The sequence below is a fragment of the Enoplosus armatus genome, chromosome 21 (genome assembly GCF_043641665.1).
Source record: "Enoplosus armatus isolate fEnoArm2 chromosome 21, fEnoArm2.hap1, whole genome shotgun sequence".
In the NCBI taxonomy this organism is placed as follows: Eukaryota; Metazoa; Chordata; class Actinopteri; order Centrarchiformes; family Enoplosidae; genus Enoplosus; species Enoplosus armatus.
Window position 1 is genome coordinate 10,794,735 of NC_092200.1, and position 144,179 is coordinate 10,938,913.

Consider the following 144,179-nt stretch of genomic DNA (forward strand, 5'->3'; position numbering starts at 1 on the left):
CATTCTCACCCCGACTCTGTTCCAACGCTCTGACCTCAATTCAGCTCAACCAGAACCATTAGGGAGCAACGTGCCAGATAACGTGGGCCAACAAAAAAAGTGTTCTTCGAGAGTGTTTGTGTGGTTTGCTGTTGTGTCCAGAGGCTACTGTTGTGTGGATGCGGGGTCTGGCACGGCTGATGCATTCTGCTGGGTTCACGGGATTTCTCGCAAGACCACATGCTGAATGGAGGAGGTACCGAGTGGAGCATCTGGGCCCGTGGCTTAACAATGACTGTGTGGGTGTGATAGATAGAGCAAGGGGTAAAACAGCAAGACGAGACAGAGAGAGAGAGAGAGAGAGAGAGAGAGAGAGAGAGAGAGAGAGAAGCAGAGGAATGGAAAGTGGATGTATGTGTGTGAGAGGAGAAAGGGAATGTGTGTGTGCGCACATGATAGACAGAAACATACAGGTAGAGAGGAGGTCAGATGTGGAAGAAAGGAAAAATGTGAAATATTAAGAGAGTCAGCACAAGAGGGAGCAGTAGAGAACAAGAGATACAATAAAAAAGAAGGGATGATAGAGCTGCTAACACAAGAAGCCCAAGCATGAAATCATTTATATTGCTCTACCGCAGGCGCAAATAGTGTATATTTACTGGCAGGCATTGTAATAAACATTAATCAGAGAAAGTCTCGTCTGTTACAGATGGCTTGACCTAAATTACCACACTGTAAATCACAGAAATCCTGGAGCAGTTGGTAAATATTTCCTTTATCCACACAATTTCATTTTCATAGTCGGGGTCAGAGACGTGCTCTTACAGCCAGTCTTTGTGTATTTCAGCTGTAACCTTAATGTAATATAAGTCATTTCATATCCCAAGCCCATAAAACTTATTTCGAGTGTTTAAAATAATTGCATGTTTTATGTATTGACTCATATATTTATGTTATGGAGGCATGTGTACCAACACACACACACACACACACACACACACACACACACACACACATGCAGTCTCTCCTTTGCTGCTTCACCTCTCACTCTCTTACTGTCAAACAGAGACACACACATATATGCACTCTCTTCCTCCCTGTCACACACACACACACATCTAAATGTAGAGTAACATTAATTCTATAGCAGATGAATGAGTGTTTTCGGCGGTGCTTGCCTCCTGGGAGTTGTGGGCAAAGCGAGAGCGTTGCTATTTCAGCTGTGGTGTAAGAGGAGGGGGGGCCTGCAGGGTCTGACCACAGAGAGAGGGCCGCTGCTGGGGCTGTGGCCGAGGCCCCTGCTACTGACCCAGGGAGCAGACAGTAAACCCCAGGTTTATGGAAGTTCAGAATGCGGTGGGTCCTTAATGTGAGAGCTCTTGTATCACTTTCTGTACATATACAGAAGTAGGTTAGACAGCAGAGGCGCCCTGGAATAGAGGGTTTTATGTACATCTATCGTGTTCAGTGCACACTCATCTGGTGCATCTTAAGTAGTGGTGGAATATACATTTACTAAAGTACTGTAGCTTTGAGGTACTTGTACTTTACCTGACTACGTTACCTTTATGCTTAACTACATTTCAGAGCATGATATTGCAGTTTTTACTCTGCTACATTTACTTAACAATATTTAGTTACTTTTTAGATTTTACTTTTAAAAAACACATGACGAGCTTATAAAATACAATGCACTGACAAGATTAAACCAGTGGTTCCAACCATTTTGGCTCATGACTCTTTACAAACAAGCCAGAGCATAAGAGTTTAGAGTTGATAGAAGTTCCACGAAAGAGACATTTGCCCACCATACTTTTAGATTTTTTTATTTTGATAAGTGTTTGAGGCCCAAAGAGGTCAAATTATCCAATATTCTATTTAAAAAAGGCAAATACTAGTAAAAATGTCCAACATGTGAATACAAATTTGTGACGCAGAATCTAGTTTTTGGGGTTTTTTTGTCTTCCATACCCCAGTAATCATCTCATGACCCCTCAGATTTGTTGGAGATCACTCGACTAAACACAATCTACCAATCCATGGCCTCCCTCAGCTTCCAGTGGCCATGTTGAATCTGAAATCTGACTCAGATTATGAATCTTAAAAAGCTAAAATATCTCAGAACTGTCCATTCAGTCCCCGACTCTCCTGGTGGGTAAGGGCTAAGGGCCAACAAAAAAAAAAAGAAGCATGAAAACATCAGGGAGTCATGGAAACAAGGGATTTACTGAAAAAGCAAAATCACTGTCGGCACATGGTTGGTTTGGCCAGCGTTTGGTTTATTATGTTTGTCAGGTAAAATACAAGAAGATTGTGTCTCCCTCTGTGGAAAAAAAAGTCTGTAGAAGGGGGCAAACACATAACGACCTGGTGATTAGCTACTGTTTCCACAAGTGCCACAGCTACCAGTGAAAATGACCAGATGACAAAAGACAAAACCTGCCTGTTTCCATTATGGAATTTGCACTGTGTTGCAGCAGGAGGGGAAACGGTGACGACAAGTTCAGGGTTTGGAATTAACAGAGAGTTGGTTTGTGTTTTAATCCCTCCAAGGAGTCACCTGTGAACAGTTAGACCCGGGAGAATGGGGCCACTTTCGCTGCCAGGCCCCACAGACCCACAAAGGAGGCAGATCTGGTTTAAATTAATGTATTTTTTACCAAAACCAGTTACCAGGTGGGACAGCAGCAGTCAGTCAACAACCTGCAAGTGAATGTTACTGTTCTGAGGAAATCAAATAGAAACCATATATAAGATACAAATGTCATAGAAAGTATTACAATACTTGACTACATATTAATTATCTTGAACCATAATCAATAAGGTCACTATTAACGTATCAGTCAAACGTACAGTGAACAAAGTTTCTGCAGGAATATTATAAAACTGTACGTTTTCTGTGCATTTTTGTGTTTAAAGTAAACACTCTGGTTATACTTGTTCTCACGCACCACCCCGGACGCGCACAAAGGTCTTGGGCATGAACGAGTTGGTGGGTCGTTTCCAACCTTTCGGAGAGGCGTGTTCGGGGGCGGCACTCTCCAAACGCAGCCAAGTTGAGGATAAAGTGTGGATAAGTGATGCTTTAGCGGCTTTGGAGCAAGAATCCCGAAAGAAGAAAGACCCACTCTCTCTTTTTCCCAGCTGATGAAAACGGAGCGGAGCGACCTCATCGCATCTGTGATTTATGTCATACGGCAACCAGCGACAGTCCTCAGCGCTCCACCTGAGCTCTGCAACTTTACTTTGAAGGCGGATTCTTTCTTCTTCTTCTCCTTCTTGCTGCTGCTGCTGCTGAAGTTTCCTCGCAGCCAGATCAGGAGCTCCAGAAGCGGGCTGCATTCCAATTCATTAAAGGTAAATTATTTCCGAAGTCTACATTAAATCGCACCACTCCATTTTCTATTCCAATATGCATTACTCTTCACGTTTCCCATGGGGTATTGGCACATTTATCAGCCCCTGTCAGCACTGCAGCATGCATACCAAAAAGTTCAGCTGAAAGTACATGTATACAAACAGTATTGTGAATGCATTAGCTGCGTTATGCATCATTCTGTGCACTTGACTACATTTGTTACAGCTGTGCTGTTTATTGGGATTTGCAGTGGAGTATTTATTTTTAAAGGCTCCCAAGCTGTCTTTCCTTTTTTTTTAGTTTAAGAAAAAAATTGTAAAATCTTCAAGGAAGTTCAACACTAGTAGTGTTTTCTTTAGTCCACTCTTTTACTCGTCACCCCCCAGTCTGCCAGCTTACCCCCTGGTGAACCCCATCAGGTTACCTGTGGCACTGCACCAGACCAAGTGTCTACAAGCCCAAGCACTGTCCTCACCAAGTCCAATACTGACTCAAGTTATTCAGCAAATTTGACACAGAACACCAATTCCAGTCCTTCCAATAATCCTGTTTTTTCCTCTCCTGTCAGCTCCTTTGCCAGCTCACATTGTAGACAAAGACGAATTGTAGTCTCTCTGTGCTGGCTCCCCTCTCTGTTTCACCCCATTGAGAGGATCACCACCATCCCAATCTCCAGCACTTATCAGGATGAGGCGCGTATCTCTGCACTGGCTGAGGGGCGTGTCCCTGCTCCTGCTGCTCCAGACGACCAATTCCATGGTTATGCTTCCCAACTCAACAGGCTGGGAGCAGATTCTGGACAAGTATCTGGACGAGGAGGGGGACTGGTGGGAGGCCAAGCAGAGGGGGAAGAGGGCCATTACCGACAGTGACGCTCAGCTCATCCTGGACCTTCACAACAAGCTCAGAGGCCAGGTTTACCCCCCTGCTTCCAACATGGAGTACATGGTAGGTGGATGGAGGATTCCCAGAAGAATTTCATTTATATACTTCATGCAGTTTATATGTGTTAAAACGCTTTGACCCCATTCTAAACTCCCTAAGAGTCTTGTACACCTGCAGACCATATAACTTAGTGAAGTGACCCAGTCACCAGACCGGCTGGCACTTGTCCCACTTCGTTCGCACACAAGCACCATGCCAGCATCTAAGCACCTTCACACATGAGCCCCCCCCCCCCCCAAACACACACACACACACGTCTGTACCCATGTGACTTTGATTGTTTTGCCAGAAGAGAAGAATTCCACCAACTTGCCAATGATCACATTACTACTGCGTTTTTTTTTACTCGTGCTAAGAGATTTGTTTGACTTTATCCTTTGGCCATCACGTGCATGTACAGCGCCAGATCACTTTTCACAGTGCAATTAGAATCAGAGCACGGCACCAGGCCTTGTTTTACCAGCTGTCTACCCCCCACTAAACACACACATACACACACAGGCCCACCACACCTTCTGAAAGTCTGTGCTCCACAGATCTGGAACTTTTCCAAATACTCTACATGTCTAGTGTTGCGTACTGCTTGACCGCCACAGTGCATTGCCACCAACAGCACTTTGGAGGTTAAAAATCAATACAGTGTGCAGAAGGTAATGAGGTTTTATCATCCTTTCATCTCCACTTAAAGAGCTGCAGAACAAAAGGCAGTATTATTCTGTGGTAAAGGCAAATAAACAGTTCCTGCTGGGGGCAATTTCTGGACTGTGTAATTGTATAATTGAGAGGTTGGACTTGAAGACCCCGTGTGTGTGTGTGTGTGTGTGTGTATGCGCACATGTACATATGTGTGTGAAAGCACCACTCTGCCTGGCAGGCTTCTGGTCGAGGCACACTCTAGTGAAGAAATGCTGAGCCAGCAGCGCGCAGCTCCTTTCTACTGTCTCCTGTTACAGTTGGCTGGTTTTTTTAGCTCCAGGGGCACCCAGGGGTGAAATATGGAGAGGCATGCAACAAGAGGACGTGAGGTGAGAGAAAGAGAGTGAAAGCTGGCAAGGAATAAAGTAGGTAAATAAAAATATAAGTATAAAAATGAAGTGAAGAAGATTTGCAAATAGAAAGGAAAGGCAATGAGTGACAGAAAATATCAAAAGAGGTGTCAAAGTAATTGAAAAGAAGATGAGGAGGTTGAATACGAGTAAGGCAAGAGGAAATGAGAAAAGAAAGATGGAGACATTTGGAAAGGGCACACAGTAAAAAGAGACAATCACTTGTAAGGACACGCGCTGAAATCTTATTTGCAGTTCTGTGGATGTCAATATTTTCCAGGCAAGAAACCGTTCAGGTCACATGTAAAGTGGATTTTCAGTGATTTTTCTGTGCTTTTATTTTGAAAGAGGCTCCATATTTCTCAGATTTTCCTTCTGTCTGTGTTGAACTGCTGTCACCTTTCAGAAACCTCACAGCTTCACTGTACTGGAAGACTTCATAGACATGCTCCCCTGCTCTCCCTACACACTCATTCATGCAGATGCACACACACACTTACTGAAATATCCTTGCGCACAAACATAGCCATTTGCCCATCAGCTCTGTTATTGTCTGCGATTGTATTAAACCATAACCCGGCTGACCCTCTGTGGCAATCATCACAGAGACTCGGAGATAACATCAATTCAAATCCCCCTCTCTCCTCCCCCTTCATCTGTTTCCTTTTCTTGCCCTCTCTCTCTCTCTCTGCCTCCCTCTCCCTTATCCCTGTGGCTCCGTTCCCATTCTGTCATTATCCAACACAGAGGCCCCAAAAATTCCCCGGATAAGTATTCACACTCCGTAGCGATCCACAAAGCTTCAATGCACCTTCAGTAGGGGGACAGCAGTTCTGCCTCTCACTCAAATGTTGACCCACAGGTATAAACAGAGAAGTGTCAGTGTTTGAAGCGCTGCAAGACAAACAGATGGCATCTTGGGAGAAAGGGCCCCACCTGCCTTGATGTGTAACTTGGCTTTGCTGGGCTGCACTCAGGTCTGAGGTGGTGGCGATGTTAGTGGTTTAAGATAAAGCTGTATCAACATTTTTTCTGTTCAGGATGAGTCAGACTTGTGCTGCAAGCGTCGGCCATTTGAATTCATTTTTGGATAATGTGGCTGTCCAATCAGACAATAATTAACGTCTAGACTAATACATTTGCCTCAAACTAACTTTACCCCCATTTGTTTAATTATGGTGATGTGGACAAGCACGTGAAACAGTATTTACACAGCTTCAATGTTTGGAAAAAGATTAATAAAATTGCCAAATACATTAATTTACACAGTCATTATCAGACTCCAGTGGAGAAAGATTAAGCAGAGCAGTCCAAACGTCTTTAATCCCAGCAACATTCTGCAACTTTTCCTGCCGATTACCTTGGAGATCACAGGTCAGCTGGGAGATTGAATCTCTCCAGTGTGCCCTGGGTTTTCCCCCGGGCCTGGTCAGTTGGTCACGCCCAGAAAACCTCCAAAGGGAAGGGAAGTCCACTGGCTTCTCTAGACATAAAAAACAGCAGCTGAATGCCGTAGTATGAAAAAATGTTGGTCCTCCCAAATCACTTACTGTAGCTCCAGTCCGCATCCAAGGTCACGCTCCAGTGAAGCCAAAAGGACAACATTATTTCAAAAGAGCAAAGATGCCACTGTAATGTCACAATCTGGACACTCTCCAGGCCTCACTGGCACCAGCTGTGTCCTGTATCCTGAATATGACAAACAGGAGAGGCAACACGGCGTACCCTTGTGGGAGTCCAGTGCCCACACTGAACCTGCTTGATGTAATGCCAAGAATGTAAACATAGCTCTTGCTCTAAATGCACTTACAATGAATGACTCGCAATAGCACCTTCCACAAATACTTAAGGAAACATAGTCATAACAATTTGCAGAGACGCAAAACACGTGTAGATCAAATTAGCAAATTCTAATTCCTATCTGTTAAACTTGAAGTTTTGTGCCCAAGAGGACGATCCTGTCAACCTGAGGCTTGACTCTTTAGCTACTTGTCCTTTGCTCTTGGAAAACACCTTCTGGTTCCAGGAGTGAAGGTATACCAAGAACATGCTCATTTGCCATAGAGTAAATCTGTATCTTACAGTTCTGCTTCTTTGTGGGGAGACTCAAAAGTCATCCTTTGTAGCAATACAAAGTCATACCTTGTTTTTTCACTGCCGTGATTGCTGTACTGCAACTGCAGCTCCTTTGGTCTGTTAATGATTTTTCTGCTGCTACTGTCCAGCACCAGGTTCTTGACTTGCCAACGTGAGAAGCACCAACCACCCTTATTGATCAATAAAATGTGGGGAAAATGACTTACCTAGCCTCTTCTCCTCTATTCTCTGTCAGTTATCTTATGTAACTACTTTTTTCTCAACTTCACTTTCTCCAATTCCCATATCTTTCCCCTGCTTTTTTAGTATTTCTCTGCATGCAACATTGATTATGACTGGGAAACCCAAACTTGCAAAGGAAGTACACCTCTGCCTCCTTTGGAATGCAACCAGATGACCAAGGAAAAGAGAGAGAGAGAAAAAAAGCATTGGCCGCAAATGAAGTGTTAAGCGAAGTACACAATGCACAGTGCACACAGAGCTGAAGCAGGGGAGGTGTTTTTTTTACAGGCCCCAGCAAAAGTGCGACCAGGGTGGGGGCGGGGGTGTCCTGGTTATGAGGCCTCCCCTGCTGGGCTAATTGTGCAAACAACAGCAGCTTGACAAGCCGGCTGCACTCTGTACCAGATTCAACAGATGAAAAATATGTGTCTCGGTCGACACTTTCTGAGCCTGCTTCCTCTGCCGGTTTGACGACGAGAGAATGAGTTCCTCAGCTGGAAGGGTGCCGCTTGTATTTATCATTATTTAAGACATGCTTCAAGAGCATAACGAATCACGTCTTTGTGATAGAAACCATAATCAGCCACATTCCCCTCCAAGACACCAGTAGCCTGTAGCCAGGATTTTGGTCATTTTTGGCTTGAAACCTACTGTAGTTGTGGTCACAGCTAAATGTTTTCCGACCCATAACCATTCATTAATGGTGAAAAATATTGTGTCGACCCTGCTCATGTACAGAACGTCCTATGTGCTGTGGTTTGCAGATCATTTGGCAGTTACCACAGCTCAATGCAATGTGTTTCTGCTTATCAGTGTAAACATTGATTATTTTTTCGTGCAAGGAGGTCACTTGTCGAGAAAATCGAAGGGGAAAATGACATGGATAGAAATCAAGGTTATAACTGAACTTCCCCTTCTGCATTCTTCCACTACTGATGATGACCAGGCTTAAATCTCTTCAGTGTTTCTGTTTCAGCATCAGAAGCTATCATAGTGGCAAAACAGGATCACAAGACAGATATGACAATACTGACATACTGACATTTATTTTCAGTGCGCTGCCAACAGAGGTCATTTCTGAGCAGAGATAGAGTTTCACGTAAACAAATTCTCATTCCTGTTTTCATTTGGCCTTATTGTGCAAGACAGACCACAGGCAGCTACAGATGAGGTTGCTGTAACGCTGATACGCTCCTTTGCAGGTGTAGAGATGAATGTACAATATACTCCACACCTCCAACAGTTTATTTGTTCTATATTTATATATGCCGGTTATGTAACATTTCTACAAGGCTTTGTGTTGACATCTGATATTAACACACTGCGCAATCACAGCAGAATCAGCCAATATTACCTTGGTGTTGATGATTTAAACAAATACATCCTCTCAACAGCCAACAGGATTCCCAGAAAGCGCTGAAGAAACTGCTAAGAGTTAATTTGCAGCGCTGCCAGACATCCTGTAGTTAGGTAGGTGTGTGTTTCGGGAATAATGTAGAGAACAGCAGTTGTTTCTGGTGGGACTGCAAGTGGGTGACGGACGATGGAGGAGGAAGGTGGTGGAAGTGGGGGAGTTATTATAGTGTCTGTTATTGGATGAGATTTCAGTGAGGGTAAGCTATGACTTCCAGGGCCCAATGTGTGAAATGTGAAAACTTATGACACCTCCGCTGATACACTAATGCATGTGCCCCACACACACACAAACACACATTTATGCACACACACACACACACACACACACACGCGTCACGTGTAAACTAAATGACTAACTAAACTAAATGAATGAAACCTGTTACATTAGATGTACCGCAAAGGTGAAGGTGTGCAATTTAAGGAACATACAGTGTCCTTCGGAGGAACTACAGCTGGTGTTATTCTAACAGTTTTTATGGTAGAATGTAGGTCAGCAGAGAGGAAGGACACTCTTTGCATTCCCAGAAAACCCCAGAATGGGAATATGATCCCTTTGTATCCAACCAGAGCCAAACTTAACTGAGAGGGCAATTCAGAGAGAGGTAAAGTGAAACAAAAGCTTGCACCCAGACATCTCACCAGAGACATATGGAAGGTATTACTTAAGGAAAAACAGCTTTTGCATTTTTGGAATAACACCCGATCCTACGGGAAAACCCGTCTGGGGAAAGTCAGCTGAGCAGCAATGAGAAAGTCTAAAAGCTCTTTATACAGCAGCAGCAACACATCAATATAGAACATTCAGTTTGGAGATTAGTGCACTTACTTAGCCATAGGTGCTCCTAGTCCCTATTACGTCTCATAGCATATGATAAGTAATCCTTGTTCAGTATGTGTTTGAATGCCACATCACATCATTGACAGCTGAATAAACCCTGTAAGGCAGTGAATATCTCCAGTTACTCACTAGTCGTTCTATGACCTGACATTGCAATATCTTATAGCCCATTAGTGACGATATAATCAACTTTGTCTTGCACTGGATCGGTTTATTTCCACTTCTTATAAAATATAATAACGACTTCATACTGTTTTCCCATTTCCTCTCCTGTGTGCAGGTGTGGGACACAGAGTTGGAGCGTACAGCAGAGGAGTGGGCAGAGACCTGTCTGTGGGAGCACGGTCCTGCCAGTTTACTGCCGCAGATCGGACAGAACCTGGGAGCACATTGGGGAAGGTAAACAATGATTCAGTACACTCGGTTTCTGCATTTAAGGTCTTTATGAGTCAGCAACTGTGTGTGTGTAACGTGATGACAGACACCAAGCAACCCCTTGACTCTGCGTTGCGTTGTGTTTGGTGGAGGGATGATTGACAGGAGGCTTGTGTCCAATTCTGTGCTGCCTTTTATTGTATGCTATGCAGGAAAGTAGCTAAGTACATTTATTGTACTTAAGAAAAATTTTGAGGTACTTGTACTTTACTTGAGTATTTCCATTTTATGCTAATTTATACTACTCTACAAGATTTCAGAGGTAAATATTGCACTTTTTACTCCTCCTTTACGTTTATTTGACAGCTTTAGTGACTTTTCAGATCATTATTTACATAAAAAAAACATTTTCCCAAAGAGGGAAAAGTATCTAATATTTCTCAAAACTTTGAGAAAAGTTGGAAAATACTGGATATATCACAAGTGAAATACAGACTCTGTTACATGTGCTCATTTGTTTGTTCGTTTGTTCACTCAGTCCCCCGTAGAGCATCTGAAAACAGCACTGCTTCACATAAGAGACTCTTGTTCCACATCTAATCACATCACTCCGCAGTCAAGATGTCCATTTGACTCAGATTAACTAGCCACACCTGGTGCCAAATCAGTGTCCATTCTTGGTTACTGCAATTTATTGAGGGAGCACAAATATTTGATTGCCAGCTAGAAGCTTAATGGCAGTCTCAACAGATGTGTTTACGTTGCTGTGGTTACTAATGGGTACCTACAGATGCTACCTACATATGTTTGTTGTATAGCCGAGTACAGTGTAAATTCCTTTTTTTCATACATATATATAAACAATTGATTTCTTGGTTTGGTAGCCTTATGATAAGCAGGTTGGTGTGCAGTGTCAGTTAGTGTACCTTGTCAGACCATATTTTGAAGTTATTACATGCTTGCAGTATGTTATCTCTTTTTGCTGGAACCTGTATCTCATTTTGAAGAACATTTTTATAAACTTGGTGGTTTTGGAAAGGATACATGTGAATGTTAATTAACCATTTACGTTGACAAGAGTTGCTTTGTTTTGCACAAATAAAACAGCAATTATTCAACACCTAAAGGTCACCTCCTGCTTGGGTATCATGTATATTATGCATATAGTTCTTAAAAGAGGACAGGAAGCAGAGAACAGCTTTGATGCATAATACCAAATCCTACACCAACAGAGACACAAGACAGTAGAAATGTTTGGAACATTCTCATCATAGGTATGCTTACTCATCTCTCCAGGTATCGTCCACCCACGTTCCATGTGCAGGCCTGGTATGATGAAGTGAAAGACTACTCCTTTCCTTACCCTCAGGAGTGTAACCCCTATTGCCCCTTCAGATGCTCCGGCCCAGTTTGTACTCATTATACACAGGTAGCTGTACCAGATCATACCATTTCATTTACAGGATTTTGAAGACTTACTACTTTAGTGATTTAAGACTTTATAATCAGTTTTTCATGGCCTGTCTTGTCATTCTCTTGCAGCTGGTTTGGGCCACCAGCAGTCGGATTGGCTGTGCCATCAACATGTGTTACAACATGAATGTGTGGGGACAGATTTGGGCCAAAGCTGTCTATCTTGTCTGCAACTATTCACCAAAGTAAGCTCATTTTTAGTGATGTTTGTTGACAGCTGCATGACTGATATACAGGCTGCAAGAGGACACGAATTGTAAATGTGCTCTTGTGTCATTTTGATGAGACAATTTCATTTGATGGAGAATTTTGCAGAAGTGTCACTCACGAAGGGTTTGGAAAGCAATATGGGTTATCAGTTTTGCTAGTAGCATGTGTTTTGTTCAATAAGTCATGCTTGTTATATGACTTCAACAGGGGAAACTGGTGGGGCCATTCGCCTTACAAACATGGCACCCCGTGCTCTGCCTGTCCTCCCAGCTATGGAGGAGGCTGCAAGGACAACCTCTGCTACAAAGGTATGTATGGGGGAAATAGAGAAGGACAAGAGTTAGAAAGCCTGAGGAAAAATGTGCTTACGATACCCTGTTTTTGTGACTTTACTTGAAGATGACAGCTCAAGCCCTCCACAAGAGGAAACGGAAGAAAACAACTTCATTGAGCCGGAGGCCCCCCGTACTCCACAGAAGCCCCGGCCTAGAGCCTCCAAGCCTGAGCCTCCCAGTCTCCCCGCCCCAGCCCCCACCAAGCCCCCCACAGAGGACCTGCAGAAGAATGAAGTGGTCAACACACAGCAGATGTGTAAGCTGCCATTTAACTGTTTATTCTGGATCCAGTTTCATCTCAAAATGGGGGGTGTAGGATCTGGTTTAGGGCTGGGAGGTGCACTGTGTGGCAAGACGTATAGGACTTTACCTGACGGAAAAAAGAAACTTTGTTTTTAAAAATTAGGTCAAAACCAGAGAATTCGTGAGCAGCTGCCTGCTTAGTGTTGAACAAACAATAATGGATAACAAGTGCAAGAAATAGGCCTTGACCGGAAATGTTTTTCTTGCAATTTATCTTAAATTGCCTTGATGTTCTGTAGCCTTTATCTGTCATCTCCCTGATTAACCCTGACAGTTTCTGAAGTGTAGTTAATATTGCAAGTCACTCTTTGGCGCAGGGAGGGGAGGTCTATTTTAGCACGATCCCCTGAGTGTGTGTTTGCTTTTGGCCAGCTGAGAGGGGTTGAGGGTGAGAGGGGCTCGCTGTGGTTTTTAAATGGCTTCCTCTCTGCAGTGCAAGGGGCCTGTGCTTGTAAGCTGAGACACTTCCTCTGGTATTGCTGACCACCCTGAACCTTGTTGCGGGAATTCTTCGCTATGGTCCTTGAAGCATCACAACAATAGTCTTCACTGGCTTTCACTCAACCACGGCTTTTAGAAACAAGTCGTCTGCATCAGAGCAGCCGATGCATACATGTTGGTTCCTGTGCGAGCTCTGAAAGGCCTTTATGTTTCTGCTTTTCAGCTCAACTTGTGACCTGTGACACTAAGCTTCGAGATCAGTGTAAAGGAACACCATGTAACAGGTACAGTTAAGATGAAATATAATAAAAACAACAACAACAACAACACAAAATGGAGTATACAGTACATTTCACCTTATTTTTCCTATATTAATCTGCAGATATGAGTGTCCAGCTGGCTGCCTAGATGCTACCGGAAAAGTAGTTGGGACAGTATACTATGAAATGGTGAGCATACAAATTAATGTATAAATCCTCAGGCTGAGTAATCCAAATTATGTAGTCTGACTGAGTGGGTTGATTTCCTACATTGGTCAATATTGTGCCAATTAACAGCTGTCAAAGTGTCCTTGAGCAAGACACTGTAGTGCTACTTGCTTACAACTGTGTCAGCAAAAGACCTTCAGTGTAAATTATGTTGTAAATGAAATTTTCTATTTGCAGCAATCCAGTGTGTGCAGAGCTGGTCTACACGCTGGTGTCATAGATAATGATGGAGGATGGATGGATGTAACAAGACAAGGCAGAAAGGATTTTTTCATCAAATCCAACAAGAACGGAGTCCAGTCTGTAGGGTGAGACAATATTAGAAACAACATCACCATGAATTTCTGCTGATGATATTTGGTAGCAAGATTGGTAAAATATACTCACAATTAAAGACAATCATGTAGTCTCATGTCTCATCTTGTGTGTTTCCTCTCGACAGAAAATATCAAAGTGCTAATTCCTTCACTGTTTCTAGAGTGGCAGGTTAGTCTAACAATAATTTGACACTGCAATTACAGATATGTCACATTTTATGTTGGATTACTCATTATAAGCTGTGCTGCAACTGTGTTTGTTGACATTCACCCTATTTATTTCTTGTAGTCAAAGTCATCACATGTGAAACCACAGTTGCACAGCTGTGTCCATACCAAAAGCCTGCAAAACATTGTCCAAGGTATGAACCTGACTTTATGTGAGCCTGCATGACAGTCTTTTTCATAAATTTAGCTCTCCAGCCTCATCAAGTCATTAATCATTTCTAACTGTTGTCCTTTTAGGTTATACTGCCCGATTAATTGTTTAGAAGAGAATCCTCACATATCCAGAGTTATCGGTACCAGAATATACTCTGATGTAAGTCCCTCTCTTTGAAGCTGAATGTGTTAAAAATCGATTCACCACCAGATTCAGTGTTTTTTTTATGAATTTAGAGACTAAAATAATTCAGCATTTCTTACGTTACCTTCGCTCTTGCTTACCTGTGTAGAAGTCCAGTATATGCCGAGCAGCGGTCCACGCGGGAGTAATCAGGAATGATGCGGGTGGTTACATCGATGTGATGCCAGTGGACAAGCGGAAACACTACATTGCTTCATACCAAAATGGCATTTTCTCAGAGAGGTATGGGAGCTAACCTAAGTGGCTTTTACAAGTGTTCAAATTGCCATGTGCTATTTTTGGGAAAATGCATGCATTTTTCATTTTTAACTTTCAGGGACAATTGTGCCAAAAAAAAAATCACATTTACAGTAAAACCTATGACCTTTGCCAAGTGAAACAGACATAAAGATAGTGGTACCTTTTATTGATAGAAACAACAATTCTATAAAAAATACCACAAAAGTATCCAATCTCAATTTCAGTAAAAGTGTAAAAACCCATCAGAGGTGTCTAGCACACTGTCATGGAATTAAATGTTTCGGGAGATTACTTGTCCAATCAGCATTCTGTCTTACAACTTGGTTGGAAAGTGAAGGGGTTAATTTGCTGGGGCTCAGAGAGGAGGAATGAGAAATCAATGGCTCTCAGGTAGAGAGAAATCTATCCACTCTGCCCTCCCATGTGGACCTAATCTTTTCAAGATGCAGGCAGTTTGTTACATCTCTCATGCAGTGCGCATGGGAGGGTGAGGAGCATGTGTCTAGTTTAAAATAATTAATTGCTTGGCAATTAGTGTAGAGAAGATGAGTGCATCTTAATGTAGTTCTGGGAAGGATGTTTTGGTAGTGAGTCAAAAAGGGCAATCAGCAGACAAGATTCTTAAGTTAAATATAGTGGCGAAGTTAAATAAAAAAAACAAAAAAAACAAACAAGAATGCAAAGCAGTGAAAAGCCAAACCATATGCATTGAGGAAGAGGGCATCTAACACAAAGAGGATCCATATAAGGTTACATTTTAGACACTTGTAGCTTAGTCCAACCAATATGGTGGATAAACTTAAGCTGGATAAGGTTGTGAAGAAGGAATGGATTCTGTATAAGACCTCGTAAGACCTCTTCCCATTCTTAATTCCAAATCAGTCTCCTACTACTGTCTCCAAACATGGTGGAGAAGTGCATAGAAGTGAAAATCAGGTCACGCAGAATAGGGACATCTTTTTTTGCATGGACATTATAGTCTGAGCATTGCCTAGTTAGGATGTAGATAATTTACAGTAAGATGCTGAGAATACTTGCATGTAAACCCAATACTCCTGAAATAGCACTTCATCGTCTGCATAGACGTATATTTTTGCTTATATCGGCCCACCATTTTACCATTTCCACTCCGAAGAGGAGGGGTGAAAGTAGACAACCCTGTTTGGCACCAGCCACAAACACAGAATAAGAAACATGAGACATCATTGGTTTGTACGGTGGCTATTGGAATGTTAAGAAGCTTAAGGCAATAAAAACACCTACCCAATTCAAATCTATGCAGAGTGTAAAAAGGCACCTCTCTAGGAGGTCTTACAGCTCTTCTGCATCAAGAACTTTTTGAATTAGGAGACATATTGATAATGTCCAATGCCTCTTTCTGATGTTGAACAACCTGCTGTTTAATTAATCCTTTTGGTCTGTGAGAATTGTTTCTGGCAGGATGGAATTAAACTTATGAGCCACGATTTTAGTGACGACTTTAGTGGGGCAAAGACTAGAGGGCCTATAATTCTCACTGTCAGGTAGATGTTTGTCATGGTCTTCCTACATAATGAGTCCAAAGTGACTGAAAGGGAATAGCAATTAACTGTTAACAAAGACGGAAGCTTGTGATTGCCTAGGAAAATACTTTGCTCAGGCTAATTATATCAGAGCATGTGTCAAATTCATGCTGTACCACTTTACAAAAGCATTAAGGTTACAAGTCTGTACCAGTCTCTGTTTAAAGTGACCCACATACTGTATGGTCTGCTCTAGTTTTTTAGAGATATTAAATTGCTCCAACTTTGGATTGTTCTGTTGTTCTGCAGAATGGCTATTGTTAACCTGACCTGTGAAGAGGACTAACTCACAGTCTCATTTATTGTATGGCCTTCCCTCTCTCTTTCTGCCCTCTCCCTCTCTTCCCCTGTCTCTCTGCACCACATTTATCTTTGTAACTCTGCTGAGATGCCTGACGTCTGTTAGTATCTGCCCATCATTTATCTGTGTCCTTCAACTTCACAACATGTCTGTCTTTGTTGGATTAACACATGAAGTCCCCCGTGTTTGTGTAAAAATGGGTGGTTTATCTGTTTTTTCAGGGAGCTTCAACCTCTATCTGTTTGTGTCCTATCTGTCATCAGAGTGTCAGACAACACTCTGACGTGGACATTTCTCCGTAAAAACCTCAAGTCTATCTGTTTGTGTGTGTATGTCATCCACGCCTCTCTGCAAAAAGGCTGGGACATGCTCTGTGTCTGACACATGCCGCACCCAGACTGACTCTCCCTCTTTTTTCTCTCTTCCCTGCAGCCTTCAAAACCCTCCTGGAGGGAAGGCGTTCCGGGTGTTCGCTGTGATTTGAGTGCCCCAGAGGGCGGCTTCACCAAACAGAAAGCGCACTTGGGCTGTTGAATAGGCGGTAATCAAGCCCTGTTGTCAAACTCAATGACTGAAATGTTTCTAGCTTTTGCTACACTCCAGGGGTTAGAGGTCGTCTCCATGACAGCGTAAACCCAGCAACAAAAACTTGACTCATACACAGTGAGAAACTGTCAGTGCTCAGTGCATGGAGTTTTCATTTCGACATCTTCAGCAGGAAATTTTATGAACTGTAAATATTTTGTTGTACATATTTGTTAATAGTATTACACTTGTTTTGTCTTTGTGCCATTACCTTGCCTTTTTTAACACATAGCTGTGTATGAATACTGATTATAAAAATCCTATGATGTAACATTATAATGGCACTTAAGAATGAATATCATTTTTATTGCATTAAGTCTGGCACATTTTTACTGGTGCTGTGGAGAGGTTTCTTGTCATATTTTGTACTTGTTTAATGATTGGGGAACAAATTGTCACGCATTTATTTTTATATGATTATGCTTTTTATCAATATGATTTATAAAGGATGCTGCTATGTGTTTTTTTGTATTGTTATTGTAATTTCCAGTGTGATGGGTTTTGTTTGTTTGTTCACTTATTTTTCCAAATAATGTGGTTTAGTTAAAACTCCCTGCAGGTCGGGAAGTACACTCATCCCTCAGAGTTGTCATTCGCTGAACAAAACCTATGTGTCTGACTTCATCATGCGTCGCATTTTACTGCAATGTCGCTACCCCAGAGATGTTTTCAGGTCATATCTATTCATCTCCCTTTGACATTGATAAACTGAAACAATACTATGCAACGACTATTTCGTACAGTATGCAGGGGAATGGTCAACAGATATATTTGTTCATTTTTACCAGCTCTCAGCTTTCTTTCAAGCTGCAATCAATATAGTGGGTAATTCATTGTATTTCTGTCACTGTTTCTTTGTGCATTATATATATTTTCCTACCTCAGGTTGTTAGGAAAAGTCCATTTTGCAATAAAATATCACAACCACCAGTTCTCTCTCACTCAAAGTCAATGTGATATTTCTTAGATGCTTTTTCCAAAGGCACTATTATATTTGGTCTTTCTACACTTAAAAACTGCATACAGTTTATTACATTATTATTATTGGGTTTATTATCATAATCAACATCTAATGTATTGCAATTCAACTTGCCTTTAAAACTAAAACATCCATGATGCTATATTACAATAAATATTTGAAAATACAACAGTATCTGCTTTTGAGCCACTGCCCCAAAAACAGCAATTCCATGAGATGTAAAATCTAGCTAGAAATTGACAAATGCCGTCTTCAAACTTGTGTTAGTATTGGACTTCCTGCTGTAAATCTGTGTTGGCTGTGGTGATAGGGTGGTGCTTTATTCATATTTATGAACATTTCTTGTAAGTAACATGATCACATGTTTACTTGTGCTGATTTATCCCAGCCTCAAACGCCACGCTGCCTCAAGCATAGTCAAAGATATATCTGGGATGAGTATTTTGAAGTTGCAGACTTTGACAGGAAATGTTCTCTGAATAGTCTACAAATGAAAAAGCTGCACATAACATATTTTAAAATGATCAAATATTGCCACTAGGAAACTCGGAAACCATGTCCACAGAAGGCCGTCAGCGGTCCTTGAACAGTTCACCTGATATGGGCCATAATACCCTCATTTTAAAGCTGACAATCTGCTCTAAAACCTTATCAGCAATGAGTAATTTCATATTTGTTCTAACTCAGTGGATAAGCATGCAGAACCAAAACACCAAAGATCAAAGTACCTCAGGGAGTCACTGAAGTGGTAGGTTTTGTGGGATGAAGACTGAACCCAATCCCCCAGACTTCCAGATCCATTGCTGCACTCGAGGGAGAAGCCTGCGCTAGTGACGAGAAAGTCTCTCAGGATGTGACACGCCCCTCCCCAATACCCACACCAATTATTCATTCAAACCATGGATAGCGGAAGTGTTTGATTTTGTATGTCCCCGCTTTCCTCTCTGGGTCTGTCACCAGGGAGCAAAGTCGTCACTCCTCATTTGCTTCTGAGCAGCAATGGAGCGAAATGACCAATCTGTAATGGGTTCCACCATATCCATGTCCGAGAGTGTTATGCTGTCTAGAGGCTGCAATAGGTTGTGACTCAAACTGCCAGTCTTTGTTATTCCCCAGACAAGTGCTAGTAAATCTAAAACATGATGGGTTGAATATACAGCCACTGGCTCTGTGACACCGATGTGACTCGATATAAATGCAATCTTGTTAAAGGAACTCTCTGTTTTACTGTGTATGTGTGGTAATAGTAATCGCAGATCTATCTGCATTAGCAGATTTAATTGCACATGTGGGAGAGTACATGCTGCATGCACACTGACCCAGTGGCGTGTCCAGACTTTTTTGACTTGGGCACAAACTTATGCAGGGGTGGCATGAAGTAGGCCTACGTGCGTGTGTGCGCATACAAACACACAAACACACACACACACACACACACACACACACACATCAAAATAGCATTTACCATTTGTCATATTTACTTTAATTACTAACATTACAGTATCTTACAGTTTTTTTTTACATTCCTGAGTTAAAAAGTTTGATTCAAAAGATAAGTAGACCTACCAATCACAACACAACAAAGTGGCACCATTCCAATGTAGTATAAAGCTTCCATACTTCATTCTTTAAGTCCTCAAAAAGTAATTATACCTTCAAAAGTAGGCTACATACAAAATAAAACAATACATATTCAAAAATACAGACAGAGTATAAAGTACCAACAAAATGAAAATAAATAAGCCTATGTGGACCAAATATTGTAGTGACAAAACAGTAGTTGCAACACAGCCCAAGATACATTTGTTAATTACAACCATTCTGGACATTTAAAACAATTTAATTCACCTGTTCTTGTGTTGGCTTGCAAAAATGAAATATTCTACTCATCAAACAGTTTCACCCCTGTACTGACCCTCACACAGTATGGAAAACAACTTATTGGTCGTGAACCATGGGAAAAGGGAGATAACTGTTGACTTCTATTACCTCATTCAGGCCGTGCAGTTGCCTACAAACACACACTCTGCATGAAAAACAACATCATGTTCAAATATGCGTGCACTTGCTTGCTCACACATTCATGCATTTACACCGTGACACATCATGTTAGATTAAACCCAATCACTTGTGATTGGCTGAGCTCTGCAGGGGAAGGGGCCGCGGAGTGATTGATAGGCCGTCCATGTGCACCCAGATCCTGTGAGAAAAGAGAGAGGCATACATCAGCCAGGTGTCAAAATTCACAGCAGGGTGTGGTGATAGGTGGCGTTCGGGGGCTCCGAAGAATGAAAGGCAAGAGGATGAGGAGGAGAATGAAAGGTAGAGATTGGAGGGACAGAGGAAAGGGCAGAGAGATAACGTGAACGCAAGAGAAAACAGCGTGAAGTTTTTATTCTCTGACACCTTCATGAGCATGACATTGGGATACCATCTGCAGAATTTCTCATCTTTTCCTGATATCTAGAGTTCATAAAAACAACAGATTCAAGTGTCATTAAATAAAGTTTTCCAGGAGCGGTCTTATAACATTGTTGTCTGCTGCTAGTTAAAACAAAATGCTGCACAACTTCAAATAATTAAGTAAGAGCAACAACACATGAGTTGATGGTGATAGATTGTTGTGTGCCTTCATTTGTGACCCACCAGACAGACGAGGCTGCATCAGGAGCAAACTGGCAGAGCGACAGCAATAGGCCTATTAGGACCAAGGAGACAGTGCCGTGAAGACAGATGGGATGAAAGACAAGCTTGCAGCTAGCAGGGCCTGCATGGTGCCACCAGTGTTTTCAGACTGTCGTTTAAAATAAGGAAGGCCATTAATAACCTCCTCACTGTGCTCTGCTCAGCTGCAGTCTGGCGCTTCTTGCAGAGCTAAATGTGGCGCTGCATGGCAGCAGACTGGCAGACTGTGTCAAAGAGACCATATACACCTGAGGAGAGGGAAGGAGAGAGAGTTTGTATGTGCTTCTGCATTTGTTTGTGCTGTATATATGTGTGTGTGTGCATGGGCTGTATATTTGGGTTTAATTGTATTTTTTCACTTGCTCACCTGTTTGTTTATGTGCTATGTCTGTGCCGCCTGTGCTACTATGGTTGGATGGGAATCAGATTGCAGTGATGCAGTCAGGGAAGCCGTCAGCACCTAGGTGAAAAGTTATGGTTGCCAGTGGTAATGACTGTGTTCCTTCTTGTCAAACCTTTACTTTGGCAGATGAACAAAACATAAAATTTGACAGGGAGTGGGTTTTTTCCCCTCATGATCCAAAAATATTACATGTCCACAGCCACACTGTGAATGTGTTTTTGCAAAGATGGAGTGGGTACTTTGGTGGAGAAAAAAATAAGCTTTTCCTGAGTGGCAAGGTGACTCATATAATTATTGAGTTATTTTAGGCCTCTGTGCTTTTAAAACAACCCTCTGACAAATCTTAGACATTTGATTTATAATAACCATTCATTACCAACGGGCTCTCCTGTGACCAACCCACCCAACTACTTGACTGAAATTGAAAATCTTATAGCATGAATTGAAATTGGTGCTCAAGTCCATTCAGTTGGTGAATTCTGCTGGAATACCAGATATTCAAATAGTTACTTTATGTCGATATTGATGTGCCAATCAGGTGCCAGCAATGGATGAAAATCTTGTGTCTAGTGTTTCTATGCAGACCTCTCAAAATGCAAAGGAATATGTTACATGGTTCCCCCATTGGACAGTTCTTTCTGAGGTGTGAGCAGTGTGACCTAATACTGTCAAACCAATGGTTACCTTCACGTGAATGGTTATGGTGTAATCTGCAATGTGAGCCTTAGTGGCGCACATTGAATCCTGGAACAAAATAGTGCCATTGGAGAGGGCTGAGGTTGCAGCAGCTACACGATGTCAGCAGCTCAGACTTTGCCACTGTGTTCTACCAGGTTAATTGCAGGAGGTTTTAACAGATCAAATACTCCCTCTTTTTTTCAGTCCAACACAAATAAACGAGGCTTTGGAAAAATGAGGAAAATGTTCCTTTTTTTGTTAGAAAATTAAGAAACATGTGAGTTTTTGGTCTTGCGAGATTGTTTTGTCCATGTATACTCAAGTGAGTAGAAAACCCAATTAAGAACATCTGGCAAAGTTACTCCTTACAGATTATGCTAAACACAATATCTACATATTCACATACTCGCTGTTGGGCTGTCTCTCACTGTTGTCTTCCCTCTCGTACACAGGCATCTCTCTATGCACACAAGGATGAACGTGCATTCATCTTACTTCCGTCATGACAGGCACGACTACAGCCATATTCTTAAATTCTTTATTACCAAGGAAAACAACTGCACATCAGGTGATTTATTGTCAACAATTTACACACATAAGACACTAACACTAACATTTGTTCCTGTATAAACGGGTGTCAATGAAGCAGTTTTATGCTCTGGATGCAGATGTGGGCCACATGTAAAAGCCTTTCCTAAAACAAGCACTGTGGAATGGGGAAAGTTGTGCTTACGGTACCTCTCCAGGAGGGGCTGGCTGCCTCCCAGACTGCACTGCTGTTAGATCTGCCCCTCAGAATAAATAATGACCAGTCCACATCATCTGGACTCTTACAGAAACCATTTCATATCTCCTCTTTGAAAGATTGTAAGTTGGACCACATTTCAATTGATCATTGTTTCATAGAAGTCTTACTTATACAGTGCACTTTTCCACAAGAGAGCTGTCTAAATGGGCAGAAGTTTCCTGTTTATCCTCCAGATGTGGGTCAGTTGAGATTGCATTAATGATAACAATAATAACAATAACTATAGCTCAGGAATGTGGCATCAGTCTTCACACACAAAGCCATGGATAATAGAGGAAATGGATTGAGTTTCAAAGAACCCTGCCTATCCAAGGCGCAATCAGACGACCTGCGTGTAAAACAAACACTTGTTTGCAAAGGAAAGGAAAATAAATGTTGAGAAAGAACTGGAACAGAGTATGAGGTGCCTGGCAAGACAACAAGGAACAGTCTGAAAAGCTACATACAGTACAGTTGAGGGTCATGGCCAAACAATAAGGCCATGCATGGCAGATGGGCGCACACACTCCTTTGCAGTCAGTCATAATACAAGAAAAAGGAAGTGGGAGAGTTTTGGGCCAAGGCCTGGAGGGCCCATGGGTAATGGAAGAAAAGAACAGCATGAAAAATGAAAAATGAAAAAACTACAGTTCATAGTAAACTACATCAAAAGGAATCCCAGAATAAGTTTGTTTTCAAGTTTTTCTACGAGTCAGCAAAAATTATTCCTTTTGTAGCTGCCTGCAACACACGGTACAGGAGACAGACTTATGAGCAGTGGGCGATATACCAAACACAATTCAATGACAGAGGTGTACTGGCATATTTATATTGGGATCATGGTCAGGGAGCACAGAGTGCAAAATATAAAGAGCTGCAACGAATCAGGCGCCGGCGATGGGCCGCAAAATCATGGAGGAGGCTGTCCCCGGACTCTGACGTCATCTCTGACCTTTCGTGTATTTACAGAGGAGGTTTGATTTCCACTCTTTTTCCATGCTCACACATGAGCCGTTGTGAAGCCGGGCCCTGGAGGTAAAAGAGTAGCTTTGTCCCGACCTGGACGGTGAGCGCTGGAGTCATGTGCTTCTGCCAATCCTTGAAGAAGGGCCCACAAGCCGCGGCCATTGAGAAAAGCACAAGCATCACCTGTTTTATATTAAATCTGTCAGATTAAATAAGGAAGCCAATAACCTGCAGCTCTTGAGGTGCAGCTTTTGCCAAATTTGACCCTTTGCTACTCTGATCATACTTGATAAAACTGCTCTCAAACTGAGCTGAGGGACAGGACAGACACCTTTTGCAAAGAAATTCATTTGATGCATCTATTGTGATATTAAGATGTGCAGTGATACAGATGTCTTCTTCTGTATTTCAAGCAACAACAAACCAGGAAGCATCTTGGTTTCTATTTGGGGGTAATGCAGCGTGTATAGGTTTAAAATGAAGATGACAAATAACTTGCATTGTAACTGACTGATTTTTGTTTTTGTGCCGCAAGATAAACTTTCTGTTACACAACCTATATGTTGCCCATTTATCACCCCGAACAAGTATTGAGATCTCATTATCATACAGTAGATACATGAAGACATTTAAGCAGTCCTTTCAAAGTACTAACGCAGCAGGCAATATTGCCCTCTACAGGGCATACATATTAGTCACGCTTGTCTGTCTCTACTCTTTTTTTTTTGTGTGGTTGTGATGAGTTAAAGAGACACAGCTCCACCTGAGATGATGAATGTATAATTACACAGTGTTTAGAGGATCAGGGGCTGTAAGGTGGTCCTCCAAACTACAGGCCCTGGATTACACCCTCTTGACATTTAGCTTCTGCCTTGTCGAGGTTTCCTTTAGCATGAATCCTTACTAGTTTCATGTCCGGTCTTCTGTCGTCCACCCTGACCTTTGACCTCACAGTGGAGGGCGCAACAGAAATAAAGACAGCGAGGTGACAAAGACTATGAGGACATCTACAACAAACATCAGTCTTCAAGATTGATCAGAAAATTCCAAAAGATCTGATATGAATGAATCCTGGGATCTAATACGTCAAGTGTCTCTGAGTATGAAAGACGATTAAAATTAATGAGATGGTCACATGAAGGACCTGGCCAGTGATCCAAGACCAGCCACTCCCCCCCTTGGAAAGTTGATGGACTCAGCCTCTGGTCTCCAAATTAGCTGCGTAGCATGAAACAAAAAAAAAGAAGAAGAAGAAGAAGAGTAAGAAAAAAACAGGCGTCTCATCACTCTTGTGGGAGTGGAGGGAGGAGGCACCTGGTTTACTCCTCTATCTTCCACGAGGTGAATGTGATGAACTGTGGATTCAGCCTCCCCCGGTCGTTTTTCTGTGAGAAATGCTACAGCAGCAGAACAGCTACGTCTCCAGAGATCCAGCCCAGGGTTCAGCCTCACTGTGACACAAGATGGACCCCAATTTAGGACACAAAGACTGGGTCAGACCGGCAGGAGGTATAGCCTTTCCTAGAATGATCCATACCTTTTCTATTCATTGTGCTCTTGCCTCTCCTATTCCTATTTTTATATTTCCCCCCTCTGCTTCACCCTCATCTGTCTGCATCTCTTTCCTGCTCTCCTCCCCCCTCTCTCACTCACTCTTCTAACCATTCGTCCCCTTCCATTACCATAATGATCATTAGTGTACCTACACAGTTAACTTCTAAAGTTCTGACTCATATGCTCGTTTACAATTACAATTATAAATCTTCCCTGAATGCAAATGTGCACTTTATCTTGTTTAAGATGGCCAGAATCTAAAGCAGACAGTCATGAAAGGTATACCTGCTAGATTACCTTGCAAACGAATTTTCACCAGCAGACGTGCTGCCACCAATTAAATCTCCTCCTCAGCTCTTCAGATAACGTTTTTTGGTTAATTTGGCAATGCCAGGAACCCTTGTAATGGGCTGCTATGCTCTGCTCATACACTCGCCTGTGATTAAAGAAAAGGACCCTCCCCAATAGCCCACTCTCGCAACTCACCTTCTGGAGGACAGAGAGGCCCTCCAACCACTTCTACTTCTAACTGTTATGGAGTAAATCACAAACATGTCATGGCCTGATCCTCTGGGACTGCACACAACCTTAGGTGTCCCATATTGTGTGTGACTAACCAATGTCCTCCTTGGATGGCCAAGGACCCGCTGAGTCCAGAACAGCCCACATCTCTTATTCTGAGAAATGGGCTTTTTTTCTCTTTCCACCCAAGCCTTTTTTCCTCCAGGCATTGACATTTAATCAAACCCAAATCCCATTGTGCCTATTAACACATCAGGCTGATACGGAGTGCTGTAAAAAGTACAGGAACCCGGAGCACAACATTACCATAACTCTGCCTGTGTGATCTCTATTTCCTCTCCTCCGCCCACATGAAAATGCTTACCTGGCAAACAACAAAGCATGGAGAGGCATTTCTCTCTCTCTCTCTCTCTCTCTCTCTCTCTCTCTCTCTCTCTCTCTCTCACTCACTCACTCATCCCCTCTTCCACTCATTCACCCCTGCTTATCTTTTTAGGATGTGTTAATTATTTAGCTGTGCTCCTGAATGTTCGCCAAATAGCACTGAGACAAACTAAGCATCTAATGCAAAGGCAGTTTTAATATTTCACCAGACCATCAAAAACCATCTAAAGTTTGCCTCCGCCTCAGCTAGGACTAAATAAACAATTCAGGGGTACTTTTTAGGGAGGCTTAAGTGCTTTAATGGATGGCGTGGTTTCTCTGTGAGCGGCTCAGTCTTCCCAGTATTAATCATCGCAGACGTGAAGGGACTTGGATACGTGATGCGGAACGTCTATGAAAAATGGTGATGATTATGAGGTCAATACCTGATAAATTGCCATATTGGACGAGAGTTTGTTTTCTACAGCTCAGCAGATATTGGCTGCTTTGCTCGTGACCTTGATGAAGGTCTCTCTGCTCTTGGGCGACTCTCAACACATCTGACCCTGTTGGCAGCCGCTCATGTATGTCAGGGCCATATGCTGGTTTGTGTGACAGCCTCTCTTCTATACCTGCCGACCAAACTATTTGTTGGTCTCGTATCACGGCAGGAAATTACTTCCCCAAAACTAGGGCAGTTCTTGGTAATAACAGTCACCAGAGCACAGTACTTAGCGCAGTGAAAAGACATTGTTGCTGTCAGCATTGTTTTCTTAGAGAGAGGATGACGAGGCAGTGGGAATGGAACGGGGCCATGTTGTACAAAGAGGATTATAAAGACAAAACAACTTTGACAAGTCTGAAATTTGAGGACACTTCCAGGGAGACATGAAGACTATCAAAGTCAAGCTGTTTGTTGGAGGGGTGGCAGCTTGATGTTCGTTGCGCCCTTGTGAATGCGACGAACGGGACAGAAAATACAGAGTTTTTACCTCTGGACTCAAAAGCTGACACTTGACAGAAAAGCACTTCTCAAAGTGGCAGCCATCTATGTGTGCTGAACAAAGCCCCCCCTCTTTCTCAGCAGAGGACATTTTCTTTCAGCGCAACACAACAAATAAATAAATTAGTATGAGCAATGGGATAATTGTGAGGAGCTGAAAAAGACTGGCTGGAATATTTGTGTCCTCATTTATAAAAGGAAATCTGTCTTCTGATGCTGCCACATTAATCTATGGCACCTTCTTATTGTTAGATTGAAGAGTGTAAAATAAAGGAATCTGTGAAGACGTATTCTGGATGTGAAATACTTAGTCATATAGTTGTTTATATAACTCTGTTACATAAGCCATCTCTCTTCTCCACGTTTTAATCAACATAAGTAATGGCGGCCCCTCATATCAATATACCTGAGCCATCTGCTCCTTAATACCAAGGATTTCACTCTGCGATTTGCACAACCCGAGCTACGCCTCTCACTACATCCCGATCAGGATTACAGCTTTGGCAGGGATCAAAATTTGTTTCTGTGCTTTTATTTTCAGAGCTGTTTGATTGCCAATCTGCAGCATTGTGTCTACATTATACAAGCTGCAGGCGGTGGTTGTATGCTTTGCTTTGTTGTATACATGTTATTTGATCCTTTAATAAGGCACTGGACTATCTGGTTTTTATTATTCAACAAATCAAACAACATCAATTCAAGGCCACCTAATAATGACAAAACATGGTGCTCACGCACTGGCAATCTCAAATTGTATTTCCTTATTAGCAGGCCGTCTGGTGAAAAATATGGAAATTATATTCATACTCAGACAGGTAATAACCAAAAGGCAAGGTACAATGTGTGTTGCAAATTAGTCTGAACACTAAGCTCTGTTGTACATTTGCATATTTCTTTGAACATATTGTTGGGGGAAAGAATCTGAATGGTTATTTCAAAAGTTACATCAAAATTCACTAAACAAGTAGTCTTATTAAACACGTAGTGTTATAAACGATCAAGGGGAGCACTCATAGCTCCTCACACATGATTTTAGTCATCAAAAGGATTGTTGCCTGATTAATCTATTAATTGACTAATTGTTTCAGCTCAAAACATAACAACATAGGAATGAAGTAAATATTACAATGACACTGTCGGAGTGCCAGGCCAAGGATCAAAAATCCTTTTAAATTTTGGCGAATGAAACTTTTCATCCGCAAGAGGAAGAATTTGGTATTTCTTTGTTCAAAGGTTACACAATTCAGCTTTAAAGTTCAAAGTACATATTTAATATGCAATTATTTCACTTCAGAGATGTGACCATGATATCATGACTAAGCTCATTCCTCAGGTAGGAAACAGTCGACCAAGACGACTAATGTCGACTAATCCACTAAAGGCAACCCCAATCACATGGTCAATTTTAAAATAATAACAATGGCGAAATTAAAAAAAGAAAACTCTCAAAGTGAGAGCATTTTGTGTTAAATGATGGCTTGATATTGAAAAAAATATCAGGTATCCCCCCTTGAATGAAAGACACCCCATCGCACCCTCCGCAGCAGTTCTCCCCCACCCCCCTCACTCTGTCGGGGATGGTGTGGTCCAGGAAGCGCGCCTCTCCTCTGCTCTCCTCCTCTCTGCTCTCCTCTCCGGCTCCAGTGAATCAGCTGACGAATGGTATCTCCCTCCTCTCCCGGATGGATCGCGCCGCTGAAGCCGGGCAGCCTGAGCGCTGACACAGGAGCAGGTTGCCCACCGCTCGCTCTCCTGCTGCTGGATGTCACGCCGACCGACCATCACGTAAAAGATTTCGCTGCCCAAAAAAGAGGTTACTTTATTTAATTTGTCCCCCCCCTCGGGCAGGAAGCTACCCGCTTCCCCCTCACCATGGCTTCCAACTTCAACGACATAGTCAAACAGGGATACGTGAGGATACGGAGTAAGAAACTGGGGGTGAGTATTGTTGCACTTGCTGTCTAGCGCGGTGGTGGAGGAGAAGGAGGAGGAGGTAGTGGAGGAGGAGGAAGAGGAGTTCCAGTTGTTTCAGCGGCGGCTGGATTAAGAAAGAGGCTTTAATTGCTCCATAGGCAGCCGTCCTGCTGTGAGCTCTTCAAGAGGAAAAACAGATTACAGCGCGAACAGCGGCCAAGTTTCTCTCAGTGCATTGTGCAAGAACACTTCTGCACAGACTGGGATGTTGGCAAAGTCTACTTGATTGACAGCTGCTGTCATGTGGATGTAGTTGTAAACCACACCTTTGTTTTCAGCTTCTAGCCTGTGACTTTATTTTCATCGACAACGTTGGGCGAGACCTGGTTTTCTGACTGTGTTATGTTGCAAAGATTTCAGACAGATAACACACTTTTCCAACCAGAACTGTAGTTATGTAAAAGAAAAAAGGGCAAACTATCTTTTAAAGAGATGTAAAAAAGCTATATTAAAAGCTAATAATCTCATAAAAGTTGTTCTGTTAAAGTATGATGACAGACATTAACCATGCCATAAAATATTAAGTTTAATAAGGTCACTTATAATTGAGCACCAGAGGCTATAAGTCTCTTTATCGTAGTGCATGGTGCAAATTAACACCATGTTTTATGGGTTCTAGGATGGACAACATAATAGGAATACTGGGAATGCTATTTATCACTGTACAAGTTGTCATCAGCCTTTTATCAAATCATGATGAATTATTCCCAGTGTTGAAAAGTTCCATTGAAAGCCAGCTGATTTGGTGTGATGGCAGCTCTTCAATGCCTTGATGATGGATTTCCTATTGAGGTACAGGAAGGAGAAGAATGGCCTGACTGCTTAAATGGAAACAAATGATATATATTCATTTATGAGCGCCTTATTGTCTGACTCATAAAGCCACCTGCTTTTGTTCATACTTCCAGCTCGTTACGCTAACAGAGCGGGCTCACTCCACTCTCCTCTGATGAAGTGTGATGATGGAGGCTAATGATCTCTGCCTCCTCACATTATCACCTGGCTTCATCAACACTGTTCTGCTGTTGTTTGCTGCTATTGAGGCCATGTTTGATTACTCTTTAAGAGTAATTGTTGTTGAGTAAGAGGAACCTTTGCTGCCCTTAAACACAAGCCTGATGTAACAAATGAAAGGACGTTTGTTGTTGTTAACATGCAAATGAGCTTGCTCACATACAGTTGGCTCAGTTTATTTACTTCTTGCATATGCTATGAGCTAGATGCATTTAGAAAAAAAGTGTTGGTGTGTGTGGAGAGCCTATGACTTTGCAAAGCAAGTGAGGACGCATGCTGTGTTGGCTGTGCTTGAGGTATGTATGCCATATCTCTGCCAGCTCCACATCTCATCCTGCTGTTTGTGGAGAAAAACAGTTTGTGTCCTGATCGCCCACTCCCTCAGCCCTCCACCGCTCGCTGCTGTTTCATCATAGAAAAGACATGCTGCGATGGCCTCAGAGGACCCCAGTGTGGGCAGATAGAAAGTATTTATCCATCCACGCTAGGGTTAGTTATTCCAGGCCAATTCTCATTCCGAATCAGTTAGAGGAAAAAAACAACAACAACAAAATGGAGCAGGAACTGGTATCTGTGTGCCTGAATCAACAGGCAGTGATACAGTGCATCTCTGTGATCTTTCTTTCTCTGGGGAAAAACACCTCATCAGTGCTAAATGGCATAATTTCAAGCGTTTTGTATTGCGTTTTGAGAAGGATGAAAATCCAAATGTGTGACGGGCACACACATGCGTGGGCTAACTGGAAAGATACACATCTGGGTGGAGGGGAATAATATTTAGAGTTGGCTAAAGTCCAAAAAGTGTTATTTTTGCAGTCTGATCTCAAACATGATATTTTATTTTATTTTATTTTATATTTGTCCATTTATTTTTTTTTACAGTTTATGATGACTCAACAGCGCAATTATGTTTCTGTCTGTGAAGAGAGACTTGAGGCATCATTATCCTGATATGTTGTACAGAGAATCAAAACAGGAGGATGCTGGATACAAACAACATACCCAGAGTCAGATTTAGTTACATGGAGGGGACAGATGCACTGGCCTCTTTCCTTCTTAGGATTCCTCATGCATTTTAGGCATTTTTGCATCAGAAATGATAAATTGATCATCAAAAAAGTTGTTGCTGATCTACTAATCAACTAGACTAATCTGTTCAGGTCTAAAACCAAAGTTCTCAAATGTTAAATGTATAAACACAAGCAGCTGTAGAGTTAAGAATGTTGAGTTAAATAAAAAACTGTCTAAAACGGGGAAAATTAATTTGATTCAAATAAGGAGCCATCTCCTCAAACGACAAGTTAATAAGATCACAAGAACCAGCCAGTAAAACGGCTACCCTTATTTTCAATACCGATGGATCTGCTGATTCTTTTCAGGATTGATTCGTTGATTGTTTTTGCTTATCACCAGTCTAAATATATAAAACAGATATATTCAGTTTACTGTCACAGGAGATAAAGAAAAGCACCAAGACCCTACAATGGCTTCTCAACTGGAGTTATAGGCCAGAAAGGTCCCGGGCGTTTTCCTCCTCATGTGATGGTTTTTTAATGTTTTTTTTTTCTTCTTTTTAGTTCTTTAAAGGTCTCCCAAATATCACATATCAAGCCTTTGCATCACAGTTGACCTTCTAATGCTCCCATCTCAGTCTCTATTGTAATGCTGTGCCTTTTGAAAATGTATTATACATTATTTTTCATTAGAAGGTGGTACAGTCGAGTGGTTCTCTTTATGCGATATGTATTAAAGTGGCCACACCAACACCAACAGCTTCGGCTGAACTCATCAGCATCCGTCAGTGTGATTGGCTCATTTCCAAACCCCATCATGTGTGAAGGTCGAGGCCACGAGGTCAGGTCTGTGTTCTGCAGAGCGATCAAAATCACCAACCGGGGCACTTTCTCTTCAATTTTCTCTCTTTTACCCGGGACTTTTGTTTTCTTTTTCCACCGACATGAAAGGCAACGATTTCCTACATTAGCCAACTTCTTTGTGTCTTTGTTGGCTGAGGAGACAACGGTGCAGTGTTCTTGAATGCACAAGTAGTCTCTCTCCCCTTTCCTTTCTCACATTCCCCTCCTCTTCCTCACCTTTCCGCCCCCCCCCCCCTTCACGTCTCACCTGTACTCCCCACACTTCACAGTGTCTCTCTCATCTCCTCGCCCCTACTTTATCTTTCTTCCTCTTTTCTTCCCCTTTATCTGGCTTTATCTCCCTCACCTCATGCCCCTTTCTCTCTCACCTTTCTCTCCTTCACTGGTTTGCAGACAGCTGAGAGACTGAGCACAAAAGCATCCTATTCATCACCCCACACTGCACCCTCCATAACCCCAACAGGCTATTCCCCCTGACACAGTGCAAAGGCACACACACACACACACACACACACACACACACACACAAATTCGCTTGGTTCAACATTGACGAATTGGCACACACATGCACCCGACAAACAAGTAAACAATCTGCTGCCAGAGAACAGTGTGTGGATTCTCAATTAATTTTAATCCTGTGGCTTTGTACCATACAGTGTTTTTTTTTTTTTACTACATGAAGACAAACTAACTGCTCACAAGAGCCAAAAACGGGTGTCTCTGCATGGAGAAAAAGAATGTAAAAATCTGGCCGTGTCAAAGAAACAGCAGTAGTGATATTGCCATCACCCATGCAGTTCTGTCTTTCACCCTCTTGACGAGCTGAAAAACACGACCTTTGAGTAATCTGCGTGGCAGTCTCAGTCCAGCGACATGCTTCCCAGGTTAAGGGTCGCCCCTCCCCACTCCGTCTGTCCAACTTTTCTTCAAGCCACAAAAATGGTCAATTTAAGTTTGCTGCAGGTGAGTCTGTCTGCCATTCAGACCTCTCCATTCACAAACATGTTTTGACACTTCAAAGGAGCTGCAGATCGGATGTTGGCTGCGAGGCAGATATGTAATATTTTAAGAGAAGGCAGAGCACTTCACACGTGGACTTCACACTTCGATAGGTTCTTGTTAAAATGATATTTCCCACCTCAGTATTATCACAGAAACAAACAGTACCTGCAGTAAGCTCTTGTTTTACATACAAAGAAATAGATTATGGTTTTACTTCATTCCAGATGTTTAAAGTGGCTATAATTAACACTTTTATATTAACAATGGATCACATGAATACTCATAAGTGAATTTTTTTTTGGTTCGCTCTCACTGTTCTCATAATGTCGTGTTCAGACTCAGCAGTCAGCTCTAAAACCCAGCTGTGCGCTACCTGCCTAGCACCAACAGCTGGGATAGCTGAAGACCCAGATATTTCCCTCAGGAGTTAGTGGAGACCAAAACAGGTGAATATTGGATTTACATTCATCAGGTGGACTCCAGATGAATGCTAATGTTGCTAATATGGCGAACGTGCTAGCATACCACTGCCTTTTTACACATCCAGCAGTTATAGTCGCTTTAAAAATATGAGGTCAGTTATATTTTGTCCAAGGCTTACCTTGTACTCTCCCGGATTTTGTTTTGGTGGCCAATAGTAGTGCCCCTTCCAGCTCACTGTTGATATTTGCTGTGAGCTGGAATACGTGTTTGGGATTCGGAGGTGCTGCTGGCCATCTTAAAATCAGGGAGCGTACCTTCATTGTGCTGGACTGCACAATTAGTCATACTTTAAATTCAAGACAAACCAAACTAACTTAGATCTTAAGAATACACACAATATATATACATAATAAAACATACATAAACTGGTGATGTAATTCATAATAATAAGAACAAAATTGAAAGCGAAGTCATACTCTCCTGACATCTAAGCACAGTTATAGGGCGCCTTGGTCAAACCAGAAAATGTCAAAGCAGGAAACACATTAAAAATGCATTAAGTTTGGTCCAGAATGAGGAGGAGTGAAAATACAATCATCCAGAAGTATGGATGTAAACAAATAATCAGCAAACCAATAATCTGAGCTGCAGACTGAGAGTTTAAGTTATTCATCATCCAAACACAAGGATATCATTTGCAAAAAGTCGTGTTACTGTCCTGTTTATAAACTTACTGAAGTGATTTGGGGTTTTTAAATTACTTTTTTCTTTTTCTTACGAGTGAATCATTTCACAATCTTGGGTATGCATACAGTTTATTTCGGGGCAAATAACCCTCTGTAATTTAAGGACTGGAAAAAAACAAGTTACAACTACTGTAGCTGCTCAGTATTTATTGGAGTCTTGCCACCTTTAGTCTTGTAGGAAGGTTTGAGGGAAGTTAAATGTGTGACAGACGGTTCAATCTACAGAACTGATACTGACACTAATTATGAATGTTTACTCATGACACAGATGTGAAATTCATGTTTCTTCCCATGTTTGTTCTATTGGGGAAGAAATAAAGTATGTCAATACTACAGAACTATTCCAATTAGATCTGAACAATTAATAGATTGATAGAAAATCTGCTATTTTGATAATTGATCGATCGTTTGTTGTTGTTTTTTAAATTTTTTTTGGTTCCAGCTTCTCAAATGTGAGGATTTGCTGTTTTTCTCTGTTTTAGATCATTTTAAACTGAATGCGTTTAGGTTTTGGAGTATTAAAATCATCTTCAGTTGCAGCCCTAATTTCATTGCAGTTTCTATTTTTATTTATTTTTGACTGTTTTAAATTGTTGATGCATGGACCTGTACACAAAATATTGTGTCATAAATTTGAGGCTTGTCCACGTACGCTTTCAAGCAACAATATTACAACTTTCAAGACTTCTGATTCTAAATTCACTTCACACTCCCAACTATTTTGAAACTTTTCATCTACAGAAAGAGAGAAATGTTTTAGAGACCTTTGATACCCGAGCCTGATGCTAAGCTTGCAGTTTCCCGTGGACACCAATAAAGACATTAATGGTGCAAATAAAGCATTTTCTAGCCATTAAATATGAAGACAAAATCAAGAGTTATTACTCTTAAAGTACTTTTCTGGACCCAATGGTGCTCCGCTCCCATCTCTGTCTACAGATAAAACAGCCATTAACTGTTTTATCCCTCTTTTGTCTCACTCAGCTGTTTTTGACCTACAAGTGGGTGTTTGTGCTCTGTGACCAGTGGCCTTTTTTACGTGTATTGTAATGGTGTGTGGGTATGTTCCCCCTTGTTGGCGCACAATCACCCACTGAAGCAGAGGCAAAGAAGCGGAGAACAATGTGTCTATTGTCCAAGATGGCACAGCCATTTAAGATAGGATCTTGCCACTTCCGTGCACTCACTATTAACAATGACAGGCCGTCCAAAATGGTGGATGTCCGGAGATTTTTCACCCCAGGAACTGTACTTGTCAGTGGAGCGTAGAAAAGACTTTCAGCAATTGAGACTTCCAAACAAGATGGATAAATGGGACTCTGGGTTGTGTAAAGAAATCAGATTATATCAATAAGCAAATCATTAGATTCTTAACATCCAGTGGCCACAATTAGTCGTGTTCTCCTCTCCATCTTTCTGATTGCTAAGATACAAATTGAAACTGAGGATTTTTAATATGCTTAGCTTTGTTTATGATTTTATTTGTGCCTTGTGGGCGCATTTAGCCTACTTTCAGCTCTTCTTGTGATAGATGTTTTTAGACTCGGTGCATTAATTCACAGACGTGCAGGGCTAGGCTATACATTGTGTGGTCATTTCCTTTTGGTTTTCATCAGCTTCCTCCATCAGACAAAGGCCTGAAGACAAATTACCAGCTCTTATTGGTCCTGATGAATTGCATCTCTAGCAGGATATGGGAACAACAGTCGTTATTCATGGTGAAAAATGTGCCTCTATTATATAGTCGCTTTCATAAATAAATCTCTGCCCCGGACTCCACTTGAACATTTCACATCATTGATTCCCGTTGTTCCTAATTATCAAAAAAGCTTTTTGTCGTGAACAGGGACAAGTGTTGTTATCAGTAGCTAGTGATGTCTGAAACCCAATTGATTAAGTAATGCACCATAAAAAAAACTGGTGGTTAATAATGTCCCGTTGTATCTACACTCTCTTTTCTTGCCCTCATTCAATGTCATGCTCTCAAAATACCAGACTCTACTTTCAATCCCAGCCACTTTTTCTCTTTTTCTTTTTTCCCCTCTTGTCCGTCTCTGAAATCCGTCCACAAACACGTTACACCGAGCTGGCACTGTCCATAACAGCTTTGTGTTACCAATGTTTTCTGATGAGCTGCTTTGTAAAGTGCAAAGTTCTCTAATCCTATCGGGGGGAGAAGTCACAGCTCAGTAGAAGAGGACTCCCTTCATGGCTGTTTAATCTTTCCAATCCCCCTAGACCCTGCGCCCTGACAACAGACTAGACACTTGATTCAACACCGTAAATTTAAGCAAAAGTAGAGAGAACAACCATATTATCCAACCACATTTCAATTTTTGTTCTATTTTTCAGTCATTCTATTTTGTACATTAAGTGTAGAGCATAATGGAACATGTCATTTAAAGCATTTAAATTTTTAAATGTATCGCTCATAGCATTTAACCCACAGAGAATTATCACTTGACTCTGTAGTTCCACTCCGCTTTATAGAGTTTTTATAGTGACTTTCAGCTCATTGTTTTGTTTTACTTCACTGTTTTGGTTCACTCTCACTGCTCTCATCAGCATCGCCATAGAGGGCAGCAGATTTCAGTGAAAATGGGACTGTGCGCTACCCGCTCAGCACAAAACGACAAACAGACAAAGATAGCAATTAACTGGTGAACATAGTGGACCATTTAACAGCTAAAGAGCCAGATATTTCCTCCAGGAGTTGGTGGAGACCAAAAACAGAGCTAAAAGGAGAATGAATATTGTCCTTTCCTCCACCAGGTGGCAAGAAACACGACTGTGTTAAAAGGCAACTGTATGCTACTTAAGTAACTCAAATATGTTATTGCATATAATATATGTTTACAGCTGGTTTCTGCTGCCCCTAAGTGGACCAAAACGTTATTGATTTAAACAAACACACACAATATTACAAAATGCAAAAAAACTAAAGCTAACATATTAACACTAATTATGTTAAACAAAAGACAGACTTTCCATTTTTTTGATTCAGCTTCCTGTTTTGTAGGTTCGTCTCTCTTTAATCAATCTGGTTGTTCAATGAAAGTGCAACAGTGAGCTGATTCAAGATCCACTGTCTCTTTTAGCCAAAATGAATTCAGTTTAGGTTAGTATTACCATCTTTCTACCCTTCTTTCACATCAGTGAAGTTATTTTGTGAGTAGTTATTTAGGAAAGACTGTTTCAATACTATCTGTGATGTGATGTCTCTGAGAGATCGTCCTCCACCTGCTTCCCTGACAATGAACTGAGGACAGACTGTTGACTGTTAAATATTAAATTTCAGCGATGTGACAGTCATGAACAAATTGGATCACTGTCACTGTTGTCACAAAGTTGGTTAGCGCTGGATATGTCTCTCAGTAGTGTTTTACAAGAGAATCTTTGTGCTTTTTTCGAGCTCTGGTAAAGATTTCACTGAAAGGAGTTATATTTCGAGGTTGATTCTCTATTTTATGGCTCAACAAAAAACTACAGTATTCTAATAATCTTCACTCACAATTAAATTAATTACCTTAATAATCTTAGCTGTGTGATTCTGAAAGGTGAATGTGTCTTGCTCCATATTCAAGTCCATCTGATCCACATATTTCACCTCCCACGCAGGGCTCGGCCTTTACAGTTCTCTGTGGCGCTGTATTGCTACATTGTGCAGATACACTAGAGACTCACCTATAAAACACCAGGCCTAGAGGAATCTATCATAGCTCCATTAACACTTCTGCTTCATCCTCCTCTCCTCGCCTTCCTCCCCTCATTAATCAACAGACCAGCCCTCGGGGCTCTGCTCTGCAGCTAAGCTCACTTTCAGTTGGTGTGTCTCTCTGTGAGTGTGTGTGTGTGCGTGTGTGTGTATGAGGGCATTGTGTTTATGTGCATGTGTGTATATGCATGGGTGTTTTCAAGTGTTCGTGTGTGTGCAGATATGTGAAAATGTCCCGTTTCCAGAGCGATATTCTTTCTGTGTGAATGAGAAAAAACTACGATCCATTCCCTCAAATGTCGTTATCAATAGTCTTGTGATAAAAGTCTGTTGTGATCCAGACAAATTGTATCAAATCAGTCATACCTGACGAAGTACAGTTTCAAAAGGGGACCAGATGAAGTTATTCTTAGAAAAAGTCCCACCTACCTTTTGTATTTGAATCACGATCTATAATGAGTTCTTCTCCTGCTGTTACTTTTCATCAGCCCGCTTGCCAAGCACATTCAGTACAGTGTGCAGCCAAAGATAGTCTCAGCTGTGTCTGTGTGTGTTAAGAGGCTTGTCTTTGTGTTCTTAATTTACTCAACGCGGTGCATAAGTAAACATTATTATGGCCTTGCTAAAAAAATTATTAAATATTACACCTGGTCTGCTTTAAATGCAAGTAAATAACCTTGTTGAATAATGTAAACTTGCCCAAGTCAAATAAACAAGGCTGTTTTATGTGGCACTATTATTAATGTGCTGTTAAAAAAACAAAAACCTTGACCTTGGGGTCTTGTGTAAGTGGAAAAAAAAAAGTAGCCGGTTCATGTCACCCATCTGCGTGGGAGCTCTCTGTTTGTTTGTGTTTGTTTGGAGATGAGTTTGTACACTCCTCTCTCCTTCCCTCCCTCTTTCTTTCTCAGGGGAGTTCTTTTAATAGTAAGGAGGTGACAGTTTGCCTCTCACTGAGCACTGGGGTGACAGTTTGGTACCTGCCCAGCTTGGCATGAAACGCTACAGCTGACTCGCTCTGGTTGCATGCAAAGCTGCCTTGCTTTTTTAAATTCGCCCTCCATCCTGATGAGCCTGAAATGACCTGAAGTGTAGGCCAAGGCAATCTGATCCCCTTTCTATTAAACATCTTTTAGAATTTCCCCAAGAATTATTGTTCAGAGAATTAATTTTCGATAAGGTCTGCCAAGGGAAATGGAGCGTACAATAGTAGCCTTGGCAGTGGCACTTTGAGCGGATCATTTAAAGGTCGCAATGGAGAAAATAATGGCTCTTAAGAGTCATAAAACAATTGAAAACATGAGGTTATTGGATAAAGTTTGGGAGTGAAATATATAATAGAAGAAAGAGGAGTTAATATGGCAAACTTTTGACCCGTCATGAATCGCAAGTATGCCAGCAGATTAGGATTTAGCTAATTTAACAAAAGGGAGTTTGAAGTTGAGAGCACACATCGGGGTCAACATTAACTGGTGTTACCGCACTCACACACACACACACACACACACACACACACACACCTCCCTCCCTCTCACTTCCCACTTATGTTCCCAGTTGTTTCAGAGAAATGTCTGTTGGGTGAAGTGATAATTGCATTCCTCAATGATTTCATGCTGAGGCACACAGTGACACAGAAATCACAGCCCACTTATTCCGAGGGAGTGTGTTCTTTGGGGGGAAATGAGACAAAAACAATATGACCAACTCCGGACCCCGTTCTCTGACATAGAAGTACGCTTCCACATTTCCTCTCCTTTGCACACACACATGTTTTTTATTCCCCAGCGTCCTCTTTGATTTGCAGACCAAATGTGGCTGAGTCAAGTTAGTTCCGGGGAGCACAAATCTCTGCTTTCTGCTTGTGAGGGAGTAGTTGTTGCAGACACAGAGCCCGCTGCTTTCCCAGCTAACCGTATCAGAGAAGCAGCCTGAACATCAGTGAGCGAGTACCTCTTTAGAATTAATCCCCGGGTGGGTGGAGGGGGGGTGACTGCACCAATGCATGAGGATTACTGCTTTTAGGGCTTCTGATGAAATTCAAATAACAAACGCTTGCACAAAGTGTCCTGGAAAACACTCTGCGTTTCATAATATCCTGCTAAACATGCAAATGTTTGCTGGAGCACCGCACAGCAGTCTGTGCCGCTGTCGATTTCACAGTCTTTATTGATATGATAATCAAGTGGTCAGCTAATGGTAATTAAGCTAGTCAATTGGTGGAGTTGCATCATTGTTGTGGGCAGGAGCTCCTTTCATCCCCTCACTTTATATTCTCTTCCCACAGAGGCTATTCGGTCACTTCAGAGGCTCTGTATTTGGTTTCCATGTAACAGCCCCTCACCTGTTGGCCTAGATGCTAATTCTGCCGGAAGCCGGCGGCGGCGCGAGCACCAACATACTAAAGTGATACAATAAGGGTTTGCCCACATTACTGCTAGACCTAAATGGAGTTTTTTTTGCTTTTCCTCTTCATTTATGGATTTATTTCAGTTTAACATTCTGCCCTGATAGAGGATACACAGTGGTGTACAACTCATTCCAGTCTTAGAAAGAAAATAACACTGCTCTGTATTGTTGCGCTCTGTCTACGGTGGTCTCAGTGTACTTGTCGGCGAGGGTATTCTGCCATAGTCAAATCCTTCTTTGTCTGCATGGTATTGTCTGTGAACGTTTCAGCCTTGTACATGGGATTAAATGGAAATTGCTCTGTGTGTGTGTGCGTGTGTGTGTGTGTGTGTGTGTGTGTGTGTGTGTGCAGAGGATTGCTGAGTAAAGCTGTAATACATAAAGAGGTTTGGATGAGGGATGGTTTAAAGAGCAGGCAATTGTCATAATGATGACTTAAAGCAAAATGGCCCCGCTGTAAAAGTGTTTTACACATGCATGCTGAGTCCACCGCTGTCTTGCATACTGAAGCCAGCAGTGCTTGCCAGCCTCAGTGTCACTGGAATCAATAGTGGCTTAAATATACGATGGAATGACTCTGCCACACTGAAGTAAGCAACATTATAAAACTGAATTGGTAGATTATGGGATTATGATTGCGGTGTAATCCTTTGTCCTCCCTCTCCTGTAAAAACTGTGTTTTCTCTCCCATCCTTTGTCAGTGTGACTCCATGCCCAACACCCCAGGGTGGATGCTGGTGAAGCCATAGCCAAAGCCGACACTAGCATTATGCCGCCCTGTTTACATCATAACCCCCCCCCTTACTCCTCCTCGCTCCCTCACACCTGAGAGCGAAACTTAAATATTGACCTACATCTCCTTCAGAATAATTTGGCTGCTATTTTTGTGCTGTGCTTAAAAAAGTGCTCTGCTACAGTAGCCGTGATGGCTGTATCTGCACTGTGCGTGACATTTTAACTAATTCTTGCTCAAGCTGCCCAGCCTGGGATCTCCCTTGTCTCCACAACAGTAATAAGAAACAACAGTAGAAACACTTTCCCTGCACTCAACTATGTTATTTGCACGAGAATTGGATGCAGGGTGTGGCAAAAAAAACAGTGGTGTATATATGTTGTTTTCCCTGAAATTTAGGGTAAGGGGAAGAGGGATTCTTATGAACGATACAGCAAAAAGTAGTCGTCATGATGTTTCCTCGGTGCTCTGACCACAAGTCCTATTTAAAAGCATAATTTATCATGAATCCTAATGGAGGGCTGCAGCCAGTTGACTCTATGGCTCTCACTCTACTTTTTCAACAGCTGCTCTCACCACCTCATAATCACTTTCACTTCTCCACCTTTTCTCAAACTTTCTCTTATTTCTGTTTCTTTCTTTTATTTTTCCACTCTTCCTGGCTTTCTCTCAATCTCTGGATGGCCCTCTTCTATTTCTGTGTGCTACATGGTCATTTTCATACCGCCTGCCCCTGCAGTCTGTGTCATATTGAGTAGACGGACCCTTTGCTTTTTGGGCGAGGAGTCAACTGGAACCTGTTGTCCTTCATATTTCATGCCACATTGTGACCGGGATCCACTTTTCAGCCATGAATACTCCGTGTGTGTAATGCCGCCCAGTCACAGCCGCGGCCTTAACAAGTGAAAATAAGGGCCACTAATACAATGATATTACATTTCGGGACCAGTTTGGCTCATGAATGTTTGATGAGAATGTCCAATCATGCATAGACACAAGAAAGAGATGAGGAATGGGAGAGGAGAAATTTAGAAGAGAGAGGGTGACGACAGAAGGGCAGGAGGAGAGACAGAGACAGACGAATCAGGCTTGGAGAGAAAGTGAGGAGGGGGAGTGTGAGTGTGTGTGTGTGTGTGTGTGTGTTTGGATGGAGTGGGGGGCAGTGATTACTTGCTGCTGAGGTAGCACTGCATTACACATGAGGATTTGGAATGGCCCAGATAAAGTAATCTATGATTAACTGGGGCGCGGCTGGCTTGCCACCCTGCCAACAGCTGTAGTCAGGGGCGAATTATAAAATTATGGGATGTCCAAACATTTTAGATGCAACAGGAAATATATCTCGGCACAGGGGGGGGATGAGAGTTATGTATCAAGTCAAAGGTGACAGCCGGTGGCGAGGGAAGAGAGTGACAGCAACGGTGCAATTAAGACCAACTTTTGTAGCCGTTGCATTTGGCAGATATTTGTTGAAATGGTGGACCAACCCTTGGGGAGGGGGTTGGGGGGGTCGGGGCCGGCGGAGTGATCGCTGCAATGATTGCTGTAACAACTGTCCGACCTGATAACAAATCAAATTATAAAGATGGACACCGTGGCACAGACCCCGCCGCCGTCTGAAATTGATTGCCAGCACCAGGAGGTGATATTGCCGGGCCTGGTCTGTCATAGTCCATCAGGCGTCATTATCACCGGGGGAACACTAAACCTTATGCAGAGCTGAATGAGGAGGAAGACTTCATCCATACCACTGCCAGGAGTTTTGACAGAAAACAACAAACACAGATAGAGCCATGCTGCATCAGATGGTTTTTAATGTTCTCTTTGTGGTCACAAGGTTCAAAATTCATTCATTTTGCTCACAATCCTGTTAAAGAAAAGCTCAGTATTCTGCATGCCAAGAACCAGCTAAATCCGGTCTGTTATCATCATGTCTGAGTGTTGCAGGACTACCTTGATTGAAGTGCTCTCATGTCTTGTATTGCCAGTAAGTGCAGCAGTAATCATCTTTTAAATTGTACTTTGTGGGACACATTAATCATCGAGAGGGTACAAAACCCTTCCCACATTTCTCCCTTTTTTAAAATCAAATATCTGAGGAATTATAAATGCATTTGCACCTCTGAGGTATTACGAGTGTGTTTCAATACTCACTAGTGCTCCCTTGAATCTAACAGGCGGCTATTTTTGTTCTGCCATGTGATTAGTCATTTACCTGAAGCAGGCTGTCATTGGAAATCATTTTCATGTCTTTAGACAGTTCCTCAGTTCATCCAAATGACAAGTGATTTTGCCTGTGGGGGGAAATAGGGCCCATATTTTATTGAGAGGCAAGACAGTTCCTTAATAATGCCTGAAGTTTGGTAATGCTCCGCGGAGTGAATGGACTTTGTGTTTTGAGGCCAATTCCAGAAAATGACTGAGGCTTCAAAGATGGCTCATTACTGAGGTCCATGAGGTGTCTGACTTCCTTCTCTACCAGACCTCTCAGTCATGGTTTTACACACTCTTTCGTCTGACATTGCTACCTGCCAGGAGCCAGTTTTAACTTTGAGGCATTTATTGTGACTTTAAATGTTGCTGCACCGTAAAGCAAGGTTATTTTATACGTAGACAAATGTGTTCTCAGTTTCCTTTAGAGCCTTTTATAAGAGCCCATCAAACAGCCTGCTTCCATCTGTCTGTCTGTGATCATACTCACTGACTCTAATCCTTCTTCCGGTCCCCTCGAACAACAGTCTCAGTGTGGTTGTCGCGGTAGAGCTGGTGTTGATGAACTCGCAGCACCTTGCCAAGTGCCTCCTGAAGTGTTTTCCTTGCCACAGACCTCCCTAAAAGTGAAGGGATTGCCCTTGAAATGTTCTCTCCAGCTCGTTGCCTTTGCTGCTGCCTATTTTACACACTGCCTTACTGCCTGTGTGGTGATGTACTCATTGTTTTTTGATAGTGTAGAGATGCATTTCAGAGCTGAAGATGGAGTATCTTATTCATATCTAGAACAATGTTTTCACAATGTATTCAACCCTGTTGACTTTTCTCAATTTTTCCAGTGTTGCAGGCGGAATACAAAATGGATTTTTAGTAACAGTCTACTCAAAATACATCATGATGGCAAAATGAAAACATGCTCTTGGAAGTTTTAGTGTTTTTCCCATTCAAAGGTATGCATTTTCTCAAGGCCAGTCAAATTGAATGGGTAGTGCTGGTGAAATTTTAAAGCAATTCCATTATACATATTTTAAGTGGAATTCAAATTCTGCCATTGTCTGGGCTGCAGTCATGTCAGTGTTGATTTCACTTGATGCTTGGAGTCATAGTAATCAAAGATCTTGAGCACTTTGAAGCAGGTTCTCATCAACAGTTTTGCATCCATTCGTTCTTTCCTGTGTCCTCACTTGTCCTCCAGTTTCTGCAACTGATGTTGCCACCACTGTTCTTCATGGAAGAGAGCTTACATGGATTATGAGCTTAGCCTTGCTTTTTCTAGATACAGAGTTTTGCATGAGAACTGAAGAGTTCGGCCTTTGTTTCATCTGTATCTCAGATTTCTTTGCTTTAGGAATCCTTCACATGCCACGTGCAATCTCTTGGCATGTTGTCATATGCCTTTTTTCCTCATGGCCACTCGTATATACTAGCCTGGATTTGACTAGTTCTTTACTGATTGCTGTCCTACTAACAACTCCACCCACTGCAGCAAAACAGATTAAATTAATTAATAAAAACAAAAATGGTCAAGTTCATAATTGCCTAGTTGCTCGGTTTGGGACAATTGTTCTAGGATAATTAATAATTTAGGAAGATTTCCCGCCTTTATTTGACAAGAGAACAGTACACAAGGACACTGGCCAGACTCACAGTAACGATTACATGGTCAGCGTCTTAAACCCCTAGACCACCTGGATGCCATTTGTTTTAAGTTTTTAAGATATTGTGTGCTTATGAACTTTCAACGGTAGATGAATTATTTTATACCCTTCCAGGGGACAGACAGATTTATAATATTTATATACATTTGGGATGTCCATGTGTACGGTACTGTTCTGGTTGACAATGCTAATAAAATTTTGTGGCACAATTTCCAAAATTGCAATGGATAAACAAAACACATATGTGCAACATGCATTTGACTTCATGATTCATAAAATAAATTCTTCTGAATTATGTCCAATCAGTTGAACGAGTTGCAAGTTAAACCCAAATCATAGAGGCAGCACAAAGATGTTCATATATATATATGAGCCATTTTAAACCGCAGAGAGGAGGCAAAGGATTTCTATTTGTTTTCCTCACATTCAGTTCTATAACATTTCAGTTTTAGGTCTGTTTACTTATTAATGAAGAGGACAGAGACACACATGCACATGCACACACACACACACACACACACACACACACCACTCACAATCGTGGGCAACTTGTCTTGAAAAAATAATTTTCTTTAATAAATCATTCTAAGATTGCGTTAATGAAGTGTTAAATTTTAATGACCCAATCTCGTTTGGATTCCAGTGGCCCTGTGGGTTCATCCCACCTCCCAGAATTTAAATGAATACACAATAAATCTTGATGTAAGTCATTTGTTGTGATCCTCGTGACCTGCTGAACTTGGCTGTTCATTGAGAGTACCATTTCAACCAGTGGATCAAATGAATAATTCTCTCTTCAAGTGACTTACATAGCGAGGCTATATTTGACCCGTCATTGTGGAGAAGTGCTGAGATGGTGGTAATTGTGTGTGTGTTTCTAAGCAGGTATGTGTTGAATGAGGTGTGTATGTGTGTGCAGATGAGATGGCCTTCTCTGACTAACTTTTAATGACAAGCCTTTCATTCATTAATCAGACTCTGAGATTGAGACCTGTGGGAAAGGTCCAGACTTCAGTCATAAAAACAAATGGTGATTGGACCTGTTGCTCACTGTAATCTGCAGCGTTAAATGGATTCATTCAGAATTTTGTGCATTCTTGGACTTCTGTGAGTCACTGTGACTCCAGGTCAGTTAATGTCATCCATGGCAGATGGAGGAGCTTGTGCCAGCAAATGTAGTTTTGACACTACTTGATCTAAGTGCTGCTATTGAAACAGTTGATCATCAATTTGTTTCAAATACTGAAGACTGAGTCTCGTACATATCTCTCTGGCAGAGAAGTCTTTTTTTTCAGTAGATGATTATTCCTCGTACCGCCTGATGTGGAGTCAGGAGACATAGCATCTCTTTCCGTACGCTGATGACACGCTGCTTTATGTGGCTGTGTCTCCTGATGACACAAGTGTGTAGTTTTGACACCACACAAGTGTGTCATCAGGAGACAATTTCTCTTCACAAATTCATGCTTTTATTTCTAGCAGACTTGACTATTGTAATGCTCTTCCTTCTGGGAGTAAATACAAATTAAGTCATTGTGTTCAAGCAGGAAGACGATAATAATTCTAATTTTGTCACCACTCTATTGTAGGTCTACACCTCAATTATCAGCCAGTAATTTCATTGGGACCAATCTGCATCTTTTATGAAGAATCCGTTTCCTTGCTGTCATTACAGTCTTGCTGTTTTGCCCTTTTACCACCCTACTACCGTCAATGCCCAGTCTATAGTTCCCCAGAGGGGTTCAGATTGGATACTACTTACTGAGTTCCACCCCTAAAAGTCAATGTGCTGACGGGGTCAACATCAAAACAAAGTTGGATTGATTGATTGAATGGTTGGAGTAGACATGACTTCTGAAAACAAGAACCAAACAAACAAAAAGTGATACACCTTGATGGGAGTAAATCAAAGATTCAAGGCTCAAAGGCCCTAACATGATTGCTGCTGTGCTTCTGCACACTGCAGCAATCAAAGCCAAAGGCAGCGTTGCTTTTTGGTCACAAGCCTGCCATTTTGCCGATGCCTGCTTTGTGTAATTGACCAAAGGTATACCACAGGGCATGAGAAGTAGAACTGCTTTCACACTATAGTAATCAGAGGACAACTCAAAGCAAAAACTAGCATGATTTTATTTTCCCCAGAACGGCCCTCTTAATCATTACTTTGGGTTTTTTTTTGTAAGTGGCAAGTTGGTTTTTAGTGCCAAGCAGTGTATTCTACACTGTTCTGGCATTAAATGAGTTCCATCAAACCAGCAGAGAGTCTCATTCACGTCTGTGTAATTACAATCAGTGTAAGAGTGTCTCTGAATAAGACCCACCAGCAGCCTGAGAATAGGACTGCCTTGACAAAGAATTGACAACTGTGGAACAGGCAAAATTAAGCCCTCTCCATTCATACCCCCTAGTTCTTATTATGCAGAAGCTATCTCACTGAGCTTGCTTTTGTGCTGGTATAATTACTTAATCTGAGCACTCCTAGGGTGAATTACTTTGTGTGCGGCAAGCAGACAGCAATGCTTTGACTCAAGCTCCCAAAGGGGAATAGAGGCTAGCTTTAATTTTACTGTTTAAAAGTTGCAAATGTGATAATGGCCATTGTCAAAAGGGATTCACAATTATGGTTGTGTTTCAGTCCGGCCTGCAGTTATGTTTTATTTTTATATGCATTATTATGGAAATAAATACAGTATGTTCCATTTTGAGTACAATTTTATTGGCCCTTTGTTTCCTTCCTTCTTTAAAGCACTTTATAGACGGTGTTGCGAATGATCCACAGTGCATTAGAGAGTGTGTAGTGCACTATTTTGTGTTGTTTGCTGTTTATAATGGGCCTGGGCAACACTTAACTAGAATGGAGGCCCATCAAGGCAGACCGATAAGGACCTAGGGATCCACTCTAGTCAATTACTGCAAAGTGCCAAGTTCAACTCAGTGGGCCTTTTATGAAGTACACCAGCTGAGTAAACAAATTAATCGTACATCCATGGTTCCCCAACACAACCATGCGGCCCAGGGCAATCATACATCAGGCAGAGTGATAGCGGCTGTCTCCACCAGGAAATAGAAGGGTCCCACTATTAAAGATAGGCCACCACATAGGACTCATAAGCTACTGGCCATCACACTTATTCTGCCTTTCAACTGCACTGCTCAGTTTGTATTGGCTTTTTACACCTTGACACTTGCTGTGTAAAGAGGAATTCTGGCTTTTCCAAATGCTTTACATGTATTGTTGCTGGGTTAAACAGTGGATCAGATAGAATAATATTAATATAACAGTTCTTTATATTGAGCTTCAGAGACATTGCTGTCCAAAGAAAACCATGTATACACTGTTTAAAAACCATTGGAAAAAGCATTGTTTCAAAGCAGAAAACATGGTTTGCATAGGACCGCCAAGATGTATGGGATTACAATGACAATGACTGACAAACAATGTCCAGTCTATCTGTGTTAACAAACGAAGAAATCTTTTTCGTGGTTTTGTGTGTTCACATAAGTGTATGTATTTGTATGTGTGTTCTTTTGTGTGGCCCTTTTCATGATTTAACCTTGAAGTAGTCCGATATACAACACCCTGTATTTATGTCATCTTCAGCTGGTGGATGGGCCAGACTGTGGTCCAGTAATCAATACAATGTACAGTAATCTTCTGCACCATAGAGAGAGAGTCTGTGTGTCTGTATGAGTGTGCGTTCACGTTGTGTGGCAAGAAAGAGAAACGGACCGTGAGCTCCACTGCCTTTCATAAATGGAAGCACATTACTCCAGGCTGAAACAACGTTACAAAGTTGTTAAGCTCGTGCAGCAGAGTGCAGTCTGTTCAAAGCTCTCGGGATCACAAGTTATTTAGTGATTTTGAAATGTTTTGAACACTTGCTCTAATTTCAAATCTGGAACAATATTTGTTTGTGTATGTGCGTATTCTGAAATGCAGTTTAATGCCTGCAGTTGCAGTCCCATATCTGCCCTATTGCTAATAAATAAACTAGTGAATTCACTGAGAAATTGGGAAATTAAATGAATAAATGAATTACTGAATGAATAAAATATCCAGAATTTGACATATTAATTAATAACTAAAGAAATCAGTAAATAAATCAAATGAATTTTTTACTAACCTACATTCCTTCTTAGCAAAATATTTTGACAAATTGAATATCGAGGGACTCGTGTACTTTTTATTTTTTATATCCCTTTAGCATATGCTGTAAGGCAGTTTTGGTGGGCGTGGCTTTAAGTTTTATGCTGTTCATGATTCTGTTATTGACACTCAAACCATTTTCTCAGCCAATGCAAAAAAAAAACATGAACTGATGAGAAACTGTTTGGATTCAGTGTAAAGCATGCTGGCTATTGCTTTAACTTGCATGTGAGATATTCATTCATCCCTCAAACATAACTGCTTGAATCTTCCTTCAAGTCCCAGTCTGTCGTCACTCTCAGTAATCGCACATGGACCATTATAACTAAACCACTAGTTTAGACAGTGGGGTGCTGCACAATGTTGAATTCAGTACTTGGCTTGGACTTTTGCTTATTTGTGATAGCATTTTGACTGTCAATGTGTCTACGTAAATCCATCATTCATTGCCATACAGCTAGCTAGATAGACCTGTTCTGCCTTGGTCAGATTGAGAATTAAAGCTAGCCCTCTGTGCAGCAAACGCAGATCAACCCAATGCACGGCGGTATCATCTGGCAGGGCGCTGCATTGGTCAATCAAATACATGCAAGTGTCTCCTCTCTATGGTATTATACTTCTGTCATTGGACTGTCAAGTCATTGAAAATATCCTGCACATGCCTTTGAAAAATATTTCTTGACTGAGAACTCTGATAACTTCAACATAGACACGCAACCAATTAAGTGTTTTTCTTGATCCTTCAACTCATCACGGCCATTTGTTAGAGGACTGAGACTGAGACTCTTTAATGTCTGAATGTCCTGTGAGCTCATAATACTTCAGAATTAGAGTAATTGGAGTTACCATTGACCAAAATTAGAGCATTTACTCAAGTCCTAAAACTCTGATAATGCAGAGCATACAGCTGTCATAGACAGACCAGTGTATTATCTAAATGCATTGATAATGAGAATATAACATTTGAATGAGATACATTCAGAGGTGTTTAATTCATGAGGCTTAATGGTTTCATTTCCTTTCCCAAATCTTCTGTTTGGTGCTTTCGCTCTCATCTTGACATCAGCTTGCTTAAGTATGTAATCAGGATAGGATTCAGTTTTATGTACTTTATGTCACAGCTTTCCAATGGTAAACGACTAGAATGAACCCTGAGGCCAATCTATATTTTGATCAATGGAAAAACATTCACAGCTACTTTAAAGTGTTCAGTTGCTTTGATGTACAGGCATTTTGCTGAGGTGGACTTTAGTGGTTAACAGTAAGCTTGAATTCTGGGATGGTAGCTGGCATTGATTTCTCTGCTCTCTGCTGATCTTGATCTTTCTGTCCTGTTAATGTGGTGTCAGGCTGAGTTCTCCTGGTCTATTATTTTGTGGTTACTTTGGGTCGACCTCTCTGGACATTCAGTTTGTGTTTTGCTGTAGTCTTATGTCTTCACTTACCTTAATGTAGAGTTGTGTTTCACTAACGGGGCTGCCATCGTTCTCTGTTGTCAGATCTTCCGGAGGTGTTGGCTGGTGTTCAAGAAGGCCTCCAGTAAAGGACCCCGACGTTTAGAGAAGTACCCAGATGAGAAGGCAGCGTACTTCAGAAGCTTCCACAAGGTAAACACACACGACTGAAACACATTATAAATTACACTCTGATTTGCATTCAATTTGTCTTAATCTATTGATTTGGCTTTTTATACTGTACAGCATTAGTGTCAATTTTCCAATCACATTTTCTCAAGGTAAAACTAAAAAACCTTGAAAACAACAAAAATATTTTGAAGACATCTCCTGCAGCTGTAGGAAAAATGGTAATTTTCACTGTTTTCTGACATTTTGCATCAAACATTAATTGATTTTTCAAGAAAGTAATGAGCACATTAATAGATCATGAAAATAGTAATTTGTTGCAATCCTAAACAGCATGTTATATTGTAAAGCTGTAAGCTTTATGCATCTATTTCAGTGTGGTATATGTTCAATGTTTCACTAAGCAACAGGTTTAAATTAAATTTTTAGTGCTAGTGGTGATGCCTCAGGACACTGATGTCAGTCAGTCCTTTGGTCGATCATGATAATACGACCAGATTACCATGAAATTAGGACTCAATATTCATAATCTCCAGAGAATGATTCGGTAACAGTCTGACCTTCTGTCTAACACCACCATCAGACAACCATTCCAGTTAACACAGTCTGATAATCTAACTAATATATAACACCATATATGACATTCAATCTCCTGTAGATATTGGTTGTCTCCAGAGGACCGTGAATGGTAAAGTGTGTCTTTGTCTTCTTGAATACCAAAAGGAGATTAAACCTGGTGTGTCACTCTCCGGGGAACAGTCTCTGGCTGAGTCCAAATGCTACTGCGACATCGGCATGCAGAGCACATTCATCACACAACAGCCAAGGGTTTCATTTTGCAATTTGGCCAACTGGTGGAATTAATTAGCTTTAGCTGATAAAATCTGACGCCAGTGGTCGCCCACCAAAAACTAGGAGCCGGGAATTGTATTTAGGCATGTATTCTCTGAAATCAACAGAAAAACTTTAATTTAAATGCAGTACTTATTGTATAAGATGAAGTTACTCAAGCTGGGTTTTTTCTTTACATTGTACATTGTAAAAGAATATCACACCTATTTAATAAAAGCTGTATTACACACTCCTACTAAGAACCTTGTCTTCATCTTCATATGAAAAGTTCTGTCCATCGGCCGCAGATGATGGAGTTAAGGCACTTTTTGTAACTTTATCTCCTCCTCTGGGGCCTTTCCCTTCCCTTTTGAAAGTAATAATCCAGTATATAATACCTCTCTCCCCACCTCTTAAGCCCTTTGAAATACTCCAATTATGGCTCATTATCATGGCGAGGGGAGATGATGTTAAAGGAGTGGCACCAGGAACAGTGTTTTACAGTAATGAGAGGAGATAACAGCAGATGATTGGGGACTCTGACACTAGGTTTCCTACGTGGCTGCAGTTTGAGAGCTGATTCACTGATCTACTATTTTTCACACACGGCGGACATTTCACATTTTTTTCCTCAATTTCCCAGATTGCATGCGATCACAAGCCAGGTAGATGAGTTTGATCCACTTTGTTAGCATCCCTCGCTGCTACAGCATCAGCCATGTATTGTGAATGAAGCCTCTCTCAGCCTACTGCATCATGCTGTCACTCGGGGCGTCCTGTGTGGCTGTAACCCCCCTTCTTCCCAGAGGCATCTCACACACCCAGTGCTCTGGAGTGAGCGATGAGCACACAGATGCACCAGTGCACCTGGTAATGCATCGCCACAAAGATCAAGAAAGGTCCCGTCTGAGGGCTTCATTCAACGCTGCAGTGCTTTGGGAGGAAATAGGCTGCACTGGTGGCTGATTTACAGAATCAACACAAAGGAGATTGGCTTTCTTTTCTCCCTGTATCCCCCCTGCTCCCACTCCCTCTCTCTCTTTCCCTGTGCCTTTTTCTCTGTCTGAGGAGCGCTGGTCCGCACAGTAAAACTGAATATTTTTATCAATATTTTTAGCCCTGTGTCTTTCTGTGTGCTACATTTCTCACGCTCTCCTTCTCCTGAGCTCCTGACAGAGGCAGCCAAAGTGGAAAGATGGAGCTGTATTTAAATGCCTAAATACAGCATGTGCATATGGAAGTGGAAGTGAAGCAAAGACAAGGTGATCGGTACACAATTTTGTTCTAGAGTGAAATATCTCAACAATAGTGATGAGAAGACCGGTTCTTACAGTCATTCGTACAGCCTCCCAGAGCAGCCAGCATGGCTGTAGACTCTTAGTCTTCTTAATATGAGATTTAACTTACACCTCTGAATAAACGAGAAGAAAAGAAGAGGAGACGAGATGAAGAGTAGGTCTCATCACAAATTATTCACTTTGCTCGGACTCTTGCGCCTTAGGCTGGGAATGCACCCAAACCTCTCCCTCAGACACACAGCGTCACACACACACACACACACACACACGAGAGAGACTAAAACATGCACAGTTACACTCTAAACACAAACAGAGAGAGAGATGAGAGAGGCTGGAATTCATGGCTTAGAAATTCCCACTGTTGATGCCTTCTTTGTGTCAGTTATATGTATGAATAGCCCGCCAGAGGACAAATATTATATATACTGTATCTTCACAGCAGGAAAAAAATTACCTCCTCTCATATGAAATATTTAGATGCTATCTTTGAGGAGGATAAGGAATAATGCATGAAAAATATCTGCTATCTTTCAATATCCATAGCGTCCTCTACCTTTTCACTTTATTTCCGTATTTCCTTGCCTTGCTGTCGAAACACTTTTTAACATCTCTCTGTGTAACTTGAATGCAGAGCAGAGGATATTTGACAAAACAGGGGAGAATTTATTATATGTAATGTTACTGAACAAAGAAATGTGTAGTCCACATATGTTCTGTGTGTTATTAGGTCTGGTCTTTTAACCTTAAAGAGTCAAGCTTTACTATACGGGCAGTGAGCCCAGCTAATTCATTCCCAACAGTCTGGCAAAGGGCCCACAGTTAGCACACAATGGACTACAATAATGTAATGGGCCTTATCTCCCAGGCAGAGTGAACACAGCGAAGACTGTTGAACAAAATGGCCTGTAAATGCGGGTGATATTCAATTAAACGTAATCTTCTCTTCTTTTTTTCCATTCGCGATCAATCTCCTGGTAAAGTGATTTAGATGCTTTTGATCACTCTCCTCCCTATTTACTGGAAAAAGCAGTTTCGAGGAGAGGCACTTGAACAGTGGATGCACAGCGTATAGAGAATGAACATTAGGTCACAAATACATAAAGTGCTATTAAAATAAATAGCAATACATTACATACATACGTACACACTATACTGTGACTCCCACCACGCTGCGACGAGCTGACATTGTGGATGATTTCTTACTTTTTGAAAAGAGCTTTCTGTAATCAGCGGGAAAACTGCTTTTATTTATTTATCCCTTAAGATCACCCACATTTCTGTTTTACTTTGCCATCCTTTATATGCTAAGCCTCTAACTACTATTGCACTTTCGGCAAAGCCGTGCACGATGGCAATTAAGCCTCACTGCCTGCTGCTTCTGCTGCCGGCTGTGTTCATTCAAGGTAATGTGTCGCTGCCACTCTCTCCTTCCTCTTTAGATCACTGAGCTCCATAACATCAAGAACATTACCCGGATGCCGCGAGAGACAAAGAAGCACGCTGTGGCGATCATCTTCTGTGATGACACATCCAAGACATTTTCCTGTGAATCAGGTAAATGCTCCCCCGTCCTCAAATGAGTCTTTCTCAGCTGCAGTCTCAGCTGTGTTTAAATTTTTTGGGTGCAAAGACATGAATGTATGTCACAGTAGATGTTGCACGAGAAGTTGTTTGCTGTAAGTTTTTGCTAAGAAGCAAAAGAATCAGAAGTGAAAGGCAGAAAGAGAAAGAGAGAGGTGAAAGAGGCAGTGGAGAATTGGAGTTTAGCCAAGTGATGCTCATTTGCCGCTATATTAAGAAGTGGGAGGATCTGTTCCGAAATATTGATTTTCATACTGCAGGTATGAAAAACGATATTGGGCATCGTTTGCAGTGTGTTTCAACCCAATTATGGACTGTAACAATAGAGATTGCCTCTAATACGTGGACAGGAAGCCAAAGAGGATGCACATGATCTGCAGATAGTCGGTTGAGATTCAACAGTCTTTAGGTGCAAATAAATGGAGCTGGATGTCGAGGAGGCCAGGGGCTAGATAAGGTGGATGCACCTTAATGTGCTAAACAGACAAGGATGAACAACTTAATCTTAAATCCAGCCTTGTGGATGTGTGTGCACACATGTGTGTAATGATCAAATATCTGTTGATTGAGAGTAGCAGTAAACCTCGGGGGAAACATTATTGAACTTAGAGTAAAGGCAAGAGAGAGTTCACCGCTCTGTTTCCCATGATCACTCACTCTTTCTCCCTCCCTCCCTCTCTCTCTGTCTTGGCTCATTTCCATGCCCAGAGCCTTCCCCCTCACCACCATATGGATGTCTCTATCACTGTGTGTCCACTGACCTCCCATAGTCCTTCACTTCCTGGAACCCTCTTGCATTTACACCCCTCACTCCCCACTACCTTATGAGATGCATTCGCAAGATGACCACACATGCAGCATGAAGAGATATATGATATTAATGATTTATATATGAGGTTTTTAGGGCGTTAATGAATTTAAAAAAAATGGATTCCAGAGTTGAATTTGCCAGGTCCAGCTGGGTCAGGTTACATGAGAGCTTATCTACATCGGATGCTAATTTGGCATACAGCCTTTCCACTGACAGTGCGATGTCAATGGGTGTTTGGATCCGAAAACTGAACCTGGCAGTTGGAAACAAACCTCAAACTTATTTGAGGGGCGCCATCCAAAGACACCAAATCATTTTGAAGTGTCGACTTTTTAAAAGAATAAAAAAGTAATTAGGCCTCATGATGATCGCCTGATATTTTATTTTTAAAAACAACCTTCTGATGCCTCCACTCAAGCAGCACCATGTTGTTGTAGTCTGCTGTCAGTGAAGCAAGGAAATGAACAAAATACGCTAACAGATCTCCCAGTTTTTGACAGTTGTGTGCTCTAAGTGCATCCATCAAATATGCATGCAAGAGATAAAGACCTGCCGACGGATAACGCATCAACTTCTGATATTCCACTGAATCAGATCCAAGGAAATTGTGCATACAATATTATCTATTGTATTCATCTGTATGAATCAGGAAAGACAAAGGATGCTGTCTGTCTTCTGATTCGATTCTCACATATTCTCTCACTCCAACCGTCTTGCGTCCTCACACACTCTGCGCTAACACAAAACGCTACTCCGTCCTATTCCATCACACACCTCCACCTCCACACAAACAGAGACATCCTCCTACCATGTTTCTCCATGCATGGCACATAGACTAGCAAGGCTGCCTCTGTGCTGATGAAGTATTTGTTTAGCTGATTTTCCACTCGGTGGCCTCAAAAGTGTGGGAGTTTAGAGGCTGTTAAAGGCCACAGTAACTGAATGAGAAAAGCTGGATCTGGGGAGGCATGAGAAAGGAGCTAAATTGCAGAGCTGCTGCTGCCTATGAGTGTATGTGTGTGTGTGTGTGTGTGTGTGTGCATCTGTATTTCTGCTTTTTGTCGTGTGAGTGAAATGCTTCAGGCAGCAGCAGACCTTTCCTTCACCCTGCAAAGTTGTGTAGATCTGTCCCATTGGACACCAGAGCTGATCTGACAAACAGGCTGTCAGCTATTACGCAAGCTAGTTTGAAGTGAATTAAGTGAAATTACCTCCACACACATATTATGCAATACTTTTGATTAGTAGACACAGAAACATTGTGCCGTTCCCACATTTCCACATGTGTCTCTGTACACATCACTGGCCATAGTTACATATCCCAGAATTCCACAGGGCCCTGGAGTTAAGGAGCTTCAGAAAGATAACCAACTTCGGCGTTTGCCTCATTTCATACTTCAGTAACTCTCACCAAAAGCTCACATAAGACAATTGGAAATCTTCTGCATTGTAAACACTTTTTTTCTCTGACTTAACAGGAAGGAAAATTGGTATTCACAAACAACAGACTGCCTCGCAGACTTCCAGATTTGATTCATGAAATCGTTTGTCTCCACTTAGCCTCCAATTAAAACATTCAGTCTTACAATGAATGTCCTCCCTGTTTAAGTGCCAGTTTGCACATGTTGTATACATAACTCCCTACACAGAGCTCAGTCACTAAAACCAAGACAGCTGCTTTAAAAAGAGTCAATAATCATTATTCTCCTGATTTACTACAAAATTAATATTACAATGAATCCTTAAAGGAATAGTTCAACATTGCTTTGTTTGCTTTCTTGCTGAGAGTTTGATGAGAAGATTGATATCATTCTCATGTCTGTATGCTAAATATGTAGCTACTGCCAACAACCGGTTAGCTTAGCTAACCCCCCCATAAAAAAAACGATTTGTGCTTCAGTTTTATTATTGATGAAACCAAACAAGAAATAACACATTTGTTAGTGAGCTAGTGCTGTTGCTGCTGGAAAGAGCCAGACTAGCTGTTTCACCATGTTCCAGTCTTTGTGCTAAGCTAAACTAACTGGCTGGTGGTGCTAACTTCATACAGGAATGAGAGTGGTGTCAATTTTCTCATCTAACTTTCGACAAGTAAGCAAATAAGTGTACTTATTCCTTTCAACCATCTCATTTTGTTGGAATAGCCTTTATTTTGTTCCATGCGTACATTTCCTTTCCAATTAACAAGCTGCAGCTAAAGCCCTCCTTCAATTTGGTAAATAGCTTATTGATTGTGTGAATAGAAGATCACTAGCTTCAGTTGTGACTGTGGCCATATTGTTCTAGCAGAGCTACTTATATATTACATACAGCCTTGGAACTGAGTATTGGCAAAGGAGGGGGGGCGAGCATTCATCTGTTGTTGGCTGTTTCTGAACCCACCTCCTCTTTTAATCTGCACCAAATCGATCGCATAGATTTTTCTCCCCCCACTGGTTACTGTTAGCTGTACTCATGTCCTGTGCATGTTGCATTTTATTCTGAAATTCCTTGGGTGATGTATGTGCGTGTGTAAACACTAAAGTCAGACACAGTTGCGGTAGTATAATCTGGACAGTATGTTTTATTATGTCTGCAGTGTTGGATATGAAGGTGTGTGTGTGTGTTTGATGGTGGACATGCCTTAACGCTGTGCCGCTGTGTGGCTGTGTGCAGAGCTGGATGCAGAGGAATGGTGTAAGCTGCTGTGCGTGGAGTGCCTGGGCAGCCGTCTCAACGACATCAGCCTGGGAGAGCCAGACCTGTTAGCAGCGGGGGTGCAGCGGGAGCAGAACGGTGAGTGCCCAATTAGTCCCTGCTAACACAGGCAGCCATTCAGGGTCAATCTCTCTCACTCAGCCCGCCACCAAGCAGTTACCAGTTGCCGTCCGGGCCCGTATGTGTTAATGCAACTGAGCCCTCAGAGGGTTAGGGGAGCAGAACAGCCACTGTCCAATTAGACTTGGCTAATAAGGGCCATTTTTTGTCAATACCTGATCCGAAGTCCCCTGTAACAGTCTTTAGTTGCATTAGCACATATTGGTTCAACTTCAGAGGTACATTGTGTGTGTGTGTGTGTGTGTTGAAGGAAACCTGTGTGTGAGTTAGAGCACAGGTCACAGGCTGTGGTCGGGGCTCTGTTCCAGGCCTAATGAGAAGTGCTGTGCATCACTGGCTTCCCTCATAATGAAGCTTGTCACAGAGATGGATGAGATTATGGCTCCTAAAGCCATGTGAAATAAATGTGCTTCCCCACATATTCCACTCACAGGAAATGGAAATGGAAAAAGAGAGGAGACAACAGGGCGCTGCTATCACAGTGGAGCTCATTCTCTGTGTAATTTGTAAACTCGCAGAGGAAATTGAAAAGGCAACAGGCAAAGAAGAGCAGTTTAAAGTTGTAAAAGGGCGAGTAATTGAAAAGAATCTGCCGTCATTTCAGCCCATTTCATTTCACTGCAGACGTTAAAGTGAAATTGTATTCTTCAACATAACTTGGCCCCATTTATTTGAGATATCAATACACAAGTTTTTGACTGTGCTGCGGCGAACTAACTGAACTGTAACAACACAATTCCTCTTCCTCTCTTGTGGCAGAAATCCTGCTGTTTGGTGCTCATACATACAGAAGTTGCAGCAGTGTGTTATGGAGACAAGCTGAGCCAGAGCCTCTGTGCTGCCTGTATGAGTGAGCGAAACAAGAGGCTTTGGCCTGCAACCATGTTTCAATTAGTGGCCCTCCCCAAACAGCAGGGGCCGATAATTAGATCAGAGTTCATTTTCACTGTCCCTAAAAATATGCCACGCTATGACATTGCCATTTTCTATCCACTGCAGACACATGGCTTATTTTGAATCATTAAGCGTAATTAGTGAGAACTAATTTAGATTATGGAGAACTCTCTCCCTCTCTGTCTCTCGTCCTCCCTCTGTCTGCCTCAGAGAGACAGTTTAATGTGAACGGGCAGATTTGGCTCCTTGATCCCAGTCCAGCTGACTGGATGGCGAGTTAGACCCGCTCTAGGTGAAGTCAGGTAAAGTACTATTTAGAATACCTTTTTTAAGGGTTGTTTTACTCTACTTTTGCCACATTGGATAAAAAACACAACATCAAGTGAGTCAGGGGTAAGTACAGTGGATAAAAGTCAATTTAGTGCATTGTTGATATGTATTAATATGCTATTATGATTGGATAATTGCATACAAAATAGCTGACTCTATCCAAAATGGTTAGGCCACTCGTTTGTTTCTGCATGCACAATGCTTATATTGTGTAAAAAGGATATTTTGTTGCAATCTTTTAGTAGCCATGTGTTTCATGCTCACAGCCTCAGAAACTAAGGAAAAACAAACCTTCCCATCCGTCAAACATTCTATATATTAGATTCAGCAGAGAGTGGATTATAATCCATCACTTAAAAAGAACTGGTCCTTTACCTTAATCAGGTTCTCTTGCAACCCCTTTTAAAATTTAAACAAAACTACATCCCATCATTTCTTGTGATGATGTTTGGACGCCCTCAAAAATCTGAAATTCTGTCTGTTTAAGCTTAAAAGAAGAGTTTGACATTTTGGGAAACAAACTTATTCACTTATCTTTCCAGAACGTTTCAACGTGTACCTAATGCCCACCCCCAACCTGGACATCTATGGGGAGTGCACCATGCAGATCACTCATGAAAACATCTACCTGTGGGACATTCACAACGCTCGCCTCAAACTCGTCATGTGGCCTCTCAGCTCGCTGCGCCGCTACGGACGAGACTCCACCTGGTTCACTTTTGAGTCCGGAAGGTGTGTGTGCATGAATGAAAAGTGCTGGTGTTGTCTTGTGCCTGTGTGTGTGTGTGTGTGTGTGTGTGTGTGTGTGTGTGTGTGTGTGATTGAAATGTTGGCGGTGGGAATGAAAAAAACTTCTGGAAATGTCATAAAAACTTAAACATCCCAGGATATCAACATTTGCAGCAGAGCTCTTCAGGCATTGATGTGAAAGGTGCCTCTGTGAATGTGTGTCTTTGTTTGTGTACTGTACCTACTCACGCATGTATGTGTGTGTGTTTGACTTCAGTGGGCTATTATATCAATGCGCCTCTCTGTAAGTGCACATTCAACCATGCATATTTGTAAATCAGCAAACCAAGAGTGAGCACGATCAAAGTGTGTGCACTTCTCTCTGTCTCTGTGTGTGTGTTCCTGGCGCAGGATGTGTGACACAGGAGAGGGTTTGTTCACGTTCCAGACGCGGGAGGGGGAGATGATCTACCAGCGGGTCCACTCGGCCACGCTGGCCATTGCCCAGCAGCATGAGAGGATGATGGAGGAGATGGAGAAGAGCTCCCAGGTACATTTTTTACATTTTCAGTTGTTTATCTGATACCCACAGCAGCTTGAAATGAGGCCAGCCGTTTTATTCTTGTACTGCCAATGTTACAAACAGCTTATAATGAGTGTCAACACGTCGCTGTTCCAGGAATCGTTATTTAATGCATGCATAGTGTGCCTCACTTTCATACAGCCGCCAATATATCCTGTTGCACCTAATGAGAGAAGAAACACTGAGCAAGAATCATTTGTACCAAGACTGCGCGCACACACACACACACACACACACACACACACACACACACACACACACAAACGAACACATGTGTTTTAACGTTTTAATTTGAAAAAAATGCCTTGTTCCTTTATTGTTTCAATGGTTTCTTCACTGTCACTGGCTGATCAAACAAGCATGTCAGTGAGGCTGTTCACAGAATTATTTTTAGGAACCAATGAACACAAAAGCAATAAATCATTATTTTCACACAAGATGTTCACACACACACACACACACACACAAGAATACATATTTCTCTCTAGGTATTGCTGCCTGGTCTCTCCCCAAACCCCTCTTGACACCCCACAGTCTTGGCCTCCGCTCCCTCCTTCCATCACAACACCCGTCCATCCCTTCCTCCCTCCCTCCTTCTTTCTTTCCTTCCTTCCTCCCCCTCCTCCCTGCTATCATCTGTATTCTTTATTTATGTAGGCCTGCCTAGTGTTTGATGAGCCTTGACCATATGGCCGTGCTCTTGGACCCCACTATTTGGGAACATTTCCAAATGCAGCATTTAGCCTCAGCTCTGTAAATCACACAGATAGCTACACAAAAACTGACCACTTGCAGTCGCAGAATGGCTGAAACAGCATGTTTACTACTGAGTAAATGCTAAATATTACCTATATTTAGGCTCAGAGATGAAGCCTTTAGTTTCACACTGCAAATAACAATCTAGAACACATCATCCAGTGGCACGACGGCATCTTAACCCCAACTCCTCCTCATCTCAGCCGCCAAACAGCCGTTCAGAGTGGAAACATGCCATTCAACCTGAAATATAGCGCCCTGCGCACGCTCTTTGTTTACTGACATACCCTGAGCAACCCCCCCCCCGTTGTGAGTGAGTGACTGAGAGTGACAGAAAGTGAGAGACACTGTAAGCTTTCTCTGTCTGTTTCAGATCCACTCCAGAGAGACGCTAACCAAGTCCATCTCCCTGCCACGCAGCGCCTACTGGCAGCACATCACGCGTCAGAACAGCGTGGGAGATCTCTACAGTTACCAAGGTACGGGTGTGGAGTTACTAATTATCATACGCATGGCGTTGCTATTTCTTTACCTGCTAGTGTCAGTGGTAATGTGTGGAGGACTGTGGATGCGGTGAAGGAAAAACAAGCGGAGGAACAGGAAGACAAAGACAGAGGGAATATTGTACCAGCGTCACTTTACATACCTGCAAATATCACTGCATTTATTTGTCTCAGGAATCTGTAAAACACAGTACATAGACACGACATAACTCAACATAAAACAGTTGGGACTGTTTGGCTTGTAGAATCTGTCTTGCGTGATGCAGGTGTCTAGGAAAATTAAATGAAGACACTGTGAGCATTAATGTTATTAGCCACCAGTCCAACAGAGAGAGACTAAGGAAAAGCGTCTTTGCTCAGGCCGTCCAGATGGTGATCTCTGTCCTCTGACATCTGGATATCCCCAGCCTTCTCTAGCACTTTGTCTTCAGCTAATCCTTCCTTGTTGTAATTGCTCCAGGAGTTTGTGATTTGACGTCCCTTTTGATTGGTTATTGCAGCCTGGGGCTCTAACATAAAGATGTTTCATATTGTGAATTTGATGCCTGACAGGTCTATGACAGAAACCTTGTATTATATATTATGTTTGACCTGCAGAAGGATCAAAATTATGAAGAACCATTTCAATAAAACATGGTCTTAAACAACTTAGAAAAGAGCACTAGAGCTGGTAACATGCACAGATCAGTTTTGAACTACATCTTCCAATACAGAGCAATTCATACAAGAACAGAGAGAGGGAGAGACAGGTAAATGTCACTCCAAATACATGTATATTTCAGCAGGTGCTCTATAGCATTCAGACTCAGCTCTGTATCTCCTCTATGTGCACTTAATGTACACATAGATAGGGTGTTTGTGTGTGTGTGTGTGTGTGTGTGTGTGTGTTAATGTCTAGATGTAGGCCCGAGGCAGAAAGGTGATTAGTGAGCTGATGAGATTACGCTCTGTCTATGGTATTAGTTGATTAGTAGACTTATCTGAGGATTATGGGCCTTTTGGCTTTCACTGATAGAACCAAACAGAGAGCTGAAAGTCGCTCTGACGTCATCATTTTCTTTTGAAAAGCTGAAGCAGGATTTTGTGTTTTTTTTCATTATCATTTAATTGTGGCCTGATAAGCTTAGAAGCAAAATATGAGTCTTTCATTCCAAACACCAACATCTTTTTTTAAACTCGCATACATTAAACAGAGAAGTTTTGACATTATTTATAGGCCCGGTCTCTGTAAACCCTCCTCTTCCTCTCCAAACTGTGGTGAGCAGAGGAGCTTCTCTCTCATCCATCACCCTGGCATCTCCACCGGTCCTCCCACACTTTCTCTGTGTGTCTGTCCGGTTCAGAGCAACCCTCCAGCTTCTCCTTTTCATACACATTCGGCGCCACCATTATCTCCCCTTCTTTTCCCATGAATAAATTGAATGCATCAGTGTGTCTGAGGACGCGTAAAGGTCTCGTCAGACAAGGAGGACGACAAGGTGATTCTGGGGAGTGACGGGAGTTTAATGCCTGTTGTGACACGGGGATGTTTGGACTGTGAAAGGCATGTCAGGAGAACCTCACACACACATGTCAGGTGCTGGTCCTGCTTTGAACATGGCTGCAAGCCGTTTGTAGATGAGGAGAGCCTTATGCAGTAATCGCATTGATTCTTCATTGGTAGAAGATCTCCACCTTCCTGGAGCTCTTTTCCATCCTCTGTTCACTGTGCTGCAGTCAACAGAGAGCTCCTAGCATAGCTTTTATATGTTGTAACATTTTAAAAAACGCAAAATATACACTGTTTCTTCAGTGAGGATGTAAACAAGTATAAATACATTATTCGGATGTGAAGAAATTAATGGCATTAGGAAAAAATGAACAGTAAAATGAAGCAGTCTGGAGGATTTCTAACACCTGACTGCACACTCCGTACTAAATACATAAAACTGATATTTTTGTGAAATAAACAAATTGTAGCTCTGCGTCACATCCTTAATCTCTATAGTCATAGCTGCAGGTTAACTGTTTAAAATAGCTGAAAGTGGTACAGTTGAAGCAAACTCCTCAATACAACTTGAATGAGCACCGATATAGAAAGTTTCCAGTTTCCAGTAGTGGCTGTTTGCTTCAACAGGAATCCATAAACAAACGCATCAATGTATTTTCTGTAATAATGATAATATTAGCAAAAAAGTATTTGGGTGCAAATAGAGACAAGAAATCAAGAATTTGGACCATGATGGCTGGCTGCGTTTGCTCCTTGGCTGCATCACTGCGTGCATGATGAATATCCAATCAGCACAGTCAATTTGCTGAGTCATGCTCGGGTTGCTTTCAAATACCCTGCGGGTCCAGGGGAATAATTAAGGAACACGGTTTCCTGTCCCGTTGAGGTTTATTCACCTATTTGTTTATTTCTTTGCCTCAGTTAACAGGGGACCTGGCAGTGAAGTGCAGCACTGCAATTGCTTTATTTGAATATATTTCACATCTGTTTTTTATTTAGTTGGAAATGTCTCAAAAAGACATCCCAAAAGCCTTGTTCGCCATAATTGAAAGTAATAATTGTCAAATGTGTTTTTGTGTAAAAGAAACTGAGGGATGCAGTGTATTAAAAAAATCCCCTTTTTTAAGTAAAACCAAAGATAGGTGCTTTAATCTCCCGAAACGAAGTGTGTCTACTTTCTACTGCGTTCTACTCTCCTAATTTTATTCACTCTTTTGCATTTCAGTGATGCTGCTGTGTTCTCTGAGTTTGCTGATGCATACAAATAAGTGCACTTTAAAGTTTTCGAGTTGAAAAAGCGAGGCGCCGTGCCTGTCGAAAATGGTTCAATTACCAACTCTAATTCTGGAATAGAAAAGGGACAAGAACGCTGCATTTTTTTTTTCTTGGACCCATTTTTATGTAATTTTTTGCCATTTCACACACACACTCCCTTCCCTTTTTCTCTCTCTCTGCATTTCATTGTGCTCCACAGTTTAGTGCCGTAGCATTAGCAATTCTAATGGAATGGAGCGCTGTTCTTAGTTTGATCGGCTGGGAGCGATACGAGGGGATTTTACAGAGAGGGAGCAAGTATCAAAGGCACGGGGACAAGATGATAGGGGAACAGGATGATAACACTATCTTATCCGCAACAGGCGACAAGGAACATAGTAGATGTAGATGCGGAAATCTGAATCCCATGAAAAATTCATCACAGCCAGGTAAAACTGAGTTCAACTGTTCTGGTCTCTTTCTGCTAGAATGATGCTTGGAACATTTCTTTTTTTTTAAATCTCAGTCATCAGCTTTGCATTATTTGACTCCACACTGAAATTACCTGACCCAATCTTTAGGCCGCGTTGGATTGATCTTTCATCCGCCCCAGTGTGTTGTTGCTCCTGTGGCTGCTTTACTACACAAAAGACACAAAGCTGGATGTCAGCAGTCTTGCGTAATCTAGAGTTTGCGCTCCACGCAGCCTCTCGTTCTCTGGTTACAGCTGTTACTAGGATGCCATCTGGGTTATCGAAGGAAGGTGCAGACAGGTGTGTGTGTGTGTGTGTGTGTGTGTCTACATGCATGCATGAATAGCTGCTTGTGTGTGTCCGGGGGTCCGCCATTGTATCTTGTCAGTGTGCCTTCCCTGCCTGTCCTGTCTGCTCCGGCCCAGCAGCTGCCACCCCAGGCCAGATAGGATGACATGACCTTCCCTGGAAATGAAAAGGCACTGACAAATCACTGTCTGCTTCTCACAGGGATGGGAGAGGAGGAGGGATGCTGACACCGTCTTCTTTCTCTCCGTTTTTATGACTGTTTCTTTTTTTGTGTGTGTGTGTGTGCTAGTGTGACTACATTCACGTCTCCTGTCCGAAAGCGTGGCTCTCGTCGGGGGTCTGGCATCACACAACAAATGCCGCTGTTTATGACCGAGGTGATGATGAGATCTGCTTCGCCCTCTCTGTCTGCACTCGGCTCCCTGCCTCTCTCTTTTTTTCCCAGCCCAAATTGGCCTTGGTTGAGGAGAGGGATTGTCTTGGCAAAGATGTGAAAAGGATATGCCTGGTTGCACACCAGTCGTTTCAGCAATCTATTAAGTACAACGTGGAGGGGAGAGAAAGTGTCCCCCTTTTTATAACCTGCAGTGTTTTCTTTTTTTCTAGAACATGGACTGAGCTGCATTTAAACCTTAAGCTGGAGCCTTATCTCATTTCTCTTTATTTCAGGGAGTGGTGGAAGGGAAAGACTCTCGGACAGAGGTGTGTGTGTATGTGTGTGTGTGCGTGTGTATGACTCACCTGTTATGACTGGTACTGTTTTGGTCTCATCGTCACACCCACACCAGCCCCTATGTGCTTCCTCCAGCAAGCTGTTCCCTCAACACACACAGGAAAGTGCGTTTTTTCTTCTTGCGTTTTCCCTCCTCATCGTTTCTTTCTCTACTTGTGCATCATTTCTCCTCACACACACACACGTCTGTTTTTACTCATGCTTCTCTCTCTCTGTGTGGCTCTGACATGCATTCACACAGCCACTTGACATTGATTGCCAGGCTGACTGGGGTCGTGTTTTATATTCCACGACATGGCGAGTTGGCAGTGCGTCTCGCGGCCTGAGACCCGATTCCCTTCGGTGGCAGCATGACTGGTGCTGCTGGCTACACACGCACACAGAGAGAGCTGAATGTGTGTGTGTGTGTGTGTGTGTGTTTGTTATATTATGAATGATCTGCACAACATAAAATCATATTTGGTAATAGGCACTTCAGCAAAACCAGCAAGAGAAAATTATCTCTTTGTCGATTTTGTCAATGTGGCCGTGGAAGCTTATAGAAAACAAAGTCAGATTTAATTTGTTAATCAAATTTCAATTAACCTCTGGAGGTAAATTGATTTTGAAATGTATGAAACGTATTGACGGGCAGCAGCTTCTCTTAGCCAGCTGAATTAGTGGGTACCATATATGCTATAGGTTGGAGTTGATTACAGTGTTGCACCTCCTGAAATATTAATCAGTGGCCACTTCCTCCTTGTTCGGGTGCATTATCAGCAGCCTGCCAGCCACTTTATTCTCAGTCTACCTCGCCGTGCACGTCTCCAAACAGCATCCTAATATATTATTAATGGTCTCACAGTTGCACAGAACAGCCCTCCACCCACAAGTATCCATTACTCCCTCTCAGTGCAGTTAACCATTATGAACAGCAGAACAAATTGGTCCAATTAATTTAAATTAAGGTGGGGGGGGGGGGGGGGGGGGGGGGTAGAGGAGACAGCAGACAGTCCAAAAAGATGAGATGTGTAGATCCCTCTGAAATGAAGTTATTTATTCGAGGTGAAAGGTTAGTTTATCTATATAAACTGAGGGTTTATATTTTTGTATTATGTAAGAGCCACCTACATTTGAGGGCTTTAAAAGATCGTTTTACATAAATGAAGAATGCCAGGGTTATTCTTGTAATCTTGATTTGTATATAAGGATGTCAGCATGGTCAGTAGCTAAGCAACAGTTGTACCATGAATATATAGTCTAAGAAAACAGGACATATTGTTTTGATGTAGTTAAATGAAACAGATGCACTTATTTCATTCCGCAAAATAGACAAAAAAAAGAAGTGCTCCATTGATTCTCTCTCCACTTTGTTTTCCACAGGAGGCAGCCTGACAATGACTTTCATCCCTCGAGCACAGACGTTCCCCAGCTTTCTGTCTGATGAGCCAGAACGGGAGGAGAGCCAGCACCAGGAAGAGGCGCCATCGCCCTCTAGTGGCTGTGAATCCAGTTGCAGCCTGAGACCCCTTCAATGACAGAGAATTGCTCCACCAAAACTGGACACTTTACCCACTACTGTAGAAAGGATGTAGAAATATGTATAGTGACATGTGTAATATATAATTTCCTGGTGATATTTAAACAATAGTGTCAACTGTAGAGCAAGTGGTACATGAAAAGGATTCTGAAAAGGGTTTTATGTTGTCATTATGCTGTTAAAACCAGCAGGACCCCCCTTTTTTAAGTCACTGCATTACACCTGACAAGAAGTTAGAGGTACTAACACACCAAGGTCCACTGTAAAAAATGTTAAAAAAGGCTTTTGTTCCGAAATTGCTGAAATCACATCGGGCTCGTTCCAACCATTTCAAGAAACTCCACCATTTCAGACACACACTCCTCCCATACTGTACTTTGCTTCCTCTCAAGAATGTGAAATTGATCAATGCCTTACACAGAAACAGCTCGACTTTGATGGCAGTGATGAATCAGCTAAAGCCCTTAATCAGTTACAACCAGCAAAGGGAAAAAGTCATTCAGAAATGTGCTTCAAGGATATAGGAGTGGACTGTCATGTCAGAAATGATAGAATGCAACCTTCTTGCATCCTCTACTTTAAACTGCCAACCCTACATCACACTTGCAGAGTAATTTGTTTTTTAATAGCTTCCCAGCTCCTCATATACGGTATACGGTAACTGGTTCATTAGCAAAAGGAGAGAAGCAAGGTGTTATGCAAGGCAAGAAGTAAATCATGGCATTAAGGGACTCATGGGTTGTGGCAAGAAAACAAAATGGTAATTTTTGTCCTGCTAGTGTGTTAGGTTCATACAAGATTAAAATTTAGAAAACATTTATACAATACAAATCCACAAAAAACAGGAATCTTAGTTCATCATGTTTGGGAAATCCGGTTATTTGCTTTCCTGCCGAGAAGATTGATACCATTCATATGCACTTATGCTAAATATGTGGCAACAACCAGCAGCCGGTTAGGTTAGCTTAGCTCAAAGCCTGGAAACAGGAAACAGATAGCCTGGCTCTGTCCAAAGGGGACCAAATCCACCTACCTACACCTCTTCGGTTATTGTACACATGAGATATATCATGTTCACTTGTGAGCTTCAGAGGTGCTGGTAGGCAGATTTTTTCCACCATAGCTGGGTTAGCAGTTTCCCCCTTTTCCAGTCTTTGTGCTAAACTAATTAAACTAACCAGCTGTTTGCAGTAGCTTCATATTTAGTAATAGTGTGGTATCGATCTTCTCATCCAACTTGTCAAGAAAACCAAAACTATTCCTTTAAAAATAAAATGGCTGATCATATGCATACACCATGTGATTAAAAACACAATTTATACCTTATTTTTAAGAGTGACATTTACCTTTTACTGTCTTGTTTTCCATCCATTAGCAACAGTATGAACTAGAAAGAAATTTTATTAGTGGCCATTGTCACTGAAATAGCCAAAATCAGCAGAAAGCCTATCATTTCCAGTGAATTCTTTCTGTAGCATGTGAGTGAAAGTTGTTACTGAGTACACGACGGCTGTGACGGTAATGTTTCCTGCATTGTCCTCCTCGAGTAAGAAGTGCCTTCCGACACAGACCGCAGAGTGTGAGACCTAACCAAAACGTCGTCTTTGGGCTTTGAGTTCACCATTGTGGACAGAATTTTGTTCTGTACCTTCAAAACATTTTTAAAGTCTTAAGTTTCTCTTAAAAACTGTCGACCCAGCTGTGAAATACTTAACAAAACCTACCCAGAGCGCTTTAGAAAGTTGACCATAACACTTCATCTCTTTAAATATTCGTGGTAAAAGTGGTCGTGTTTTCTGTTACATGTTTATGTCAAAGAAAGGCACGAATCCAGAAATTCCAGCAACAACTCTGAAATCAAAAAGGATTCCAATGACAATCAGTTTGAGGCAGCAAAGCAGTCCTTCAATGTCAAACTTAATTACTTATTTTAATGTGTGTTTTTCTGTTGTTAATATTTAGAAAATAGATTCATATAGAACTGGAGGTAGAAGTACATGCACTTATTTTGTGTTGAAGTTAAGTTTTGCAGTCAGTCACTTTATTTTGTATATTAGTATTTAAAAAGAACTCAACCTTAATATTAATTTGAGCCTCAAACAAAGTGCCCATCTACAAATGTGTTTGCATCACAGAGCCCATAGTAACAGTATATAGAAATACAGTTGTAGACATATCTGGCCACATTTCTGCCCTAGTTGTCTTGAGCTCAAGTGTGGTTAATAAATGTATGTATAATAGTTCCACTACATCTGAACCATTAAAGCCGTACTAACTGAGAGGCCTGGAGAAAGTTCTAGTTGAGTGTGTGTATCATTTGCAATTTTTTGTTGTTTATTGTAGGTATGACGTGTCATCTTAATTTCTGATATATGATTGTTTTGTGTCCACCACATTTTGTGTTCTGTCATTGTCAGATTATATGTTAATAGCACTTTGAATACATTGAGTGTAGGACTACAGTTTTCACTAAATGTACATATGTAATGTTTTTGATGATAAAAAAGGTAATAAATTGAATGTTCTATCATGTATCCGTTTTTTTGTTGAATGCAAGATAGGTAACATTCTGCCTTTTGGGAAACATGCTTATTCGTTGTCTTGCTGAGAGTTACATAAGAAGATTGATACCACTTGTAAATATGAAGCAAGAGCCAAGACAGCAACCAGTTAGCTTAGCTTTGGCGCAAAGTGTCGTAATGGGGAGAAACAGCTAGCCTGGCTCTCCAAAGACAACGAAATCTGCCTACCAGCACCTCTAAAGTAGAACAACATGGTTTTGGTGTTACGGAGGGTTACATTTTGTGATGTTTTTCTTGGACGAGTAATTTCCTGTAGTCTCAGCTGTTTGCATGGCAACCTCAAGGTGACGAGAAGATTCCAGGAAGTTACTGCTCCCAGCCATGACAGTCTGGCAGAGAACGCTCCGTAAAAATCACAAATAGTCATTTTACACCTTTTAAACAGATAAGTACACGTACAAGATAGAATGTGTTAATTAGCTTTCATGGTGCTGCTTCCTTCCGACAGAGCCAGGCTAGCTGTTTCCCCCTCTTTCCAGTGTCCAGTCCAGAAACGAGTGGTATCAATCTTTGCATCTAACACTGCAAGAAAGTGAATAAGCAAATCTTCCAACTCTTCCCCTATGAATTCAAGCACTAAGACACAAGGCCTTCCTTTTCGTGGCCAATCATTCGTTTCCTAGAAAATAGTTTACCGTCTGCAGTTCAACGATCTTCCTGTTTAGTTTCCTGTTCACACCAATTGGAAACCAATGAGTGAATGGTTATGCACAGATTTATTTATACCACGTGGAGTCATTTACGGTCACACACATCAGTTTCAGTATTGCAGGTCACCCACACAGTATCACAGTCAAATGTACAGTTGCACCTTCTACTGTTTTGCCGGGAACAACAAGAAGAGAGAATGAAGGCAAAAACTTGTGATTCCGAACTATATTGTCCCTTTATGTTCCACATTTCTAGCTTGTCCACATTTGTCTTGTTTCCTAGCAGGATAGCCTGCATATCCATTACTGCCTCTGCCACCATTTCTATGGAGATAAATGTATCAGATTACACATAAACAACACACAGCCTACAGGAAAAGCTCTACCATAAACCTTGTACATTGATTTACAAAAGCATGTAGGCAAGCATAGAAATCATAAAAAAATAATAAACAAGACTTGGACATGATAGCTTGTCATAAAAAGTACTGTTTTTTTTATAACTCAGAGTGAAAAAAGACCCAAAACATTCATCAATAAACAGTAGATAGACAAAGTATAAGGAGCTATAAACTAAAGCACAGGATTAGCTAATTAGAGTTTAGCTTTCATAATAAAAGTGCGCTGTAACTAGAATGCAGCCATCCTAGATGCAGAGCCCTTTGGGGAAAGCAACAGTCTCAAGTGATGGTACAGTGCTGAGTGACTGCTTTTCTTTTCCGTTAGATGATTAGACACCATTGTCAAGCTGTGAATGGAAACCAGGAGGGATGGAAGTAAAAGGAGAGCAATTACACAGGCTTTTGTCAGTCGTTTTACTCGGGGGTTAGGCAAGTGAAAGGAATGATTATACAGGCCTTTGTCTGCTCTTCCTGCATGACGGTTACTGTCAAATATTGTTTTGCCCAAAACAAATATTTCCTCAACAGTAATTATGAAGTGCATAGTACATTTAATTAGGGGGAGCAGGGTTTGACTCAAACAAACCTGTCAGCTTCCTGAGACTTACATGAGCACCAGCTTGTCACCTAATTTCAAACCACAGTATGAATATTAATCAGCGTCAGTGCGATCCCTGCATCTCATTACAACACTCAAATAAATAATTCTGATCAGTGCTCGTCAATACAAATTTCTGCTCGTATACACATGAATCTGTTTGTTTGTGAAAAGCTGAGGGCACACTGACAGATAAAAACGACACATTCACATTATGCAGTACATCTTGTTTTATGTACGCTCATTTATCATGAAGCGGACGTTGGGTTTTGTGTGATCGCACAGTCTGCAGGTTGGCATAGACCGGGCAATTTCTTATCTGCCTGGACTTTTTCGGCCTGGGACACACCGAGATGTTCTCATAGAAGTTTGGCTGTGAATATGTGGTAGATTTTATTAGTACACGAGGTGTTAGACAAGGACGTGCGACAGATGATAATGTAATGAGTGAAGCAGGAGCTTGGCAAAAAGTAATAAAATGTCTCTCTGAATGGGTTCAATATGAAGTATGCTTTTTATGATGATATAAAAGTACATTCCACCGCTGTTATTACATCACAAAGGGGTAACACATTTTATTCAATTAAGTTTTTATTTAATAACATAATGGCCTATAAGGAAATAAGAATATAACCTGACTTTAAAGAAGTAATCACTAGTTACTGTTACAATTTCAATTTATATAATAAAAATATTACATTTTCAACCAATTCCACATTTTGACAAGCTGCTCCTATAAATTATCCAAAAGCCATTACACTGTCAGTTATTGTAAAGCAGCATTAGTTAAGTCAGCAAGCATAAATACAATGCATCAGGGTACATGGTGACAGGACGCGCTGTGTCAAACAAGGTTAATAGTGAAGCGTAATGGGTTTTTAATTAAGTGCATGTCTGAAGAGAAGGTAAGGGAGTGCCCTAAAAGTGTCAAGTGAAAAGACAAGAGTAGATATGATGAATAATGTGACGCTCACCTGTCTCTGAGATGGGTGCAGTTTGACTCTGTACTCCTCTCTCCTGCTCTTCTTCCTGTGGCGATTATTGGACAAAGTTAAACAAACAACACTGGAGGTGAAACAAAAGAACAAATGTGGGATTTGTTTTCATCAGTGGGCAGTTTCAGAAGCAACCTTACATTCCTCTGAAATGTGTAAATGTCTTCTGAAAGCACCAAAAATCAAATCACAAACCTGATTGGTTGCAAACGGTTGCAAGATGAATCAGAGGACTCATGAGATGATTAACAGGACAGGAAAGCAAAAAAACAAACAAACATATTTCTGCTGGACAAAATGATGTTTATTTATCAGACTTTCCTCTTCCTCCTCTTCCTATTTTACTCATTTTTGTTTTTTTAGTGAAATGTCTCGACAACTATTGGATGAATTGCCATTGAATTTGATACAGAACCTTGGTGATCCCCTCGCTTTTCACCAAGCACCAAACGAAAACATCTAAACCATCTAACATCTCCTTGATAGATTAGCACAAAACATTATACAGATATCTGTGTCCCCTGACAAATGTTAACGTGCTAAATTAAGATGATGAACACGGTAAACATTAACTGCTAAACATCAGCATGTTAGCACTGTCAGAATGAGCATGTTAGCATGCTGACGTTAGCATTCAGCTCAAAGCAGAGCAGCTAGCGTAGCTGTAGACTCCTAATTTTGTCGACATTAAGGTACTCACTCAATCATATCCTACTTGATTATGTCACTCAGCCCTTCGTTTCAAACTGCAAAGATCCAAACTACATGTCAATGAATAGAGAGACCCATATTTCACAATCAAGATTAGTTGTGGAGTTTTGTTTTGTTTGCTAAAGATATATGAAAACACAGTGTGAGATCTTACCTGTGCCTCACTGCTAGTATGAGGATGACAATGAGAAGAGCAAGCCCAGCAGCTCCAGCCCCGATGTAAATATACATCATATACGTTGATAGGCTGAATCCACCTGGTTATAAAAGTGGAGAAAATAATGAGAAAAAAAACAGTGTGGTTTTATTCATGTTTGTGGTGATTGACGAAGGTGTTTCAGGCTCATTGTTTGCTCATGACTCACAGATAAAACATCACATTAAAGCAGTCACACACACAGCTAGTAACAGTATTCAGACGTGCCACAGGATGTTGTGGTTTCAGCAGATATGAGTCTATGGACTTGTTTGAGATTAACATCACGTCTTCAGTACGTGTCATCAATCATTGTGCTCTGTGAAACATATTTGCATCCATGAATCATTTTAAGTATGAGTAATGATTTATCATCCAGCCATAAGGACATATATACTGTGTGTATGTTAACCACTGCACAGTGTGTGTCTTTGTACCTGGAGTGGGCACAGTGAGCAGCACGGTGGTGGTCTGCACCCCCGCATCTGTGCTGAAGGTACAGCGGTAGAAACCACCATCTTCCTGCGCCACACCTGTCAGGTGCAGACTGACATCCAGGCTGTCTGTACAGCTGACCCTGCCCCTGTCGCTGTAGTCTTCCCCCAACAGGCCCCCTTCCACCTTCTTACACACTCCAATAATGCCCCAGGGCTGGCCATGCGGCATCTTCTCCAAAATGACCTGGTAAACTGTGCCATTGTGCTCGTGTTTACAGCTGATGTTCAGGTTGTTGTCCTGCTCCGCTACCAGCTCTGTGTCCGTCTTGATCACCTCTGGGGTGGGGGGCTCTGTGCCGTTGTCTTCTTCTGGGGGCTCATCTGTAAACACAGGAAGGTGGAGGACACACAGGAAATAGCTAGTTAAAAGAAGAAACCATGATGGAAATGAAACAATGGTAATCTATAGTTTCATTTCCAACATCAATTCTTTTTCAGCGGGGGCACAGTGATCAAAATTTCCCCCTCAGTATTCTCTGCCATGTCTTTACCTAAATCTTCCACTTGAATGTTCCTTGTCCAGGGGCCTTGAGGGAAGGTCTGAACAGAGCAGTGGTAAAGCCCAATATCCTGGTGAGTGACGTTCCTCATGGAAATACTTCCATCCATAGGTGTCATCCTCAGGAACTCTACCCTCTCCCGGTAATGGTGAGAAAAGGTCACTCCATACTCTGGATGGAACACGGCTACCGGATTCTTTTCTGGTATTTTGGTCCAGGACACCATGCTGAGGTTGCCGTCCCAGGGGCACAAACAGTCAAGAACCATCCCTTCCTCCAGACGAACTGTAACAGCCTCTTTCTGCTGGACAGCAACTGGATAGAGCACATTTTTTTTGTTTAATTCAACTCATCAGAATCTTAACAGAATACAGAAATCATGACTTCTATAAAAGGTGCAAACTAATAAATCAGTAAATGAAACCAGTAAATCTAAACTACATACAAGAATAACTAGTTGTTTGTAGGATTATATAGATTACATTTTAATATTTTACATGTATCAGTTCAGAATCATAAACTTCTAAGAAATTATGTTTTTCACCTAAGCAGTGTGGTAAAAAAAATAAAAAATAAAGCAATGTTTTTCCCCCTAAATCTTCTCTACTTGAAGATTACCACAGCTATTCACAGCTGTGAGGCCATCCCTCGGGTAATGGTAATTAGGCTAATTTAAGCCAGTACACATGAACACAACTGACAATTGTTGGTGATCAAGCTTCCAAGTTTTCAAAGCCTTTTATCCGAGCTGAATGACAACTGATTTCAAGTCCGGTGATGCCCTTGGGAGAGTTCTATTTAGAATAATAATGTCTTCCAAAACATACAAAAACAAGCTTTCCTACCATCTTCCCAACCTATTTAACTAAAAAGAAAAAGAAATTCTGGAATAAAGCAATGTTGAGTTTTAATTACTGATTGTGAATTAAAGATTATAAACTGATGAAATTACATCAAAGATATGTAGGTAAATCAGACTGTTTTCAGAGTATCCTGAAAGACAAGTGAATGCCACTGAAACAACATGAAAAACTAAATCTACTAAAAACTTAAAAATATATATCAACTCCATACCTTTAAGAAAAGGAAGAAAGATGAGTACCACGAAGTACCAGTGGTCCTTTTGTACAGCTTCCATCTTGCCCCACCGAGGGAGAATGAAAGCTGCATTGATGAGACGAGTGGAGAGGCACCCGAGCTGCACTTCCTGCTAGCTCTCTGGCTGCAGAGAAACACTTGAGCTACTGGGGCACACTTCATGGTAGCCCGCTGTTAGCTCATTCCACACAGAGGGGCACTTTATCACCAGGGCTGGGAATGGGAGGCAAGCTTATGGCATAATGCTGCATGGTGAAGTTTTCTAAATTGTACCCATGTTGCCCTTAGCTACCTGAAATTCTGCAAACTATAAATGTTTTTTTATCTTATATACAGCAATTTCTATACATCAGTTAGGACGTTTGAGTATTTTTTTGGCATTTTGAAACATCAATTCATGATTAAAGGATGTGCCTTCTCTAAGGATTGCTATGTCGGTCTAGACTGAAATATCTCAACATCTATTTCAGGGAATGCCATGAAATTTTGCACAGACATGCATGGTTCCCAGTGGATGACTTTGAAATCCCCCAGTTTTTCCTGGATTAAAGAAATTTGTGACAGATATTTAAGGTCCCTTGAGGATAAATTCTAATGACTTTGGTGATCCTCTGACTTTTCCTCTTCAGTGTCTGTGAAAGTTTTGTGTGCGAGTTCTGTTGGTTACCAGCCAACTAACCCAAGGTAGTATGGTGTGGAAAAGCCATACGAGCACAACGATTGTGTTTAAAGCTACAACTGGTGCACCTCCTGAAAAAATGACATTGACACCACAAAGTAGTTGTTACAATTTGATTGGAGTGAGATCAGACAATACAAGACAGAAGCTAAATCAGCCACTTGGCACTTTAATATCAAAATGAATTCATATTTGATAAGTATAAAACATGATACAAAACAAACAGTATGAATACAATCAGTTATTTAGCAGCTGAGAGAGGTTTTCAAGGCACTTCAACAGGTAGGTACTCATAGGCTCCTGTTTGGTCTCTGCATCTGTGGTTTATAGAAAAAAAAGCATAACTGTAAACAATAGGACATGCAAAACCCAATGTTCCGATTCAGCGCCAAGACAGGTACTGATATGTCTTCATCAAAGTGAATAAATGCATACCCTTCTTAGAGATGGCATGTGCCTCCTCAATTCTCAACCGAACAGAGGGACACTTCAAAGTAGTCTTGGCCTTTGTGGGGAAATTAGAAAGACAGATGAGGAACAGTTATGTTGATGAGCCTGAAATCAGGAGAGTTCAGTTTTCTTTTCAGTTTATAATCAGGAGATAAAAAAGGATGGTCATCTCTTCTGTATGTGAGAAGACAATGAAGCTTTCAGGCAGATTTATTTATGTGACCAGATGGAGTGAGGACACCCCAGGATTTAATTTGACATATATCACGAGCCAGTAAACACACTGTCACTAAAATAAAGTTTTAATGCTCGGATGCATGTGTGTGTGTGTGTGTGTGTGTTTGTGTGTGTGTGTATACCCTCTGATTGTTATGTAGCAACGCCCAAAGTGCAGAAGCTCCCATACTGCGGGTTTCCATCTCTTTACTCTCCAGACAGCATAGCAGTACCTTCATGGCTTTGTCTGGAAGAAAGATATGCACGTAATCAGAGGTGTTCATAAACTGTAAGCTGCTGGAAAACAAAAAATAAAAATGACAAGAACAGTACCCTTTAAAAGGATTCAAGTTATCAGAACACAGATAATATATTAGCATATAGAAAATGGTTGACCTGGATAACACAACATTTTGATATCTTTAGCTGCCACACTGCCATCATCTGGGTCATCACCTCATGTCTCACAGCAACATTAGTGCAAATTTGACAATATGGTAATATCACTCATTGCATGTAAGATGATTGTATTGTATGCACAACACACACACACACACGCACGCACGCACGCACGCACACACACACACACACACACAAACACAAACACAAACACACACACACACACACACACACACACACACACACACACACAGGAAATGTGATCTTTCCACAGGAAACACAAAATAATGTGACATGAAAGGTTCCACCCACCTGGTCCTACAACTCCCACCTACAGCTTGCATTGCATGAGGGGGACACGATTGTCTTTTAGTCTTCTCTGCGACTTCCTCTCATTTTGTCATCTACGTGTCTTAGAATCATTCACCTTCCTACTTTCCTAAATTTAAATATAACCTGTTCTAAAACATAGTAGATACTAAACTTAAACTGTACTCAGAATTTCTATCATGAATGCTTTTAGTAGCCTCTATTAGGATTGTCCAATCTGTTACTGATAACACTGATTAGTTCCTGTCCCATTGCACCTGATGAATTTTAGTCCAATATTCACCCCATGTTTGGTCAAGTTTTGTGTTTCTGACAAAAAATATCTGTGACTCTTAGCTAGCTTGATGCTTGACTTTCTTCACCAGCCACTTGTTTACTTTACTTGTTTACGCATCTCTGCCGCTTCATGCCTGGCAGACAGCGTAAAGTCGGCTTGTCTGAGCTTGTGTGCTGGAAATACTGCCTACAGTTGAATGGAGCCAGGAGGCAGTTAGCTTAGCATAAAGACTGGAATCAGGGAGAAACAGCTAGCCTGGCTCTCTCCCTGTTTCCAGTCTTTATGCTAAGCTAAGCCTCCTGGCTCCAGCTCCATATTAAAGCACACATGAGAGCAGTATCAATCTTCTAATCTGACTCGTGGCAAGAAAGCAAACGTGTTTCCCAAAACTATTTGTTTAATATCAAATGCTATTATCTTCTTTTTCTGCCTTTGTCTGACCACTTGAAATGCTGATATTTCCATATATATATATATTGTTCTTCTCCTTTTATACTTGGTTGTTTTAACAATTTCATATCCCTGCGTGAGATCAATACATTTAACCCTCGCTTCCCTTTCATACCATTGGCAATGACATGTGGCTTGTTGGCAGGACAGAAGCAGAGGTTGTGAAGGGTGAGCAGTGCGTGGCGCCGGTGCTGTGCCAGGTCTGCCAGCAGTTCCAGGGCTCCGGTCACCCTAAGGATACTCTGCTGGCCGTCCTCCGCAAACGAGAGATTAACCAGCAGCCTCAGCCACAGGCCCAGCAGGCTCCCACCGCCACCACCTACATATGTAGCCTTAACACCACCCGCCTTTGGCATTGGCACTGACAGGAAGGCTTGCAGGAAATTATTCTGAGAATGACAGAAAAGGAAGCAGAGGAGAGAGATTTAACACATGAGTTTAAGAGTCATTTGAACACATTTAGAAAATATTTCTCCGGGCAGCATAGTGTAAGTGTGAGAGATTTTGGACAGGCTAAGTACAAGAGTAATTTATAGACCGTGCCATGCATTTTTTATTCTGTAACGCTGCATATCTCACTTAAGTTTTATTTATTCAACTTGTAAATTTGTTTTTCACAGCCGGTTAAAATGAAGTTAAGAAAATGGTTGAATTGGCTCAACTGAACTGGTTTATTCTAAAAGTTCTAACACATTTAGGGAAAAAACTGATGCTCATTAATTCTGGATAAAATTCTTCACATCTCACTCTGACAAAACAAGTCATCACTAAGTCATGTATTGAGTTTTTGTATACTATATCTCATCCACAATGTTGTGTACACTGTGTACCAGGCTTGTACCTTTTGCAGGAAGCCTCTGCAGTCCCGGGACATGGCGAGATTAGCCAAGAGAGAGAAAGCTAGCTTCTGGATGGGGCTGTTATCTGGGGCGACACCTGAGGCCAGCTTTATGACAGAGTGGATCAGAGAGTTACTTAGGGTGCCTTTGGATCCTGGTGCAACACCAGGGCCACCGCCACAAAGAGAACTGCATGCTGTAAGGAAAAACAAAACAAAGCAACCATGATCGAAATTCAAGGTAACATGGGTTTCAAAAATATTGTGGGTGTGTGTAAGTCATTTGACATCTACACCTCTCACACACCAATGGACATACATGCATACACTGTGAAATGTGTGCAGGCATGAGTACATTATGCACAGTAATTACAAAGTACAGCAGACCAAAGCTGGAGGTCTATTTTAAGGAACATTATTTTCCACTTTTAACTCTGTGTCCTTAATGGTAAGAGCAATAATCAATCCAAGATGCAAAGTCCACAAGCATGCGCCCTGTCCCTGAGGTAGCCAATCAAGAGTACTGCTGATTGACAGGGTTGTGCTGACTGACATCAATAACACAAAAAATATGCAAACACAATATTACATGAGGCCAACAGTTACAATTACCAACAACCGAACAGTGGCTTCAGTCTATTTTGTTCCTCTAGTAGCTCTGTACTGTATGCAGCTATGGTAGCCATTTCTTTCACCAAGAAAAGTCTAATATAAACTCAGTGTAACACTCAGCAAAATGCTCTCTTCTTTGGAACTGGTTGCTTCTTTCTGTTTGTCTTAAAGCTAGCTGGCTGTCCAGCCAGCAGCACCAGTAGCAGCAAAAACACAGACTGACCTGTCGGGCTGCACGGCTGTCTGCCTACTACACCAAAACATCTCTCTGCATGCACAGCTTGTTATGCTGTAAAAACTGTCTAGCCAAATGACAAAGAAGACTGTAACTCCTGTACAAAGACAGAATTAACTGCCCCTTAGTGGCAACGATGAAGATGGCGAAGAGAGACCAGTCGAAGTCAACAGACACCCAGTCATCTTAAAACACATGTAGGTTCTTACATGTAGAATCCAATTTACAACACGGCTGAAACTTTTATCAATCTTTTTATCTAACTGGTTTTTAATCTTTATTTGTCGTGAAAACACAATGACTGATGATGAAAACCACCCTCTGACTCTGAGAGGGAGGGAAATTATTTAGCCCTAGGCTATGGCTACAATTTATTCTACTACTGGGCCATTCAGAAATGTAATGGATAACATAGAAATAAGTGATGCAAAAATCTCCTCTGGCACCACATTCACGTCAGTATAACTGACACGACTAATTGCTGCAGCTGTAGATTACATACAAAATACAGAAATTAACAAGCTTGAGACAGAGCGCATTGACAAGACATAGTCTGACACTGATTGATGTTCCTTATTGGAGAACATGACAGCTTGTTGGTTATGCTAATCCTGGAATGGTAACATACAGCAACAGGCGTATGCTGATGTTAGCCTGAGGTTATCTCAATACCTGTCAAGAAAGCCGGTCTATCACAGAATTGACAAGGGAGCTCTGCTTTATAATGGATCTACTTTACTGATGCGAGTTAAAGGAAAGGCGTTCCCACTGCTGCTACAAATCTCATACATTTGCAACCATATAGTACTGATCATTCCATAGAAGTGTAAAAAAAAAAGATGCGTTTTCTTTTTACTTCTGTCTTTGGGTGGGAGCAAGTTTTGGGGCTGCTACAAAAATATCTGAAATATGTGTGGCAGAGATGAAAACAACAATCTGACTTGAAGTAGCAGTGCAAACAAAGCCTTGGATGAAGGAGGTAGACTGGAGATGAAACATTCAGTAGAAATGTAGCAGTCTCAGGAGACGAAATGGTAGCCTGAGGGTGGATGGTGTAATACTAAGCCTGGCTGCATGCAGCCTGAACACAACCTGCTGTTCAGTTAACCTTTAGGGAAATACTGTGCCCGACTTCACTGATTTCTGGTGCTTCACAGCTTGAGCATATGAGGTGTCTAAAGCGAGAGAGTTTAGATCAGAGCATACGCACCCACTGAGGAACCCATGCCAATCAAACAGAGATAAACATAACGACACACACACACTCAGAAACGTTCATAAGTGTTGCACATAAAACTTCCTTTCCTTCACTGATGAAACTGATTTCCATTGCACAACTACACCAGTCACATACAAACACACACACATGCACACACACAAATAAATCAAAGGGAGCACAAGCCGTTTATCAAAGTAAACTTTCCCCAATGTTTCCTCCCCATGAATCTTGCCTTTCCTCTACTCTTTAAATATGCTACTCTAAGTCTTTTGCAGTTCTGATTTCCACATACACAGCTCTTACATTTGCATGATGGAACACAGAGATGCTCTGTGCTTCCCCACATCATCTCCCACTGGTCTGAAACCCGTTGCCATACATACAGTGAGACAGCCATGCAGCCTGATCCCTGCATCCTGACACTGTGCCCATTGTGACTGGCAGGCAAGCAGGCGGTGGTCTTATACAGTGAGGCACAATGTTGTTCAGTGGTCATTGGAGAGGACAATGGGGTTCTTAGTGTGAAGTGTGTGTGACTCAGTCAGATTGCTAACCGCAGACAGAGGCGATGGGCAGGCATGGGCCAGGCACAGTGCCTGCTCAAACACATAAGACATACAGACAGACAGAAAGACAGACAGACACACACACACACACACACACATACACAGACACAAACAGACCTGTGGTGCAGTTGGCCGTATAGACACACAGAAGCTCCAGCACCGCCTCCATGGTGGGGTCGTCCAATAGGAGCCAAGGCCAAAGAGCACAGAGTGCCAGTGTTAGGCGGGCATCTGTCGCCACCATCTACACATAAATGTAAATGCATTATATACACACACACACACACACACACACACACCACATAAACTTGCCTATAAAAAGGCCCACATACAGGAATGTTCATGATTACAGATTCACACACAAAAGTAATAACATACATTAGAGAAACCCTGATTTGTACAATAGCACAAACACAGATGGCAGCAATCAACATAAAATGCTTCAATATTTTCCAAAGTGCGCAGGAAAAACACACAGGAAGGAGAATAATGGCAGGACAAACACTGCAGTAGAGCCTCCCTGGCTATTTAGTCCAAGGTAACCACCAGTGACTGAAAGGCCACTTAATATGCTCCATAAGTGATGCCATTACAGGGTTTAAGAAGCTAAACTTGCTGAGATGTTAGCAGGACCATGCACATTTAGGTGAATCTCATTTACAGGCACAGCATTGGTGCTCTGAGGTTCCATTAAAAAACAATTAGCAGTGGGGAATTAAAAGGCAGACGCAGAGGCTCACTTTGCATTCATCGTTGCGGTAAAGAGCACTCCGCAGGATCTCCACAGTCAGCTTTACTTCCTTTAAATAGCCTTCTTCCTGATAATATAGAAAGACAAGACAAAGAGCAATATGTTTAAATGTTCAAGTTGAAAAGACTCTTTGCTGCATCTTAACTGCTCAAGGAAACTAACTGCTGAGAACTACAATAAATATTCATAATATTTATCCAAAAACTCACTCATGTTGAATTCAGATTGTTATTATATCCAAATGGAAAAAACACAGGCAGCAAAGAAACGCGGATACTGGAAATTTCCAGCCAGTCTCTGCTCACCTTTTTGCGGTGAGAAGCCTTGCCGGGTCGGACCGACTCCAGGTGGAGCTGGGACTGAGTTTGCTTCATTTGCTCCACACAACTGTCAATTAAACCAGCTGGGAAAAAAACACAAATAGTCTCAGAATGGGACATCATACTGTTACCTTCACATTAAATGAAGAGTTATAATAAGATATCCACCATAACTGACAGAAATACTCAATGAGATCTTGATGTCGTAAATTGAGCATGAGCTAGCTGTTTCACAAAATTGATGCAGTGTTTTGGAAACTTTTCCAGGCAAGGAGTTCTTACAGAGGAGGTTTAAATCATAGGTTAATGTGAAGAAAGCGTTACACTTGTCTTATGGGGAACCACCAGACTTTAGATTTTCAAAGAATGCGCAACAGGTGACAGCTGAACTCTAGCCTGAGGTTTGGGGAATTACCTTTGGCTGCATGGTTTTGCGCTGTGCGACTGCAGGCTAGCAGTGTCATCAGAGCTCTGGCTGTCAGCTTCTTTAATAGGTCCTGAAGGGCCCTCTTCTCAAAACTCTGGCATCAACAGTCAAGAGGGACACAGTGATCATTCCAGATAATTACTCACTCTGGAAAGTTAACATCAAAGTTTTTGAATTTGCCATGAGCACGTACATTATTGCATATAAATTGCATATAAATTCTCCACATACCTGCAGTAACACTTCACACAGCTGACTGGCTGAGGGACCATTCACAATGTCAGACAAAGCAGTGGCGTGTTTAGAGTTTGAGGTTGTGACCACTACACTCTTTGTCTCCTCTGTGAAAATTGTACAGAGAAACTGCAGAGCCACAGTGTGAAGAAGAGGGTCTGCGAGCTTCTCATTCACACACACTGATAATGTTCCTGCAGACGCACCAGGAAAATAAAAAGAGTGAGTTGATGGGGAGAAGAGTTTTCTTTTAATGAATGACACAGCAATACATACTGAATCACAGCGAGACAAAATGGCAAATCCATTGTTCAAAACCCTTGACAGCTAGATATTTGTCCATGACTGAGGCAGTATGCGCTGGTGGAGAACACACTAATCATTTGAATGTGTACGCAGACACCCAGATACCATAAACATGTACACACAGACGTAAATACACGCACAAAGGCTCAGCATTCATCTTTTACTGGACTCATCAGATTTCCCTGCTGTGCCATTAATCACAGAGGAAGATGAGTAGGAGGAGAAGAGGTAGAATGAGGACAGGATGCAATTATCCTATCCTAGCATCTGTTCAGGGAAGTTAATACACACAGTAATGATGCAACGAATGTGTTAATATGATAGAATTTCTTTTTTTGTACCAGAATTAAAGCTGCACAATTATACCTAAAATGCTAATCCTGATTATTTAGTGAGTTACTGCAATCAGCGTAATTACCCTAATCATGATTATCAGTCTTTATGATTATGGAAAACATGATCTTACAGCCCGATTTCATCATGTATCAAGATCTTGACTTTTAAACCGCAGAGGGCTATTTCAATTAAATGAAACACCTTAATGTTTCCAAAAAAACAATACTCTAATATTATGAATAAGGAGAAATGATCCAAAATAGATTATTATAAAACATTCTGCAGCCTAAACTAGAGTAATTCATTTTGTTGCTTATCCTAACTCACTTGAACACATGCACACGCATACACACACAAACAGAGCAGAGTATCTGTGTACCTGCAAATGTCCGCCAGCGTCTCCCCAGCGCAGCAGAGACAGATGGGTGCGCTGCAGAGCTGTCCCTCCTCACCAGAGTAGCCAGGAGCATAAACACGTCTGCCCAGCACACACAAACTGCGTCCCGGGTACCTGCATCTGAAGAGGGAAAGAGTGAGTCACAAATTTTATGACACGAGACAGCTACAAAGCCACACACAGATCACACTGCAGAACATACTGCAGGGAGAGTCGGATAAATGGATGGATAGGGCTTGTATTTGAAGCAACGTTGGTGGTTTTTCAAAACAGATCAATAATGGTGACATACATGATAGTATATATGGAATATGGAAGACTTAATTTGTTAAAAAATGATTCCATTTGAACTGAACACACGGTTCTGACCTAATCCTTTGGTATCCAGCATGAGCACTGCCACCAGAGTAGTCAACAGCTGTTTCAGGAAGTCCATCTGGCCAATCAGTTCCTGGCTCACCATGACACATGACTGCAGCAGTTTGGAGAAGCTGGACAGGAACTGAAGTAGGGTGACAAACTAAAAACACGCATATGCACACACACACACACACACACACACACACACACGAAGACATTTTTACAGATTAAGATATAGTTAGAGAAAAGATGAAAATGGATGTGTCGTAAGAATAAGTTATTCTATTTTAAAAGTTACATTTCCAAGCTGCGAAAACAACGGTGTGCTTTGAGTTCAAGCTTGTTGAGTATTCCACCCACACTGAAATCTGGAGGAGCCCTCAGACAACCCAGCGCTGCACTGAAGCTGGCACCGTACTGTACCAACCCACGTTTTTTGCGCTAAGTCATAATAACAAAAAAAAAGTTGAAAAACTCTTCAGAACTGTCGATCACAGAGTTCCTCACCTGGCCCTTGATGTCTTCTCTCTCTCCTGGTAGGACGTTGGGTGTCTTCAGCTCAGTCAGACATTTCTCAATGGGCCCAATATCCACCAGACTGAGGAAGAAAAGAGAAATGATGGAAAATGTTTGCGTTTTCAAGATACTAGCTAGAGGGTATTAGGGCTACAATTAACATTAATTCTCTACGGAATAAAATATAAACATGTTTATTTAAATCAGCTGTAATCATGATGTAAATGACGAAAATATGTTAGCAGAGCTCAACGCTATAATTTATACTGTTAAAACTATACTGTATGTACATTTGAATATTCTCAAAAACAAGATTACAAAAACTCTCTGTCCCATTCTGATTTTTATTCATGATTAATACATCAGCGGGGAGTATGTGTTCATGCGGTCCGAGCCTGTGGCCTCTTACCTGGCCAGTGCTTGGAGGAGCTGGTTGTGTCGGATGGCAGTGAGGGTGAAATCTGGCAGGATGGCCAGCAGGTTAGTCAGCAGGCCACAGTGGACCGTCATGAGGTCGGGAGTTACCATGACAACGGGTTCCACGGCCGAGGGCTCGCCCTGTCGGGAGTCTTGGGAGGTAACCGAGCCGCTAGTGTCTGTGTCACTCTGGCCTGTGAGACAAATCAATATATAGCTAATAGAGGCGCCTCCCAAATGGTCCACACACTGTGTGGATCATGCCTGTCTGTGACCAGAGATGCTGTGACCACATAATCAAAAACATCAAACTGTTGTAAAATACCAGAGAACAATGTTCTACTTTGTAAGACAGAAACATAAATACACAAATGGTTTCAGTTTATAATCATCACTGACCACAATGAGGTTCACTACTTCTAAAGGAAAATAACGTGAAGGTTTGTGTATGAAGAACTAAAGCATGATGTGTTACTATTATTGTGAATGCACGTGTGCACACACTCGTACACACAGACACACTCTATTTCTCTCTGTAGTACCTTGAGCCATGAGTCTGCTGGCAGGGGTATCTTCTGTGATGTTCGATGGGGAAGGACCCTTAGGAGTGTGTGGCCCTGAAACTCTTATCTGTAATGGGCAACATTATTATTATCATTATTATTATTATTATTATTATTATTATTATTATTATTATTGTTAGTGTGTGTGTGTGCATGTCTGAAAGTACAAGAGCATTACTGACCACAGTGCTAGACGTGGAGAGGGAGCTGGAAGGTCTGCAAGTGTCGGTGGTGGGTGCTGGTGGGTCGCATGTCCAAAACCACAGAGAATTCTCAGAATCTAGACAAGAATATACATGTAATGGAAAAACTGTGCAAAAATGCAGTCACTTCAGACCCACATGATCAAATCTAGACAAAAATAAAACCTACCCAGTGAATTGCTCTCCTGAGGACTAGGTCCACTGGTAGCGTCAGCACGAGGTTGCAGGTGGAAAGTGTACCTGCCTCGGTAACAACTGGAGGCAGAGAGAGCCACATGTTGGAAGTACTGACAGTGGTAAAGCAGAGCCTGGAGCGCTGGAAGACCCACCAAAGACACACCAGACACCTCATCATGGACACATGGGTGCTGGAAGAGGAGAGAGAGTTAATGTGGTAAAGATACAGAGAGATTGTTATATGACGTCCACTGACCTTTTACTGATAAGAACAGGGCAAAAGAAACAGAGGTGAGAAAAGGGACTAAATACAGAGAGGTTGTAAAATCCAGCTGGATTGAACTTTGTCTGAACATCACTAGATCTACATTTTCAACATTCAACATTCAAACTGAAATCTAATTTGTTAAGTTTAGTTGTGACAGTGATTGCACATCTACAAGATAACATTTTAGTTGTCATATTTCTTTTTATTTGTTTTTCAGGTGGCCTGATTTGTGCTTTGTATATCTGTCTTGATAAACTTTCTCCTGGCAATTACAACTAGATCAGATTTTGTAAACAACAAGCCTTGCTTTTAAAAGATACAAATAAATAATATTTATCTTTTTTCACCTCTGACATGCAGTTCCCTTCCAAGATAATGACATCCCAAATTAAGATGCTGTTGGTGTTTTGACAGACATTTAAACATAATTATTTTGGATGCGAGTGCTAGAGGCCTGTGCCCCAGTAGAGCTTCAATTCTAGCAACACCCCTGGTCTGAACCCTGCAGGGCTCAAGCTAGGCATGGTTAGGGAGGAACAGCGAGGGGATAGAAACAAAGAGAAACTGAAAGAGAGGGAGAGAGAAAACACTTCATGGTCTATAAAAGCTTTTTAACTGGCTGGCAGAGCTGCTGACCTGCCAGTGGGAGTCCTTGGCCTCCTCTGCGTTGGCAGGCATGGGCATCACCAGCAAGTTCTGCAGGATAAATGCAGCCTGGACACACAAACCAAAAAAAGAGACGTGGGTCACGTTACACTACATCAGCAACAGTGCCATCTGCCTGTATTTGACTGGTAATACATTAAAGTCCAGCCACATTTTCTGGCCACAAATGAAATAAAAGTGCAATTTGCATTGTTCTTACTATTTTTTATAAGTGTGTGGAAGTAATTTTGGGACAAAGCAACAACTGCTCTATATTTTGGCCCAGGACTCCACAGAGGAAGTTATCTATTTCCTGTGCAGCAATAAAGAAAAGCTGTTTGGGGTTGTACAGACAGTACAGCTAGAGTTGCAGTTCTAACATCGTACCTCTCTGCGGACCATGCTGCTCTCCTGCTGATCCAGTAGGATGTTGAGCAATGTGCCCCACAGACCTCCGCTGATGTTCTGACAGCTGGCACACAGAGCCTGGCATCCGCTGGGCAATGAGGACAGAGCCGCACCTAAACCCAAACTGGCAAACCTCACCTGATGTGAGAAGGGGGACATGAGTTTGGGTGGATGTTTAAGGAAAGAGAAATAGGAAAAAGAAAGATGGTGTAGGTGTATATACATCCATAGACTAAAAGTAATGATTCTCCAAAAGCGTGGACGCTGCTAATGTTATGGGACTCCTATCTATAGCAATATTAAATGTGAATTTGGCCGTGCTGGTTATTCATAATACTAGACTAGCATTTCAATGGATGATAGCAAAGACAGAGTCTACCTTATCAAGGGAGTCTCTTCGACTGACTTGTGTGGGAACTTATTTTTGGAGACAGACAGAGAATTTGGTACGACTAGCTGCCATGTGCTTCTTTTTGTCTTTGAGTTCTTGCGCAGCTCTTGTGGGTTTCATTTTGTCCCAAAAGTCAAGCATCTAGAAACTTCTTTTTATAACAGAAAGAGTTTGAAGAATGAATATTGAAGACTGTAGTGTCATACATATACATATATACACACATATCTATCTATGATAAGTTATCATGATTTCAAGAAAATGAAAAGACTGTCTGTACCTCTTGATCTCGGTCGACCCATAGTGGGATGAGCCAGGCCAAACAAAGCTGAGAGGCACTAGCCTCCTCAGCAGCTGCCTCATTCCCCAGGGACCACTGGGATATGAAGTCCTGATGCAGTCAAAACAGAAGGAAAAACATGTTTTCTGTACCATTCCAAAATATTTTAATGCGGTGTAGTATGGTGTCTTAAATGTATTCACTGATTTCTTTCCAACCAGCATCCTCACTGCGGTATAACCATTGTTGACACTTGCATTGTCCTTGTTCTTGGCCATCATCTCATGGGACAGGTGAAGCAAGCAGATGACAGCATTCTTGGTCACACCTTTCCCCATGAAGGACAGGGAGTTGCCTCCCCACTCTACATAGAATGAGGAGATCACCTGTGTAGAGGGAACAGATTATATTGGGAATATTGAATTAAAGAGCACTGCAGTGCAATCATGTGTATTGTTGTTTCCCATCCAGAATTTCTCCTCTTGCAAAGACATAGCTGATAGAACTGCACAGTATTTGGATTTGGTACGTGGTGTTATCACATGTTGCTCCCAGTTTCTGTTCGTTTGTCATTGAACACCAAAGACTGAACAAAGAGTACTTGTTCCTGAGTTAGTCATCATTACTGTATACTTGTCATGCAACTCACTGCTTCCAAACGAAGGCTAAATACAGCTGAGACTAATTATTTTGCTTTGATGTGCCATCAGGATGAGGGACTGCACTGAAGAGCAGGTGAAGAGAGAGAGGAGCCCAAGGCCTGCTGAGCTTTAGGGCCCTACAGTGTCAGGAGTATCAGGTGAGAGGTGGGTCAGAGGGTTGAGGAGATGGGGGTGAAAGAGTTAGGTATCTGATTGCTATCAGCGAGATGGAAGTAGCCACCAGAGATCTTGACTGAAAAGGAAATTAACCTTCAATCTTCATCTAATCTTAATTTATGTTCATGAAAGCTGCACATTAAAACAAACCAAACAAACAAGGACAGGTATTATGTAAACAGGATGGCCTATTCCACAGGGGTCTTCATTCCCAATCAAAACTAAAAATTTGGACACCTCTGTGCTGAGGACTGCTGCACAAGCTTGTCTACACAGCATTACACTATTGTTTTATGCACTGTTGAACAACTGAACAGATGGAATAGGCAAGGTTGATTAATCTCATCAGCACCTTCACAGTGTGGCATATCTAATCAATGAGATTTTTACCTATTGCAATTCATGTCCCGTAACCATATTCTGCTTAATTTTAATTAGTTCCTCAGAAAGTACTGTGCTTTTCCTTTTATTCCTTTCTGTAGGCAGTCTCACCTCTGAGAGGATAGGAGGCGTGCATATGTCCATGCAACACATGAGCATATGCACTCTACAGACACAGAACTTCACACACATGCCTCATACAAACACACACACACACACACCTCTAATAGCCCACTGAGATACTTGGAGCAGAGGGGAATGGGCTCCAGGTCAGGGCAGTGGGAGCTCCAGCCAGGCTGGGCAGTCACGCTGACCATGCCCTGCAGTGTCCTCTCCAGGCTGGGAAGGCCATAGAAACGCGGAGCGTCAGACACCCGCAGGCTCTGAAGCAAACGGACTGCCAGCTGGCTCTTGAAGGGTCCTGCTAATGCCAGACACAGCCTGGACAGACAGGAAAGGACAGAGTGAGAAAGAGCAAGAAACAAGCAAACCAGACAGACATGAGGGTAGACAAGAGGAAGAAAGGAGAGGGAAAAAAAGACAAGATAATGTTGACAATTGGCATACCAATTCTTCATCATAAGCCTGTGGCTTTTTATGTGTTTGGCATTCATTTTCATGTTCTAAATGACTATGCTATTAGGATTTCCATCACAAATTAACTGAAATAAATACATCCTCTACAGTAGAAGAACACTTCAGTATGTTTTTCCCTCCTGATTAATCAATTTTCATTATCTTTCAAAATTATGAACAACCTGCCAAAATGGTCTTTGTGTGAAATCCTCCTACCTGTCAGCGGTGTGTGAAAGTCGGAGGAGTAAAATGTTAAAGAGGCTGGTGAGTTCTCTCTGCAGTCTCTGGCTGACATGGTCCTTCAGTTCCTCTAGCTCCCCTGGGCTCTGAGCTGAGGTCTGGGTCTCCACACCAAGCAGCAAATTAAGAAGGGACTCGGTCTCCTGGATGATGGACGGATGAATGGAAACCAACAATTATTGGTTTGTTCTTTGATTTTATCTAATTATTTTCGATGTATCCCATTTTAATGTGATAATGCTTTGTCACAACAACTTATGAATGTCTTCACCAGTTTTTTTCTTCTTTTTATGCCTTCTTGTGCTCTGTTAACTGCATACAAAGCTTGGCTTCGCTTGCATTTAGTATTAATAGTGAAACAAATTGTATCTAAATTCAAACCTCCAAGGACGGAAGAGACTGACAGGTGTATTTGAGCAAGCACCTCCTTCTTAGCACCACCCATTTTTCCCCCTGCAAAACTCTAGGATGTAGGAGTGCCAAACATGCAGAATTTCTTATTGAGCAGTGCACACAGAGTAGATAGTTAATGCAAGTGTAGAGAGCGACAGATGTTCGTGAAACAGCTCAGTAATTACAGAAAAGTCAGAGCAGAGCTGCTCACCCCTACCAGGCATTCAATCTGAGTCTGCTTTAGCTGCCAGGGGAGGGCTTATTGTTTACACACACATTAATGAGAAAGCCAAGGTGAGACTGATTAAATCCTAAAAGTAGCTCTCCCCGCTAAAACAGTGTGGTTATTCTTCTCCTCGGGCAAAAATATGACTCCAACTTTGTGTTAGGAGCTCAGGAAATAATCTCTGCCGCAGGTCTGAGGTGGTACGCTGTGATACTATTTTTCTGTCGTTATGAGAGAGTAATACGTTTGGCTTGTCTGACGGCGTGTGATTTATTCAAGCTTTGATTACAGGTATATAACCTTCTGTGTTGGAGAGGAGAGGGCCTAACCAGATTACTTGCTAACAGGGATGTACACACACATATGTTACAAGCGTATACACACACACCACAGGCAAGCTACAGTACAGCAGTGAACAGTAGTCATCTATACCACAACCACACTGCAACTTATAACAATGTGTGTTCAAAAATCCTCCTCAACTATCCCTTTAAGCCAAAACCTTACAGGACTATTGTAGTGAGATTTTACTTTCCTGCGTGTCCAGAAAGTGTGAATTATTTGTACCTGGTTGAGAAGCAGCTCCAGTATCCAGCGCAGGTCCTTGTCCTCTGGGTCTGATGCAGACTCAGTGTGTTTGAAGTAGGCATTCAAAAATGCAACAATGCCCACTAGCAACCTCTCATCCTCAACACAGGCTGGATGCACCTGGAGAAATCTGCAGGGAGGAAGAGACAGAGGACGAGGAGGAAGGGAGGAGGAAGAGAACATGGTTGATTATTACTATAGCATACAGATTCATAAAGAAGCTAAAGTTCTATCCACTCATCTTTGTTTTATTCTACAGCGGAAATATTAATTGTACAAACCAATAAGTATTAGATATATGCTGCTATAGTAGACAGAAAGGAGTGGTGATAAACTGAAGGAAGCTTGCTCTTGTTTCCTTCATTATTACTAAAGCATAACATTTTAATAATTTACATTTTTTAGGCTCAGCTTCAGGATTAGAGTAGTTAGAGGAAGAAAAGAGATTTTTTGAAATTAATAATTTTAATAAAGAATAAAGACGTTTGTCCTCCAATGGGGGGATGTTAAAAAAAAAAAACATCAGTAAGACTTATTACTACTACTTAATGACTTAAATACGTACGATGCCAAGCAGAAAACAAAAAAAGTAAATTTGAAAAATATCAGGGATGCTTTAATACTCATGCCAGGAACTGTAAACGGAAAGGCATTTAACACTATTAATTTATGTCAATTCTTCAAAATTAGACAAAAAGACAAAGCCATACTGTGCTCACTGAGCCATGGACCAACATTTGGTTCACAGCAGTAATAATAATGGCATACTGTGGGAGCATGTCATAAAACCCAAATCCCATCATTTGCTTAATTCATAAACCTTAACGAGACATGATTACTGACGTGGTTATTAGCATGTGAACCAAAAGTACGTGAATCTTTAATTGAATTTGTATGCAGTGTACCTGCTCACTGTTCCCTGCCAGCTGAGGGACTGAAGGGTGCCTCTGCAGCTGTGGGTAGGAATGTGAGGGAGGGCCAGTCTGTCAATCAGTAAATAGAGGCTGAGCCTGGAGAGGGCAGAGGTCACCGAACTGTGTCCCACTGCCGTAACAATGGCCTGGATGCAGTCCTGCAGCGCAGTGGGAAGGTGCACTGCCTGTAGCGACAGAACCTGTGCTTTTGACAGCTTTAAGTCAGGGTGAAATCTGTGGGGAACAGCATGTAAATGGTTAAAATATATATATATTCAAAATCAGATTACATGACTATTGATGTGCTGACAAGTGTGTTGCATAAGTAGCATCCTCAGAAGCATACTAATGACTGCATTAACAAACATATTTGATCACCAATCTGAAGGGATGAGACATTTATGAGTCATCCAAAGAGAGATGTTTTCTGAGAATTACTGAGTCAAGCGGAGGCAGAGGCAGGCATCATACCAGCCACAAGCAACAAGCAATACTCAAGAAAACTGTCAAAACAATATGGAAAAAAAAGATTTTGATCATTTTAAGACACAACAATATCATCAGAGATTAAGGACTTGAGCACAGAGTTGTACTTGTACACAAAGTCCGAGGAATATCACTCTTAATTTTCACTGACTAATCCAAGTACTCTTCTCCCAATCATAGCTCGGTATGAAATGTAGTCTCTGGTGTATTGAACCATCTATGGTGTGCTTTAAATGTCTTTGCTGTCATCAAGCTGGTTAAAACTGTATGAGACATTCTCATCCATTTGAATTAGGTCACAGTAGAAGTAAATGAAGACAAATGAAACACAAGATGCCAAGCTTCTGAAACTAATTTCTTAACCATAATTCTCCACTACAGAGAACACTGTATAAGAGTTGATGTGTAGCGGGATTTTTCTTTGATTAAGATATCCTGCTATGGAAATATTGTTCTGGTCAGTTTCTCCAACATCCAACATTTTGTTCCTAAAACCAAAACAAAATACTGCACAATTATCTAAAAACAATGCAAAAGATCTTGCAAAAACATGACACTTAAACAGATACATGAAAATACTGTACGTGAATAAATAACTACAAATAGTTAACCAATTTCTTTCTACGGTGAAGGACAAGTTACGCTTTCTTGATACAGAAACATTGGTCAACCTTGGTGTCCAATCTCCAGCATATTTTTTACACAAGAACAAATTCTTGTAATAATTTCAGACCATGCTAACATCCTGCTGCATGCATAAAAGTCAGAAATATTAAGGTTCTTACTCAGTAACATCGGTAGAGATGCTATGCAGCTCTTCAAGGAGGTTGTCTATCCCAGAATGCCATGCAGTGTTCCAGGCCACCTGCAGGGCCTGGCGGGCGGGTGCCAGGGTCAGGAGGTCAGAGGAAGGGGGCAGGACACAGCAGTACGGGCTGACAGCGTGATGAGTCGCTGCCTGGAATGGGATGTTGTACCTGGGAGAAAGTGTTGTTAATACTGCTTGTGAAGTTGATAAGAGAAAGGGACCTTTAAGAGAAACCATGACTCAATGCGAATGTCAACTGGTGATCTTCACAGCTTTACAGAGGAGTTTACCTGCGTATTACTGACAGCGGCAGGGAGAACGGTGTGAGGGTCACATCTGTGTTGGATTTGTCAGACCTGATATGACACAAACAGGAAGTACAACAAAATATTGAATGGATGCACATTTATTTTAGAAGCATGGAAAACTCAAAGAAAGGAAAAATAAACTCACCATATTTCAATGCTGGCAATCTCATCAAAAAGCAGTAAACCCATCAGGACAGCAATCTCACTTTCATTGCCTTTGTTCTCTTTCAATATCAAGGATGCTATAATGAAGACACAACATGGACAATTTACATAATAACCACACCCGTTATCACTCGACCTCATGAATACATTCATACACATTTTAAATTCCATTAGAGCGACAAACACTTAAAGACTCATTTCAAAATTGAAGTTTGGAAATTCCCAATGAGCTTGCCACCCACAACAGGCTTTACTTACATTATGACATTTATGATGAATAAGAAATTTGGTGTCTGAGGTCTTAATGCTTTAAACTGTGTTGTACAAACATTACATTTGTATAATGTATAAAAACCTGGCTCAATATTTTTGCATGAAACCTCTCACGCTCCAGAAAGGATGTTTCTGTCTAAATCACAAAAACAATAATGCAATAACAATCAACAAATATAGAGGCAGTCACAACTGAGATGTTATAATTTAAATTAAATGTCTCCTAATGTAAAATGCGGATCTACAAATTATGCAACATAAATGTGGGTTGCTATATATATCACCAACTACAGCATTGCACATAAAGATAGAGAACAATGTGCTAGTGTTGAGCTGAGCTCCATAGCAACATGTTGCATCATACTAATATGCCACTTACTACAGTGTGACAACATGGTTAAAAGCTGTGCATCAACGGATGACTTGTCATCGTTTTTTGAGAGCGTGCCCCCGAGCTACACAACAAAATGCGTATAGCTATTACTTAATGAGTTGTCTTGTGAACGTACCCCTGAGCAGTGTGAGGAGCAGGAGGTTGCGCTGCGCCAGGCTGTGCCTCAGAGATGGATCTGCATACACCAGCTTCCTCAGGATACATACGCAAGGCTCCAGCAGGCAATCTAAGCTCTGGGGAGAACAGCAACATACGCAGTCAGTGTTTAATTGCAGGGAAAACACAAACAGACACACATATTCTCTTTCTGTCTCCTCCTGCTCGGTGTCCCTCGCATATAAATGCACAGGGTGTCTTTGCTGTCTCTTCACATAAACTAAACCCAAATTCTGTGATTGTGCAGGTCACAAGCAATGGAGGGTTGGGACAAATATAACCTGCAGGCATCCCTCTTACATGCTCTTGTTAACTGAGACAAGTCATGCTCTGCGGCCGTGTTCCTCCACCTCCATGTCGCCCGACATGCTAGACGATTACCCCTGTAAGCAGCTTCTGATTTAAGGCCTGAGAATGATCAGCAGACTGCAGTAACCGGAAGGCAAACATCACTGCTGACCAAGGCCTGTCTGACACTATTAATACAGGCCATTTCATCTCTCTATCATGCACGCCTCAGTGGGTTTCCTCCACATCCGCTGGCAACACATGTACTCACATATAAACCAGGACATGTACACAAATAAGAGCACATGCAAGTGCATTTATGAGATACAGGGTTTGTTTGGCTTCAACAGCAATTTGTTCAGTGCACATCTATTTATCACTTTGCCAAAGCAGGTTTGTTTCTACCTTGTTGCCGTTTACACTCTCCATAATGAAAGAAGTGACTTTGTCTGTTATTCCAAGATTCTTCAGCACTGGATGCATTGTGGTGTCTGCAATGAAGTAAGAGAACAATTCAATATACTGATGATAAACATTTGCATAATCCTCAACTATTTGCTTTTCGTGCTTGTCTAAAACATATGGTGGTGGGAAGACACAACCTGCTGCATTCGCTGCAAATTGTAGTTCTCACAAGGGGAGAGCTCTCACTTATCACGCAAACTTTTAAAATAGTTTTTTTTAATTTTATCAAGTGCATAACCTTTCATCTAACACTCCATTTAGGCCTTTCAAACCACTTTTTATGTGGTTGATAATTCAGGCACTATACTTCAATATGGAATAACAAGCTCAATATCATTCTCAAATGAACTATTAGAGGGATGTGAATTGTTAGCAACTGCAGTCTGCTTGTACACTGTGCAGTGATACTATCCCCTTTACAGATTTGCAAGTGCTTGTGGGGAACAACTATAAAAAATAGAGAGGATGTTTTGTGGGACCAATTCAAAAATTCAGGAGTTAGAAGGGGCCCAAAGTATAACCAGTCAGTGTGTTTCCCATTAAAATATGCCTCTAGATGAGTTCTCTGATCTGAAAGAGAGAGAGAGAAATGCACCGAGGTAAACTTAGAGGGTGGTTTCAAAAAGTATTAGCCTGCCAGAGCCAAGGTTCAGTATGGAAATGTTTCAAAATAATACTATAGTTGAGTTTATGAGTTTATAAGAATACTGTAGATTACTGTTAGCATCTTTTACAGACAACTCACTTTGTAGCACCACAGACAGCTGCTCTGCTGCTGATCTTCTCAGGGAGATATCAATAGTGTCTGAGGACAGGATACAAAACAGCTTCTCCACCGACTCCACCTAGACAGCATTAAACACATTAAGTAAGCACTTATATCTGCCTGTGCAGAAGTGTGTTGTCCTTTCTGTGTATGTGGATTTATACCTTAAGGACAGACTTGTTGCTGGTGTCCAGTGTGATGTCTGAAGGGTTTCTGAGGCAGTAGAGATTGGGGAGCAAGGAGATCGCTGGTTGATCAAGGTCTGGTCTGGATGTGTGAGCATCATCATCGCTGGTTAAGTGGGGCAGGATTTGTTGCACTGCTGCTATTCTCACACTGTTAATAATGAGCAGAGAAAACATGGATTTAATTATTTAATTTAAAAACACAGTTTAATAATTACATAAAACAGCTATGTTCGGGTGATGAAGCAAGCCTTCTATCTGCATTACCTGCCTTTTGTGTTTTTACACGACATCCACATGGTGACTGGTTGTCAAAAAATTGCTGGCAGGGCAGATAAATCTATTAGCTGTTGCCAAAATCTACCAGGACTTGTCTCCTAGCCAGTGTCTGGTGTTAATTTCCATCTCTATCAATATTCATAGACTGGGACTGAATAGCTGTTTTACACGGGCCTCACAGTGCATTTAGATGACTTGATGAGCACATCAGCTGACAGCAACAGACAGCGATAATATGTCCATCACATTATAGAGCAAACTATTTAGACTATCAGGAGTTTGGCTGGTTCACAAAGAAAAAAGCCCTGTGAACCAACGTCAAACAACTTCACACAGGCAAAGACACAGAGGAAACATACCATCACAGACATATAAACAAAACACACACATCTCTGATAGGCGCACACATCTGGGCAGGCACAAATACAAACATTGACAAAAGAAAAACCCAGAGCCCAGACTCACGTTGGTTGTTTTGTGAAAAGAAGTCGGAGCGCTGCTTTTAGCTTGGCTGTGCTCGGAAACACGTTGTCTCTTGCCACGTCCGACATGTCACTTATCAGCAGGACACAGTTTCCCAGTGACTCTTCAGTGCCAGCGTAACCCTGTCACACACACACACACACACACACAATTTTCAGACTGCCTTAGCAGACAATGGAGCCAACAATGGGGAATTCCAGCTAAGCAGCACAACAGTAAATAAAATATGCATTGCTTTGATTACGGGTGGTTTCATTTCATCTCTTGTTGACATGGTGGGCCCATCTCTGAATGGCCTCCTTGAATTAAATCACACTTGACAGCCTAGTCAAAATCTCATGTATATTCATGAAGAATTTCCAGGCTTTCTGTTGCCTGAAACTGAACAATTAATAAAAGCTTGTTTTTTTTTCACCCAAAAGGAAACAATATAGCACAGAATATGTAAATGAGAGAATAACGAAATTTTTCTCACTGGCAGCTCAATATGCAGTCTTTTGTGGTCCAAGAGCGCTAAAATTGCACTTTTGATCATAGTTGTTTTGATTGTGGCGAACATACACGACTTCCCCTCACTCCATAAATATAATGTAATAAGTTCCCAAACATGATGCCGCTTTATGAGCTTTGCAGAACAAATACAACACAGCCTCTGCAGAGAACACAACACCTGTAAGATGGGCATGACCGGGTAAAGTGCCTCATTGAATCTGTCCCAGGTTGATGCTGTCATCATCAATCGTCCCTTGAGCAGGAATAGCAGAATATCCTTGGCAGCACCGTTCACCTATAGATCACAGGTAAACTGCTGAATTCACAAAGGCACTGCTGATGAAACATTTACTGTTGTAAGAAGTCTAAGTGATAGACTTCTAAATTATATGACACCGGTGAACCCTGACAGTTTAGCATAACCTTAAAGTAATATACAGTAACTTTAAAAAACTCACACAACACACAGAAATCCCAATACTTTAACTCTAATGAGTATCTGTGTTGATTACATTTATTCCTTTCAACCTGACCTCAGTCCAAAGGTCTAAAAGTCAAATTGGCTCTAACATAAATACCTTGCCTACCTTCTCTGCAGAATCCTGGAGTCCAAAAGCGCTTATTTCATAGAGCACCCTGTGGTGAAGAAGCAAGTTGACTCCACCGCAGGCTCCTGATTCCTGTCGTGACACATTACGGATGCCAAGGCAGTCCTAGGGGTGTATGTAATCACACCGAAGCACATCATAAATTATCGCTATCTTCTCACTTGTCCTCGCATACAAGAGTTCCAATTCACTTTAAATGTAGCCATATACTGTAGACAGTGGTTAGTAAAATGAAAAGGAAGTCTGATTTCAAATGTCAAGAGGGTTTTTTTTATAGCACACTGTCAAAGACCTGTGATTCATCCATCTTCCTCCTACATTTACATAAAAGGTGCCCCACCAAACAGGCCCACATTATGGCCTTAGTAGCTATAATTTTAGCCATGAACCTGCACACTTGCATTTAAACAATGACTGTCTATATAAGATGTCTTGCTCTGACCTTGACCAGGTTTAAAGTGCATTTGTATGTTTCCGTCTTGACAGGCAGTAAGGGATGGGACAGCAGCTTGAGGAGAAGTCTCTGGCTCTCTGTTTGGAGGAGGGGGCTGGGCTGATCAAACTTCCACCTGGTGATGGACAAGTTTAGACTAGTAAATGCAGCAGAACAAGTGAGTGACTTCAAGTTGCAAGAAATTATGTTTTTTTTATCGTACAGGTAGGAGCAGATGTGAAGACATTCCTTGACGATGGGTAAGTGCTGGTGAAACGGGAGGCCACCTATGGCTTGGTCTGCCAGCTCCAGTAACTCCAACCAGTTCTTTTCTCCCTTGATGAAGAAATAAGCCAATGAATAAATACAAAAGTGCCAATATGAGTGACGGGCTAAACAGGTTTTGCTATAACCTGAGGGCCACAGCTAGTGACAGTTACATTTGTATCAGAGTGATTTTTAATTTAAGAAATGTATGTTGTATATCTGTAAAAGATGACTGCAGAGCTACTTGCGATATTGGCTTACTGTAATCAAGTGACATGCAGCTCCTACCTCAGCTTGGGCTTCCTTGAGGAAGTTGCAGGTGGATTCCATCCAAAGGGCAGCGCAGGTCACCCTCCTGTAGAGGTCATGGCTGTCTGAGTTCACCTGCTCCAGGTAGGCCACCGCTGCCTCTTGCATGCTGGGTAATAATCTTCCCAATGACGTGTCCAAGCATAGGTGGAAAATAGCCGTTGCTGCGTTTTCTGGGAGATGGTCACTAGCCTGTGTGAGGTTAAGAAACCTTCATTGTCTACTATTTTTGGAGTTAAAGTCAAGTAATCACAGAAAATCATAACAAAAGTCTTGTGATTCGGTCACACAAGCACACACACCTTCTCAGGAGGGAGGATGGTCTGTAGGAGTTTAATGGTGAATATAGCAGAGCCTGTGTAAGCCATTCTGTGATGAACCTGAGAGCTGTGGGGAATGTCTGCTTTACAGCTCTGATGGTAGCTCAGGATATCCCCCAGTAGTTCCATGCAGGCTTGCAGCTTCTCTTTCTAAAATACACACAGACGGAAATGTAGACAGAAGCACACATGCCACACAAGCACAGCAACACACGCACATGTACTCACATCACGTGCATGTTCACTTACACAGACACACACCGACGCACAGCGAATGGCTGGGAGCCAAGAGAAAAATTGTTCGTTCCAGGGGTTAGGAATTGAATGTAATCAGATTTCAGGGTTATTTTGGGACGAGATACAGATCCACCCTATCTCAGTTTGAATAAATTGGAACAATCTATTCTCAGCCACTTTGTTCTGAGAGTAGAAATTGAACAATAGAAGATAAATGCCAGCAGGGGGCAGTAGATGCCCTGTGCATTGCCGTAGCTGGCATGAACACTTCGGCCCATTCCCATAGGAAAAACCTAGAGGTCTGGCACACAAAAGCTGCTCTCCACATAAAGATGACAAAACAGTTCTTAGGCTGCAAGGCTCTGGGCATGTATTAAACAGCAGAGGGCCAGAGGGGCCTGGGCTTGACAAGTGTATAAGTCCCCGTGCACAGGAACATACTCTTCAAACAGTCAGGGAGGATAACAAATGATTCTGCTTGGTAAAAAACAAACAAACACACACCAGTTTAACATAATCCATTGTATGGACTTTATACAATAAATTAATACATTTACTAACCCAACAATTCTGTGCTTGGATAAACCCAGGGGTACCGAGGCGGGGTGTGCATGTATGTGTGAGAAGCTCTTTGTAACCAGCAGAAGGCCTTTGTAACCTTATTTAATTCATTCAGCTCAATCACATGCCTACAGTTCTCCTTGACAGTTGAGTACCGTATGCCTGTGTGTCTGTAGCAAATTGTCTAGTGGCCAACCCAGTTCCCCTTTTCAGTGAAGTGTATCCATTCATCTACATAAGAGGCTGTCATGAGCTGTGTTTTGACTTGCCAGCTCCATCCCCACCAGGCTGCGATCGTCCCAGACCAGCTCACAAACACTGTCCCCAAGCAGGAGGACGGCGTCGCACAGCAGCTCCAGAACACGATGAAACACATGTGAACCCTCTGAGGAAGAAGAGAGGAGGAAGAGGAGAGAAATAGGGAAGATTAAATAATGAACAGGTGAGGGGATATTTGCAATATCTGATCTTTACTCAAGCAAAAAACAGACGGTGACATTTGATTTATATCATTTACAAACTCTTTTCTCCCACCCCCCTTTACTTAAAAGACTACAATGACTCCTACCTGTCTTAAGCAGTGGTATGGCATGTTCCATGGTGGAAACAATGAACTGAGCCAAAGTGAGCTGCTGTAACTGCAGCTCCAGGACATCCCCTGCACCCAGGTCAGGAAGCGCCAAATGGGCCACATCTGCAGGTGACTGGGGCACCTGCCTGGGGGCCTGGACTGCTGCTCCACCTCTGTGCGAGCTGCCACTGGATGAATCACAGACAAGAGAGGGAGACAACTGTAAATTCATACATCATCAGCACTTGGACCACTCAAATACAAGGAGTGACGTATGAGCTGTATAGGGATGGATCAGAAAAACTGAATATGTCATCACGGGAACCAGGACTGATTTTTAAACACTGTAGACCAGCCGCTAGAGGGCTCCTGGTGTTGTTCATATTAAAGAAGAATAAAATCCTCTACAGTCTTTCTCACGTCGTTTTATCTTCATGTGCAGGTTGCTGGTGTCAGTAGCAATTTTGTTATTATCAAAGCCACAAAAAAATCCTACTGTGTACACATTTCTAAAAAGCATAAGACTCACGTGTTAAGTGTAAGGTCTGATGAACAACAATGCTGCTCAATTCTATCAGAAAGCTATTTCTACAAGCAAGGTAGACAGACTAACTTAATACCATTTATGCCTTAGAAGTGTGACAGAAGCCAAACTGAGTGAATCTCCACTCTCACTGCTAACATGATCGCTAAAGTCATGCAAAGAAACAATACCTTCAACAGCAAGAACTGATGTACCAAAGGTGATGCAGTTTTTTCCTTAAGCCTTGTTTAAAATGCACCGTTACACATTAATGTAGAGTTGCCTACAAACACACACCTGTTGGAAGCTGCATCTCCGTCTTGGCCATCTCCCCTGGCTCTCTGGTCTGTGCGTCCCACCACAGAGGGCCGAGGGGAGCACTCTGCCCCCGGAGATGAGGCCTGGGAACGCTGGGTCCGCACCTCGTGGGAGTAGGAAAAGGACGAGTTCTGGGACACTGGATCTACACAACCACAAAAAGAACCAAAAAGGACATACTTGCACATTAGTTGCACTCTGTATGATAAAGCAAAGAGAAGATTAAGGTAGTGGTGGTACAAATTGTAAGAAATTAATCATTTGGATTAGATACCAATAGTTGTTACACCTATTTTAATTAAATCAATTTGAACAAAATGTAAAACTGTGTAGGTTTTCTTTAAAATTACACTTAAATAGTTCAGAATGTTTTAAGTCTATACTTGAGAAATGTAAAACAATGTGGCATGCTTTAGGAAATGGTTATGTGAAGTCAAAATTGAGTGCCTCATTGCAACCTGATAATAAATACATTTCCTTAAAGATCAACTTTATGAAGGATCATATGTAAACAGAATAAGAATGCAGAGACTATTATTTGCCAGCTGAAACGCCCGCTATCAGCATTCATAAGATCTGTACGTCAGGCTAACTCATAAGGCGTGCTACCTTGCTTTGTAGAGTAGAAGCTTGGATCTTGATGAAAGCGCAGTCTCCTCTTTAGCTCCACACAAAGCTGCCGCAGGCAGGAAAGAGCCTGCAAGTGGAGGTAGCTCGCCTCACCTTTACCCGAACCCAGCCTCAACAGGGACAGAAGGCTCTAAAAACAGAAGGGGATATCAGAGGAGTGTTGTCACTGTGAAGCTGGGTTATGGAAATGTTTCCTAAAGACATAATTAACAACCAGTAATATCCAATAAGGATAATTTTGTTGTATATACAAAAAACAGAGTCCAAGCTGAGACAAACAATGTACAAAGACTGTGTAAAAACAAGACCTAAACTCAGACTGTGATAGAAAAGTTGTAATAAAGTTTGCTAAATAAAAAGGGCAAGTGGAATTGAATTATTGAAGCAGCAATTTGTTCCAAGTTCAGATTCCCTGCCCTCTGTAGCTAATGATGCCATGTCTCTAAATCCAAGTCTTTTAATTTAGCTTAATAGCTCTAGTAACTCAAAGGAGGGCCAAGTAAAGCCACAAGAAGAAAAGTACTTTCCCATAATGATTTCTTTTTGATTATGAGACTGCTGGGTGACAGTATGCTAATACTGCCTTGAGAGCGATGTAATATAATGCACCGTTTTATTAACAAAATAGTAACGTTCACAGTGGCTCATCAGAGCAAAATGATGACTCCTTCAACACTCTGTCTATGCCAATGAAATGAAGAGCTCCGATAACAGATGCACTTTGTTGCCAACATGATCCTGGTAGATACATCGTAAAGCACAGACCACTTTTTTACAGATGGGGAGAGAGCATGTGTCTTAAAGGGAAAAAAATGGGGTTCCCTGTAGATTTCAGGTTTATGATCGCACCCACATTCATCAGCTGGGCCCCATGTGAATTCAGTTACAGTACACACTAACTTGACACAAGCACATCAACCTTCTCATTTGCAACATAGGACAGCTGAGATTCCTCCAAAGCCAACAAGACCAGGATGAGGACAGATTGAATGCCTGCAGGCATCTAGGACCAGTTTTACAGACTCTGATATTCACGGAGGCTTTAAGAGGGAAAAAGAAAAAACATTCCACCAAGGACTCTCAAACCCTGCAAGAGGTACATCATGACCAAACTACATCCTCACAGCAATCTAGTGCCTGCTCAAGCAAAGAAAGCCTCCAGAGACCTCCACAAGATCAGGGACACAGAATTATAAATTGGTGTTTTGTTCAAGGACACAATTTGACAGGTTATTATTTTGACAGTGGCTAGAGTAACCATCCCATAAATTCCATTATGGGATGGTCACTCTAGCCACTCAAAACACTACATGTCATCTAACTGACATGATTAAACAAAAATACTAAATATTATGAGCAACAGTTAACAACAATAAACAAGGCCTGGAATTCTTCATTAACATCCTTAATTTGGTCCCTTTGGGTGCCCATATTGAATCAAGCATTGACAGGTTTTAGGGTCAGCAACAAGCCACCATTTTTAAGTTAATCACATTTCCATCAAATACAGGCTTTTGTCTTGAACATAAGCATTGAGACTGAAAAAAATCTTTTAAAGTAAAAATGATGGCCCTGATGGCTTTTCTAATGTCCTGCTTCAAGGTGCAGAAACTATTCCATTAACTATTAAGTAACTATTAACTCAAGTTTAAATGACATATTTGATATCAGTATACCCTTACAGTTGACAATGAAGCATTCAGAAGGAACCCATTGTACCTGAAGATGATAAGAACTGGCAGTCATTCTGACATTATAGTTCTGTTATAGCATGGGATCAAACCTATGACTGCTAATAATGCGAACTGCAACCACTACAGCACACTTCCTGTCTGGTATAACTTTAGGTTTGATTTTTCTGCTCATATTTCTAAAATATTCCAGTATAGATAAGATTAAATGTATGTAAGATTAAAATTTACAATAGTTTTGTCAGTGCAAGGACATGGTTATGTAATGATACCTTTACAATACTGGGCCTTTGCAGGAAGATCTCAGCAGGGAAGTCTTGCATAATGACATCACACAGAAGTTCACATGTGGTCCGCACCAAGTTGGGGTTGCTGCTCCTTAGGGAACTGTTTCAAAAGAATTAAAGCAAATACTTTAATACTCTGTAATTTAACATCACTGCACACTTCTGTGAAGTTGACTAAACCCAAAACAAGTACATGAAATCCATCCTGTATGTAGGGCTGGGCAACAAACCCAAATCTATCAATTTTACAACACAGAATGTTTTGTCAGATTCTTAGTCTGGTTATCTTGTTCTTTGAACAGATGTTTCCTAAATTAAATCATAATTTTGTTAATTTTACACTGCATTTTAATTAGGCATATATTATTTGTTATATACAAGTACTGTCTCTCACCTCTCATTGGATGAAAGTATGTGTCTGTCTGTGTTTGTCAAAGTCAGCCATGGAAACACAGAAAACTTCAGACATCTCACAGACTCATGCACTGTACAACACAGAGGGATAAAACGTGGAAAACGAGTAATTTATAGAAATGAATATCTTTAGACAAACGTATGAGCGAAAATCAAGATGAGACCCAGCACACTAAAAAGTCTAAAGATAATAAAAACAATAATAATAATAAGGACAAAATACTGGTACCTGCTATCTTCTGAGGTGGTACATCTGTATGGCTTGGCATGCTCTTGTGGAAATAGCCCATTTTAGGAAAATGCTCTTCAGGTGGAACAACTGTTGGTGCTACAGCAGAGACCAGATTTGTTAAATATCCTGTCACATTCACACTGCAAGCATTTGACCTGTTATAGGATCTGTGTTAAGTAAAAAGACAGCTCACCTCAACCTCTCCTACACACGATTATTAACATTTAGTAGTTTGTAGAAGACAGAATCAAAACAAACATTTAGTTGGCTTTAACTTGCAACACCTGTTGGAGTTGTAGTACGCTGTCCATGCGAGTAGACCATTGTCTGACTAGGGAGTAGCTCAGGTAGCCGGAACAGCTGGTCCAGGGTTCCATCGATGACAGCTCGCAGTCTGGGTTCCACATTAGGAGACAGTTGGGTGAGGAAGTCCACCGCCTCTACGTCTCTTAGCATCTGGGCTGCACTAGGATGCTTGGAAGACAAAATGGCAAAATAAATAGTTGTGAAATGAGAAATCTAAGTTTCAGTGTAATAGGTGTAGCAATGTGAAAGCAGCATGGGTGTTGCTATCAGAATGTCACAGAGCAAACCACATAGCTATTTAATACAAAGTACAGTGGAGGAAACTTAAGCCTGCAATGAAACTGTATCATACTACATATTGGCAAGTCTGGTAAGCAGTGTTAAAGAAAGGCCGAAGCCAAGGCCGAAATGACATTAAGAGTGTATCAGTATATATCTTGACAGTTGGTAGACTGCTCCTCTCTAGCCACTGTCCTCCAGAGGAATCGCCTAGTAATGTATCTATCATCTAGCTTAGCTATGTATCTACCTTTGATAAAGTGGAGAGCAACTCAAGGACCTCTTCCTGCATTGGCACCTCGGGGAAATTGAACCATTCAAGAAGATACACAAACAGCGTCTTTTCTTGGACAATGTCAGAGACGGAGATCAGGGAAAGGTCCAGCTTACATATGATGCTCTTCAATGCTCGAACTCTTATCTCCACCAAAGAGTGGCCTAAGGTTTGCAGAAAAAAAAACGAATAGGTTGAGAAGAGACATTATAGCAGCAGAGTTAGCGACGTTTTGTTTTTAAGCTATCTAACGTTGGGTAGAAGTTAAGAAAAGTTTTACTGACTTAGCTAACGTTAGCGCTGACATCAGGTACAACTGCATACAAAAGTTACCCTCTCCACCTAGAGAGGGTTGCTATTGTTAGCTAACGTTAGCACGAAAGCGGCTAATATTAGACAAGTGACAGGGTTCACCAGTTCAGGTAAAGTCAGCCTCCTAAAAGCTAACGTTACATTTGCTTAGCTAGTAAGTTAGCCTACCTATTTTCTTTATAAGGGGAGATAACTCCATGTTCAGTGTATTGCGTCTCCCCGTGTAAAAAACAGGTTAAAAAAAAGCTTCATGAACGACCGAGACTTGTCAGTTTTGTGGTTGTGTTGCCAGTGTCATGTCAACAACGTCTGTCTGTTTTCAACGACCGCGCCAGCGTCACTCCACTTCCTGTAGAGGACCAGGGTGCGTTCAAGAGATGCAACTGTGCAGGATAAACTGAGTGCAGGCACTACAGAGTTAATTGTGTACTTCCACAAAACATGTCCAGTGTAGATAAGTTAATATAATCACCTAAAGGATTAAATTATTCTTATATAACTTAATCATATTTATAAACAGTGCAGCATTTTTCAGAGAGATCTGCTAATCAGCACTTTAAAACCAACATGCAGCAATAAAGGTCCACAGAGACCGCATATTAACTGTGCCCAAATTGCAGCTGCATATAAGTAAAATTAAGACTGCCCAAGACAGACAAACTGCACTGACAAACCTGAACAGCAGTAACAAACCCAGCCAAAAGGGATATGATAGTTATAAGTAACTGACAAATACTGATCCTGGCGCATAAATCCACCTTTGTAGCAGTGCAAGATATAAAACATGAGGTGTGTTATTTTGTAGTTTGTTATTTTGTCCTTTGAAATCCTGTCTGTAGATGGGCCTTTTTGTCAACAGTGTTTGTGACATGACACATATGATGTGCCATTTTGTGGCATATCTCTCTCGTCTGATCTTTTGAAATGTTATATAAACATGCTAAAGCAATTTTTCTTGCAAGGATCATCAGTGTTTCAGGGCATGCTTCAAAATCACTGAAGGCTTTTGCATTGCTCAAATATTGAAAGAAGTTTTGACAGCAGCCACATTATCCTGTCATTAAATTAATCTCCTCAAACACTGATGTTCTCAAAAATCAAAGTTGATGTGCATCGCCTCTTAACACAAGTGCAGGCATAATTTATTTTCATACTCTGTGTGTAAGCTAATCCAATTGCACGAGATCTCACACTTGAGATGTGATCTGGATATGATAGGCAGACAGGGTGATAATTAACAAACTTAGGAAATGATAATTTGATATGATAATAATATAATAACACTGCTTTTGAGAATTCTGAAGGGATTTAGGCCCATAATTAATTTAGCTTCATAGTGTATATTTTACTATCACCTTAGAAGAGTTTGAAGGGGTAGAGGGAAAATGAATATTTGTGCTTTCATAATCCATTACTGTTTTACTTCAACACATGTAGGTACATTTAGGTACCAATATTCCACTCCACTTTCTCCTCAAGTTACTTCAAATTTAGATACATTTTTCTCACAAATTCACACATATCTATGCTTGTTCCAGAGCAACATATATCATATTTACTGCATACAGGGCCAAATATTCAAATCCAAGATGATGTTTTTATATGGCTGCACCAAATTGAAAATTATTTTATACACAAATGCCTGTAATTCTGTGTGTGACATACGTGTTATCCAGAATTTAAAACAAGGTTTTGTGGGTTGGAACAGAGCTTGTCTGCACAACATGAGTCATATTGATGAACCTGCCAAATAGCCCATTGACCTGAGGGGGATAAAGAATTAATTCCAGTTCCTCCAGCCTCTTATACAAATATATAGGACTGAGTGTTTATGAATGCATTCCCCAGATGTACAACAAGAATACAGAGTGAGAGACATCCAAACAGCTGAGGAGATCTTCTTTACCTCGTGGAAAAATATGTCGCCCTAGGTCAGACTAGAGGTTCTCAATAGCTGCTGAGTCTGCTCCAAACAGTAGATCATTTCTGTTTGACAACCACTGTGTGCCTTGGATCATTTGTTAGCACAGGATGCAGACAGGAAGCAAAACTTCACTTTGAATAAATGAACACATGGGGTAAGGTGTATGCCAGTCAGGCTTGTATTTTTGACCATCAGACAGGCTTTTCTCCCAGATGTCTTTTTCAGATGTTTTTGTCAATTTTCCCTCCTGACCTACAAACTGCAGTTATCCCTTCATTCATATTCCTTGTAAACATTTTTGTGACTCTAAGTGCATATTTAGTTTGAAGGCATATTTCATAAATCTTGCCTGTGTTTTCAAATGCAATTTAAGGATTTTGAACATTGTAAATCATTTGCAAAATCTGTCATTTATTTTACATCAGGCTATATTACTCATATGCCAGAAACCACCTTGGGCTGTTAATGAATGTAAGCCTGATCTCTGAGTGGAAATCATGCCAATTGAAACACTATGAAGCCAGATTTACTCCTGAAGCATCTCAGTCTCTGGACTCTCACCATGGTTAAAGCTGATCATGAGTCATCAAGTGCCTGACCATACTGGCCAACCTGGACAGAAGTCATGGTTGCTGATGTACATTTCCTTTTAGAGATAACTCGCAGAGACTACATACTGTATATAGCTGGAAAATAAGTATAAATATGTAGCTTTTTACAGACAAGCTTAAAACATTAGCAAAACCACAAATTAGGGACTGTATGGAAATTATTGGAGTGAAGAGTGGGCTTTTTTGAAAAAGCAAGACCCTCCGCAGCATTGTTAATATTTTCTTTGGACCCTTCCCTTGACAATCTCAAAATATAGTACCTATTAAAAACTAAAACAGGCAAAGTATAAAGAATTTAAGACGGTGTAATGTAATTTAAACTTTGATTTATTAATGGAATGATACTAAAAATTAGCAATTTCCGCAAACATGACACAATTTTTCAGAATAAAGAGATACAAAATAAAATACATTTTTAGTATTAGAATATAGGCCAACTTTATGACACATTTAACTTTTTTATACTTATGATGCAGATGCATGACATATATTAGCTAGTTGTCTGTGGAGGGAAAATTTTAAATCAAGCCCCCAAATGGTCGAAGAATTTTTGTCTCCTCACAAGCGAAGGTGGAAATATAAATTTGGGGTGAGTAAAAATTAAAATACTCTCCCAAAAAAGTCAAACCACCCTTCGGGAAAAAAGAACAACTACATATACTTCCCTCTTTTCTGACCCCTCCCTAATAATTTTCGTACAGTCCCTTTTCAGACTTTAAAAGTGACTGTAAATTGAAATGTGAGGAGGCTGAAGTAAACTAAGCCACATACAGTAAGTCTATCACCAAATGTTTCAGAAGGCTGCTGGACAAAAGGATTGGTTGTTGCCCTTATAGCATAAGACAAGGGCAAATCAGCTAACTAATGATATCATTATTGTAATTGTCCAAAATTCAGCACCCCATATGGCAACAAAATACAAGGAGTTACTTCCAGAATGAATAATGTGAAATAAAGGGTGATAAGCAAGCAAGCATAGACAATTAATTCATTGTTTTAACTAGCTATTTGGACTGAGCTCTGTAGCCAACAACATTTTGCTGGATTTGGACATATTTGGGTTCCAGCACAGTTTGTGAAACATCTCTATAGCTGAGTCATTACATTGTATGTTGATGCAGCTGTGTAACAGTAATTACTGTACTTTTAACAACTTCAACATCCTCTTACCTAAAGAGGGGAAAAAGTGATATGATAGACTGATTCAGACATGGGGCACTGACTGATTTTGAAATGTTTCACACACACACAAAAAAAGAACAAAAATGAATCTGCTGAAATCATAGTGAGACACAAAAAACAACGAGACAGAGGTGTGGACATCATCCTTACCATAAATGCTCAGACTGTATTTGAGGCGAACCCTGCCTATGTTATTCCACAGTCATTCCTGAAACAAAACCCAAGTGGTCCCACTGGCCTTGTCACTGTTTGACATGCCTGCTGTACCCGTCTTCCGCTCCGCTGCAAGTGTTGAGGATATGAGGGTGGGCGCCTAGGACACCCCGACATTCCCCCATCGGCTAAAGGAATCAAGTCAAAAGACTGAGTCAAACTGAAGCAAGCGCAAGACACATTGTGCAAATAATTTATGGCTGATACAGCGTTCATTTGAAATTAAAATGAAACACGAGGAGCTTCCCCACATGTAGAGGTATCTCATTAAACTGTGTGGCCTACTCCATGTGTACAGTGTTCCATCCTGACTTGAGATTCAGTGTTTTGAGTTGTGCTTATACATAAATTCAAATTCTTTTGGAAATATTGATCTTGAGTGAGACAGAGATGCTCCAGAGGCCCTCATACGTTATGTTGTGCTCTGTGTTGTTTGACCACACCATGCAGATACTCCATCCCTACTATTAGAGTAATATTTCATTTATGTAAAATCTAAACAGCCTGCTATTAGTAACTATTTGATCTGTTTATCCTGTCATGACAAAACAGGCTGGGGTATGCCCACAGCTGAATATTTACTTGTTTTTACTGTCTGGCAACACATATCAACCAGACTAAAGTTTGTTTGTCAGGTCTAATTTAGCTTGTAGAAACACTGCATCCATGCTTCCCAGTGTCCTTGGTGCTATATCTTAAGAGCTGCCACCCCTCCTTCCTCCCCCCTCCACCAGCCCTCCCCTCCTGTGCCAACACATCAAGTGAAGGCAGCCTGATCAACCCTAATAGGGCCTGGTAATTAGAGTCTTTGCATAGAGCCCTGTCTGCACACAGCTGCCCTAAGCAGGTTGGCGAAGGACTGCCATACACTTGACAGTGTGGAAAAAACAATGTAATGTTCAGTATATGGACCAAATTAGCCTGGCAGTGGTAAACACAATCTACTTTAAAACAATACTGACACTAATTAGCCAACCAATGTATCATTTCAGAGTTCAAGTTTTAGTTGCAGTATCAAACACATGAAAATACTTAGAGAGCCAACTTGATGTTTCTGGAATACAAATTAGAAAGACCTTCCTGCATAAAGGCTAAGCACAGGGGGGAGAAAAGTGTAGTGGTTGATATTTCTGCAGTTATCTGATATCTGTAGTGAAAAATGGAATCCTGATTATTGCAGTGGGGGAAAGTTATATACTGTATTTAAACTGTATGGTACAAGCAAAGCAGAACAGTTAAAAAGAAAACCCTAAATTCTTTGATATAACCTAAGCCTACAAATGTTTCAGTCATTAGCTTTAATTCTGTCATATTTCTGAGCATCTTCATAAGCAGCTGCTGTTTAATACACACATTGTCACTGCAATCATGGACTACTGTACAGAACGTGGTTGAACAAAACAAACTGAATATTTGAAATCTATGATTTCAGTGTCACATTTCTCCACAAAAAAAAACATTCAAGACATGACACTTTGAATGAAAGACTACATATTAGTAATTTAGGACAATTAAGAAAACTCTTTGTTAGGCATGTTACCCGTGTTACACTAAATCTTACCATGCTACGGTCTCCTTATGAAAAGTGAAAAAAAACTTGAATCATTTAGCATTTTAAAAACCACAGTCTGGGGGAGCAGCACCTTAGCAAAAATAATCTTCAGTCATTTTGCAAAATTATTTCAGGGTCTGCATATCTAATAATGTCATGTGGCACAGGGAGCTGGTTTACGTCTCTGCTATCATGAGTGAACTGAACAGGCAACTTTCTGCAGCAGCTACTCCCCCTCCGAGTTCTGCTATTTTTCTTGTTCAGTCTTTTTTTTTTTTTTACCAATCCCTTTTTCTGTGGTGCAACACAGTAATTTCCATTTCTGAATTTCCTTTGGAATGACCTATGTATATTGAATTTTCATGTATTGGTATTTAGTGAGAGATTTTGACATCTTCTGTGCCTAGAGACTCAAGAAAGACAATAAATAGTGTAATACTGCCATACGTCTTATTTTTTCCTTTAGTTTTAAAACTCAATGAATGTTTTTTGCAACACCGTCCTCCATGCCTGGGAGCTGCCAAGCTCAACCACATCCCTCTATGTTTGGTAACTGAGCAGCCCCATTAGAACAGCTATTTTGTTGTTGTATGCTTCAGGTGATCATGTAAAAACATGATTAAGTAGATTAGATTGTTTTCAGAAGGTGATTAGGGCACAGAATAAACTCTATTAATTTGCTGTATTTTAAATAATTTGCAGATTATGACTAATTGTTTTGAATGCTTGGTTTGTTTAAATTTTGTATTTTTTGTTCCCCCATTGATTTAGTGACAATATGCCCATGATTTCTGTGTTTGGGTTGCCTCTGCCTCTGGGATGTAAGAACTTGCAGTAGCTGCTGTGTGTGTCTGATTCGCTGCATCTGAATCTGCTCCCACAATTCAACAGGCAACAAAGGAAGAAAGGAAGAGGCCGTACGCTACATAGTGTTAGCCAACCTAGACAGAAAGATGTCACCTTATTGTGTCACTCTAGTCGGCAATGTAAACCCGCACGTTTAGAGAAGAACCAAATCCGGCCATATAAACGCTTTATACTCTCGTTTGGGCGCAGAAGCTGACTAAAGGGAAGGTAATGGTAATGTTTTCGACAGCAAACGTTAACAAAGCTAGCTGCTTGGCTTAGGTAGTAAGCTAACATTAGCCAAGCTAACGTTAGCCAACAATCGTTACAGAGCGAACCTTTCATGAACGTGTTGTATAAGACAAATGCCAACACCTCTGGGTAATTTTGCCTAGAAAAAGAAGCAGAAGTGACCGGGTAAGAGACAACATAATGTGCATTTTTTTATGTAACGGTAATAGATTAACGTTACAGATGTACTTTACAAGTAGAAATGCTAACAAACTAACTGGTTGTTAGCTATGTGATGTTAGCATACAAGCAAGCCAACATCTATTACATTGGCAAGCTGTGTTATATCGAATAACCTTAATTTGTTTCTTATGGTGTTAATATTTAAAGTGTACTAACTAAATCGTAGGTGGAGCACACAGATTCAGAATATTGCCTTTAACGTCCCAAACTAACCAGCGTAACTTAGTTGAGCTAAAGGCATGCTGTTGTGTCCATAGGTCTTGTCAGGTCAGGACAGACCTAGCTAACGTTGGTTTTATTAATGCACACTGTTTGTGTTAAGTGATTACATAAATGCATGCTATGTGATATTCTACTTGTAAAGTCACGTGTAAATCAGAAGTGTGTAACTTTTTCAAATGAGCTGGCTTTGTTTTTCATAGCATCAAATGAAAGGTGGTGTAAGTGGAACTTGACCCATCCAACTGAGTCACCATTTTCCTGCACATAATGGTGAGTATTCAGATTGCAGCTGTCTTGATTATCAAGCAGCTTTATTCAGGTGCTTTAAGTGGCACATGTCTCTCGATACTGTGGGAGTCTTGGTTTGCCAGAATTGCCAACACTTATTTCCCACATCTGATGAAAAGGCAGTGATTGGTATTCACTTCATAAAATCATGACTTTAATACAGCGTGGTCTGACTATTTGTACAATGACACGTTTTCTATTGTTTGGCACTACAGCCCAGCACTTCACATTTAAAATGAAGTGATGACTGAGGTATAAGTGTTGGTTTTCAGTTATAAGGCTGTTTGAAGGTGTTCACATCTATATCAGGGGAGCAGTGTCGGTACTGTAGCCCTTTTTTGTACATGGCCCATAGTAAACAATACAGCAGTGCAATGCTTCTAAACACACCGCCAAAACAACTAAGGAGTTTAAAGGGAAAAACAGTGACAGCAGCACAGGCCTAGCAGATCATCTGCTGATGTCCATAGATCATAGACTTCAAGCAGTCAATTAATCTTAAGGATTTGCAACCAGATATTAAACTCTGATTTTCTTTATATTTGTGTAATTTGTCTGATTAAATTAAAATGGGGCCTGTGTATAGAAGGGTCACAATTTGTACTCTGTTCACCCAGTATGGATGTAAAAACCCATTACATTTAACCTGAAAGCTATTTTATATCAAATCAGTTGTGCTGGGAGTACAGCGTTTTCAGCTTGCAACATTTTCTGCCGCTTTTCTTTTTCTTTGTGTAGTGTGATGAGAAACTGAATATCTTTAGGTTTTTGACTGCTGGGTGGAGAAAACAAGACATCCTCTTACATTACATTGGGCTTGAGGACATTTTTCAGTTAATTTTTTCTGACATTTTATAGATCAAATGATGAACTAAGAAACGGGAGTTAATACAACAAAAAATATTCACTGTCCGAATACCTGATGACTCCACTAATTGGCTGTAACATGCTGTACTGTTGTTGAATTAAGTCAATACTGTGAACATAATGTACACCACCCTAGAAGCATTTTTAGGACTTAACATAGAATATCTATAATCTTGTCTTTTTCTGTCTGCAGGGTTTGATGGCTCCACTGTATGCATGACTTGTTTCGTGTGTCCTGATGGGAGGACAGTGTGGATAGTACTTTCATCAGGATACCAGGAGAGCCATCCCATGCCCTCACTTTGGAGGGCCTGTCAGAATGAAGAAGATAAGCCTTAAGACCATCCGCAAGTCCCTCAGCATAAAGGGCAAAGAGGAGGGTGACTTTGTCATGCTCCAGCAGCCCTCGGTGACTACAGAGTTTTCTAAGGAAGAGTCACTTTTTGGGGGCTGCTACACCAAAGAGCTTTCTGGCTGTGACCTTGGTGGGGAAGAGGACAAAGGGGGCCAGAATAAGGGCCGCTCAAAGAGTGAGAGCCTGATGGGATCACTAAAGAGGAGACTGTCTGCCAAGCAGAAGGCGAAAGTGAAAGGCAGCTCCTCTGCCATAGGCTCAGTGGGTGATGATGACACCTTCTCTTCCTCTTCTGTTCCCATCAGCTTCAATGAGGTGAAAGCCCAGAGACCCCTTAGATCTTCATCCCTACGGAGTCACCATTATAGCCCCTCACCATGGCCTCTGCGGTCCGTCAATTCTGATGAGGCTTGTATCAAGATGGAGGTAAAAGTTAAAGCCATGGTTCACTCTCCGAGCCCAAGTCCCAACTTAAATGGTGTCCGGAAAGAATTTCATGATTTCCAGATGGAAGGGCTCTTTCAGGACCAAGCAGAATCCTTAAAGAATCTCCAGCAGCCACAAAACGGTGAGCTGCATCTAAATATTGATGAAAATGACGTGCCTGTGGTGCTGGGGTTGACTCCCCAGGACTACATCCAGTACACAATGCCTTTAGATGAGGGAATGTACCCGGAAGGGTCCCACTCCTTCTGCCTGGATAGCTCCTCTCCCATGGAGGTGGTGACTGAAGCAGACAATGGGTCCCTCCACACAGACCAGGGACAGGAGGAACATGAACTGGATAGTGGGATGCCTCCAGATCTCTTCATGGAAACCTCAGTTAGTAGTCTTCTCATCGGTTCTGCCGGTGTGATGCTCCATAGCTCTAGAGTCGAGGTCCCACCTCCCCTCTCTCCACTCCTGCCGCCCATAACAAGTAATGGACATATTCCCAGGACTTTTTCAGGGTTCAGCTCTTCAGACAGCCAGGTAGCTGAGAGGGTAAGACACCACCTGAACTTTGACCCAAATTCAGCTCCTGGGGTCAGTCGGGTGTACGACTCAGTCCAGAGCAGCGGGCCCATGGTTGTCACCAGTCTGACAGAAGAGCTGAAGAAGCTGGCCAGGCAGGGCTGGTACTGGGGCCCCATCACACGCTGGGAGGCAGAGGAAAAGCTGGTCAACTTGGCTGATGGCTCATTCCTGGTCAGAGACAGCTCGGACGACAGGTACCTGCTCAGCCTGAGTTTCAGGTCACAGGGCAAAACCCTCCACACCCGCATAGAACACTCCAATGGACGCTTCAGCTTCTATGAGCAGCCTGATGTGGAAGGACACACGTCCATTGTTGACTTAATCGAACACTCTATCAGAGACTCAGAGAATGGAGCTTTTTGCTATTCCAGGTCTCGCTTACCAGGGTCTGCAACCTACCCTGTCAGACTAACCAACCCAGTATCTCGGTTTATGCAAGTGCGCTCCCTGCAGTACCTTTGTCGTTTTGTCATTAGACAATACACAAGGATAGACCTGATCCAGAAACTGCCCTTACCTAACAAGATGAAAGATTATCTGCAGGAGAAGCACTACTGAGGACACAGAGATAGGACAGTGGTAGCAATTTGCACTTTTGTGTTCAGTTAAGAGATTTAAACAAGGTTTACAGACAACCACAGTTTTGAGATGATATTGGTTCTGGTGGCTCTTGATTTGTGTCCAGGTCACTCTTTAGTCCTCCATTCCACTGTTCGCTGGTTTTAGGAGGCTCCACTTCCAGAAACATAGGCCAGCACATAATCTACTGCGAAAAATATAGCAGCAGTATACAGCCAAGTTATATTAGTTGCATACAGTAAGTGCAGATATTAGACATGCATTGTGTATGTATGGTTAAGTGTAACATCCAGCTGTGCAAGTAGAGCAGATGTATCATAGATTTGCCTTCTGCGTTTAAGTTGGGCTTGTAGGAAAAACAAAATTCCACTCTGAATTTGAAAATTCATTGAATTTTTATCCACTAAATTGTACATTTCAATGGAAAGGTATTGCTACAATGAAGTTTTTAAATCAAATGTTAAGCTTTCTGCAGACTGACCAATTTTGATCATCTTTCGCATTTTATTATTTGTCAGATTATGCAATGTTGTTAATGGATGCATCTTTTTCAGCCTGGTCAGACTGCAAATGAGAACATCATTCTGCATTTATACTATGCAATTAGTCAAATAACAAGTAATGATGGCCAACCTATGATTTTCATGTCAACCAGATTTTTGATAATTCACAAATTTACCTATTTATCCAGTGGTATGTTACAGCTGACATACTACAAATACATTGGTGCTTCAGTATGCTTAGACTGGTGCAGGCTTTATTTGTGAGTTTGTCATGTCTGGTACTTTCAGTTGTACTAGTGTACCGACATGAAAGTCATGGGTTTACCAGGTCCACAACATTAACAACATTTTGATGCAAAAGATGTCCAAAATATTCTGGTCTGTGAGGTTTAAACCGTTTGGTCAGAGAAGTAGCCTTAAATTGTATGGCTGCATGTAGCCTTTATATAATGTGCAAGCCTAAAGGTACTGACGATGCTGGATTTTAATGTGCTGTTTGTAGAAACAGCATCAAGGTGATGTATAAACCTTTTCGAAATATGTTAACATTAAAAGTAAAATCTTTCTGCATTAGGAATGTTACAAAAACTGCACCGCAGCTCAGGCCTAACAAATTTGTCACTTTCTGTAATGCTTGTATCTGCATGTAGTAAAGGCTTTAAGACTGTCAATTAAGGGCACTGTAGAGTAACTCTAAATGAGAGGAGATGTCACGGTAACAGGATGAACGATTTTGACTGTGTTGTTTAAGCGCAACTCCTGAGTAAAAGGCTGTTTAATGCACAATTGCATTTACCTTAGGCAGTTTATAAGTAAAGAAAGTTGCCCTCAATTAACCTACAACTGAAAAACAGACCTCTAGTCAATTGACCTGAATCTGTATGTAGGGATGGCTGTTTCTTAGTCTCTTAATGCCAGCAATGAGCTGGACCCAGATCAAAGGAATCCCAAAAATGGTGTGAGCTTAGGTAAAGGACTTGGGAAAGCCAGGGTTAAGTCCTCCTCACCATGTTGGAGTGATGCCAGGGTTTCAGCATACGACTAAAGGTCCATCACAGCTTCATGGCCGCATCATTAGTGTCATATGGGTTTCAAGGACGTTGAAAAAAGAAAAAGCATACAAGTTTTGCCATTGCTTGTTCACATTGTCCACAGTCCCCACAGAGCTGCACTACCCCACAGATTGTCTCTACTTGGCTGTTCGTGCCAGAGTAAAGGGAAGAGCACATGACATGCTACGCAAGTGCTTTATATGGATACTTTGACAGGGAATTGTGTTTTAACATTATGAATGAGCATCTTTTTGGCATCAGTGTCCTTAAAAGTATTTGGAAATTGGTCTCTTGGACAACTTCGGTAGGTCGTTAGCGCATAGTTCTAGTTTTAGTTAGCTGGAAATGTTGGTGTCTGAGGAAGTTGCCATGAATCTAGCACAGCAGAAATTAGATAGGAACTTTGAATGGTGTTGCATGTTTAAAGGCTTAGCATTTTAAAGCTTTGAGTCGTATAGGAATGAAGGATTTAGGTTGTGTTTGGCTGTGTAGAGGGATGTTTTTCTGTCACAAACATTGGCTGGACATTCTGTGTACAAGAAATGTATTTTTCTTTCTAGAATCCTTATGTGAATTTTTTTTGTGACATTTGCCATCTGGGGGATGGGGCTGTACAAAAGGAATGTACGCTTGTTTGAGGTATCCATTTTATCTGCCTGCAGACCGGTTTCAGAAAGCATGAGAATCATAAAAACTACATTGAGACATTTTTTGCACTTGAATATTCTCCATTGACATGCTTGGATCCTCTCCTGCCTAGAGTTGTCCTTCAGATGGCGGTTTTTAAAAAGAAATATAGTCACACATTTGTCCGTATGTGTTCATATAAGTGTTTAGATTAAATCTCGATTGTTTTTGTCATATCTGTGGGATATAAAGGGTAAGGCACCAGCATCACATCAAAGCCTCTGCTCATGGGCTGTCAAGGAATGGGATCACGGCAAGAATGTGGACGTAAATTTAACTTCACTTTTTCTTTTGGGTGTGCGTGTATGTGTTTCAGTCGAAATGTGAAAGTAAAATGTTAGTCTTTTTTAATACAATGTTCTTTTAATTGTATTTCCATTTTAATTTGCAATTTGTCATCACATTTTGACAAGCAGGAACCGGTTTCATGTGGTGTTGCTGCTGTGACTCTAAATACTTATTTAGTTTATTATTAAGCATTGTTGCCTTCAATGTTTGATTCCAGAGGTTGATGCTTGTTCAGACTGCTGAAGCATTTTGAATTAATAACAGCTGTTTAGCACTTAACAAGCTCCGTTTTTTTTTTGGTTTTTTTTTTGTGCATCTCGGTGAGTGAAGGTGATTGTTTACAACTTTATGTTTGGAAATGCCCCTCCCTTCCCTTTTTTGTTTACCCTCTCTCACATGAACATCTTGGTACAATTTCAAAACTCTTTTTTTATTTCATTTTAATGTGTTATACACATTTGTGCTGCTTATGGATATGATTGCCTTTCTTGTATTTAACAATGGGGAAATAGAATGTTACCAATGTAGATGTATGTACACATAATGACTTTGGTTATCATCTTGGGAGAGCAAAGCAGATTTGCAATTTGTTAACAACTGTAGTCAGTTAAAAGAGCATTAGTAGTGATTAGGAAACCCTCTGTAGAATTACCAGTTCACTCCAGTTTACATTGGTTGTCAACTTTCCAAAGTAGATGGTCTTTTTGTATTTTTCTTTTGGAAAAAATCAACAGTGATTTTATTGCACACTTTGGATACAGTTCAAGAGTTTTTTGTATCTGCCAATTATAAATTATAAATAAAACTATATTCTAAAAAATGTTAAATTTTTCATTGCATGTTCTCATATGAAATGATACTGAAACGAGCATCATGGTCATCACACACATTAGGTTAAGAACCTTGCACAGAGTTTGAATCATGCCATAGCTTGCAGCCAGTGATGCACTCGACGAGAGCCTGATCATGCTTGAAGTTGTGTTAATAGATAAAATCATGGAGGTCTCGAGGAGTTTCTCTCCGCTGTGGGTACAAATTGGCAGCTAATCCCAGGGCTCTGGTTGCCTAATTTACAAAGACAATCCAGGCAGTCTTTAAATACAATGGAGTGAAGCGGAGACTCTGGGGAATGATTAGCAGCATTGCTACCATCCTCGTTTTAACTTCACTTTAAGTCGACTGTGGAGCAAGGCCGAGTGAGAGGGATGATTGTGGGGGTGGGGGTGGGGGGGTGTAACGGTGTCGGGTTTGGACTTGGATCTGCTGAAACACGGTCCGCATGATGATGAGGAGGTAGGTTTTGTTAACTGCTGTGTCTGACAGGCCTCTCCAGGCATCTGAGGTGAAGATACACAACTGTTTACTCTCTCTGCCCGTTGCAGGATGATTTATTCATGGCACACACTGGTGGTCACATGTCATATGGAGATGGCTCTGTCATAAAAGGAGTCATCTCTGCCTTCCACTGTTTTTTATTTTATTTTTAATTTGCTGCTTTTCAAACAGCTTATTTTCAGAATTTAGCGGTAGAGGTTTTACTTTGCTTGGAGAGTGCGACTTGTCATGATGTGACATGGCATCTCAGCGGGTTTGGAATTTGTCTGCAAACAATGTGATATTCAGCCTGCTCACTTTGCCACCTCACACCCGGGATGTTGCCTGCTTACCCGGAGTGCTTCTCTTGTCTTTGAAGGGGAACTGTCAGTTGACAAAATATCAAATCTGTTGCTGTTTCAGCAAACATCAACGTTATATAAGTAAAGAAAATATTTTGTCCACTCAGTTTAAGACATAACAGTTTATGTGCGTGAAATGCGATATGAGCAATTTGGCCTGGTATACTGTAATCTGGGCCTTAGGCAAGGTTTTGGACAAGAGCCCACTTGATAATTGTCAAGTACATATGTTTATTAACAACTATACGCGGAAGTATAAACACAAGATCCTCAATTCATGTATCAGTTTGTTTTGGGTACAGTGCAATTTGAATATGAAAAAGGCACCAAGGTAGTAGAGGGATTTAGGACTGTGTATTTTAATTTAAAGGAATAGTTCAACATTATGAAGAAGAAGAAGAAAAAACAAGTGCGTAAAAACAAGTTGAGGTTATACATTGTGACAGCAAGACTTCAGGAAGTTACGGCACCAAGCTAAGAAATAGTCTGGCACATAACCCTTTCGATAAGATGTCCTTTTTACACTTGTTTTTTTCTATGAATTAAACAAACCATGTATATTTAGTTAATTAGTGAGTTTTAGAGGTGCTGGTAGCTGTTGTCTCCTGTTTCCAGTCTTTGTGCTAAGCTAAGCTACTGTGCGAACATGAGAGGGTAATCGATCTTCTCTTTTAGTCCTTATATTAAATACTGTCAATGTGGTAGAGATTTTAATATTTGGTGGTGGGACTGCCTTTTATTTGTGGATCACTCACTGAGCCTGTAGTTTTTAAGTCAGAAATCATGAATAGTCAAAGACGGTGTTTGTATTTCTTTCAGTGCATAATGTCGACACAAAAGTGCTCATTTGTGAGCAAATTTCTTCTCAGTGTGGTTCTTAGTTTGAAACTGTTTACTCTGGAGAATCCATCCATCACACGTCTGCTCTCTCAGATTTATGATCCATTCCTGCCATCTGGTGCGCCGCGTGGTGCACCCATTTTTCACCTACAAACAGGGATGATGTTGACAGCTTGAATTAGCCAGCAAACATATAGATCGCTTTAAATTGTCATGCCAGGAAAACATCGGTGGGTCTAGCTGGTAATGATAAAGCCGAGGTTACCTGCTGGCAACAGATGTCTTTCAGCCCAGAGTGAAAGGTTCAGCTCTATTAATGCTTGTGATCTCGTGCCAGCAGTGCCATACACCACTGAGACCCTCTCCTTCTCCATCTATCATGCATTAGGTGCCTCTGAACCCCAATTAGCCCTGTTAGAGAAGGGACTGCCTTCATCATTATCAGGTCCCCACTGAAACAACAGCTCATCGTGGTATTCAATGTGATCATTCTTCACAGTTTCCTATGTATTCGTGGAGTGAATGTTTGTTGAAGTTCAGCTTGGTAGCTACCACTTTGTGCGTCTCACACTGTCGTGCTGTATGCCTCCAGATCAAAACGCCTTTCATCACGGTCCTCTATCTCTCCTGCACCGAGCAAAGATAGAATTTTAGCAAACAAAGTGGGTTTAAACTGTGAACGCAGAGTTGCCAGTCTCAGTTACTCTTTCAGGAAAAAGCAAGTGCTTCAAGATCCTCAAGACGTGAGCATGGTTAATGACCAGAAAATGGCTGATCCAGATGGCCTCAGCTCCAGGGTGTCAGCAAAGAAGAAGCCGGCCAGTTTGATATTTGACTGATAATCTGACAAGAAAATCATTCCTTTTGTGAGGGTCATTCATGCCTAACATGTTATATGATTTATATATCACTATTATGTGGTTCTTTGTGATATTATTTGACAGCAGAAGGAAATCTAAATTAGCTACCTGAGCTACCTATAAACTATCTTTGAGAAAGACGTCTTTATAATTGCAAGTGGCATAGGCACACAGGCTTTGAATAATAATAATGTGCAGAAATTATGTGATTATGTGTGCTTGTGCAGTGTGCATAGCTTCCAGTACAGACTGAAGGCCAAGGGGAGTTGTAAGGCGGTCATAATTATGTCATTAAAAAGAGTGACATCTGGAACTTGGGAGCCATCGAGTAACACAGAGTACCCACCTCCTTTCCTCTTTTGCCCCCTGTGACAGTGACAATCCACTCTCATCCCCCAACAATCTGCCCATCCCTCACGTGGAAGCGATGTGTGTGTGTGTGTGTGGCATGGTGGTGGGAAGAGAGGGGGGGGGGGTGAACAGGTGGCGGCCATCAGGAAATGGATGGGGAATGTTTTGAATGGGAAACTTGCCTCCATTCCTCACGGAGTACCTGGGTGTCTGCCCTTCACCAGTGGTCCAAGAGGCACAGCGAGGACGGGAGAGATGAAATGAGAACAGGTGGTGGTTTGTCGTTTAACGAGGAATGGAGTTCCCCTGTAGATCTGCGAAAGCACAGCCAATAGAGCAGTATGGACTGCGCCTGCACAACAGGAACCCCACCCTACTGCTCGCCGCTCTCAATGGGCTTCACACTGTATCCAAATCAAGAGAGCTTTACACATAAAGCTCTCACGGTACAATGCTGGTTTATATTATTTTGGCAGTTGCAAATGGAAAATTTCCACCAATATTACCTAAGAACAAGATGTGCACTGCTGGAAGAAAGTGAACAATGTGTAATTAATGACATACCTGCCTTCAATCTGTTTTTGGGAAGTGGCCAAACTGCCATCATTTTGTACTTTGAATTGCAGTCACACTCCCCACTCTTTGAACTGCCACTGTCCCTCTGCTGAGATGTTGCATGGCAATTAACAGCTCCCACACCTCTGTATGTGCATTACTCAGCAGGGTCCCGCCCTCCTCTGCAGCCATACCCTGCTAATATTCTTCCCCACATCTTTTCTCCTGCAGCCCTAATGTGTTGGCTACAGAAGCTCGGGGCCTCTTGAGCCTTCGGTGGTACAGTGATGAGCTCAATCTCTCAGTCCACCACACCTCTGGTACATGGCACCTGTCTGCCACACAGCAAGTGTGGTGACGCACTTTCAGATTGAGCCTCACTCCATTGTAGCTGCAAGATAAGGCATCCTAATTCTCTTTGCATATGCTGCCATCCGTTCTTTATTTGATAACATTTACCAGACAATTAAGCCAGAGTTGTAATTTCTCTTCCTGTATATGATATTTTCTCAAGTAAAATGGGTATCCATCATTTTTACTCTATGTGACAGTGAGGCTCCTTAGTCACAGCTTCAGGGTGGCTGCATTTAGTCTCATCACTGAGAGGTATGCTTATTGTGCTGCTTTACATCAGTGGCTAATATTCATCAAAATATGAAAAGCAAAATAAATTCTTAGGAGCATAGCAACTTTTAGGGAAGAACTAAAATCATCAGTGTGTTTTTTTGGTGCCTAAAACACATTTGATGTTGTTTCCTATTCATTAAAACATTTTCAGTCTATTGTATACTGTCCTATATGATTTTATCTATGTAAATATATTCCTATGCAGCATGTTAAAGTATATATTTTCTTATCTTTATGGTTAGAAGTGTCTTGTTTCTCATTTACACATACTCAAGACACGAAAAGCTCTTCTCACACCCTGCCAAAACTGAAGGTTTGACATTTTGACAAGTATTTTTACCTTGAACCTTGATTACATTATCTCTGGCGCCATGCATAGCAGCATAGGAGTACATTAAAAGCAACATCTCTAGAAATAGAAAACGACTAAATTAGGTGAGAAACTGATTTGTCGCTGCAGCCTTGGCTCCATCCTCAGTTCTACAATCTATAAAAGTAGAAGGACTTTTCTTTGAACAATTCCCAAAATGCCTGTGATTCCAACACAGGTGATTTGCAGTTTCCCACAGGACGTTCTTGATGAACTGGCATTGCTTTTATAAAGGTGATACCTAAAAATTGCAATCATGATACATGTCTGCATGGGGGTGCTCTGCCTCTCTTTCATTGCTTCTACCGTTTACTCAAAATAAATAAACCTCCTAATGGCTCTAGCAATGGCAATGTCAGTTTGTTGGCCAGTCAGACTGAAATGTGTCAATAACTAGTGGATGGATTGCCATGGAATTTTATACAGACCTTCATGGTCTCCAGAAGATGACCTCAGTGCCCCAACATTCCCTCTAAGGCTATTATGAGGTGACATTTGTGGTTCAGAATGAAATATCTAATATTTGATGGGTTGCCAGATATATACAGATATTCAAATCCTCTGACTTTTCCTCCAGAGCCACCAGCAGGTCAAAGTCAAAGTCTTCACATATTCACTGAAATATCTAAACATCCTCCGGATGGATTGGCACAAACAATTTGTACTAACGTTCATGGTTCCCAGATGATGTGTGTTTCCTTTAGTGCCACCATGAGGTTGGCTTTTTGTTTTTTAATTGAAATATCTTGACTAACTATTATATTAACATCAGCATGTAAGCATTGTCATTGTGAGCATTACATGCTGAAATGAATGTTTCACTCACTGTGCAAAACACATGTGGGCTACAGCCTCACAGAGGCGCTAGCATGGCTGTAGACTCTTAGTCTTTTTATAGGAACTATTTGTCCATAGTGAGGTCTATTATCCCCTAGATACCACAAGAGGTAAGAGGGAAAAATATGTTTTTTTGTGATTTGGGTGCACCAGACCTTTAAAATATAGTGTTTATCCCCTGTATACACAGTTTTCTCCCCTCTGATGGCGAAGATCAGAGGAGCGGGCTCTATCTCTAACATTGATGTAAATCTGAACAAGCACACACGGGTAGCTGGCTTGAAAGTGGGCCTGGAGGGAAGTCTTTTAAAATTAGATCCAAACTGAAGGAATTGTGAGGAATATTGGCCAGTGCCTTGCCACTTGTAGACATACAGCATGAGTGATTTCTTGTTTTTTCATCTCATGGTTATTAATTAGCACTTTAATGCCAGATACCAGCATGGTGCAGAGTCAAAGAAAAGCCACCAGAGGTATGAGGGATGATGTGATTTTGCTTTATTCTACAGTATCAATTTGTGTAGGAAGACCCATTTACTGCCCGAATGCTAACCATGACTCAGGTCATTTAAGTTAGGTTAACTCGATCTCCTCACTGGTTATATCAGCTAATCTTACTGACGTTGTCTCCAGCCAGCCATTTATTGAGTCCGTCCGTCTGTCAGCCCGTCCCTGCTTCTCTGACCCCCTACAGCCATGTAGACTCTGCTTGAAATCCTTCAATCCCATTAGGCTTTGTAAGTATTTTTTGCCCAATGTCTGCCCAGAACAAGTCAAACAGAGAAGTCTTGTCCTGAATCTGTCCTCTTCTCTTCTTCCAAAAACAAACAGCCGCCTGAGAGAAGGGCAAGTCCCTTAAATACACCTTCACCATATAAAGGTGCTTAATGTAACATGGCAAACTAAATGAAATCCTCATTCATAATTCAGGATTAGGTTTTTAATGGGTGACTCCCAGTCCTGTAATATAGTGCTCCTTCAATTGTTTCCAGTTTGTAAATAATGTAATGCAGTCTTGATGAGCAAAAGTGGCCATGGGCCATGCAATAGTAATGAAGAGTGGGAGCGGGCTCAACCAGAACTGACATAATTCTGTTTGAGGGGAACAGTTAAATATCCACAGCTGTCATTAGACAGATCTACGTGGATGTGCTTGCTGTCAAGTGCTCTGCAGACTTGGTAGTTTGTGCGTCAGTGTGCAAATTAAGAGAAAATGCTTTGAGTGAGGTTTGATAGGAAACATCATTTGCTAATGGCAAGCTCACAGAAAGTTGTTTTTGAAGGTATGTTCAAAAAGGGAAAAGCTGAGTGAGTGTTTCTTTTATTTCTGGCCTTTATGACTCAGTATACAGTTCCTTCATTACAACACACACAAAGCTAGATTAAAAAATTAGAGAGTAGTTTATTTCCATGGCCTATCAGCAAATAGTTGAACCTTTTTATACAACCTTTAATATGGTTATCTTTAGAAGCCCTTCATCTTTCTTTGCTCAGGTCTCAAAGGTCAAAGCAGCCTCTTGAATCAAAATCAAAACCACTAAGCGTTGTGCTGATTGAACATGATGAGGAAAATGAGTGTTCCTGAAAAGGGTGCCTCAGTGTCTCCTGTTTGAGTGAGAGCCTTAAGAGACATGAAGTGGTCTTTGTGGTGTGTGTGATGTAATTTCTGAGTAGAAAAGGGAAAAATAAATAAACACAAAGAAAAGCACATTCACAGCGGTTTGGATTTTTATGCAACTTAACTCCATGAAAGACATAAAAAAAAAACATTTTTCAGTTTAGTGTGTCAGTTTGACTAAGTAGCTTTAGCCCATGCATGTCCGCTCCTCCTACTGAAGTGTGCCATTCAATTTTAAGTAATAAAATCCTTCCAAATCCCCTCGAGAAAAACAGCAGCTTAAGTAAGGTTAATGTTCGCTATCCTGGCTTCCTCCACTCTGTGCAAGATTATATTGTAGGATGTGAATCATTTCTCTCATACAAGCTGTGAACCATAAGGACATGAGTGGAAGGGACAGCCAGACATGACCTATATGCATGTAATGGAAAATGGCAATTTCTTTCATGGAGCTTTTATTCTGTCGGGTTACACATATCATGAACATGCATTTTGCTTTATTCATTAATGTGATAAATAGATAGTATTAAAGGCTATGGGAAATGTGACAGGTTATGTTTATTATAGAAAACAGAGTTATATTATTGTAAAAATGATATTGGTAAAATTGCAACCCTCTTTTACTGTAATTTATCAAGCAGTAAAAGGTGCAATCAGCCTGTCATGACTTTTGCATTATCAGATATGACCCATAGATGTCCTTGTTCAGCAAGTCTTTCTGCTCCCCTCCTGATATACAAAAAAGTCTAACCTCTGTTTCAGAGAATAAAATGACAATAATATATACATTTTCTTTAGTCAGAGACTATACTGACATAATATCACATGCATGTCTGAAATAAAGACTTCAAGGTGGTTATCAGCATGTGTTTCTCCTTTTCTCTCTGTGTATGCCTCTCTTTTTCCTTCTCCAAAACCAAGACTTTTTGTAACTATAGATGAATATGATTTGTGTGCCTTTGGTCAGATTCTGAGTCTAATATAAAATGTACAGCCTCTCTCTCCTGTGTTGTGTGTATTTCTTGCGGTTCTAAATAAGGATGTGTTGCAGAGGGAAGCCTTTTTTCGGAGGCTGCAGTGCAGACTCATCTCCTCTGTAGCCTCTACAGAGGTTTCTGTGGTTCAGCATCTGAGACACAAGTTGATCCAAGAAAGGCAACGTCTCACTCTGATTCACACATTATAAAAACAAAGAAATATGTTTAATCATAATCCCTGCTTTCTGTGCTTTAGATGAATCAACCCAGACTGTAACAGACTTAACTTGCAGGTATCATTATCATGATTAGTCATTATTTCCACTGCAGCTCAGCAGAGAGCTGTTAATGTCTGTTTTAATAGAACTTCCTCAACAGTTTCAAACTTTGTGTAAGTGTTATTGAGAGTGAATTCTGTCAAATGTCTCACCAAATGTTAAAATTTCTGACAGTTTTTTTTTTAATTGCCTTAAGTCATTGTGAAAAGACTAAAAACTGGTTTCTAATGACAAAAACCAAAAGACCCTTCGGAACTGATCATTATATCACAACCTGTGGCACCAATTGTTCGCCGCTGAAGGTGTTTTTGTTTATTTCAGAAATTGAGAAATCATTTTTTCACCCTCAAAAATGCACATTCTCTATATATAAAGCCTATGTTAGGGCTAAAATGTCTGTAAACCCACATTTAGAGGAGTAAATATTCAGCATGTAAGGCTTTTTGGATCTATGAATCACAAAGGTAAGAGACTGTCAGCTCCGGTGCTGCAGTGCCTAGATCTTAACGAGTGAGGAGACAAGAGGAATGTGGAGCAGACGTGGGTGGTATTTAAAACTACATATAAATAAATAAAAGGTGAAAATAAATAAATAAATTCTACCTACATCACTGAGCTGATAGCTATCTCTTGCGAGATGAATCCAAATAGAGCAAATGGAGGACAAGCTGCTTAATTTTCTTGGTTTAGCCTTGAATCTTTATATGCTTCAACTCAGCATTGATAGATTGTTATTCCCCACATGTTTGCATGTTTTTAACCTGGTAGGATTATCACTGCATTGAGCGTGATTGGACCTGTGACTCATATAGGAGCATGTTTATGTACAGTGTGTCTCATTCATGCAAAGAAGAATGGTTTTAAGTGGTTTCACGTTCATAGACATTTAAGTTTCCTTGTCTTCATCACTTTAGAGAATGGATATATGGCAGCCATAAAAAAGCACTTTTCAGGTTATTATTCAAATTGAGCTTTCAAAAATATGAAAGGACCCAAAAAGTATGGATTTGCAAAGCTTCTACTGCCTGCCACTCCTACAAGAACAGAAAAGAGCCTTTTCATTGTTCATTTTGCAGCAGTTACAGAGACTTTCTTCCTCAGAAGTGACTAACATAACCCAGTGTTCACCTGTATAGCATTCAAGCAGTGAGTGTGCAGTCCTGAAAGGTAGTAGTTAGACAAGCTGGTGAATGAATGACATCCTCCTCATCACTGAGCAAAGAGGGGAGGTTTTGTATGAACAAGTTTCACATTGTACAGCAACAATAAAGATCATTTAATAACTTCCTCAACTCTTGTCTGAGCAAGAAAATCCAGGTGCTCAAATGAAGCTGCTTTGTGGCCGACAGTGACTGTGACTGCACTGGTAAACTTTATGTTAATAGATAAAGTGAATAAGGTGGGCTGGTATAAATATGTCAGGGTAATGGATAACACGAGTAAGATGTGGGTTAAATATAGATAAAAAAAATAAGATGAAGAGGGAGAAAAAGGTTGAGGTTCAAGAGTTATGTTTTTCTGTCTACCTCTCATCCACTATTTTTTTCTTCCCCCACTTCCTCCCTCCATGTTCCCTGCGAGGCCACGATGGACAGGGAGGAGCAGCGAAGACATCGCATCCATCCAAAGTCTTGTCCAGCCCTGAATTCTTAGATCCCCTTTCATCCACCATCACCCTCCACCCCCTCCCTCCTGTTTCAACCAATCCACTGAGTCCGCCATTGTACCTCAATTTCACCCACATCCTTAACTGAGTCACCAATAAATCATTTACCCTACTGGACGAGGTGTGGTCCTATAGTGACGAAAAAGAAGCGGTTGTAGCATGTTTCAACATCCATAATTCTGTAGTTGTTTCATCCAGACCTCTCAAACTAGTCCTATTTTTCTACTGCAATTAATTGGGTTTTAAAGCAGCTATAATCAATATATGTATATCAAGAATGGATCACATGACTATGTGTATAAATAATCCATAGAGAATTATCACCAAACTCTGCAGTTTCCAGTAGCTCTACTGAGTGTTTTAGCATCTGTCAGCTCATTGCTTTGGTTCTCCAGTCTGCAACTTTACTGTTTTGGTTCACTCTCACTGCTCTCATCACTGACCTAAAACCCCCACTGTACGCTACAAAGTCATCACCAAACAGCAGACAGACGGAAGGAGCAACAATCTGGTAAACATAAAGGATCATTTATCAGCTAAAGATATGAAACAGATATTACCCTCAGGAGTTGATGGAGAACAAAAACAAAGCTAAAAGGAGTGAATACTGGACTGAAAAGGTGATGATAATGTTGTGTTTTGTTTCTGCTGCACCCAAGTGGCCAATCAGTTATTGCAGGTTTAAAGATCTAATACATAATCACAATTATGTGAGCTACTGCCAAATATAGAATTTGACTGTCAAAACCTAACCAGCTACTGGAGAGAATTAAAAAAAAAGGTAGCTTGGGAGTGAGATTTGCTGAATTAAGGTCCACACCATATTTGATGATTAATAATTAAATTAATTATTTAAACAGCATACTGTGACAGAGATAGACAGAGTGAAGGTTTAAGAGCCACATTTATCTAGCGCAGTTATTGATTGATATAAGATAAATCATTGAATCTATGTAAGTTAACTCAAATATTACACTGCTCAATTTGACTTTCTTACCTAAAAATGTGTACTTCTTTATATTTTTCTCTGTACTTTTTTGTCTCTGTGTGGGACACAAAAGCCTGCCAGCTTCAGAAGAAAGCAGGCGTGTAAAATATTGATCACACCACCATCATTCATTCCTGACTGGTCAAACTGACAGCGCTACAACCATCCTTGGCCTCCTCTATATCTCTCATAGGGAACTTGTGTTTTTGATTGCTCACTTCCTCACAGCAGGGCAGAATGCAGGGTCAGCAACACAGCAGTGCCCGTGGAGCTGGCAGAGATTCAAAGTCTTGCTCAGGGACACTTCGGCTACACCGGAGCATGAACCTTGGTTCTCCAGCCTCAGGACATTTCCATATTCACTTTGTCACCCTGCTACATAGTACAGGCACGAAAGACGTTAGGGATGGTTATTAGAAACATTGTAATTACAAAGTTCTATGTGACTTATTTGGTGGGGGTCAAAATGCAGTTATTCACACACGTAGCCAATCAGTGCTCCGACAACAACGTACACAGGAGGACCAATCATGTTCCACCTCTTTACAGTGTTGCCTCACTGCTCTGTGACTAACAATAAAGGAGCTGAAAAAAATCATGAAATGGTGTTCAATTAGATATTTTGAAACCTTAAAATCTGTAATTTCATCAGAGGCACTGACAACCAATGACACTGTTACAAATGTTAACTAAGTTAAAGATCCTTTTTTTTTCTTTCTATTTTTAGTTTATTTCATGAACCAGGAAATCTGCTGCAACCAGAGTTCCAGTTTGGCCTAGTCCTGGTCACAGTATGAATAATATAAATTTCAATGGATTTTTCATACCCGATATATTCAATTTGAAACTGGGGCTTAAGGAGAATCCCGGCCAACTGACTGTCTTTCTGCCAGTAGTTTTCCCGGCAGGAGTGATATGCACAGAGCTGTGCTCTTATTTGTTCAGGTGTGGTGATAGACATCCAGTGAGAGGAGAGCAGAAAGGGGAAATAATAAGCCATATTCATCCAACTGACACTGGGCTCCTTTGGGACAGGAAATAGTAACCTAAACATAGGAGAAGATGCAGCATGTCAGGCTGTTATTATATGTAACATTACTGTATCATGATTCAGTCATAAGGATGTTCATTTATATTTGTCAATAGAAATCCCATATTTTAGGACATTTTTTAATGGACATACTGCCTATGTACTTTTAACTTTTTTTTTTTAACTCTTAACATACAGTTAGAAAGCGGCTGAAAGCACTTCAAACAAAAGCAACCACTTTCTACCCCCCTCTTCCTTCCTGTTACTCATCTTTGTCACTAACAAAACCTGCTAATCCTTTGACCTGTGCAGAGCTACGTCAGTCGCTGTGCTGCAGGAATCCAAGGTATTCTCCACGGTACCAGCTGGTGCACCACTTGTGCCTGTTTGATCCTTTGGCAGACTCCCCATCCTGTTTAAAGTGTATTTTTAGGATATTAGAAAAATGTAGAAGTGATGTTGCCCACAGTAATGTTGGGTAGATGTGTCATCTTGCTTCTGCTAGTTGTCATGTCACTTCTCATTAGTTTCTCCCAAAACGTTTGCAGAATCAAACACATGCTTTGGGGTCAAGGAAAGGATTTGCCTGGTCAAGCTGTGTTGTTTATTTGTGTGCGGCATGTTCCTGGTTACACCTTAGTGGGTGGCCAATATTAACAAACTACAAGCTGAGGTCGGTTGTCCCCTAAATATGCAATAATATTCTCTCTCTTGATTTGAGATTTGGTTTTATAATACACCTTAGCACCAGACGATAGAATTATTTTTAGCCATGCTAGCAGCGGAGCTGTATGGTCAGTCTTTTGGGTGGTCGGTCGGTCGGTCATCAGCTGTACTTTGTGCTTAGTGCTAATTTGCAAATTTCAGCATGCTATACTAAGAAGATGATGGTCATGGTAAACACATCTGCTTTATATCAGCATGTTAACATTGTCATTGTGAGCATTGTAGCATGCTGACGTTAGCATTTAGCGTGCCTACATACAGCCTCACAGAGCTGCTAGCATGTCTGTAGACTCTTAGCTTCAGAATGATTACAAATCACAAATGATTTAGTTGAATGAAGCGTAAAGTAGTTTTAGGACTGACAGCTTAATTATCTGACTGAACGGCATGTGTGCTATGTTTTCCTTGATATATCCAGTAACAGATCCTCACAGACATCATGAGGGATAACATATTCCTGACAAGCTGACAACAACAGCTTCTCTAATTCATATGAAGGGATGTGTCAGGTGAAATGCTGCAAAGCTGCCTGGGTGGAAGGATTTTAACTATTGTCTAGTGAGGTGAGTTTGTCAACGCCAAATGCAGCTATGGTGCATCAAATGGAGATGGAAAGTGTTGAATAGAGTTGAGGCTATTAAAAAGGGTGAAATTTGGCTCTAGAAATCCATTCATATAAAAATTTGAGTTACAGCTACCTTGAAACTTGACCATGTCTTTTTACGTGACCTGAAATTATTCAATACAAATGGTCTGATCTGGCAATCTAGTATTTTTCTATCTGCTAATTCTGTACAGTATTGAAGAATACATGACATCCGAGCACTTTTTGTGTATTCTGTTAGGAAAGATTTGGCAATGAAGATTGATAGCGAGGTGTGTCACTGTCTCTCTGTCTTTTTCTGCTCTCTCTCTTTCTTTCTCTTGCTCTTTCTCTCTCAGACTTCCTGCTTTGGAATTCTTCCTGTGTTCCTGCTGTGGTATTGTGGCACCTCATTCACGTTACCTGGTGTCACAGTGTTGACTTCCCTTCCCTTTGTTAAGCGGCAGTAAACAACATGGCTGTCTGGGGACTCTGCATGGCGTAGGGACATATTTTTACCCCAGCAGAAAAAACAAAAAAATGAAAACAAAAAACAACAACAACACATGATTAAAGATGATGCCTCTCACATGCCACGCTGTGCACCATGATAAAAGGTGCTCAGATATCCCAGTGACAGGTCAAAGCAATGCACACAGCTAATTGATGCTGCCTCAGAGTCTCACTGCAGTATCAGAAAAATTTGGCAGTTTCACACCGTTAGCATGCATATTTATTCTCCTGGGTGTAACATAGAATTTATTTCTATCATACTACTTTTAGTCAAGCAATCACTTCCATTTAGTACCTGCTTTAAAACAATGACAGAGAGGTTAGGTAGTATGTGTTAATTTCCAGTTGATATTGTCATGTCTGATAACCTTTCAGTTCAGCAGATATTTTGTTTTGCTCAAGGCAAAATGTGCTGTCTAAATCAGCCCCTATTTTTCAATTATGTCAACCTCATTTGCAAAACTTTTTGGTTTCTTGAAATTTGGCATTTGTTGTCTTGATTCCGAGTCCATTCAAGGTCAACATTTATAAAGCCACAGAAAAACACAGATTAACAACTTGAGGGAAAAGGGGTATTGGTAGTTGAGATTCTAACGGTCTCTCTAACGATTTATGAAAATGGCAGGATCATTCAATACTAACTGCTGAGGTGACACTGCTAATGAAGAATAGATCTCCCTTGCCAGTGTAAAAATGAATCTGTTACCGAATAAAATAGAAATATGAACATTCACAATCTTGCCAAATATGCTTTCAGTGTGGTGCATATTGCATATTTACATGAAGTAATGAAAAGCTGCTCAGACTAACAAAACTCTAATAGTTAACAAAATCTCATAAATCGTACAATCATAAACCATAATCACAATATAAATATTTTTCTTGCAAGCAAACCCTGCAGCACATCCTTCACATGAAGCGGACTTACCGGTGTCTGTGCAAGAGTGTGTGCACGTGTGTTTTTTTGCACTGTGTCTGTGGGTTGTGAGAGCCCTTTCAGCTGATTAAATATGTGAATATTTAAAAATGACAATTCTCAGCACAGCTGCGGATAGTCGGCAGGTCCGTTCCTGAGGGAACCGCCAAGCTGTTCCTCCTGCATTCAGCACCACACGCCGTGCTGCACGAGGAGGCTCCAGCGCCATTGGAGGGGACTCCATGTCATTTGTAGAATCTGATTTTACCTCCATAAATACGGAGCACTCGGCACGCTCCATGTACAAAAAAGAGGATCCCAGAGGGCTGTGGAGTGTTTGGCTTTCAATTAGCTCTTCCCTCCCTCCTCCGACTCTACCATTTGCCTCTGTTTGATTGTGGCGATCGTGGTGAAGCGGCCTTGGCTAGCTCCACTGTGATCATCTGTGGAGGAAGGCAAGCTGGCGACACATGCAGTTCTGATCAGATCTGTTTAAGTAGGATGCAAGAGATAGTGGTTGGTTGAGCAAAGGAGGATGGTGCACTATATTTTTTCCATTTAAGTGCTCCTCTCTTGCCCTTTCTGCCATTTGTTTGCTTGAGCCGTTGCAGATACGAGGCGTCGTGCCAAGCCTACCTTTGCTGTCTGTTATTATTACTGGTTGAAAAGATGGAGAACTAGCCCTGAGCACTTCATTTGTATCTTCAAAGGAAGGAAACAGACAGATGTCATTTACATTACGGCAAATACGGTCAGGATGTTTTCCTGGTTGAGGATGGAGAAAGGCTAACCATGACAGAGCATAAAATTTCCACTTCTCCACACTGATGTTACCCCACATGTACTGTGGACAAAGTGGTACGTAGATGTAGTGTTTGTGTATTAATGTATTAGTGTGTGTTGCCAGTGGCAGTGGATGCTAATGACAGTGTACATGTGGGTGTCTTAGGGGTCTACTTAAACTATTAAATCAATAACTGTATTCTGATACAACATGAACAGTATTTGTAGCAACTTATATCAATCATACTGTACAAAAATATTATCTTAATAAATCCACTGACCATTATGAAACACGCTATTCTACAACGCATCTTAAAAAAAAAGTTTATTCATTTTGGGAAATACACTAATTCACTAATACGACTCTCATATATGTCTGTTCAGTATGAAGCTGGTGCAAAGAGATTAGCTTAGCTTAGCATAAAGACTGGAAACAGGGGGAAACAGCTTGCTCAAAGTAACAAAGTGCCTACCAGCACCTCTAAAGCTCACTAATTAGCATGTTATATCTTGTTTGTTTAATCCATACAAAAACAACCATTGGTGGTTTTATGGGGGTTATATGCTGGACCTATATTCAATGCAGCGACATCCTGTAAAACAACAAAGTGTCCATTTTACATTTAGGTTTCTGTACGGATTAAACAAATGAGATGACATGCTAATTAGTGATCTTTAGAGGCGCTTGTGGGCAGTTTTCTTTTTAACCTTTGCATAGAGCCTGGCTAGCTGTCTTCCTCTGCTTTCAGTCTTTATGCTAAGCTAAGCTAACCCGCCGCTAGCTGTTGCGTCATATTTAACAGGCAGACTTGAGAGTGGTTTCAGTCTTTTCATCTAACTCTGCAAGAAAGCCAATAAGCTTTAACACAAAACATAAAAAAAGGGTCACTAAAGCTAATTTGCACATCGGGCCCTGATATTTCAGCTAGTGAGTGGGCCCCCTACCTTTGAGGCGCTGGAGTCGTGCTTCAGAGTTCTCGGCTCTCCCACTGCTCACTCACACTCCCCTGCTGAGCCAATCTGTAAGCTGACCACCCCCACTCGCCGGCCCCTCCACTTGCATCAGGCGTGCCCCTGAATCGCCCCACTCACTCTCTCCTTGAGTGTATCTCAGAGCTCTGCCAACCCCCCTGCATCACACTTCAAACACACACACACACCCAGGCTGCCGTACACACACACGGAGACAGGAGAGAGGAAAGAGGTCAGTGGGTCTCCTCAAACACAAAGAACCTCTTGAGGAGCACTGACTAGTTTACACTGCACTCAATTACCTGTATTTGATTATTGGCTTCTGTGACGATTGGCTTGCAGAAGTGCTATTGATGAAGAGCAGTGCGTTAAGACTCTTCTTCTCTCAACTCGCCCATTCACTTCCCTCTTCTTTTGTCTTTGCCACTATCCATATTATTGCACATCAGTCTGGGTTTGTCTCATCTTTTCCTCTTTTTCATCTTTTAGCATGTCATTATTACCTAGCAACAACCATCCTCTTCACCCCCCCTCAGCTCTAGCTTTACTTCTTTTCATCTGCTTCTTGCTATTTTTCTCCCTCCCTTGCCACCTCTAATATCTGGCACATAATCTGGCACACACTCAAGGAGCTAGTTCTATGTAGAAATATGAAAAGAAAATACATCATTGATAAGACGTAAGCAGTCTCCGGAATATTACCAGCACTTACCCACATATATTTCTTTCTCTGGGCATAATAAAGTGACGCACTGTAGTTATTAATATAACGCAGCATTGTATAGAATAAGCAAGCCCTTCTTAAACCACACTTATCCAAATGGCTGAATGCACTGAAGAACCTTTTAGTAGTAGGGTTTTCATCACCGAGATACATAATGTTTCATAATGAGCTGGCTGTGCTGTGTTTAGTCCGCAGCTAAGTTACTATTCTGTAAGACTTTATCCAGGATTTCCACGGTTTACCTATTTGTAGTTTTCAGCCCAAGCATAAATGGTGAAAAGGGAGTAAAACACTGGGATAAAATTTTGCAGTGTGGAGAACGCTATGGGCAATGTATCTTTATGAAAGCCCGCCAGCGCTTAATATACTGTAAATCCTGGCCCGATTTTGTGACATGAATGAACGTCAAATTTGCACAAACATGATTACAGTGAGAAAGCAGTTTTTTTAAAAAGATTTTAATTCAAAGGTGACATTTCAAAGAGAGACATCTCACATTTTCAAGAAAATCTTTACACATTCTAAATGACATGATAAGATTTTAAGACATTGAAAACAACACTATGTTTTCATGTTGCGGACATAACAAATGATTGGCAACACCAACCCCAGTCAGACATAAATATAATTGAAAATGGAACCCAGACGCTCATTCACAAGAATTTCGTTCTTTTTAATATGCTGCTCTATGATAAGTAAGGGGTAGGCAAAGTGTAACACATCTTCTTTCTCATGAATTATAATCTATTTGACAGCTGCACACTAACACAGAAGATGCTGTGAATCTGTCAGAATATTTTCATACCAAATGAAACTGTACTGCTGAAGCATTAGATGGCAGTTAGTGGCCCATGCTTTATTAAAAACCTGCAAAATGGTGGTAAAAAAAAAAAAAAAGAATCATGCATCTTTCAAGGGAAGAAGTAAAGCCATATTTCAACACATGGCAAATGTTTCTTTATCTATTATTCATCAACAGACTAAGGTATATTTATTCAAATGAATTCCACTGTTTTGTTCCTCCCATCCTTCCATACCTCTATCTTTGCAACTATATCCATACCTGTCCACATCACCATGCTTTACCTTAGTGAGGAGCAAAGTTCACCTAATTAGCCTCAAACCCAGCTGAGCTTCCCTCTTACAGGGGTGTGGCACCATCAGACACAATAGCACCCTGACTATATTCTGTGGTGGGGGAAAAAAATGAGCCTCTATCACACATCACATGCCTGACACACCAGGCACCCATAGGCTTCTACCCCTACCACCCCTTTTTTTTCTTGTCTTCTCCACCCTCTGTATGTCTCTGTCTGTCACTCTGTCGCTCCCTTTCTCCCCCCTCCAAAGCCCCTTCTTCCTTCCTTTGCCTCCCTCTGTTCTTGTCACCTGCCTTCACCGCCTACACAGCAGTCGGCGGTACATAGCAGCACCAAGATAACACCGAGGCCCGGACAGTCAGACACCTCATTTATCAGCTCATACTCTTGTTATTTGCTGTAAAGCCACAGCAATCCTGCAACAGGCTACTTGATCAGCTCACACAAATTAGGATACGAAATCTGGGGGAAAGTCATCACAGCTCATTTAAAAAAATTATTTTGGGCTCTTAAATAAACATACAGACATTTTCACCCCCATTCATAAGCATGACTCTGCTGCAAGGTATGTTTTATTGAAAAGACAGGTATGCTTTTGTCCTCTACACTTGTATTATCAATATTCAAAGTGATTCACCAGCGCATCACATCCATACTGCCCCAGTAAAGAAATGTTAATGCATCACTTCACATTAGAGGAGCGGTGGAAAACGTGCGGAAAACAAAGGACGTTGGAAAATAAAATAATCTAATTACTGTTCCCTCCCTCCAAATATTCTCTTGATATTCAAATAAAGCCAGTTATTGGGGAGATTTACCATCTAGTCCTTACTAGAGGTGTCTGCACTGCATTCTATCAGTATGCAAATGTTTCAGTTCAGAAGAGCCATGGTGTCATTACTGTAACCTCTTATGTAAAGAACGTTACCTGTGTGAAGAACAGCCAGTTGTTTCTGATATTCCTCTTTCAATGGAATAATGGAGTTCAGTGGCTGTGCAATTACTTGCAATAATATGTGTAGGGATAATGTATGCTGCGCAAATCAACCTCTCTAATTTGTGGCTTAATTGGTGCAGATACAAATTCACACCAACATTGGTCTCTACGGAAATGTTTGCTGCACTTGCTGCCTTCAGAATGCTTTCATTTTTCTAGAGGAATGGATGCCAGGCTACACCTTTATCTTGTTTGATGTGCTGAATTTGTGTCTCATGAGTAAAATGCTATTTAAAGATTACTTAAATGGTCATACTTGATAAATCAAGTTCCACTACATCTACTACGGCCATATTATCTTATATGACCTGTTTTATACAACAGACAGGCCTTTTTCACACTACACATTAATGTGTCTTGATTTCTGATTTTGTTTAACTTCCAGGATGTTCCTGGATTACATGGAATTTAGTTTCCAGTATAGTACACATTATGTTCATCCAAATAACAAAGTTTTTCACATAGCATGGATGTGGTTTTCACAGGACAGCTGCTTCCTGCAGTCGGCTCATTCATGTGAGTGAATTACTCTTCAGAGTTTCATTTATGTGGATTAAATGAAGCTGCTGAATTGATTGTATTCAAACTTCCCTAATGTCCCCCAAACTTGGTATTATAGTGCAGTTACACTTTTTATGTTTGGTTCAATTCAGAATTAATGATAACTTCAGGTGTAACTGTGTTCAATAGGCCGTAGTGCAGTTATGGTATCACGTCAACCTTAAACTGAAGGTTTCCCAGAATAAGCCAGGACACATCTAGTCTCTATGTTTGGTGACAGATTGGTTAAACAGGAAGAACCTGCACCTACCACAGACTCATGGTGGTTCTGCAGCGCCCCCCCTCCGCCCAACAACCTCAGTCATCCGACTCAACTTCTCCCGCATTCTCAGTCCCACCCTCTGCTACACCGCCTTGTCCATCCATCCATCTGATTGACAGGTTATGAGCCAATCCCTGCATAAATGACTCTGACACCCTAGGAATCTGGACCAGCTGGATTCAATCAATCTCACTTAAACTGTTCTCCATCGCAGCCACGCTCTCTAATACTGAGACAGCGGAGAGGGCAGTTCCACAGTAATGTTATCAAATCTTTTCTGGAGGGATGGGGTGATCAGCCTCCTGCAGAAAAGAAGGGGAAATGGAGGAGAAAGAGGATTTGTATGTGTGAAGAGAAAGGTGATTGTGCGTTTTATTTTTGTGTTTGGATGGTGAAAGCAATCATGGACAAGTCATGAAGAAAGGGGAGGCCGATACAGTAGGTACAGTGTCAGACATCAGTTAGGTGTGAGGAAAAACTCATAACAGCAGCTATGATTCTGTTGATAGCGGTGATAAAACTGAGCGGACATAGCAATCTGTGTTTGGGCTGAGCAATGTGGCATTGTGAAACCCCTAAGGCGTATGTCATAACAAACGCTGTGAGGACAAACACTTGTAAAGAATCATTGCTTCCTCTGCAGAGAGTTCACTCCCTTTGTTCCAGGTCCGGTGTCACGGGGAACGTAAATTTACCCACAAACCCTCAGTGGTGAACAAGTGAACTTTCATTATTGCCGATTCTGTCGACCCACAAATAACTTCACACAAGAGACAGAATGATTGATACTCTTCATCATCTCTGCCTCCCTCCCCAACCCCCCTAATTCAATTCCAAATAACTGTGAAGCTGTGTCACCCATACCAAGGAACTCACCAATGGAGCAAAGCTATTGATCCACAAACACCACAGAACCTCATGCATTTCTTCAGACCGAATGAAAGAGAGAGAAAAACAACAACAACAACAACAACAGACCTCCATCCTTGCACTCTTTACACAAAGCTAAAAAACCAGAAATGGATTGAAAGTACAGAGTTACATCTGAGTAGCGAATGGGCACACGTGTAACTTGCTTTTCAAGTTTCGAAGGAAACATCATCCCAGATAAATGTTCTTAATTTTAGCCTCTCATTATAATGAATCTGACCCCCCCTTCACAGCTTCCCAGCCTTCATTTCACTGTCCTTTTCCTGAGGTTGCTACCAGTCAGCATCCTTCTCTGCTCCTGAATAGTCATCATTTTTGTAGCCACAGCGGTATAATCGGCCCCGATCAGGAAGCCCCCGGACTCTGAACGAAGCACTTTTATGCAGAAAAGCCCAACAGCTACAGTCTCATCTTTCTGTTTTCAGGGGGGAGAAGGGAGGGGGAGCTACACTCGTACAGCACAACAGCATTGATGGTTGCTCACAGACCCTCTAGTCTGTGTACATTTCAGTAGGGCTTCAAATTTATCACATCAAAGACGCAGCAAATTGCTACATAATTCAGTTTAGAAAGATTTTGCCAAGGCTGCACAAAAAAAAGGTGAGGGGGGGAATACTGTCTTAATTTTGCAAGAAAATGAAGCATTTATTGCACAAGATTATTCAAGGTGCTTTTTTGTTCATGAGAACAAAAGTTTTTAGTGTTTAGGGCAAATTCTGGTTCGATTTTGCCTCCCCTCTGTTGATGACCACCTGATTTCATCTGCTGCTCAGCGGAGATGACAGTTCCCACGATGCTTTGCTCAAACAGCTTAGCTCAGCAACCAGGAAAAACTGAGGCGAGACTCCAAAGACACACCCAGGAATACAGCATGTGGCTTAGTTGCTTCCTTATCTGTCCCATCGTATTCATCCACACAGACGTTCACTCCGCAATTTAGACTTTGTTTTTGAATTCCATCTCCCCGGACCTTAGGGTACAAACTTAGTTTATGATGGAGCCGTATGTGATTTAATATCACAGGATGACATAATGCATTTAACAATGCACCCGGGTAAATATTATCAGTGAGGAATGGCTCATAAAGTGTCATCAGTCTGCGGTAGGGACGCACAAGTGTGAGATTAGGTGACGTCAGAGATGAGTAACTGACCTGATTAGACCACTTTGATAAACACTGAGAGGATTGTCTCTCATACTCACCTCCTCTCCCTACCTTGCATTGCCTCGCTCATTAGCTGCCTGAATGGCGCAGCATGAGAACATTTGCTTGCATTCGAAATCATCCCCACCTTCACACAGATTGAATTAGTGCCTGAAGAAGAAGAAAATAGCCTGATAGAAACAACAGATGCAGTGCATCTTCATACGGTCCTTCTGGAATCATCTCATTTCTAACCTCTGTATTTGTACATCCCACCATCTCTTAATGCCCCCTAACATACTGTAGGATGAGGGTGGATGTAAATGAAAAATACATTATTCATATTCCCACAAAGACATCTAAGAGTGTGGTTGCTGTGCCAGGATGCCTCACCCGTGCACAGAAAGGCAAAGAAAGACAAAGCACACCTACACCATTTATTATCAGTTTCATTGATTTTCTCTTTTTTGTGTTGGGTGGGGATGTCTGCAACTATATTGTACCCAGAATCTATTTTTTCCGCTTCCAAAATAAGTTATGTGTAGCAAGTCAAAAGCCCGACATAGGCAGCCAATGTTTTTCCACCTTTTCTTTTAAAAGGATGCACTTGAATAACAATGAGGAAGAAATGACGGCAGCGAGGAGTCAAATGTAAAAATGTAGCGCAGAGAAACAAAAAGAAAAAAAAAACATCACCTCCTCCTTCCATCCCAATGTGATTTATCACTCAACTGGAGAATTACATGAAATGATTCAGCATGTTGATCAAGGGTTTGTACAACAGTACGTGATCCAGAAATATTGCAGTGAAACCGAGAATAGACAGCAATGCAGATCAATTACTCCACAGCTCCACATTGTGCATTCTGGCATTTAACCTGCGGCTATGGCCTACACCCTCGCTACATCACAGCACAATCACCCTGCCACTCTCACAACACAACATGCCACAAAAATATGCATTCTACTCAGATACACGTTACTCACTCTTATTGTCTTAAAAGATGAAAAAAGAAAATCAATTCTGTGCATTTTCAAAGCCATCTCAGAGGGGAGGAGAGGGGAGTTTTTCAACCTCTCTGTCATATTTCAATATTGCGTTGTGACATCATAGGAAAGGCCCACCAGGAAGATAAATAATTAAGTAGTGACTTGGTCACAGGGTGCTGTATCTACAAAATGAGCAATTACTTCCCTCCTCCTGGGACGGGAGCCCGTTTATGGCGTTGGGTCAAAGGGGAGGACAAGCTCCACAGGGCAAACTAACATCAAATCCCTCCATTACTGATTTATCATATACAGCCTGCGCTGATATGAGATGGGAAACCTTTGTATGGACAGTGCGACGCTATTACACATAGCCATGGGCATCCTTGGAGTCCATAGAGAGCTGAAGTTCTTCATGGTATATCCAAGATTTTTTCT

General features: G+C 41.3%; 5 protein-coding genes and 1 long non-coding RNA gene across 10 annotated transcripts; 4 read left to right on the forward strand and 2 right to left on the reverse strand.

The window, feature by feature from the left end:
• Nucleotides 1-4,024: 4,024 nt before the first annotated feature.
• Nucleotides 4,025-17,150, forward strand: crispld1a (cysteine-rich secretory protein LCCL domain containing 1a). Of its 5 annotated transcripts, XM_070927985.1 has the most exons (15): nt 4,025-4,285; nt 10,182-10,300; nt 11,573-11,705; nt 11,819-11,934; nt 12,167-12,271; nt 12,366-12,417; nt 12,460-12,550; nt 13,262-13,322; nt 13,421-13,487; nt 13,704-13,834; nt 13,969-14,012; nt 14,133-14,205; nt 14,309-14,384; nt 14,518-14,651; nt 16,965-17,150. In XM_070927985.1, the coding sequence occupies exons 1-15, from the start codon at nt 4,025-4,027 to the stop codon at nt 17,014-17,016; spliced, it is 1,515 nt and encodes a 504-aa protein (XP_070784086.1). In that variant the 3' UTR covers nt 17,017-17,150. The 5 variants fall into 5 exon arrangements, with proteins under 5 accessions (XP_070784086.1, XP_070784084.1, XP_070784083.1 ...); XM_070927983.1 differs by having other exon boundaries at nt 12,366-12,550; XM_070927982.1 differs by having other exon boundaries at nt 12,167-12,267; nt 12,353-12,550.
• Nucleotides 17,151-28,918: 11,768 nt separating this feature from the next.
• On the forward strand, nt 28,919-67,454 carry dok6 (docking protein 6). The gene is made up of 9 exons (XM_070928376.1): nt 28,919-28,995; nt 50,463-50,570; nt 54,115-54,229; nt 57,723-57,842; nt 59,651-59,840; nt 60,249-60,387; nt 61,550-61,655; nt 65,874-65,906; nt 67,300-67,454. The coding sequence occupies exons 1-9, from the start codon at nt 28,930-28,932 to the stop codon at nt 67,452-67,454; spliced, it is 1,032 nt and encodes a 343-aa protein (XP_070784477.1). The 5' UTR covers nt 28,919-28,929.
• A 4,474-nt stretch (nt 67,455-71,928) lies between these two features.
• cd226 (CD226 molecule) lies at nt 71,929-75,748 on the reverse strand. Its single transcript, XM_070928502.1, has 6 exons — nt 75,661-75,748; nt 74,578-74,901; nt 74,027-74,407; nt 73,548-73,650; nt 72,662-72,716; nt 71,929-72,060 (listed from the first exon to the last, which is right to left on the reverse strand). The coding sequence occupies exons 1-6, from the start codon at nt 75,722-75,724 to the stop codon at nt 71,929-71,931; spliced, it is 1,059 nt and encodes a 352-aa protein (XP_070784603.1). The 5' UTR covers nt 75,725-75,748.
• Nucleotides 75,749-76,524: 776 nt separating this feature from the next.
• Nucleotides 76,525-107,409, reverse strand: rttn (rotatin). Its single transcript, XM_070927893.1, has 49 exons — nt 107,379-107,409; nt 106,875-107,062; nt 106,324-106,513; nt 106,037-106,135; nt 105,788-105,878; nt 105,379-105,493; nt 103,395-103,545; nt 102,765-102,930; nt 101,942-102,132; nt 101,643-101,758; nt 100,558-100,725; nt 100,235-100,447; nt 99,903-100,015; nt 99,689-99,815; nt 99,226-99,351; nt 98,817-98,933; nt 98,129-98,268; nt 97,364-97,535; nt 97,179-97,278; nt 96,374-96,459; nt 95,640-95,757; nt 94,838-94,934; nt 94,675-94,740; nt 94,362-94,553; nt 93,082-93,324; nt 92,156-92,306; nt 90,946-91,112; nt 90,375-90,594; nt 89,212-89,340; nt 88,955-89,065; nt 88,263-88,421; nt 87,867-87,944; nt 86,955-87,153; nt 86,765-86,862; nt 86,562-86,649; nt 86,012-86,213; nt 85,594-85,684; nt 85,096-85,246; nt 84,709-84,846; nt 83,685-83,881; nt 83,442-83,547; nt 83,012-83,109; nt 82,696-82,773; nt 82,073-82,199; nt 79,327-79,520; nt 78,601-78,874; nt 77,173-77,276; nt 76,799-76,868; nt 76,525-76,680 (listed from the first exon to the last, which is right to left on the reverse strand). The coding sequence occupies exons 1-49, from the start codon at nt 107,407-107,409 to the stop codon at nt 76,601-76,603; spliced, it is 6,726 nt and encodes a 2,241-aa protein (XP_070783994.1). The 3' UTR covers nt 76,525-76,600.
• On the forward strand, nt 101,664-102,349 carry LOC139304057 (uncharacterized). Its single transcript, XR_011599041.1, has 2 exons — nt 101,664-101,815; nt 101,925-102,349. It is a non-coding gene; the product is annotated as an uncharacterized lncRNA (long non-coding RNA).
• An 8,284-nt stretch (nt 107,410-115,693) lies between the features above and the next one.
• Nucleotides 115,694-117,319, forward strand: LOC139304440 (suppressor of cytokine signaling 6). Its single transcript, XM_070928371.1, has one exon. It carries the CDS (start codon nt 115,709-115,711, stop codon nt 117,317-117,319), a length of 1,611 nt encoding a protein of 536 aa, XP_070784472.1. The 5' UTR covers nt 115,694-115,708.
• Nucleotides 117,320-144,179: the final 26,860 nt, after the last annotated feature.

Bases quoted from the DNA above. Each gene is read 5' to 3' on its own strand.
- crispld1a (XM_070927982.1), top strand. From the start codon at position 4,025: ATGAGGCGCGTATCTCTGCACTGGCTGAGGGGCGTGTCCCTGCTCCTG. The intron at 14,013-14,132 runs GTTAGTCTAACA...TATTTCTTGTAG, and splicing joins CACTGTTTCTAGAGTGGCAG to TCAAAGTCATCACATGTGAA. The intron at 14,385-14,517 runs GTAAGTCCCTCT...TTACCTGTGTAG, and splicing joins GTACCAGAATATACTCTGAT to AAGTCCAGTATATGCCGAGC.
- dok6 (XM_070928376.1), top strand. From the start codon at position 28,930: ATGGCTTCCAACTTCAACGACATAGTCAAACAGGGATACGTGAGGATA. The intron at 28,996-50,462 runs GTGAGTATTGTT...CTCTGTTGTCAG, and splicing joins TACGGAGTAAGAAACTGGGG to ATCTTCCGGAGGTGTTGGCT. The intron at 60,388-61,549 runs GTACATTTTTTA...TGTCTGTTTCAG, and splicing joins AGATGGAGAAGAGCTCCCAG to ATCCACTCCAGAGAGACGCT.
- cd226 (XM_070928502.1), bottom strand. From the start codon at position 75,724: ATGGAAGCTGTACAAAAGGACCACTGGTACTTCGTGGTACTCATCTTT. The intron at 74,902-75,660 runs GTATGGAGTTGA...TGCTCTATCCAG, and splicing joins CTTTCTTCCTTTTCTTAAAG to TTGCTGTCCAGCAGAAAGAG. The intron at 72,717-73,547 runs GTAAGATCTCAC...TAATCGCCACAG, and splicing joins ATACTAGCAGTGAGGCACAG to GAAGAAGAGCAGGAGAGAGG.
- rttn (XM_070927893.1), bottom strand. From the start codon at position 107,409: ATGGAGTTATCTCCCCTTATAAAGAAAATAG. The intron at 90,595-90,945 runs GTAGGAGGATTT...CTGTCTGTCCAG, and splicing joins CTTTCACACACCGCTGACAG to GCTGTGTCTGGCATTAGCAG. The intron at 82,774-83,011 runs GTGAGCAGAGAC...CTATATTATCAG, and splicing joins AGGCTTCTCACCGCAAAAAG to GAAGAAGGCTATTTAAAGGA.
- LOC139304440 (XM_070928371.1), top strand. From the start codon at position 115,709: ATGAAGAAGATAAGCCTTAAGACCATCCGCAAGTCCCTCAGCATAAAG.